Below are 104,366 nucleotides of genomic sequence, written 5' to 3' on the forward strand. Positions count from 1 at the left end.
TAGGGACAATTTGGACCAGCCAATCAACCTGACCTGCATGTTTTTGGAATGTCGGAGGAAACCCGAGTGCCCGGAGGAAACCCACGCAAGCACGGGGAGAACATGCTAACTACGCACAGGAAGGTTGGTAGCTGGATTTGAACCCATGACCTCAGAACTGTGCCGCACACGCGCTAACCACTGTGCCGCTGTGCTGCCTAGAAAAAATAAATGATTTTAAAAAATAGAAAGCACAAACTAATGTAGCCAGCTATTTGCATGTTGCCCTTTAGCACAGCAGACAGGAATAGGCACAGGTGAGAAGAGGTGCACCAAAACAACATTTTTAGGAATAAAACTCTTTACATATATATATATATATATATATATATATATATATATATATATATATATATATATATATATATATATATATATATATATATATTCAGAATATTTCTTATCAATTAAGGTAAATGTTTTACTTCTGTTCACGCTGCCAAATGTGTCCCAGCTTGTTATTAGGTTCAGGTGGTAATTTCTTCTTTACAAAGGCCCAGATAGGTTTAGATTTTCTTTTTGTGCCTTAATAAATGAAATAAACATTTTAAAACTGCATTTAGTATTTTATTAGGTTGTCTCTGTGTCATATCAAAATTGGTTTGTTGATCTGAAACCTTTGTGAGTGATCAATATGCAAACTGTATGTATTTTTAAAACACACTCTTCTATCTTCCCTTGAAAAGTAGTGAAAAAGTTGAAATTTGTTATGGTTCTAGGGGTTATTTATTATCTATTACTTTGAAAATGCTTGGTAGTTAAAGAGTTAAAGAGTGAACAAATGTGGGGGAGGTATTATTTTATAAACAACCTAAGCTTTTTTGTCAAAATTCTCCTGTGCCAAAAAACAAAACATGGATCAATTTTTGTAGGGATTGATACTTCCAAACATCACACGATTTTGGTGTCAAATTAACCCAAGTATAGGATCGGTCCAATTCAGTGACGTGTTGTGAGGTTCGTGTCTGGTGCGGCACAGTCGCATTTACAAATAAATTTACCTATATCATCATTTCCCTTCGGGGATGAACAAAGTATCTATCTATCTATCTATCTATCTATCTATCTATTTGATTGGCAGGAAAAGAAAGAAACACAGTATATTAATTAGCATAGAAAATTGTTTTTATTGTCTTACTTTAACTTATAAATTAAGTAAATGCGCTGCTCCTTTTGGATCACAGCATCAATTGATAGGTAATCATCTGTAGAGGACGACACTGCCACAAATATAATTAGCCCTAGCCGCAAACTGCTAGAACAAGGAAGAACTTCGAAAGACCCACAGTTGGTTGACAACACCATTCCTTTTTCCTAAAGTGCACACAAGATCAAGCACACCAGGGCCCCTCCATCTTCAGGAAGTGACCAGACTCTCTGGCTTTATAATAAATAGATAGATAGATAACTTTATTCATCCCCAAAGGGAAATTCACATTTCCAGCAGCATCCCTGAGCTGAGAACAATACAATAATAAAGCAAAAAGAATACAATATACAAACACCCAGTGTGACGTGCAAATGCCCACTGTAGCGGCTTATATAGAATATCTAAATAGTGCTACACAGGATACATATTGCAATAAAATTCGGTAATATGCAATGTAGGGGGTGTGGTTTAATGTGGGCTTTCACTCTGCCGGATAGAGTTAAAGAGCCTCCCCAACACGCTGTCGCATAGAAGAGGGCGCTTGCCACAACTGTATCATAGAATATTTTCAGGAGCTTTTTGCAGATTTTGAAGGAGGCCAGCCTTCTGAGGAAGTAAAGTCGGCTTTGCCCTTTCCTACATAGAGCTTCTGTGTTGGCAGTCCAGTCCAGTTTGTTGTCCAGCTGCACACCCAGGTATTTGTAGGTCTGGACAAATTCTACACATTCTCCTTTGATGGTTACAGGAACCGGGCTAGTTCTGGTTCTCCTGAAGTCCACCACCATCTACCTGGTCTTGGTGGTGTTCAGGTGCAGGTGGTTTGCGTCGCCCCATCGGACAAAGTCCTGAATCAATTTCCTGTACTCCTCCTTCTGCCCATTTCTGATACATACCACAATCGCAGTGTCGTCGGCAAACTTTTGCACATGGCAGGACTCAGAGTTGTACTTAAAGTCCGATGTATACAGAGTGAATAGGAACGGAGAGAGCACGGTCCCCTGCGGAGATCCTGTGCTGCTAACCACAGTATCCGATGTACAGCCCCCCTGTTTCACATACTGGGGTCTGCCTGTCAGGTAGTCAGTAATCCATTCTACAAGGTGTGAGCTAACTCCCATTTCTGTCAGTTTCCTACTCAGTAGCAGAGGCTGTATGGTATTGAAGGCACTGAAGAAGTCCAAAAATGTAATCCTCACAGCCCCCTTAGCCCTATCCAGGTGAGAGAGGGATCGGTGTAACATGTATACAATAGCACCCTCCACTCCCACCTTCTTCTGGTAAGCAAATTGCAGAGGGTTGATGGCGTGACGGACCTGTAGCCTCAGGTGGTGCAGCAGCAACCGCTCCACTGTTTTCATCACATGTGATGTCAAGGCGACCGGCCTGAAGTCGTTGAGTTCCTCAGGTCTTGATTTCTTTGGGACTGGGATGATGCAGGATGTTTTCCACAGCTGAGGGACCCTCCCCTGTTCAAGGCTCAGGTTGAAGATGCGCTGTAAAGGATCTCCCAGCTCAGACGCACAGGCTTTCAGCAGTCGGGGGGATACTCCATCTGGACCAGCTGCCTTGCTGGTTCGCAGCCTTCTCAGCTCTCCACACACCTGGGCTGCAGTTATTTTTAGTGGGGGGATGTCTTCCATGCTAGTGTCCAGAGGGGGAGGGGGAAGGACAGCTGCAGTACTTAGGGGTGAGGATGAGGCGGAGTGGTCAAACCTGTTGAAAAAGTTGTTCAACTGGTTGACTCGCCCCACATCTACATCCACAGACACACCCTGCTTGGTGCTGCAGCCAGTAATTGTTTTCATCCCTTCCCACACCTCCTTCATGTTGTTGTTCTGCAGCTTTTTCTCCAACTTCCTCCTGTACTGCTCCTTCCCTTTCCGGAGCTGGACTCTGAGCTCCTTCTGTACTCGTTTTAGCTACTGCTGATCACCATTTTTAAAGGCCCTCTTCTTTTGGTTCAGAAGGCACTTGATGTCGCTCGTGATCCAGGGCTTGTTGTTGGCATAGCAGCGTACAGTCTTTATAGGAACAACATTGTCCATGCAGAAGTTAATGTAGTCAGTAGTGCAGTTTGCCATCTCCTCAATGTCCCCACTGCTGGACCCTAGCAGGACATCCCAGTCCGTACGTCCAAAGCAGTCTCTCAGAGCCTGCTCTGCCTCAGTGGACCATTTTCTAAAAGAGCGTGTGGTTGTTGGTAGCCTCCTCACTTTTGGTTTGTACTGTGGTTTAAGCAGAATGAGGTTGTGGTCTCATTTTCCAAGGGCAGGCAGTGGTTTTGCACTGTATGCATTTTTGATGTTTGCATACGGAAGGTCAATAGTCCTATTTCCCCTGGTCTTGCAGTCCACATACTGGACAAAAGATAGGTATGTATGTTATCATGATTCATGCCAGATATTTATTTAGTTGGGTGTACAAATGAAATTCATCCTATTAGTCAATCAGTTAATTGGAGAACTTTATTTCGAAAAGCGTCAACAGGAAACGTGGAACAGTTACAGGACACGCCTCTGGTGATTGATGACCTCATGAGCATTTAAAAATCGCAGGCAGGAATGCCTGCTCCTTCTCTTTCTTTGCGCCTGCTTCCAGGACAGCGGCCCAGAAGAGGGCCCTGGCTGGCCATTGCCCCTTTGGACAAGGGGGACAAATCAGAACAAAGTCCAGGGCCTTAGCCCCTCAGCAAGGAAGCCTAATGCAATTCAACCATTAGGCTGGTATCGTCCGAGTTTCTTTCTCTCCCTCTCGATTGGCTGAAAGCAACAAGGAGTCTACAGTTCATGAGTGAGAAAGATTTCATTTTCAGTCATGCGGTGACCCTTTCCCCACGTGAGGCTTTTGTTTCAAATAAAACCCAAGAATAGAAGATAAAGAAAATATTCCACAACAAACGGTTTTTGGTGTTTTGAGGCACATGTTTCATGCTGACACGCTATGAAGTAACTCCTGATCCTTGAAATGAGTTAATTATCCTAAAATCAGACTTGTTGAGCAGTACTTTTAATCGCTACGGAAACCTCCACAGAACTTCTCTTGTCAACAATGTCCTTTGTTTGTTTTTATTTTCTTTGCTATGTGAATAAATAATAGTTTGTTTGGAATAAAACCATGTTGCATTATTTATTCGTGTCTATATTTTTTCCTTTGGATTGATCAATCATTATTCGTATCAGTAAATGGTAATGCTAAAATACAACATGTTTGGAGGACTGCTTCCTTTAGAATGAGATAACTGTATTTTCGGGTGAGGAATCTTGAGCACCATCTGCTGGTAACCACCAAATTCGATTCCAAATTTGATTCTAAATATAGATTAAAGTGAATCTCCCTACACCTCCATTTTTAAAAACCTCCATGCAACGAGAAAAAAAATACTGGATGGTTCGACTTGCTGTAGCTTGCTAATACTATCAATAACTATTGTCTCGGGCTCAAGTATGGACCATATTGGAATCCTTGGTCTCACTATTGCCCTCTGCCATGAGGCAAGAGAATTGCGACCCTCACTCTGCATCTGCTCAGCACAGTAATACATTACAACTTAATTTTCTTCATAATAATCAGAATTTAATGTGAAAATTCAGCGTTTTTAAGAAACATAATCTCAAAATTGTGAAGGTAAATGATAAAGAACTCTAACACAAAAAATATATATAGCTACTTAATATATTTTTAATTGTATATTTTCATGATGACAGGTGAGGCACTGTCTCCCCTGCCTCCCCTGACTGCATGCCACTGGTCTATTTGATTCAACTGTATTTAACACTGTATTCCATTGGTCTCTGATTCCTGCGTATAGTTAGAAATCCCTATTTGTGAGTGTGGGGTGTTCATTTAAGTGAAGTTGAAGCCAAGAGAACATTTTGAACTTTATTATGTTTTATTCCAATGTGCCAAGTTGGCACGCACACGTGTGGCAACAAGACAAGCTGGTGTGCACAAATACTTGAGGAACTAATCACAGAGCTTCGAATAATGTCATAGGTAGCGTCAATTGAAACCTGACCCTCCATGCAATAACACAAAAAAAAACAACAACATATTAAGGTGCAGCAGTGGCCAAGTGGTTAGGATTTAGATCAGGCTTCCCCAATCCTGCCAGGTTTTCATATACTATTAATAGTCTAATAGAAAAGCTCATTAGAAGCTCGATAACATTCATGACCTTTAGTTGTAGATGTGTTCGAGAGCTGGGACATCTAAAAGCTGCAAGACTCCTGCCTTTGAGGACAGGGATTAACAAAACCTGCTGACAAGAGGTGACATGGATGATTAATTCAGTCCTTGTCTTTTCAAAGGCTGAGGAGGGGTGGACATAATCCAAACTGATTTTTTTGCGCGCTGTTTTAAAAAACAAGTGTTTTTGGTTTTGTGTTTATTTTAAATAATTGGGTCTATCACTAGAAATTATACCTCTGCCAAAAATTTCAGCAAAGGTCTACCTCTTAGATACGACTCAAAGACCATATGATATTATATTGTTCTTAAGAAATGATTGTACTTCTAAAGGGAATTTACATACCATTTGGTTCTGGGTATTGATTTGCATCATTTGTAATAATAGTTAACAATAATTCTGTCATCAAAATGCTTTTTTATGGTATTGTGGATGACAATAAAGATAAGCCTGCATTACATAACACCAACTCCTTGCTCTTCTGTCCTCTCCCATTTTCTGTCTACTTTCTCATATTCTTAACAACCTGGCGAAGCAGTACATGGTTTAGGGCAGCTCGCCGGCGTCGGGTGCTGTGTCGCATGTTGGGATTGGCCGTACCGCGAAGCCGCTGCTCTTCCGGTTCTTCGTCATCCAGCCTCTTCACCCTGAGCAGAGGTTCGTTGTCAGATGGTGGCAGGTCATCATCACTGAGTGAACGGCGACTTCTTCTGCGAGGCGTTTCTGCGGGGAACATGACAGGCAAATCCCGTCGTGCTCGACGGTTGGATGGGGTGTAGTCGTCACGGCTGATGATTGGCAGGATCCTAGCAAGAAAACGTCTGAAGAAAGGGTGAGGGGTGATGAAAAAGTCAGTCATCTGTCATTTGCATCGCCAACTATGCTCTCACCTCATATCATCATCACCAACGTCGTCATAATCATCGCCTCGGATGCGCTGTCTTTCCTTTGCCGACTGTGTTCTACTTGCTTGTGGCTCCACCCTGCAAAGGTTGTTACTTTCAAAATCTTATAAAACGCTTTTTACAGAGTAGCATTCTGTAATAACGACTGATTTTGAAGCTGATTCTAAAAAACTGTTCTCTGTTAAGCTTCTGTAGATCCTCTGTAAAAACTCCTCATCAATTTTGTGAATATTCTTCAGAAACACTATCTTGCCAGTAAAATGTTTTATTCCAGTCTGTAAAGACTTTTCAACAAGTGCATAGAGTCTTTGGAAACTCATACTGGTCTCTAAGGATTGCTCTACAAGATTGAAAATAATGATTTATAGCCCTAAAAGACTCACAATGTAAACTAATTTATCAGGAGCCGGGAAACTTCAACAACAAACTCAAAGAAATCTGTGCAGATACTCCTCATCAAATCTAGTATCTTAAGATGATCTTTGGTTCACGGTTCGCAGATCCCTTAACCACTTGGGTTATTTTTGGGGGGGTAAAGGTGTGCTCTCCCGCATGAAACAGATGATCTACAAATATTTAGAAGTCCAACTACTCTGTTGTGACTCTTCATGTGTAGAGATTCTTCAAGTAGACTGCAGTAATGCTTTGAAAGAACGCAAAATAAGTCAGTTTTTAGAAGATGAACGAAAACACCCAGGCATGCACAAAAAGAACATGCAAAGTGCAGGCGACCCTGAATTTCAAGACTGTGAGGCAAATGACCCAACTACAATACTCTAATGCTTCCAATATTTGTGTACTTGCTTTAATATTGTCAATTATTTTTTGAGACCTTCCTTTCACCTGTCAAGCATTGCTTGAAGTAACTGCGGCGTAATGGAGGTCCACCAAGTTGCTGGGGACCTCCCCATGCTGACATCCCAGCCTTGCTTCCTCCCCTGGTAGTTCTCTTCTTTCAGCGGCAAATCATCCATGTCATCCATACTGGCAGCTTCGGCCTTGGCGAGGAGGTGGAGCAAAGTTGCCAAAGAGGCTTTAAGTAAGAGACACAATGAAATATTCTTAAAGCATTCCCAAAAATGGAATCAAAGCAAACATGTAATGTATGTAATCTTAGCAACCAGTGATTTTCTATCATTCCTACAGGATATTAATAACGCTTAACCTAAACAAACTTCAGAATAAAAACGAAATCATTATTCCAAAGCAGGGGTGGACAGGCTTATAGAAATTGGAACAGGTGCCAATAAACTCTCAAATCTAATATGTCGGCAATGCACGAGGAAAAAATATAATGTTAGCCTATACCAATGTTCTCTTATCGTATCTCAATTTTGGGGCATTTTTTCCCTTATTGTAAACATTCCAATCATTAAAAAAAAAAAGCGACAAAAAAAATTGAGATAAGTATTTTAGAATAGTAGGGGCAACTACCATTTTCATGAAAAGTCCCTGTTTTTTTTTTTGATTAATCAAATAAGTTGCAAAGTAAATAGAATGTATAGACCAAACATTTAGAGGTTTAGGAATAAAGATTTTTATTTGAAAAAAAATAAATAATTTTATCCATCAAACTTTGGTTTTGTCAAATAATGTAAATTTCTAAGCAACCCCCAAGCGTTTATTAAAGTGTTTCTTTGACCTCTTTTCATACACTTCCACATGGGCACCATTAGTTACACGGAGAAAATTAAGACGGGTACTCTGTTTTATGCCATTTTATCATGAATTTAGGCAATCTGGAGAGGTAAGATCAGGCCTAAAAAAGTCCAGCCCGACCCGACCTGTACCTGCAGCCCGAGCCCGACCAGTTAACTGGATTTGAGGGACCAAACCCAAAGGAGGAGGTGGGGGGATTTTTACTGACTCTACCCGAATTTTGTGCCAGGCTCGGACTTAAGAATTTACCTATAGGCGTCAGTAATACATTGCTTTAGGTAAAAAAATGTCCCATATATCTTGGTTCATCATTTGGCTCGAGTGCCAGTAAGCGTTGCCCTTTTTTAAACGAACAATCGCAAGTTCTTGTGGGTCTTGTGCAGTGTTGAACACAGTAGCTGTAACTGTGTGGCAGCAGTGCAGATGGACTTTTTGGGATAGTGAAAAAAAGGTTGTCTTACATGATTGATTTTTATTGGTGGTCCACTCCTTCCTCTATTTAATATTGTGCCCATTCCCATAAATGTCTTTTGCCATGCACAAATTGACAAAGTATGGACCTTTTCTATACTTATTACTTTCAGTTTGCTGAGTCTACCTATCTGATTTTGTTTCAATAAACTATAAACCACAAAAAGGATCCCTGAAACACACAAATGCAGTGTGATAAATTTAGTATTATAGGTTTCTAAACAGTCCAAGTTAGGGCAAAGTAATACAACATATTATGTCCCCTTTTAGGCACAACATTTGAGAATGTAAATTGGACCAATATAAACGCGCTTGTGCCAACTCAGATATTTGTTTGCATGACATTTGATAAATACCTTAAAAGAAAGTAAATAGGTGACAAAAACATTTTTGGGTGCGTAAAAAAAGTAGCCAACAATTTCAATGTTGTTGAGAACAGTACACATTTATGTCTCTTTAAAAAATATTTTTAATGAGGTTGAAAACTTGGCTGACCGGATTAAAAATCTGTGGCATGCGAGTCATATTTTGACCACCTCTGTTCAAGATCTTTGCCTCTTTTTTCCATTACTCTACTTTGGTAACATCAGACTTAAACGTTTAGTTTTGTGGATAAGATATCTGAATGAAATTTTTATCTAACCTGCCCGAAGCTCCTTATCCTCATGTTCCCGCCTCTGTCCCCTCTCCACTAATCGCTGAAGGGCTTGCTCCAAGCTGGGCCTGTTGGAGCCAATTGACCGGTAATATGCCGGAATGGCCATCATCTCATTTCGGTCCTCATCATAGTCCAACAAATTTGGATACCCAACTCGTCCACGAGCTGCGAGTGCAAACTGACAAAGGACATTATTACCATTAGTTGATATCAATGTACCAGTTCATTGTCTGACAATACTTTCAGGGCCCGGCCAAAGGAAAGCATTAAACATGTTTGTACTTTTTTCTAAAATAATGATAACGGTAATAATGTAGAGATATTTACTGACTGAGTACAGAAATCCCCCTGCGACAGAAACTTTGCCTCTTAATAAAATTAACAACATTGATAATATGAGCGTAGATCCACTGTGTAGTCATGTGGAACAGTTAGATGTGGGAGGAAAGTGGTATGCTTAAGGGCAGAGAGAGAACATGCAAGCTCCACACAAGGAGGCTGGTAGCTAGAGTTGAACCCAAGACCTCTGAAGTGTGAAGCAGATGAGCTATTAGCAACACAATGTGGTCGCTACTGTAACGTTTAACGCAAAACACCACGTCGAGCCGCGTGCTAAATAATTAAAAATGCAAACTCACTAAATGAACCATCCCTGTGAAAAGCTTGTTGGCGTTATGTGGACTCTGTCATGTTCTCGATTTTGGGATCCATGCATCCTCCAACTCCATTTTCAAAGGTTTTTCCATGTTCGCAAGATTGTTTAGCATTACAAAGTTGACCATTCTCCATTGCTTCAAGTGCAAAAAGTTTGTTCTATTCATCCTTCAATTTATCTTTGGCAAGCTGGAATTTTTGTTTCCAACGTGACAGTTTCACCGTTTGACCGTCAACTTAACCCGCCTGTGCGAACCACACTGATTTTAATTCAAATAGACCACCTCAAAGCCTAAGAACAAGTCTAGTCTGAAATGTAACAGTGTCAGTAAAACAACAATAGATAAAAAAAACCTATTTTTCTTTATTTTTCGGCTCAGTATCAAACTACTGTCAGATTACTAAATTAGGTCACTGAGTATGTTGTCACCATAACATGAGCGTTCCAGCTACATTAAGTTTAATATTTGATCATCACAGGAATACTTTAATAATCATATTATTTATTTAAGTTGTTATACAAGCACTTATGTTCGTCAACATATTTGAGTGAAGTATTTTCTTGCTGTATCCTTTCGTATCAGTACTTTCTTAGCAATGGTCTTCTACCTTTGTCTTATCATACAACGTTTAAATCCTGCTGTGTGCAGTTTTAGTAAAAGTCTCTTGTTCTTTGAGATAGTTGCTTTTGCCGTGAAGTGCGAAATCCCAGAGGTGCCTGTTAGAGATTCATGTTCATTTTGAAAATATACACCCCTTTATTTTACGCTAAAAACTGTGGTCAACAATGTTTGATGCCCTTTTGACTGTGAGAACTGTCTCCTGATCAGACCGGCCCAGAATACTCTGTTTTATCTATATTTTGAAACTTTGTAATAAAAATCCTCAACTGCAATGCTTCTCTCAGCTTTATTTTTCTAAAGTCCAAATACTCGGTCCGTTCCCGGAAAAGAACACACGGCGAGATATCAGAATGCCATTTCACCTTCACTACCCAGGGCCTGATACTGGTCCGTGGCCTGGTGGTTGTCAACCGTTGTCGACATTATGATACAGACCTCACTACTTGTCTCCTACAAATGTGCTTTGCACTTGTATGTTGTGCTGTCTCTATTTAAGTTGATGCTTTATTTTAAATCTTTTTTCTCATCATCATTTGTAATCCCCTTTTTCACTCATGCAAACTCTCACACACTTATGCAAATTATTTTCCAGAAGACCGTAATCCCTTGTTGTCACGGGTAACTGCCTCTTGTCACTATGGTGACGAGGAGATGAAATGTAATATTCGTCAGCAGAGACACACAGACGCGCACACACGCATGCGTGGCTTCCACAGAATAGCTATGGAAAATAACAAACTGTAAGCAGCAATCGTAGCTTTTCTCCGTTACGCTTGGTCAGAAAGAAGATGTGATGGTGCTTACCTGAGCAACGCGGAGCAGCACAGCGCCAAGCACAAGGAGGCCGAGCGACGCCATTCTGACCGCACGAAAAGCCAACAACAAGGAGGAGAAATGATAGCCTGGGGGAGGGATGAGAGGGAGCAAAAGAGAGACTAGGAAGAGGGAGAGTGAAGTGGAGAGAGAGAGAGAGAGAGAGAGAGAGAGAGAGAGAGAAGGGGCCAGTTGATAGAGCAACAGAACGATAAACAGGGGTGAAATAAAGAGTGTGTGAAATCCAGGAAACATTTTCACGTACAGTCTTTGGGAATTAAAGTCTCTACTCAAGAATTGTCTCTTTGTTTATTAAGGACAGGGGTCGGGCACTCTGACTCAAAGAACCATGAAAGCAAAATACTTACATTTTTTGGGGGGGAGAGCCACAGTTTATATTCTTTTATTTATTTATTTATTTATTATTATTTTTGATGGACAAAATAATTAAGCATAACAGACAGTTGTACATGGTTTTGTTTTTCTACCCATTGCAAAGAATAGATGATAAAAACTTGTGATATTCAATATTTGCATTTACACAATATACTCAATATTCATAAAGCATCTACCTCCCGAACATACGAGGCTCATCTCTCATCTCATCTCATCAGCCGTACCGCTTATCCTCATTAGGGTCGCGGGGGGGCTGGAGCCCATCCCAGCCATCTCCGGGCAGTGGGCAGGGGACACCCTGAACTGGTTGCCAGCCAATCGCAGGGCACACAGGGACAGACAACTCATTCGCTCATTCACACCTAGGGACAATTTGGACCGGCCAATCCACCTGAAATGCATGTTTTTGGAATGTGGGAGGAAACCGGAGTGCCCGGAGGAAACCCACGCAAGCACGGGGAGAACATACAAACTCCGCACAGGAAGTCTGGAGCTGGATTTGAACCCACGACAGGTTCCCATGACATGAACTGTGCCGCACAAGCGCTAACCACTGCGCCGCCGTGCTGCACCATACGAGGCTCTGAAATACCAAAACTTAAAAAACAAAAGCAAATAGAAAAAAAATCAGAGACATATTTGTTTATCGGAACGTTAAGTGGTTAAGGTACCGTATATTATCAGAAAATACTTTATTCGTAGTGTCTTTCTTTGGAAATATCTCATGTTTTAAAGTGGGCACATGCGGCTTATAGTCAGGTGCGGCTTATGTATGTTTTTTCCTTTAGAAATGTAATGGGTGTAGCCTATAATTAGGTGCGCTCTATAGTCCAGAATTTACAGTAGTCACCTTTACACAATTATTATCAAAGATTTCTAAGGAGTATATAACAGCACTCACAACCTTTACTGCATTGTGTGATTATTATCTTTTGTTGTTGCTCACTACCAACTTTTATTAAATCGTGTAATTCGTGGTCCTGTTTTCATGGAATTTTTCATCATTGCTTAATCTACACGTGAGTATTAATTGTTCAGCACTTTGCGTTCTAGATTTTGGTCAGTTTAAGCTAATACGTGTTCTTAAACCATTTATTAGGCCTGCTTGGCTTTCAGGTTACCTTGTAGACTTGGATGATTAGGAATTCTGAAACGTTCAGCCTTTTTCTACCTACCCATCTGTAAATAGATCCTTTTCAAAAATATAATTTTTGGGTCTTTACTTTTATGGGATCCACTTTTCCGGTCCCACCGGAAACCAGAAGTTATACCCAAAAACCCTTACTCAAAAAATACAATGATATTTTTAGACCTACAACCTTCTCACAGGAAAATGATTTGCTGGATGGGATTAACTTATCTTAAAACTTGAATCCTCTCTAAGGAATACAAATTTATGTTATTACACAACCATTGTCCTTGGACCCAAATTTAATTTACGTCTCAGGTCTTCCTTTTAGAGGACATTTTTTCTCAACAATTTTGTCATCTTAATAATGAAATATTTGCTTTGGACTGGTAACTTTTTTGCGACTCTTTGAATGAGAATCTTTTCTCCACAATCTGCTTTTGTGATATGAAAAACTCCTCTCAGGTCTAAAACCTTGTTCATCACAAACTAAAAATAACTCCTCTGAGTTAAGTACTTTTTTTCACAATCTGGCCCTTGAATGGGAACAGAATTAGAAACTTATATTAGGCTAGAACAAAGATGGGTAGGCCTCAAGTCCTGCATGTTTTAGAGGTTTCTCTTCTCCAAATCTGATGATATAGATTAACAGATCGTTTTCAAGATGTATAGGAGCTTAATAAAGATCCCAATGATTGGATTCAGCTGTATTAGAGCAAACCAACTCGATCTCTGCCCACGCCCGAACTAGAACATCATTTCAAAATTAGACTCTTTGGAGTACAAGGCAATTGTCCCAAAACCTAAAACCTTTGGGGGTGTCAGAACCCAAACAGACCGAGGACCCAGACAAGTAAAGTTTTTACACAAGCTTTATTTTACGGAACAGGGCAGTCATACGTGTGAACACAAACGCCAGGGATGCGGTGATCGCTAGGCGGAAGAAGTGAGACAGAGAAGCCAGAGGCAGAAGAGATCGAGGCCGGACAGAACAGATGGGATCGATACAGGACACACGGGTAGATACCGGACGGGACAGACGGGATGGATACCGGATACTGGAGCAAGATACCGGACCAGGACGAGACAAACGGGATCAATAAAGGATACTGGAGACTGGAGCAAGATACCGGACAGGACTGATAGGATCTATAACGGATACTGGAGACGGGAGCAAGATACTGGACAGGAGGAGACCGACGAGATCGATATCAGATGGTGAAGACTGGAGCAAGATACCCGGCAGGAGGAGACAGACGAGATCGATATCTGATACTGGATACACGAGTAAGATACCGGACAAAACACAAGTCTTGCAAGTGCATAGGATGGAAGCCAATCAGGCAACGAGCCGCAACTGGCGCCAAATGGGCAGGGCAAAGTGAGTAAAATGGGCAACCGTGGCAGGGGGATTAAAATATCGTGTTTGGGTCTGTAACCTTCTTGGAATTGGAACCTTCAAATGACACCAGTACTTTGTTGTAATACACTACTAGAACCTTTTCTAAGGAATACATTTATCTTGGTTGTGTGTTTTTTTCCCATTTTTTAAATGAAAGAAATTGTCTAACCATTGTCTTACAATCAATAGCTCTTCTTACCATTAGAAAAATGAGATTTTTGTGTGTTTGATTACAACCACGAGACACAGTTGCTTTGTTATGTTGTTTATTGAATCATTCCGGCAAAGAAACACAGTAGAGGGAATGGCAGAGGATCAAATTATACGAACATCATTATCAACACCATTTGCCACAATCGTTATTGCATCAAAAAGGTCATATATCAATACATGCCGTGCTTTGTGCTGAATTACTTTTCAATATTGCCACCATATTGAATGTGGCCAAGTGGAGTCATAGGCAAAGATGCCTTATGTGCAGTTTGGAGACCTAGCAACTGTTTGACACTCAAAGTCCTTTTGTGTGATGAATAATACATTTTACCAGGCCAGATTTTAAGAAAATGTCTTAATATGGGAGACAACAGCCTCTTCTCTAGAATAGAACCTAATTTCAGACAACAGCCTACTTCCAGGATATAAATCTCGTACCTTCCCTCGATGGAAATATAACCTGCCCCGTGAGTTCAAAGCATCTCCTGCAAATTGAATCTACACTGGAGCCTATAATATTCTCTTTAAAACTCACAGATCCTTACTCTGGACGCAATATCTGTTACAAAAATAAAGCCCAATGTGGGAACTACAGTCTTTTCTTGGGATAAATATGGTCAAATTAATATTTTATCCATGGAATGTGACTCTACCAGTATGAGAAGGCCTTCGAAAAGGAAAGTGCTTTATGTCAGAATTAGAACCTCCTCAAAAGACAACATTCCTTCATAACAAGAATCTCCAACTGTACATTTTTTTCCCCTCAAATATCGACTTGGAATCTTCTCTAAAATTTACAACTTTCTTTCGAGGTACTTCAGTTAACTCTAAAATATAGTCCGATAACTTCCTCTGGGACTAAACTATTCAATAGGGACTAAAGTATTCTGTTGAGGTGAGTACCTCTATTTGGGATTGGGACCACAATGAGGACATTTAGTCAGGACTGAACTGGCTTTCACATCTACATTAGGAAATATTACCTTCTCTGGATTGAAACCAGACATGGCACACACTTGCTAAACATATTCCGGTGCTTACCTGTGACCCAAATATTGTAATAATAAGAGGGAGGCATTCATTGTTTGCCCTTTGAAGATTGTGATATAGGAAGTGTAATCCAACCATCCACCCTCCAATTTTCCAACCTTTTTCCAATTATGTTTTTTCTTGTTTCTAGGGTAGATCTGCCACATCCAATATGGTAGACGCAAAGCCTAATAACTGTAACAGGCAAACCAACTGAGGCATCTATGTAATGTCTATGGTCATCTCATATAGGAGTCACGAAAAAAGAACTGAAAGAGGAACAAAGTCCAACAGGTAACACACATACATACTGTACATACACACCCAAGCGCGCACTCACGCAGAGAAACAACCACCACCACCCACAACCCCCTACACACACACAAACACACCCACACAAACACAATATTAGTTACTGTACAACACAAACATCCACAAAGATGGTTGCCAATTGGATGACGGGAAAAAGTGAATGCCAGCAGGAATGTTTGTACCGTGATTAATGGAGTGACCACTTTGGGAATGTCAGATGTTTTTGGTTTGGGCAAAGAATATCATTCTGGTTAGTGGGCCATCAGCCATGAAACAAAGTTAGCCTCTTGTTGTTTCTACTGTGCTATTTTAAACTACAAGGAAGCAATATTGATTCTGACTTGATCCAAAGCCTTTCGACTTTTTTCACACATTAAAACTGTTTATGGTAGGGGTCTCCAACCCCATCTAAGCTGAGAGCAACTTTTTCTGAGTAATTAGCGCACAGGGGACCCAGTTTGATATGCGCTCCACAAATAACATCTTATCATGTTATTACTATGTTGTTATTATGTTATTACCAGGTTGATCATTGGAAGTAGAGTTAAATGAATTTAGAAAATAATTTTACTAGAAAATCACAACGTCCCAGCTCTGGTGAGCCATTTTCAAAACAGGGCACTACGTTCGAGACCCCTGGGTAAAGGTGAGCAAACGGGGATTCACACATCAGAATTACATGGAAAAAACAAAGAGATACGACTTATAGGGTATTTATATGTAGCTGATATACATTTATGCATATGTCAACGTACATTGAAAACCGTCATATATAAGTTTCTCCCTTTGTTCTGTTATTTAGAACCATCATATATTAAAAACATGTTTGTTTTGCCACATCTTAGTTGCATCTGGATGAGTAGAAACAGTTCTGAAGCAGAGAACTTAATTTAGAGAGGCCATCGGTTTGAATTTGGAAAAAAATAAGTGCATTGTCCCTACCTTGCGGCATCTATATTTTGGGGACGGGTGACAATTACTTGCAGATTATCAGTCACAGCTAAATACTGTTCAGTTAGGTTGCAGGAAAAGAAGGATGTGAAGCTTTTGAAATGACTAAATTCTGCATAACCAAGAGTCCAATAAAGATCATGCGATTGGTAAAATTGCACTAACCCTGCATATAAAAAAAAAAATGGTTTGGTAAACACTGAAGCCTGATGTAAAACACGTAAAAAATTATCTCTGTGGTATTGCTTGTCTGAGTTTTCTGTAACAGTAGATCACAAACTGCTGATATATCATGGATATTTACGCAGAAATCCAGGTAATGGCAAAGGGTTCAAATACTGTCTTGAAACATATATATGTATATATGTGATGGACACACTCACACACATACATATTCGTTACAACCAAAATATCTTTTTCTTTTCATTTGCTTGAGCTTTCTTAGTTTGTTCGAGTGTCAGCTTTGATCTTATCTTTCATACCAAATTGATTAAAAGTGAACATCAAAGCTCTAGAATACCAGCACCTATAATCATCAGGAGTGTTGCATTGTGGGATGGTGGCGGGCAGGCATTCACTTCTGATGCTTTCTGTAAAGGGAAAACACAAAAGTGTTTAATCGTTGTGAAAGAAAATTTGCTCATGCAATGGCTTCCTATTGTGTCCAGTTTAAATATTTATTCTCTTGGTGAAACCTTGACGTACACAATGAACTCATTCATTGCCTGCACACTTACATGAAAAAATAATCTATATCAAATCACAAAATTGAATGTATAAATCAGAGTTTGATCACAATTTGGTGCAGTTTCCCTTACCAATTATTCATAGGCTCACATCTGATTGGAGAACGAGGTAGGCGCCCCCTGCTCCATGTCCTGCAAATCGCACAAATGAACATGAATAGACCGGAGTGGTATGATCCAATTGTCTGAATGTTTTACATGAAGTGGAGGTGCAGAGCAAAGTTCTTCTGTTAAGAAATTCTGGAGTTTTTATGTGTGAGACTCTTATACAGAAGGATCAAATGGTAATGTACCGTACTCAAAACAGAGATGTGAATGTTGGCATCAAGAAGGTTTCAGTGGTTGCAGGAGTCTAGAATGATTTGCAGAAGGTTGCAGCAACAAAGGTTGGGCCCACCTGGTTGTAACCCTGCTGGCTGTAGTCAGGTTGGTAGCCCCCTTGATTGTTGGCATAGGGATCTTGCTCATAGGCTCCTTGAGAGGCTGGAGGTTTCTCCTGTGTGGGTGGAGCTCTCATGAAGGGGGCGATGATGCCTGTCTCTTTGAAGACGAACCACAGATTCCCAACCCACAGGACCAGGTTGATGAAGCCGAACGCCTGCACCCAGGGGAGGGTGGGGGTCATTAGCAATCACTTGTGAATTTTAACTGCACAATACAGGGACATCTATTGGTCAAATATTACTCAGTGTCTTTTTGATATCTAATCAATCAATGTTTTTTTCCTCCTGGCCAGGCCCCTCTGCCAAATTTGAAAACCCAACTGAGAGTCAAAAAGTTTACCTAGCCCTGTTTTAAGAGGTTTTCACAATATTAGCAGTGAGTAAATATACCATTTATATCTATTGTTATTGATTATTACAGCCATTTTCAGCCTAAATCGGTTTTAACCTCTTACTAGTAGCTACTAGGCGTCCTTATTTGTTATAATTTGTTTGCAGTAACTTCTCACCACAGACGTGTTGAGTCCAGACATGACGGGGTCGTGTACTTCGCGGCATCGGTTTTCTTCGGCATCACAAGCTTCAATCAAAGTGATGACTTGGTCGGGGTCGGTTGCTGTCTTGACGTCGGATAAACCCTTGGCCCATGCCGCCGAGCTCACCAGCCACATGAAGGCGAAGACTGCACTCACACCTAGATCCTGCATGGCAGCACAAAATCACATAAATACAAGCCATCAACAATCACATCCCATTACATCACCTGCTTTTTATAAAACACTAGACTTACAGCAATGATACGATCACTTCTTGTCTGGACAAATACATTTGGGTCTTTTGTGAATGTTAGAATATTGAAATGTGTCATTGCATATCGGGGGATTGGAAGATCGATCCCAATGTCGATACTTTTGATACTAAGCAAGTACTCGGATCGATACTATTGTCCTTAGACTGGTACTTCACTCCTCCACCGATTCACCATCACCCTCGGCCAATCTCCAAGTCTATGCCTGAGAGTGTGACTGACAGGCACACTTTAAGAACCTTTTTCTACCTATCCTGCTGCTGCATTCTGCTTGGATGCCAGAACACAAGGCCAAATCTGACAGACACACTTCAAGCACCTCTTCCTACCGCTCCTGCTTCTGCATTCTGGCTGCCAGGCAGAAGGCAGCGCCAGATCTATGCGGCCACACCCACCAGCAGCTAAAACTGGAAGCGCAGCTTCAGAAAAGGATAACACCGGATGTAATTTGTGTTGTAGTCTGCAACTGTGGCAACACCACAAATTTACATAAACACATGAAGAAAAGGGGAGGGGGGGAAAGCAATCAACCTGCTGAGAGCAATGAGCTGCAACCCAAAATGTGTTACTGTTTCTGAACAAAAACCTATAAATCAATTGTATGGCAACACACCATAAAGGTCTCTTACTGATTTTCAAAATATTGCACATTGGAAGATATTTGAGTTGTCTTAATGGCATTGTTGTATAGTAATCATATTCTCATTACATTGCTGCTTTTTTGTTTGACTCGAATGGCTTTTGTTCTGAAACAGGTGTAAAAATATTTACATTATAGTATACAAGTTGTATCGTCTTTTAATAGGAAATTAAAAATTTGAGTGCTTAAAAGTTGTGTTCTGTGTGTATTGTAATTAAAATGCAACTCAAGGGCAGAAGGTTTTTTTTACTCAATGATCATCATGTTTACAAGCAAAATATGTTAGTATCGGTCGGATCAGCTTCGATTGGAACTGCGATGCATTTACTTGGATCGGATAAATACCAAATCTCCCCTACTTCATATGTAGTCATGAGTAATTGAGTTCCCCTCTCACTCTTGTAACCTTTCTATTTATCACGTTATTATTTATTAACCATTTACTCATAAAGTTTTCGTTCAGTCGCTATACAGTCTCTACATTGTTCCAATGGTATCTGGTTTACTTTCAGGGAGAGGCCATGGATCGTGCCCGGAACTTGTCAAGCCAACTGCTGAATCCAGCAAGATCCAGTCAGAAAAGGACTGAGGTGAGGATGAGGTTTTACTTATTTTCCACCACTTCAACCCATGCCCTTTTCCTATAAAATCACAGATAATTCATTTTATTTAAGCTTTGTGAGACACACACAAAAGCCCAGAATATATTCTGTTTTTTTGTTTTGTTTTAATTAGGTTTATTGTAATAAAAACTTCCACGCAACTGCTTCACTTGAGCGATTGTGTTACCCGTCTAGTCTTGCGGTCAGGATGTTGATTTAAACATGCCTAGGAGAAAAAAGCTCATCCTCTTTCATATGTATATACCGGAGCCATATCCCCTAGTGGGAGGTGGCTAGAGTCAAGAACACATTCCTGACTCTTTCTGGGAGATTGATACAGAGGAGTGGGTTCCCAACCCCCTCGCTCAACCCAACTGATGTGTTGGGAGTCATTAGGTGACCAAACCCCCCAATTTCAACCCCTAATGCCGAGCACCAAGCAACCTCTCAGTCTCGGGGCGGGCGCTCTATCCCCAAGCCACCGAACTCCTTCATAAACCCCAATAATTATAGGATTAACATAGAAATTGGCAAGAAAATTGCTAGCGATTACATTAGCATTTATTTTATAAGTAGTATTAACATCGGGCGGCAGGGGTAAATCAGTGAAAGCGGACAGGCCCTGCTGCTGAACAGAAGAGTGTGTTGAGTCACCCTGACCCGAGTGACATGGCAGATTTCTTGTGTCCATTTAATCTGGAGGGACGAAAGCATGACCAACTTGGGTGAAGAGGTACTTGCTTAACTTAATTGGGTGTTTGGGCATTTGGGTTGGCCATGGTCGAAAACATTTTGTGTGTGTGTTTTTTGCTTCTTTTTCCCTTTTTTTATTTTCTTTATTTTTGTATGTGTTTGTCTTGCTGTTGGTCACCCCTCTCAAGGGATATGACCAGGGTAGGTAGATAGATAGATAGATTAACATTGATAGCAGTAATAAAGCATTTCGGGAAATACTATCACCATAAAAGCATACTGTTGAACCGTAAGTAACAGGAATAAACTCTCACCACAAGTGGGCCCTTGTTGTTCTCTTTGTACTTTTCAAAAAAGAAGACATAGATGCTGAGCGCTGCTGTTGCGTAAAGGAAAGAGAAGACACCAATGGTGACAAAAAATTCCGCGGATGAGGAATAGTCGCCGACCAGGAAGAGACGCTCCGTGTTGCCGCCCTTGCAGGTGGGGGCGTCAAAATACACATGATGTAATCTGAAACACACATGCAAACATTCCAAAACTCATAGTTTGTACTCATGTTAATGCTAATACAGTATTGTCATTGAAATGTACTAGTAGAAAAAAATAGAAACAAATACTATTGGTTATTGGAAAAAACATGATGACAATTGATTTCCATCAATTTAAGTAAAACTTTGCACACTTGATAAAATGACTCAAAAAAATAATGACCAATTTCATTACCGTTGTTTCAAATGAAATATGTCAATTTGCATCAATCAGATAATAAAGTTGTTAATTATTATTTATATTAATTATTAATAAGGCACCTGACATCAGTGTTCTGGGAGTAGGGAACTAAAGATTTATATTAATCAAGGGCTATACAAATAAACATGACAAAAAAATGTTTTTCAAAAGGTACAATAGAAAGTAGACATTTCTTTCTTATTATTTGCAGGCGTTTTTTGAACTGATTTTCTACTGGTGGACAAACACAAAAACAGTCGCAAATGACAAAATTTTTCCAGTACAACCCATCAGTATGGTATGTATTGTACAGTACAGTATTTTACAGAACAGTAGAATAAGGTAGGATGGAGTGCAGATAGGTATGGAATGAGTTGAGTGTACCAGTGATAAATATAAAATAACAATTATATCAAAGGGTTATACTATAGTCTGTGTTAAAGTTTTTCTCTCATTTACTTTACAGTTTTTATATTTTTATTTTCAAAATGGTTGACATTTTAGATGATTTTATGAGTATTATTAATATAAATTGTATGTAACGTATTATTGCGCTGGAGTCTGCTGATGCAGTGTGAGGCACACAGTTAGCTTGCCTCATGGCAGAGGGCGATAGTGAGACCAAGGATTATTATGTGGCGCACACCTCAGCCACAAACAATAGAATTAGGGATAGAATTAGCAAGCTAACAGCAACTCAAGCCACCCTAGAAATGTTTTTTTCTCGTCTATTGATGCTATTATTCTAAAGGAGCAGCACGCAGAATTCATATATAAGTTAAGGTAATACAATAAAATAGATTTTCTAAGCGACAGTTTATATATTGCTTTTTTTCTCTGCCAATAAAATTATGGACATAACCCAGGTTTATTTGATTGTAAATCTGACTAATGTAAGAATTAAAATTGACTTTTACAAATATTACTATTTCAAGCAAAGTGGCCCGGCTTTGCTGGGCATTCTCCTTGTGCAAGGTTTTTGGGACAGTGGTTTGTTGAAATGCATTCCTCCACATGTACGAGGGTAAAGTTGCTAACCTGAAAGGATATTCAAATTCCACTTCGATGCTCAAGTCGCTGTCCGTGCGGTTCTTGCACTCGACAGACATGCGCAGCATCCCCGAATAGCTTCCGCATGTGGAGAAGGCCAAGATGGAAAAGAACTGGGGAATCAATTCTCCATTGTTACATATAAAAATCATACATGTGTTTTGTGTGCATCCTTGTGTTGACTGACCCACTGTAGGATCTTGATAAAGCCCAGAGGAACCTTCAGCACCCGGAATTGACCTTGGGCCACCAGCTGGGGAAAGATAACAATACTATGTTATTCCCTTTAAACATGCTAAAAGTATTACTGTACTTTGGCATCGTTTTGGGACATGGTATCAAAGAACAATGTTAGGTTAGGTCAAGGAGCTTCAAAAGCTCTGCTTTGCCACTATTTTGTGGTTCAATTTGAATGTATCAATGACAATGAAGACCAAAGTAGTGAACATTGTTTTCAAGATTAGACGTTGCACTCCAGAAAAAAACATGTCATAAAATAATAATAAGATAATAGAGAATAGTAGGATAAATGAGGCAAATATTTACAAGGGATTGGAGACTGTCTTGAACTGTAACTACATCAGAAAAATAGTGCAATGGAAATTAATGCAATGACATAAGCAGCAACATATTTCCACAACAACAGTCAAGAGACAGAATATGAATAATCATTTTTCTATACATAGGCAGGATTTATATATTCTTTAACAGTCTTGTGTGCTTCTTTGGGTTGTTGATGGCCCTGGGGAAAAAATATTTCTGAGCCAGTTGGTCCTTGTTTAAAGGGGACCCCAAGCATCTGCTTGAGGTCAGCACAAAGTGATGAGTAGGGTGACAGTCCTTTATAATGTAGTTGGTCCTACTGCGGTATTGCGAGCCAGAAACCTCCAGACTGGAGAACAGCCGATGCTTTTCTGGGCTGTGTTGATGACTATCCGCAGCCGTGCTCCTAGCATACCACACCGTGAGGTTCGTACACCTTTTCAATGGCCAAATACGGGCACTTTTTAAGCACTTTCAAAGCCAATTTTCCAAATTTTCCAGGACCATTATAAGAAAAACTACTATGTGAATTATGTATCATGCAAAGTCACAAATACATCCGGGATTTACATATGCGATTTTCAATCTTGCGTGCGCATTTATCAAGGCATGATTTTTAGATCTTAAGTGAATTGTCTTCGTAAATATAGTTGTCTTTGAGTCTTATCTTTCCCTATATAGTTGTTGGGTAAAAATGACAGTATAAGTAGCTGACATTTTCAGGTGCAGGATGTCTTCCCATTACAATTTACCCCTAGGAAAAGCTGTCTTAATTTTTTGGATGACCCATAATAAATGTCCATAATTGAGATGAAATTCATGCTCTACTTCACAGTTCATAGTGCGCTGTTTGGGTGTAGCATGCACGTGTCCTTTTGGGCGCAACCTGTAGGGGACAATGATGCTTCATAGGACAATGTTATACAAAATAATACCAGCTGCAATTAGCAATGAGGGAAGAAGAAATGCAATGGCAAAACAACGCCAACAGTGAGCAGTGTCAGCAATAATTTCGAGCATTTACAAGCACTTCCCCCTACACCCAAGCACTTTTCATACCTTGAAAACACAGCCTTAAAATTTGAAGCATTTTCAAGGATTTCAAGCACTCCTATGAACACTAAGCGATGCTGCATCCCAGAATGCTCTCACTGAATTGAATTGACTTCATTATCATTGATAACAAGTAAATATTCTGTGTAGAGAGACACCAGCAGCTTCTGTTCCATGTTGTTTTCATGAGCATACGCAGGAAGTGGAGTCACTGCTGGGTCATCCCTACCACAGTTCTGTTGTTGGCAGACTAGGAGAGGTCATTGAGATGTGCACGCACACAGTCTTCATTGATGATGAATGGAGCAGGCTTCACGCTTGTCCTTATGAAGTTGGGTATGACTTCCTTGAATTTGGCAGTGTTCAGTACAAGTTTTTATTGACACCATATTGTCAGTGTCTTCACCTGTTCCCCATCAGAGATGAGACCAACCAAGGTAGTGTGGTCTGCAAACGTCACAATAGCATTTGTAGGGTGGGTCGGTAAAAAGGTACAGTGGATGTTTGGGTGAGTGGAGGAGGATCACTTTAATAAACGTGCTTTGATGACATTTTGTGACATCCAAATGAGATTATGAACATTTTAGCAGGGTCATTATACCTGTTAACTTCCATCCATTCATTCATCCATTATTAGTAGAGTCGCGGGGGTGCTGGAGCCCATCCCAGCTGTCTTCGGGCAGTGGGGCTGGGACACCCTGAACTGGTTGCCAGCTAGTGGCAGGGCACACGGAGACAGACAACTCACTTGCTCATTCACACCTAGGGACAATTTGAACCGGCCAATTAACCTGACATACATATTTTTGGAACGTGGGAGGAAACCGGAGTGCCCGGAGGAAACCCACGCAAGCACGGGGAGAACATGCAAACTCCACACAGGAAGATTTGACCTGTTAACCTATAGAATTTTATTGTATTTCATACAAAACCTTGCTAAAATATTTCTATATGATATTCTTTGAACATACGATTTCTCTGAAGTAAAAAGGATTTGGTTTTAATAAATGTTGATTTCGTGCCCAAAATCTAGTAAATGACACGAGAGTTGCTTTGACATGTGCATTGATTCATTTTTGTGATTATTTCTAGCGCTGAATTTGGACATTGTGGTATAACATTACTAAGTGGAGGAGAAAAACAACAAGTCAATGTAGGTTCCGCAAAACTGGAAGAGATCTTAATAAATGCAGCAAAAGAGAAATGACCAACCGACCACCCAAAACACTTCATTTGTCCCCAAGGGGCAATTAAAAGGCACACAGAGTGGCATTTAACACCCACCCACATACATACATTAATCCAATGTTCAACCGTAAAGTGCTGAAGTGATGAAGTCCATACAATAAATAAGACTGAATGAAATATTTTTAAGTGGATGACGGGTGTGACAAGCAGCATGCAGTCCTAGTAAGAATATTTGACATACTGTAAATAATGGAATCAGAACAAGATCATCAACATGCCCACAATGGTACAAATCAATACCCCCAATGCTCTTCTCCAGTCAGCATTTTAAACTTATTTGATAAAATCCCTTTGAAAAAGGAAAATTCTGATGAATGCATCTTTTAAAAACTGCATAATTTCGTTGTTTTAGTAAGAAAAAAAAACAATGTACCAGCTGTCTCTGGCTATCGGTATGTAAGTGTGTGTGGGAATGGGTAAGTGTGAAGCACATTGTAAAGCGCTTTGGAAGGTCTTCAGTGACTTGGGAAACTTTATATAAATACAGACCAGTTACCATTTTAGGAGAGGAAATATATTTTTTAGCTTGACCTGCACAAGGTTACAGTCACTCAAGGTGGACAGGTAGGATTTAAATCTTTTACGTTTAGTTTTTCATTTTTACAGTTGTTTAAATGGACAGTGTGTAATATACAACGGTAAAAAAAGCTTAATTCATTAGCTAAACAATATTGATTTAAAAAACAGGCAGGAATGCAATAACAATCATATAAAGTTGCATTTTCAACTACTCATATGTGGAGAACTTTGCATATATTTTACATAACATGCTGACAAAATTGTCAGACATCTTGCTGCTACGGGCACCTAAAAAAAACAAAAAAAAACATGCAAGGCTCGGCATAAAAAATGAGAGAAAAATAAAGCAGTTTTGTCACTTTGAGTCTCCATAGTTTATATTCTTACTTGTGTATTAAGCACTCGTTTTGGTAGCACTAAACAAGGAGTGTCAAACTCTTTGTCAGTGTCACGGCTGTCATCAAAGGGCCTGATGTGACTTATGACTAAATGCAATTGATTAGTATGTTGAATAAATATAACTGTTCCATGTCAAAAACTCATCACACACAATACATTTGCTTTAAAAAAATGTCGACACACGCATAAAGTACATTATAAACTAAAGATATCAAAATAACAAAATACTGGACCTTTTGGGGATAATTTATTCCTCAATTCCTCTCATTAGCATTGATGTGCAAACACTGCTATGCAGTGACACTGAGCCTCCACTTTTTGGGTATGGTATTTAACAAGCATTGTGGGAAATGTAGTTTTTAGTGAAAGCACTATTGACTAATTTGTTTTAGAACATATTTTAAGCACTTGCGGCCACATAAAATGATGTGGCGGACCATATTTGGCCCTCGGACTATGAGGTAGACACGTGCACTACACAATACAGCAATAGCTAGTGGTCAAAAAATACATCACAATTCACGGTTCACAGATTCCGTGACCACCAGGGTCGTCGAGGCACCACTACCTGTGGTGTGTCTTGGGTAAGTACAGCCTGGCGACGCCCGGCCCTCTCCAGGCCTTTTTTTTGCGGTAGGGGTTTACTCCCCTACTTGAAAGAGATAGTACTGGTTTCCATGGTTACCAGTAGCAGGAGAAGTTTCCTTATCTGACTCAGAAACAGCACCTGTTGTTTTTCGGCATGTACTTATGTATGATTTTTAGACAATACTGTTACTAGACCCGAAATCACTGAGGAAAGGCTATTCTTTTCCGAAATTTTGAGTATCACATCGAACAATTAGTACCAGTTCAATAAAAGGTGGCTGGTATCAGCGGCGATACTTGCTAGGTTGCTATCAATGTGAAATGTAAATAAATCATAGTTGGTTCGAATCAAACCACGTGCATTATTTATTTGTGTGTCTATATATTTTCCTTTTGGACTAATCAAACATTACCAATGTACTTCAAAATCGAACATTGATTGTTTGGAGTATTGCTTCCTTCATGAAAAATTATACTAGGGACATGTTTTCGTGCGTGCGTTTACCTATGTGTTTATTTACGTACATTGTCTCTATTTATGTACGGATTGTGTTTACTTGCGCTTTTGGGTGCGTTTACATACGTTTTTTGTGTGTACTTAGGTATGATTACTGTGTTTATGTATGTATTGTGTTCACTTGCTTTTTTGTGTGAGTTTACGTGCGTTATTGTGTTCATTTGAGTACATTTTCTGTGCTTATCTATATATTGTGTTTACTTGGGTTTTTGTGTGTATCTGCGTACGTTATTGTGTTTACTTTTGTACGTTTTCTGTGTTTATGTACGTATTGTGTTTACTTGAATGTTTGTGTGATTCTTTAAGTGTTTTTTGCGTATTTATGTACGTTTTCTGTGTTTACATGTGTTTTCGTGCGTGTTGATGTATGATTTCATCCGTGCATGAATACGTTTTTGTGCCTGTTTATGTATGATTCTGTGCCTTTTTCCGTGCATTTTTAAATACTCTAATAAAATCCCTATAAGGATTTTTTTTTAGCCTGCTCAGTAGTCATTTGAGGGCAGCACGGCGGCGCAGTGGTTAGCGCGTGTGCAGTCACAGTTCCAAGGTCTTGGGAACCTCCTGTGTGGATTCAAATCCAGCTACCGGACTTCCCGTGTGGAGTTTGTATGTTCTCCCCGTGCTTGCGTGGGTTTCGTCCGGGCACTCCCGTTTCCTCCCACATTCCAAAGACATGCATTTTAGGTGGATTGGCCGGTCCAAATTGTCCCTAGGTGTGATTGAGCGAGCGAGTTGTCTGTCCCTGTGTGCCCTGCATTTGGCTGGCAACCAGTTCAGGGTGTCCCCTGCCCACTTCCCGATGATTGCTGGGATGGGCTCCAGCACCCCCGCGACCCTACTGAGGATAAGCGGTGCAGCTAATGATAATGATGAGTACTCATTTGAGTCACATAGAGTTCACCGGAATGAATGATTTCCAGATATTCAAAACAATCTTTGCCAAACAGACAAATATTTCAAACCATCAATTGATCGAAGGGCAGTTTTAGAATCGAGATTTTCTTTTTTTTTTCATGATATTATTCCCTTTTTATATGAAATCCTATTCACACGATGAAATGAAATTCAGGATTAGATCTTTTGCCCCTCACAAGCTCCCCACCCACCCCGTCTACTCGCCGTGGACTTGAGGACACGACGATGTAACGTCATTGCGATAGGCGCTCGTCACGTGACACGAACCAAACAGGAGGAGGGGGGAGGAGGTGGATGTTTCTCCTTCATCACCATCCTCTTTCCCTTCCCTGCCATTTTACACATTTCCTCATGCACAACAAGGACCAAATGACATCACCTCGTGTGACGTTTACATAGAGCAGCTCACACTTCTAGATGAATCACGTTTATCCCAAAGCACATGTTAGCGTTCAGCACTGCTTTTGGTTTTAGTGTTCTTGATCACGCAGGAGCAAAAAAAAAAAAAAAAAAAACGCTCAGGGCGAATGCGAGCTTGCTAAAATGACCCCGGCTGAAAAATGCATTAAATTATTTTCTGGGGGTGGATGTGATTAAAGAGGAGAATTTTTATTACCTGATTGACGACGTCCATGGTCCTGGATGTGTACGAGCGCGACAGCAGATGGACCAGAAGGGGGAGGATGCTGCGAGGAGAGGGCAGGAGGAAAAATGGGAGGGAGGAGCTGGCGTACGTGTTTCCTGTGTGTTCTTCTTTTTTATGATCATACAAATGTATTCTTTAAATTAAGACGAGTGCCGGAATCAAAACAGATCGGTTAGAGGTTCTACTATAAGCGAGTCCGCATTGTTCAAAAACAACAGTATTGCATTATTTTTGATGATTACAATAAAAAACTGAACAAATAGAATTCTTGCCTCGTTAAAAAAAAAAATTTTCAGCTCTCTAGATCAGTGGTTTTCAACTGGTGGGTCGGGACCCAAAAGTTGTCAGAAAACCCGCTTTTAGTCGGTCCCAGAAAAATAGTACAAACAAGAGGGTCAATTACACAGTAGCTGGTGATCATGCCTTGCTCGATCTCTTCTTCCTGTTCAGTGAATCGGCGCATACCCGATTGTGTTTGAGAGGGACCGCATCTCATTTTATTGTGATTCTGTTTGTCTTATTTCCTTTTTCTGCCCATAATAATGGGTCCCAATGTCATGATTTGCCAATTGCCCTCACCTGCGCTCACTCGTTCAGCCCCCGCTGCCGCTTGTTACCTAATTGGTCCCCCTCCTCCTATTTAAACACGTCAAACTCGTTCACTCCTTGTCAGTCCATCTGCGAACCTCAGCGCATGCAACGCAAGCACTTTTGACTCCCGTTTTGATCTCGACCTGTTCCCTGCATCGATCCCAGAGCCAAGCTCCGTTCTCCTGTCCCGTCTACTCATATCCTGATTCTGTTTCCTGTATCGATCCCCAATCGACGCTTTGTTCCCCTGTCCCGGCTACCCGTATTCTGATTCTGTTTCATGGATCAATCCCCGATCCAAGCTCCGTTCTCCTGTCCTGGCTACCCATATCCTGCCTGATTCTGTTTCTAGTATCGATCCCAGATCCCTGGCTTCCTGCTCGTCCCGCCTACCCGACTTATTCCGATCTCCAACCACGCTCCGTCTCACGTCCTGGCTGCCCGTCTTGTTCCAATCTCCGACCACGCTTCGTTCTCGAGGGCTTCATGCTGCTGCTGCCCAGCGAGCACCAAATTGCTGTCTTCTTCCTCTCATATGTGATGTAGGCTTATTTGCGTATATATTCGGTACTTGAAGTCATTTTGGTTTTGCTGGTCATTTTGTTTTGGGAGGAAAAAGTGAATGTATTCCACTATCTCTGTGTTAATCTGTTTAATCCTTTCGTTTGATAAATTTTCTTGATTTAGGTCACAGATTGTCATTAAGGTAGGGTTGAGGGTCCTCAAGTCAGACTAGTTGAAAACCACAGGTCTAGATAATAGGTTACACGTACTTCAATTCGATTTAATTTCTCGCATAGTGGAGAAGGGGTGCAAAAATATGATGTAACCAGAAGTGACGAATTAACAGTGCAGATGTGCTTTGACATGATCCCCTCTGTCAAATGGAAAACATAATCAAACTAGAATGGCTGTTGAGACACAAAACCATTTTTGGGTTGCATTTCCGTTTTTGGCAAGGTCTTTGACACATAAAAATAAAAAAAACAAAAGAGTAGGCCTGAGTCCAAATGAGACTAAAATCATGAAATGGTAGTCTGGTAGGTTATTCTAGATGTGAAAAAATGCAAAGAAAAAGGTGAGGTTACAATAAAGTCATGAAACACTTGACATGCATGTGTATCCAATGAATACCATTATTTGGCCAGATAAGCTGCTGAGTCAGCAAGACCAAAAATGCCAAGTCAGCTTTTTTGGGCAGTTTTCACATTAGGTTACCCCAGATGTGGTAACCTATTTGACTGCCTGTAAAAGATGGTTTTGATATACAATGTCGTTATGGCCTGGGAGAATGAAATGTCTTTTCAGAAAGGAATGCTGAGTCAACATTATCAAAAGTGCTGAGTCAACTGTTTTGGCATTTTTTCTAACATTTAGGGCAACCAATGTTACTGCCTGTGAAAGATGGTGGTCATATCTAAACTCCTCCCCCTTTTCTTGATTTGACAGACACACATACAAACAGATATAGGCTACTGTACACTGTATTTATGCAGTGCTGTGAAAAAGCATTTGCTCACTTTCTGAATTCTGTGTTTTTTGCATATTTATCACTCGCAAAGGTTTCAGATCTTTAAACCAATTTTGATATTACACAGATGCACAATGAAATACAAAATGCAGTTTTGAAATGATTCCATTTATTAAGGCACAATAAAAATATCTGGGCCTATCTGGCCCTATGTGAAGAACTAATTGCCCCTCCTTGTTAAATGGCAAAGTAACTGTGACTAACCACAGTTTTGGGAAAGCTGAGTTCAATTCCAAAGGCTACACCCGAAATTGATTGCCACCACCTGTGTTGAATCAAGAAATAAATTGAATCGGTCGGACGAGGTGAAGCAGGCTGCAAAATCTTAAGATCACAATTGACTTGCTACGAAAATGTAATTAAAATTTAGCAGTCCGGAAAAGGTCACAAAGCCGTTTCCAAGGCTGTATGGCTCCAGCAAACCACTGTCAGAGCCATTATCCACAAATGGAAAAAAAACGGGAGCAGTGGCAAAATATCCCAGGAGTAGTTGAACAATAAGATTGCTCTAATGGTGCGATGACTGCTCATCCGGTACGTTATAAAAGAACCTTGAAAAACATTCGAGGAACTATGGGCCTTGCTGGCCTCAGTTAAGGTCAGTGTTCAAAAATGGCAAAATCACTGCTGTCACAAAAATATACAAAGAGTCGTCTCACCTTTGCCAAAAAGCATCTTGATTTGAATTGTTTGGAAGGTGTGTAGCGCGTTACATCTGGTTCAAAAATGGCACAACATTTCACAAATAGAACATGATGCCAACAGTAAAGCATGGTGGTGGCAGTGTGATGGTCGGGGGCTGCATCGCTGCCACAGGACCAGGACAACTTATTGTGGTTGACGGAACAATGAATTCGAATGTTTACCAAAAGATCCTGAAGGAGAACCTCCGGCCATCAGTTTGTGCCCTCAAACTTAAGCGCTGTTGGATCATGTAAAAGGACAACGATCCAAAATACACAAGCAAGTCCAGCTCTAATTGGCTAAGAAAAAAAAAGAAAGGAATGTTCTGGAATGGCCAAGTTGGATTTAAATCCAATTGAGATGCTGTGCTGTGACCTTAATCATGCAGTTCAGGTGCAATATGGCATATTTGAAACAATTTTACAAAGAAGAGTGGGCAAATTCCTCCATAGGGTTGTGAACAACAGTGGCTCAGGAGGTAGAGCGCTCGTCTTGGGATCAAGGGATCGCAGTTCGAATCCTGGCTCCTCAGTGTTACATGTTGAAGTGTCCTTGGGTAAGACACTGAACCCCCAATACCCCCAATATGCAGGTTAGCGCCTTACATGGCTGCAAGACCGCTATTGGGAAAATGTGAAGCACACTGTAATGCAGATCATTTCATTTAGTTTCATTTCATTACCAATCAGCATACACCTTTGATTTCTGACATTGCCGCCAAAGGTGGCCGAACTCGCTAATTTGTTGAGGGGGAAATTCCTCTTTCACTTTTTAATTTTTTTTGTGCCTTAATAATTGGAAACAACATTTCTAAACTGCATTTGTATTCCCTTGGGTTGTATCTGTGTGATATTAAAATTGGTTTGATGATCTGAAACCTTTGTGAGTGATAAATATGCACAAAAAAAACCTTGAAATCAGGAAAGGGGCAAACACTTTTTCTCGGCACTGTATATACTTTAAAACATTATCACCACCCTTGCTTTCCTTGCGGGTGATAACAATTGTGCTTTGGTTTTGTAAAGACACAATGGGTATGTACACACACACAAAAATAAAGTGGAATTTGGCATCCCACACAAAATCCCAAATATTAACTATAAAGAAAATTACACTGAGTTTATTTGACAAGCTTGACGTCATGTGACCTTAACATTCTGACAGGATGGCTAGGTTGATAATGTCAGTTGTACTTCTTGCATTCACACAGCAGGAGGCACTGTGGAGCTAAGTGATATACAGTAGCCTTGAGGGGCAGTCAACCCTAAAAGTTCGTGAGTCATATAGGAATAGACATGGCGAGTAGTGCTTCCTAACAAACCGGGGTCACGTGTTGGTGACGCCATTCTGTGTAATTGGCGCGCATGAATTCTAGGGTGCTGCACTACTAGGTGAGTTTGAATGGATAAAACAATGATTATATGAAATATCCTAGCTGCAATTGTCATGGGTTTACAGATATTGTTTCGACAACATTTTATCTGGGTGAATCGACTTTGCTTCATAGAAGAGTTGCACTACACATTTCAAACGCTGTCACGTGTTTATTGATGATCGAGGGCAATTACAACTATGTCAATCCCGTAGAATTGTTTAAAGATGTTCAGTCTGCCATATTCAACGGTGGGTAGAGAGAGTAGCCCCCAATTTTTTTACTCAAGTAAAAGTACTGTTACTTCAGAATAACATTACTCAAGTAGAAGTAATAGTAGTCATCCAAACACTTGAGTAAAAGTAAAAAAGTACTTGGTGAAAAAAATTACTCAAGTACCGAGTAACTGTAGCAAGGTCGTATTCATTGATTTCTTTTTAAAACAACCAACAGGATCATCAAATCATTAAAGTCCATCCACACTACAAAAAATACATTTAATTTAAAAGTAGATTAAAATAATTAATGTAAATTCATGTGCTTTAGTAAACAACACAATAAAAATAGTATACATCGAACAAAAAAATTAAGCACATGTAGCTCCAAGTAGCACATTTAAAGCCCCAATACTTATCTCAGCAGGCTCTGCAACCAGAGCAACAAGCTAGCCCATGAACTCGAACAAAGGAGAAATTACATATTCTAGCTGGTGTTTCGTACCCTTTTTACGGGGAACATGCTTTTGATGTGAATCCAGGGGTGCTCCTCCTCTTCTGTGTTTTCATAGTCTGTATTGCTCAGCGACATTTTCGATCTGTTTAATCCGTAAATAATTTCCCCCCGCTGAAATTGAATAGGGTCACGTGACGATGCTGCTACGTTTGATCGGTTGAACAGCCTGCCGAAGGTCTCCATCAGAATAAATGTGACTTAGCGGAGACAGACAGACGCCGACTTACGTGGAGGGGATTCATTAAGTAACGAAGTAACGACGTCAATGTTGCATAATAGTAAAAGTACTGTTTTTTCTTCACATATTTGCTCAAGTACAAGTAAAACTATAGGGATTTCAAATTGAATTACTCCTAGAAGTACAAATTTCCCAAAACTTACTCAATAAAAATGTAACGGTTTAAACGTACGTCGTTACTACCCACTTTTGTCGATATTGTTGTATTAAACTTACCTTTGTGCAGACATTTTACTCCATCCATATGACCTTTAGTGGCCACATTCTTGACAAGTGTTGGCGGGTATTACGGACATAAAAGCATGTCGTTGAACAGGGAGCTAGAGATTTGCAATAAACAACCAAACTTACTAGAATTTGTTCTCACAAAAATCTGTAAAATTTGTAAAACAACAGCAGCAATTATAAAATACCTAAAAATCTAGCTATGTGATCTTTTTATCAAAAAAATATTCGATGGATGTGAGGTTTAATGATCTATCATAATTTAACCTGCTACATATTTCTCTGTCTGTGAATTGTGCTCATGGAATATAAAGTGGTCATGATTAAACAATAGAAGTATTCTCTACAATTATCAAAGGGGCTAAACAAGATAGCATATTTTGCAAATCACCCAGGTAGTTCTCTGCAAATCATTAACATCCAGCATGACATTCTAATATAATCATACTTTTTGATCAAATAAACAATATAATGTTTACAATAAACAAGGGCATAGGAGATGGGGGAAAGGGGTATTTCCCCTTGTATCGAATTTCTGCGCAGACTCCCTCAAAATCTGACAGGTGGACCCAACTGCAGGGAATCAGGACCTGTGGTCATGATGCTCAAAAGAAGATGGCCTTCAAATTAAGTGGTCAACAAACAATTAACAAATTATATTAGCCGGAAAACAAAAAAAACGACCAAACATGACATGAATATGGAAGTGTAAGACGATGATTTCACCGCCTCTGCTGACGGCAAAGTTCTTAAATACCGATTTCTTGATTACAGTCAGGTGCTGGTAAAAAGTGTTTGGGACGATCCGTTTACCTGTTAGGGCCCTCAGGAGAAGAGTAGTGTGCCAGATCCTGACAGACGCCTGCTAGAGCTAAGACAACAATTCAAAAAGTTCAGAATTGCCCAAAATTCGTATAACAGCAATACTCCCAAACCCCTAGTCACTTTTCATAATCAGCCGCCATAATACATACACAAGAGACAACCCTACCTCTATGGACGAAATCTTCAGAGTCCTCGCCATGTTTATACTAACAATATATATACTGTGCACCCCAAAAACTGGAGACACTTCATTCTATTATAGCATTTAGGGAATATGTGTTAAACTGCAAAACCCTACTATTTTCAACCAAACTTTGGGACGGCCATTCGGATATTTTCTACCAAATAAAAATAAAGGCAATAATCACATGTCTCACTTGTTCACTGGTATTAACCGTGATCAGTTGTTCACAGAGCCGAGAGCAGGGGTAGTCCAACGTGGTGCCCGCAAGCACCAGTGGGCCCCCTGAGGACATTTGAGATCCCTGCGGACCTGTTCTGAAAATCACCAGTGCTGGTCTATTGTTATTTTGCTAATTATCAATTATCAAGCTAAATGTTGGCCTCCTTTCCTGCAAGCTAGCTAGCTAGCTAGCTTTTTTTTTAGCTTACTATCCAGCTCTTTGGATGGCTTTTGACTCTTTTAGCAAGCTATATAGCTTCCTATTAACTTTTTTATCCGTTTACCTTTATAACTAACTGTCAGGCTACCCTTTTTAGGTATTTAGCAAGTCATGCATATAAAACTGGGTGCCCTTTATGCTAATTAGAAACATAAAGTAGCTCTGAGCTAAAAAACGGTTGGAGACCCCTGGCTTAGAGCATGTCATTTTCAATCAACACCTAATGGTAACATGGCTGTGTCCTGTGATGGAAAAAAATGTGTGGATTTTTATTTTTCATTGATATTCCCTTCACACAATATCATCCAGAAGGCAAAATTTAATATATTAGGCTGCATAAAACAAAAAACATTTTTTAAGTTTCCTTTTTTAATTTACTTTCCAAGGTTTGTTTTAAATCTTCATTTACAATGGTGTGAATGTGAGTATGAAATGTTGATGAAACACACGTGTTTTCAATGTTTTATTTTAGCTAACCAGAAAGGATTGACTTGGTCATGTGACTGAAAATTGGAGGTAATTGAGAGCCCTTCGGTCGACGATTAGGAAGAACACAAAAAGACAACAGGACTGTTTGGGGTCGCCATAGAAAAACATCTTGAGAACAGAAATGAACAGAAACGAAACAAAAATCCACCTTTCGTTTATCCCGAAAAATTATAAAATTCACGCATACACATTTCTTTTCAGACTCTTGCACGTGTGGTAGCATGCTAATGAAATGTAGCTGATCCGTCAGATGAGAACTAGAAAGAGGTACAAAAAGTGTTGCTTATTGATATGTGCTCTCCAAGTTATTCCACTAGGCTCGTCTTTTCGATTATATATACTCGATATACTCTTTATCGATTAATTCCTCTTGATCTACATCCCCTTGTCTGAAAAAAGCTCTTTTCTATATATTATAGTCTGATTCATTTGATTCGTCAGTCCTGACTTACTTCTTGGTTCCTTTGCTATAAATAAAGTTATTTTATTTGTCATGTCATCATTTTTGAGTTGTCATGTCTGATTGTTAAAACTCTTTTCTGAACCTCTGTACTGCATTCTCTTGTTCATAATTCCGGGAAAACCTTATTTTCCTACCTTATGGGCAACCTTTGAATGATAATTTATGATCATCCATCAATCCATTTTCTGCACCGCCTATCCTCACTAGGGTCGCAGGGGTGCTGGAGCCAATCCCAGCCATCTTTGAACTTGTTGCCAGCATTTTTGATCAAGTCCTTTCAATTAGTCATGTCTTGACCAGTAAGTAGCTCTTGCATCACCTAATTATAGCAGAAGTTGTGTTTTTTAAGTGGATTCAAATGTGTTACCTGGTCAGCAGACCTTCAAAAACGTCCTTGAATTATTCGGGACAACAATTCAATTGAGGTAATAATCAAGTCCGGTCTATTTCCTGTGTTTAGCCGTTAGCAATGAGCTCACACCTATACTCATCTGACAGCCATATGACATCCAAGACACACAATTGTGTTTGTGCTAGCCTGAGCTAAGTCAAACTAAGTAATAATAAACTGTTAATGAGTTAAGTTTTGAATGTCCAGACATTTAAAAGAAAGTGAAATTAATAAAATAAAAATTAGTTAGCATGCTATGCATCTGGCTGGATAATGCTAACATATAGCACCCTTCACCAAACTGAGCAAGTTTATCTTCTGCAGTTGTGGTTTGTAAACACCCGAAGGTTCATCGTCGCCCCTCAGTGGCCAAGGCCGTACATGACCCGAAGCAAAAGGCCAGGCCCAGGTATGCATAGGCAACATTTCCCCCTCTGTTGCTTTCTTTGTTGAGTTTTTACTCGGTTCGGGTCTTTTGTGACATCACACCTCCCTTGTCCTCTGATTGACCTTGAGCCCCTGCCCATCAAAATGAAGTTACGCAGCTCATTTCGTCGGCCAGTTCTTCTTCCTCTCTGCCCGTCCTGATGGGCTCCTCGTCGCTGTAGAGCGCACCCGGATCTGCAGCGCTTGTGTTGAGGAAGTCGCTGCTTGCCGAGGACCCCAAAAGGTCGCTGGCGGCAGATTCCATTTCATCCACTGTCATGTGACACGCATCTGCAATTTCGCGCTTTGCAAAAGCCACAAATTTGGGATCGCGTGCATAGAGGCCAAGACCTTCGGAGATTAGGACCTGAGGACGAAATATTCGGCAGCAGCTTAGAAATACCAGCAAGTAGTTAGGTGTGATCAATTTCTTTTGATTTGTAACGCCAAAAGAAAGGTTGTCGTTTATTCATGCCTGGATTGGAAAACAGTCAGTAACCATAGTTATTTAGTATATTCATTTTAATAAGACATACCTGATGAACACTTTTTGACAGGTAAGTATGTACTGTACATACAGGAGCCATATCCCCCTAATGCAGACCTGGGCACTCCGGTCCTGGAGGGCCATACGTCCTGCCAGATTTTGAAGTTTGCTCTTCTTTAACTCAGGTGATACAAATTATAACCTCGTTAGCAAGCTAGCAAGTGCTCGTTAACGATATTGGTGATTGGAATCACCTGTATTGGATCAGAGAAACCTCAAAAATCATGCAGAACATATGGCCCTCCAGGACCGGAGTGCCCAGGTCTGCCCTAATGGGAGGTGGCTAGAGTCAAGAACACACACAGATTCTTGACTCCCTCTGGGAGATTGATACAGAGGAGGGGATTCCCAGCCCCCCTTGCTCAACTCAACCTATGTGTTGCAACACCTGTCATTGCAGGTCATTAGCCCCTTCAATGCCGAGCTCCAAGAAGGGAGGCAACAGGTACCAATGTTCAAAGTCTTAGTTATGGCCAAGAGTCGAACCAGTCCCGGGGGTGGGCGCCTTACTTCCAAGGCCACCGAGCTGGTAATAATTTTGACAAGCATGTATGTACAGTTCTTTGTCCTGACATGCCTGATGGACTTCCTTCAATTAGAGATACCCACAAACCTATTGGATAATACGTGATTTGTTTTGATAGTCTGACATGACTGACTTTTAATTAAACATATTTTGAGTCTTTTTTGATTGGTCATGGTTGTTGACCTTAATAGTAACACATCTAAATTTTACATTCAGAGTAAGGTTTCATAATTTCCTTCCGTGCTATAGGAGATCACATAATAATGGGTGGGACAAAACAATATTGCCCGATATGGTGTGACAACTTGTTAAAGTATAAAGCAGCCCTTGCCTCTGCAAAATCAGCCTACTTTTCGAAGGTGATTGCGTCACAAAAGAATAACCCCAAAATCTTTTTCGACACTGTTGCATCGCTAAAAAGGCAACAGATTATCCCAGATAGTTCTACCCATTCAGCCCATGACTTTATGGTCTTCTTTAATAAGAAGATTCAATGCATACGGGAAGAAATTTCTAAAGACAGTGTTAATAAATCACATATTAAAGGGCTGAAATCTATGCGCGACGTGGTGGCTGTCCAAGGAATTTGTCCCGATTTAGTGATCTGTCCCTCGATAATCTTAAACAGGTGGTGAATACGGCCAAACCAACGACTTGCCTGTTTGACCCGCTTCCGGATTCGCTTATTAAAGGTCTTTTTGGGGTCCTTGGACCTTCAGTTCTAAATATTATAAACATATCACTCTCCTCAGATGTAGTTCCAGCGGCTTTTAAGTCCGCTGTTATTAAGCCTACACTGAAACGACCCAACCTTGATCCAGAGAGCTTATGTAATTATAGACCTGTGTCAAACCTACCGTTTCTTTCTGAAGTACTTGAAAAAGTGGTGGCACAGCAGCTGAATGATTTTATATCCGAGAACAATCTTTTTGAATCAATGCAATCAGGATTCAGGGCTAACCACTCTACTGAGACAGCTCTGATTAAGGTAACCAATGATCTTCTACTGGCAATGGACTCGGGCGCTTCATCACTTTTGCTGCTGCTGGACATTAGTGCTGCTTTTGACACTGTGGACCATAATATCTTACTAGAACGGTTCAGGAACCGTCCTCTCATGGTTCAGATCCTACCTCTCAGATAGGACGCACTGTGCTAAATATGGCGAAATGACATCTGTGCCCTTTAGTGTTACCTGTGGTGTTCCACAGGGTTCAGTACTTGGCCCCATTCTTTTCAGCATTTACATGCTTCCATTAGGTGATATTATTCGCAAGTATAATATCAGTTTCCATTGCTACGCAGATGACACTCAACTATATCTTCCATTGGAGGAATCTGCCACACTAAATTGTGGAAATTTGGAGGCTTGCCTCACTGAGATAAAAGAGTGGATGTCACTCAATTTCTTGTGTCTTAACTCTGAAAAGACCGAAATGTTAGTTATTGGTCCATATAAATGCCGTGACTTGTTCTCCAAAACTGCTGTGAACATTGACATATTTCACTTTAATAGCTCTTTTAGTCATAAAGGTTCTCGATCTTTGGTCTATGTAGTTGTCACTGACCGATCAACACCTTTTTGTTTGTCATTCCTGATTTACTCATCATTATTACTCAGGTCTGTCTTCTGCTTGGTTTTGTCCGTAGTGCTTTTATCATTTAATCATGTCTGATAGCTTTTTAACTCACCGCTTCCACCAGACTGTCAGCAGAGCCTCGTTTTTCGCCAAACGGGGCGCCGAGCTGAGAAGGAACTCGAAGGGTTGTGTATGCTCTGTAAGGAGGCGGAGCTGCGGGACAATAGTGACGGTTCAAATGCTGATTGGCTGGACGGCTGAATGTCTTTTCGTTTTGGACCTGTTGGCTTACCTCCCGGGCTACCATACCAGGCCGGACTTGGCGTCGCTCCAGTCACGTTAACGCCTGCGAGTGAAAATGCTTTTGATGAGATACTCCTGGTGTGGAGCAGACCCAACGTGGCTCACCTCTCCCTGGACCCGCCAGTTTGTCGTCCCGGCCTTCTGCTCCTCCTGCTCGACCCCAAGCCGGGCTACCCTCCTCCTCTACCAGGATGAGAGGAGCGTACAAGAGACGCCCGCGACGAGGACACGGGTTGGCCCATGATGTTGTTGCAGTCGAAGACGATCGACCCGACGACGGAGGACAGTCGTAACTGCTGTACGTCTAAAGGAAAAGGGAACCGACAGTGTTACTGTTGTGTGTATGAGTTTGTTTGTTTGCAAATGTGTTTGTCTGTTTATATGTGTGCAGAGTGGTGTTGATTGTTTTTTTGCACAAAAAGTTATTTATCTATTTTGATTTTGTAACAAGAATACTCAACAAAACCGCTCTCTTTAGCTCTTGTTTCTTCATCCAAATATTTCTCAGAACTCCGGACATCATTTTGACACGCAGCAGGACACAGATTGTCTAACGCCAACACCCGCGGTCAGATTCTGAAAATAGCTCACCAGTGTGGGGTCATTGCGATTTGCTAGTAAGTTTGATTTCTAATTGACATAATGTTGTAGTGGTTGACTTAACTTCTAATGATTACAACCTGGTAATAACATAGTAACAACATATTAATAACATACATTGTTTTTTAAAAAAAAAAGTATATTAATAGGGTAGCCCTTTGCGCCAATCAGTAAGAAAGTAGCGCTTATCTTTAAAAAGGTTATTGACACCTGCTGTGTATGACAGCATGTTTGTACAAGTAAGTGTGTGTTACTGTGCAAACACAAATAAGTGAATATGTTCGTGTGGCGACGTTAAGTGCAAACATGCATGTTTGAATGTGTTTGTGAACCTAAGTGTAATATTGATGTGTTTTGATCTGTGTTTTTATTATGTGTTTGTTCATGTTTGTGTGCACTTGGACCAATATGTGTTCCTTTTGTCTGTAAATGCATTAAAGTTGCAACAACGAATAGATTAATATCACTGATTAAACGCGTTGTGCTGTGTCACAGGATCAAAGTGTCACTCGGCACGTCGCGGATTTTCTGACGTGTCGGCGAGCACAACAGAGCGAGGTGGAGTGCGAAATAAGGCTTATTTTCAAAGGCTACAGTGAATTCAATTCAAGAAACTTGACGGACATTGAGAAAACAGTTTGACCAAAGTCTGCAAAAGTGTGGTAGCACTCCAAAACTCCTAAACAAAAAAATGCGTCACTCGCAAGCTTTGCAAAAGGGATATGGCACGGGAGCACCACGATGGCGAGGCAGCAATCAAAACAAAAACATGGAGTCACTGATGAGGATGAAGGGAGCTCAGTGACAGGATAAGCCACTATATTCTTTGTTTTTACCCGTTTGTTATCTGTGTTTTTAAGTGTGAAAACGTAATGTTGCCTCTGGTAGCTCGCTAATGTTACCGTTTGCTTGTTAGCTGATTGTGTTTGAGCAAGATAATTTTAATTTTAGTTAAATAATTAAATAAAGTTTATTTAGGCACAGTACAAAAAGTATCAACCACTAATTAACAAACGAGAACAAAAAAACATTTGCATCAAACACACACAAAAAACAGCTGAACAATACAATAATAACTTAAACATGTGCCCAAAGGGGGTTGGCTAAAGCCCAGGCTTTTAAGTCCCCACCCTTATTACCGTTAGAATCTTAAGCAGTGATGTTTTATAAATAATCTCAGTTTGCATACGATGGTGTGAACAAGTTTAATATCAAGCATCAAGTTTTACATTTCTGGCTGTCTGAATGTTTATTGTGCCATAATACATACTTATACTTTACTTTCTTATCTCATTAGAAAACAAAATGCTTGTTTTTTGTTCTTTATAAAAATAGTATACATTTGCATGAGTGCAGCACACATTTGTAATTTGTTCATTATTTGACAAACACTGATTTTCTTATAGTTTGATATTATAGAATATTGTGTTTTGAGCAGTAATTTCTTATTCGTCCACGAAATTTCTATATTTTCCACAACTTATGCGCTCTAAATACAAAACACCACGCTGACATCTGAAAACATTTATGACGTCCTTTTAGAAGAGGAGAAACGAGAGGCTTCATGGTACCTCATTCAATATTTACAGGTTCAGGATATTTCACCCACAAATCAAGTCCTAACTTTATACATTCAAATTGAACCGCAGTAAAAATTATCCATCTAAAATGTTCCAGTTCTCTTTTCGTGTCATCAGAGTCATTGTCAGGTTGCATTGCAGTTTCCTTTAATGCTCAAGGAGCAATGATAAGCAAAGGCAATTTAATCTGTGGCAATTAATAACGACAAAACCAAAAGAAGACGACTTATCACGTCTGTGTTGCAATCTATCACCATTCTCCACAGTATGGAGCTGTCATCTAGAAATAAAGGGTTCTAATTTTACTCGACACAGCCCTCATTTGCGTTTTCTTTCGGACTAATAGTAAATATGTGCTTGTTTTTGTAATTGCTAACTGACTCTGTGGTAGTAGCTTTTTTGCAGTCTTTCCTGCCCTCCTTCTTTTTTTATTTTCCTTTTATTCTTTTGTTTCTTCTAGCCTTTTACTTCTTCGTTTATTATTATTATTATTAATTCTCTCTCTCTTTTTTCCTTTAACTATTTTTTCCTTCTGTTGTTTATTTTTTCATTGTTGTCTTTTTTTCTTTTTTAAGTTTATTTGTCTCTGAAAAGTAATTTTTTGCATAGTGTTACATAATATGTTTTAATATATGGATAAAAGCAACAAAAACCAACCTGAAGAGGCTTTTGGGGGACCGTTTCTTGAAAAAGAGACTAAATTCCCATCTTTACGAGCTTATTTGAGTGAGAGGAGCTACCCGTTAAAGGCAGTGAATTGCTAAGTTCTGCAAAGACGTAGCACAACACACATCTGGATGGAGATAGATGACAGGCAATAAGTGTAAGATGAGTGAAATGAATGATAGCAGTCTTTATTTTAATGTGTTTTTTTTCTCCTTTCCTGGCTTTTTGGACTCACTTATCATACCCGACTCATATCATTTGCGCTGTTCTGTGTTCATTTTATCGCTACAGAAAAGAAGAATGGTGGTGGGCCAAACCAACTTAAAGTCTGGGAGGGAAGAATTTCCCCAGATGGTAAAACTCACCTCATCTGCTAAGATGTTGTGGTTGAGCTGAATGTGGGCAAATAGCTGATTTAAGAATGAATGCTCGAATAAGGGGCAGGACGGCGGCGCAGTGGTTAGCGCTTGTGTGGCACAGTTCTGAGGTAATGAGATCGAACCTCCAGTGTGGAGTTTGCATGTTCTCCTCGTGCTTGCGTGGGTTTTCTCTGGGCACTCCGGTTTCCTCCCACATTCCAAAACATGCGTGTTAAGTAAAATTGGCCGGTCCAAATTGACCCTAAGTGTGAGTGAGCGAGCGAATTGTCTGTCCCTGTGTGTCCTGCGACTGGCTGGCAACCAGTTCAGGGTGTCCTCTGCCCACTGTCCGAAGATAGCTGGTTTGGGGTCCAGCACCCCCGCAACCCTACTGAGGATAAACGGTGCAGATAATGGATGGATGGATGCTCGAGTAAGGTTAGATAGTGCAAGTGACAAATACATTTTAAAATTATTTTTCCTCATCCAGCTTAACATGAGCCTTCGGCATTGGTAGCATGTTTGTTTAATTAACATGCAAGCTATGCATGTTTTGTGAACGTGTCAATGTGTGCGCTCATCGTATGCCTACCTGAGTGCATGCACGCCGAGGAGGAGAGTTGGGGTGGTACGTCCCCGGCATGGGTAAGTCGTCACTGCTAACCTGGCGCCTCAGACACTGAATGTTGAACGACGGCTTTCGACCTAACGACAAATCCAGTCATCCACCTCTGATGATGTCATGCATATGTCACAACTGGACAAAGCTCACCTGTGGGCGTGGCTGGAAGGAGTCGCCTGCGTGTTGTCCTCCTGCCCTCATTGTAGCCGTTGCTGTATTGACTGTAGGGGGCTTGCCCATCATGGTGCAGAGGGTCGTCGTGGTAGTATCTATAAACGCATTTACATGTAGCAAATATGTGTGTGCATGTGTTTGTGAGTATACGTACCTGTCTGTGGACGTGATGCTTTCTGTGTCATCTTCTCTTGTGTAGTAACGTGATTCTCTGGGAATGTCCCTGTCTCCATTCCTCCAATGTCTGTCTATGAAATCCCTTCTGTCAATGAAAGCACCATGTAGTTTTCAAACTCACCCTGCATCGTTTTGGTGCAACATACTTGTGTCCCTATTCTCCCACCTTGCATGTTTGTAATGAGACGGCCTCTTATGAGGGTGGTCAAGAAGGCCATTCCTGACTGAGGGCCGGCGATGATGATGATTGACGGATGACCTCAGATTGTCCCGCCGTGAAACACGACCATTATAATCGCTCCCATTAGACATTTTACCGATAGAACCGACCCGATGCACCAGACCCCCATTCACCACGCCGCCATCACCTCCCGGACTGATGGGCACAACGGATTCTCGACGGTCTTTGTTTGGACCTACTGTGTCCATCTGCATTGGCGGAAACAAAGTTAGAGTGTATGTGAGTGATTGTGAAGGTAAAGAAGAACACCAACCTCTTCCTCATCACTCATGCCCTCTTCATCCTCTTCTTCTTCCTCCTCCTCCTCCAGGTCTTCATTAAGAGCCAGACGCATCTCTGGACCAAGATCCTGCAGTGTCTTCAGACCAGCTTTACACAGCTGCAAAAGCACCAATGTAGATAAGCGCCCTCTTTTGAGATTAATGAGAAGAATATTGATAGACCTGTACAGCCGATGGGTTGGTGGCATCTGTCTCCACGCTCAGACCCCCTCGCTCTTTCCTTTTCCGGAACTTGCGGAAGTAATCTTGGATCAAGAAGGTGGCGTAGAACTTGCCCACAGTCACTTCCTCTTCTGAAAGAGAAAGCATCCGAATAGCGAGTTCATGTCTGTGGCACTGGTTCAAGCTTTAGCATACACTCAACCCTAAAAAGTGACGGTAACTCACATGGTAGGGTTAGTGCTAACATTAATAATAACCCTTGTACCTTCATGTGGTGGAATGACTTCATCCAAGAGTTTTGGTTTCATTCTTTTCCAAATCTTCTTGATGATCCCCCTAAGCTCCTCGTTCTCCTGATCTGGGTTGCCTAGCGACGGCACAAGTGGCACTCAAGTGGCTATTTTGACCCTGCAGTGTCTTTTTTTCTGTGAGTTTACCTTCGGTCTTGATCTTCAATGCCGTGCGGACCAGCGCAAAAAGGGTGGCGTTGAAGGTCACCATGCCGTCTGCGTTCAGAGGCATGTTCATAGCAACCAGACGCTAACAGACGCATCAACACAAAGACATGAAATCTTAATTTGGAATCAGTCTTCCAATATTACAAATTTAAACGTATGCCGTCTTAACTTACCTTACAGGCGACTCTGTGAGGACAAAGTTTTCCAAAGCCAAGAGGAGGTTGTATCCGTCGAAGAAGAGCCACAACATCCAAATGTTTGATGCGACCTCTAATAATAGACATCAAAACAGAAACTTAGCACTTACACAAACTCATATCTGTCATACATTTACACCTCCAAGTGGTCATACTTGGCCTCTGGATCATATTCTGACCAGATCCGCTTGAACTCATCCAGGTGATGAGGACCCAAAATAGACCAATCACGAGTCAGGTAATCAAAGTTGTCCATAATGACAGCCACAAATAAGTTGATAATCTGTGTGTATTCACATAAACAGGAATTTCAACACTTATGTGTAAAACATACTCGCATTGGAAACATAACATAGTAAATTGCTGTTGCTATCATAATATAATACGTAGTTTAAATTACTCCCGACCCATGCTTACACGTTTGACAACATAACAATGAGACCAACGAGCTAATGTGCAGACTCACAAGAAAGGCGCACAACATAAAGAAGCTGATGAAGTAAACAATGGCGAAGTTGCTCCCGCAGGTGAACTCTTCTCCTGGCTCGTAATCAGCCTCTGGATCGCAGCGTTTCCCGGGTAGGCTTGCCAGCATGATCTCCTGCCACGCTTCCCCTGTTGCACACCTGGAACACATGCATGGTGACACTCAGTCAGGCACACACTTACAGAAATGTGCTAACAAAATATGCAGATAAGGCTTCTTGAACCTGAAGAGGAGGAGGACTGCTTGGGGAAAGGTCTGGAAGTTGTTGTTCCTGTTGATCTGTGTGTAATCCTGCATGGCAATCTTTCCAAATGTCTGGTAGAACACAAAAGAACAATTTGGAAAATTTTGAATTCAGTTTCAGTTCGGGATTTGCTTTTCTCGACTTAAATAACAACGGGTCTTCTGAGTGAACACTTCAGTATTTTTCTGTAAAAATCCTTTCTCAGAAAAAAGGTAACAAAAAACATGTTTAAACCGGCAATGTCCTCAAATGCGCCCTCACCTGCATGCCGATGACAGCGTATATGAAGAAAATCATGGCAATGAGCAGGGCGACATACGGCAGTGCCTGCAAACACATAAAGACCAGTCTTACAAATACAGTGGGACCTCTGCTAACCAACTTGTTTATTGACAACATTTCCTGCTAATAAAAGGCCTCATGCCAAAATATTGCAGTCATATGCAAGAGAACACACAGCCACTCTCAGCTGGTCAATGTAAATGTACTTTACAATCGTGTCTGAGGTTCTTTGCTATCTATGATGACATCTATTATACTATCACTAAGCAACTGCATGGCGTCCAGTTGGCTTGGAGGGCTCCTTGTCTGTCTTAATGTAACCTATCATTTTCTCGGATTTCCTGTTGCCCCACGTGGAGTATTTGTCAGAAGAATTTGCAATTTCACATGCCTACATTCAAAAATTCAAAGAACGAAGTTGGAAAGGTTGTTACTTCAGAGGATGTCACTCCTCCCTCAAAACTCGTCTTTCTCTGCCCAAAGCATTTTTTAAAAAAATAATTTAATGCAGGGATGTCAAACATGTGAGACACATGCTGTTTGAGGCAATATAATTTGGTACATGGAGGTCTCTTTACAGAATCATTTGTCGCTAACTCCACTTTTATATCGCAAGTGATTGTAAACTAAAGTTTAGCACCTGGATTGAAAAACACAAAATTTAAAAAAAATAGCCCCTGGCTGTCTTGCTGAAGTTTAAAGAAGCTTTAATGCCATTCAGTAATATACATGAAAGCAACAGTAAAGTTCCCAAATTTGGGTACAAATTCTCTTTAAAAAATGATTTTAGGCATCAATTACCTAATTTATCATTTGCACTTAAAATAGTATTTTTGAGCTAGTTTGTGACTTTCCATTTTGCACAAGTTTCCCTGATTTAAAGACCTGAATTGTTGTTTTCCTGTTTTACATATGTACAGTTAATAAACACCACGAGAGATTAAATATTTGTGTAAAACAAATCATTGAGAAAAAAAAGCTAAAATCGTTTGGTAATCGAATCTCACACGCCTGAATAATTCTATTTTTTGTGAGCTTCCGAAAAATCCTCAGCCGTACAGCCAAGGCACACTTTCGATGCCATTAATAGACTAATTTGCCCCAGTTATAGGGTTTTCTTCTATGTGGCCTTAAGCTAAAATGAGTTTGACAACCCCAATCATGAATTACACTTTTTTATCACATTTCATCGGCAGTATTATTTATTATCTATGAAAGCTTATTTTATTAGGAACACGTCATTAGAAAAGTCATAACGGTTTATTGAAAAAACAATCAAACCTGTAATGACTTGATGAAGGTCCAGAGCAAGGTGCGGATGCCCTCCCCCTTGCTTAAAAGCTTGACCAATCGCATCACTCGGAAGAGGCGAAAGAAAGTGATGGACACTCGAGAGCTGTCCTCCCCACTCTAATACAGGAGCACATATACACACACAGGTGAGTAATAGTCCATTAGCTGCGCTAAGACAGAAGTTTTGTTGTTTGTTTTACATACGCTGAACTCTGTCACTACAATGTCCACCACGCTGCCGACCACAATGAGTGCGTCGAAGGAATTCCACGCGTCCACAAAGTAATGCTGCACATGCACACAAACACAAGGTGGGGGCTGTTAGAATGAAAACGCTTTCTGTTAAAAAATACGTCTCACCCTGAGTCTGAGGGCTAAGAGTTTGAGCAGCATCTCCACAGTGAAGAGTCCGGTAAAAACCATATTGAGGATGTCCATGATGTGGCTGAAAGTCTTGGACTGCTCGTAATGCTGCGCACAACAAGCACATGTGTCTCACAAACAACAGAGCTTCACCCACCATTTTGCGCCCCTATTTTGCCTAAGCAAACTTAGCCCAGTTCTCCAAATCGTCCCCACGTTCCCCTCGGTTCAACCCACAGGTGTTTACCTGGACGGCCAGTGTCACAGTGTTGAGCAGGATAAGCACAAACATGACGTATTCAAAGACTGTGGAGTTGATGATGGACCAGAACTTGTACTGGACTGGGTTCTTGGGGATGTAAAGCTTCAGGGGCTGGGCCTTCAGAGCGTACTCAACGCATTGACGCTGCAGGACGACAGGTAGAATTAGCATAGAGAAGGGGGTCGGGAAGCTCCGTTGGCTTACCTGGTTCTTGTCCAGTTCACAGTTTTTGTACTCCTGCTCACCCTGCTCCCTGAAGGTGATGATAACGAAACCCACGAAGATGTTCATCATGAAGAAGGCAATGATAATGATGTAGACTATGAAGAAGATGGAAATTTCCACACGGTAGTTGTAGATGGGACCCGAGTTCTCCCCGTTGGCATCGATGGCCTTGTATAGCAAACTGGAAAGGGATAGCCATCAAAGCACGACTGTGCACGAGAGGTGACAGAATTACTTACGCTGGCCAACCCTCAAAAGTGGACACGGTGAAGAGCGCCATCATTCCCATGAGCACGTTGTCAAAGTTGAAGTCGCTGTTGTGCCAAATTCGTTCTCGCACCATTGGATGGTTCACGTCGCCGTCTTTGTACACCACGAACGTGCCCCTGCGTACACACACAGGTAAACAAAATGTCATTGAGGTTTTGTTTTGTTTTTAATAATCATACATTTCGACATACTTGCACTGTTCAGGAGTGTGTTTGGCCTCATCGGTACAACGATAAAATTTACCCTGATGACAAAACAAGAAAAGTTTTGATCACAGACGGTGGTGATATGGAGGGGGAAAGTTGAGGATTATACCTGGAGATAAAAATTGTGATTTCTGTTTGGTATTGAAGGTTTGGGGGATTAGGATTCCTGTTGGATGACAGTTGGATTTGGGAGGGGTCTGAGGATTAAGGATGTTTTTAAACCTTGAGTTGGAGGGAAAGGGCTTCTGAGGTTATGGATTAAGAGTTGAATCAAAAAGTTAAAAAAAAAAAATTCGAATTAAGAAACTAGATAAAGCACAGACATGATGGTGAATTTTTACATTCTAGAGATAACTAATGTTTTAAGTTTAGGATATTTATACTGAATAATAAACTTGTTTATCATTATGAGAAACATGTTTTAGACTTATTTTCTCATTGATGACTATTTTCCCTTCATGATAAACAAGTAAAAATTGAGAACTTTATGGTCAGGATTCATTTCAAATTATGTATTATGAGCAAAATTATATTAGATCGTGCATGAATAGACAAGAGGCTTGGGACACACATGATGAAATCTCTTACGAGGAGTCCACAAAGTTAGAGTTTTAGCTCGCATTACAATTTTGCAGCCACAATGCCAGATTTAGCAGCTTTCTGTACAAAGGGGGCACTAACTGCTAAACCAGCTAAAGCAGCTGTGGTCGCCAAAGCAGCACTAGATGCTAATGTGGATAGCAAGAACCTCAGCAAAGTTATTTTGAATGTTTTTAGATTACGATCATCTTCAACAATCAAAATTCAGTCATACTACCTCCCTAAATGTTTAGGGTTAGGTTTATCATTGTACTCTGGGTTATGACTATGACCAGGGTTAAATATATTTAGTTAGAGATTGAACTAAAAAAGGGGTAGGGTCATATATGAGGACTTGGATTAGAGGTAAAGTTATTTTTGTGCCCCGATTTCCTGCACCTTGAAGAGTTGAACTCCGATGCACGCGAACATGAACTGGAGCAACGTTGTGACAATCATGATGTTTCCGATAGTCCTGATGGCTACAAAAACACACTGGACCACATGCTGCAAACAAATATAAAGGCACATCAGATTTAACATCAAACCTCACACTGCATCCGAAGAATCGTATGGAGCTACTTTGACCGGGATGTGACTTTGCTTACCTTGAGGCCTTTGGCTCTGTTGATGGCCCTCAGAGGTCTGAGCACACGAAGGACCCTCAGGATCTTGACAACTGAGATGGCACTGGAACTGTAAAATACATATATTGCAATATATTCACTAATCCGGCGAGGATTGACAGCATACCAATTCAAACATCAAGAGTGAGGACTTACTGTAGGAAGAAGGAGACAAGTGACACGCTGACAACAAGAAGGTCCAATAAATTAAACCAGTTCCTGCAGAAGGAGCCCTGATGCAGGAACGCTCCATGGACAGTCATCTGGCACAAAGATCGGAAGTGAGCCCAAAGAACAAACACACCTAATTGTGTTGTCACTTCGTCCTTACCTTGAACAGGATTTCTACAGTAAAGATGGAAGTAAAGGCGTAGTCGGCATAACCCAGAACCTAAAAACATGTAATGCCATTGTAAGAATCCTTCATGAATTAACATGGCCATCATACAGTTCTGAAGTGTATGGCTTTGTAGTTAACATGTTTTCCCTTATATGGTTTTGCTTCAAAAAATGTGGCTTATACATCAGTTTTTTGCACAATCATACAAATCTGGTATATTTAAGATTCTAATTTGTCAAGATTTTGATTATTCTAAATGTCCATAGTCACTATAAATGTCTGCATAAACATGTAGAACGTGACATATTTCTTAGACAGCAGTTGTATCTTAGGGCAAGACAAGGGAAGTTCTCATTTAGAATGAGCTAGAAAGACATGTGCATGCTTTTGATGATGCAGTTAGAATCTTGAGTGTGACAGAAGCAGTAAGAGCAGAGAAGAGAAAATAGCACCAAGCAAAACAAGTGACGATAAATATTACGTTGCAACAAAAACTTTCAACAACTGGTCAAGAACGCATGTGGTCAATTCATTGTTACATTTAAAGATTATTATGTTGTATAGTGAAAGAGTTAGAATATTTTCAAACATTGTTATCAGCAATTTAGCAAGTGATTTATCAGGATTAATGTGCAAGAGTGTCTTTATTTCACACAGATTATTTACATATTGAAATTATTTTGGTCATTGTGTAATATATGTCTAATAATTGACTCTTGTACTTATCAATAGAATAGGCAAATGTGTTTACCAATACAGATTTGTTCCTTTTTTCATTTTCACAATATGGTTTTTTTGTTGCTTAAAAAAATAAAAAGCTTGAACATCAATAGGGTTGATAGACTATGGCAGGGGTAGGGAACCTATGGCTCGGGAGCCATATATGGTTCTTTTCATGTAACTAATGCACATCTCTCTGTGGCGTTCCAAAGTCAAGTAAATTCATCCCGATTTTGGTCCATATAAACCCAGAGCAACTTAATGCAGAAGTTCGATAACAAACCATTTAAACTGATAAATAAAAACGCTGGCAAACGACTTTGATTGAGTAAGCAGTACAGGTGGGCGGATCCCTGCACACAGCGCAAGGCACTTCCTTCTCTCTCTCTCGCTCAGTGCAGTCTACACCAAAAGTGAATATGACGATATGCTTATCGTTTGCAGTAATTTGTGACATTTTTACAAATAAACTTTGCATGTACATTGTTTTGAAACCGTTATTAAGGACAAATTTCATTGAAAAATATTGCCTCAACACTCTTAAGGTAGAAGACAAATTGTAAATGGCATATTTACATTGATTTGGGAAACAGGATTTGGCATTATTATTATTTCATACATTTGATTAAATCATCAAATGACACACAGTGAAATAAAATCTGCTGAAGAACTAGCTTTTGTCTAGAGAGCGTGTTTTTTCAATTTTGTCTGAAAATATATGATATGGTTCTCTCAATTTTTTTTTTATAAAACATTATTTGCTTTTAATGCTCTTTAGGGCAAAAAGGTTCCAGACCCCTGGACTAGGGTGTAGTGTGTTAATAGCCATAACTGGGCAACCCGAAAGTGCTTTTGACGAGAACACTAGGAGGCAGTCTATAACTGATGTGTTTTGCTGTTGGTAGGAATAGAGTTGAAAGGATAGGCTATGGAAAGGGGTGGGCAACCATCTGGAACTGAACTTGTCTGCTTCTGATGTACAAAAAGAAGACATAAAAACGACTGGCTTGACAGGCTGGAAATGTCATGTTTGTTGCTAAAGGCAGTGGAGAGAATAAAAAAGGTAAACTTTAGAAACAAAATTGGCGACCTGCTGGAAATCATTATTTGTGCTCATAGTGGGGGAGCCAGAAATGGAGGTGGAGGTGAGGAACCTGTTGAAACCAAATTTGTCTGTTGCTGTGAATAGTGGCGAAAGTAGAGAAGAGGTTCTTTTTTTTAAAAGGAGCGGCCTACAATCTGGAATTGACAGTGTCTATTTCTGAAGATAGTAGAGGGGGTAAAGAAGACCCAAGCCACCCCCACACACAACCCAAAGCAAACATCTGTGCAATTGCCGCGCTCGTTGCGTGAGCACAGCTGCTGCCGCTCGCCGTGTGCGTGCACGTTTAGACTGGTGATGTTTCCGTCGGCCGCTGACCCACTTCTGGAATAATCCGCTCAATCCGCTGGAGTGGAGACCTTTGTGGTTCCCTGCCCTTGATCGCCATCTCTGTTGACTTTTTCATGTTTCCAACAATGCACCAGTACATACTCACGTTGTTACGAAAGGAGTGCGCTCTGATGGGATCTTCGGCGGCCAATGAACATGAGCTGAGTATGATGAAGACCAGGATGAGGTTGGTGAAAATGTGATGGTGTATCAGAGTATGACAAGCCACCCTAATGCTGGAGACATAAAAAACATGTGTCATGTGGATATTCTTTAGAGCCAGATGGATGCAGAACTCACGGATTGGTCTTGCTGAGGCAGAAAAAAGCACTGCCTTCTGGGATTGGGAGAACTTTCTCCTTGGGAGGAGCCAGGTCAGCCATCTTCAGCTGCACCCCACCGTCTGATGGATACAAATACTGTTTTTATTATGTCATCCCATTGTCAAATCATTTTGTATGAAGTCATATTACCATCCTCGCCTTCAGGAATCTCCTCCTCTTCCTCGTACTCTGTATCCTCGTCAATGTCCACCTGTGGACACAAGTTACAAAAATATGAAAAAAGAGCCTGGGGCACAGTCGCCACTTACATCATCACCTTCACTTCCTTTTCTGCCACCTCTTCCTCTTCTGCCCCTTCAGGTTTCTTCCTACACAGAGGGGACAAAACAAGCGCCAGATTGTCAGCCTCGCTTTTGCTGATCACGGCTGGCCCTTCTTCCCGTTACTTACTCTTTTGCCTTGTCATCTCCATCTCCTCCAGCCAAATTGTCCACAGCAATGGCCAAGAAGACGTTTAGCAGGATGTCTGCCGTTTGTTAAGACCATACACTATATTTTATAGCTCAAGTTGAATGAACAATTATTGCATATATTTTTTGGACATGCTCTTAATTCTCCAATATAAAATACCAAAAACCTTGACGCTTGAAGCATTTACTTTCTATACTCTTTCACAGTGTTCTTGAGAGTGATTCGAATGGTCTTTTTGTGGAAAATACCTGAAGATTCTGTGGCAGAGGATACAATTTCCGCAAATAAAGAGGATGACAAAGTAGATGCAGACAATCATTCCGGGAAAAACGGGTCCTCCGTATGCCATGATACCGTCGTACATTACAACATTCCAGTCCTCGCCTGTCAAGATCTGCAAAATGAGGTCAGATCCTTTTTTTGTAAACTTTTTTGGGAGTTGCTGGTGTCAATAACACATTTAATGTGAAACTTCTAGCAGTTGTTCGTTATTATGCTAAAATTATTTTAAAAAGGGGTGCTTAGGCTATCTTGGTAAAAGTGTTGGTGTGTTTGATTGAAAATAACACAATAGGTTTAACAAAACAGTTTCTGGTCTTGATGAAACTTTCTTTGGTGTCTGATAGCAGTGACAACCCTGTAGCTCTAATTTCTAATCAGTTGGAAAATGTATTTGGGGGATAGGACCTACCAATCCTAGACATTTTAGTCACTTAAATTTTCAAACCCTCACGTGTTCTCCCAAGCAATTTATTGCTTCAGAAATGCAAACTATTTTTGAATATCAATTGAAAGTAGATTCTTTACCTTTTAAGGAAGGTAAGCTGTTGTGAACATGGTTTAAATAGCTGTGTTAAGCTAAATGAAGGTTGAAGAAAATTAAGTAACAAACTAAAATACATGAAAAAAACAAGATGGTTGAGAATGCATTAGTAGAGGCAGATGAAAATAGCAAACTTACCTGGAAACAGGTGAGCAGAGCTTGTGGGAAGGCGTCGAAAGTGCTGCGTTTGGTCTGCGTCTCATCAAAATTGAACTTTCCGCCAAAGAGCTGCATCCCAAGTAGGGCGAATATGATGAGGAAGAGAAACAGGAGCAGCAGTAGCGAGGCAATGGACTTCATGGAGTTGAGTAGAGATGCCACAAGATTTGACAAAGCCGTCCAATGGCTGCAAAAGTATGATTATGGTTTGCAAAAGTGATGAACAACAAAGTGACAAAGAAAACCAAATCCAAGTAGAAAGAAGGTTGTCCAAGGTATCATCTCCTCACCGTGTAACCTTGAAAATACGCAGCAGGCGGACACAACGAAGCACAGAAATTCCCAACGGCGGCATGATCTCCAGCTCCACCAGGATGGTCTCCACGATGCCGCCGCACACCACGAAGCAGTCGAAGCGGTTGAAGAACGCCACAAAGTAATGCGCCAGCCCCAGGCTGTACATCTTCAGAAGCATCTCCACCGTGAAAAGTGACAGGAGTACCTTGTTGGCAATATCTGCACATTGCATTGCAACACACGTTGACACATACATGATTAACTTCATGGTAATGTACACCTAGTAACCTACACCTTTTTTATATCCCAAAATGCAGATATTAATCAGACACGATGACACATGCCATGATCACACACATATGGCCACAGAGAAGTCACATAAGTAGGTTCAACAAGCACTGAATGTAACCAACTTCGGAGTTGTACCACCTATGTATAGAAAACCGATAGTTTTTGGTTCTCTTGGGGAGAGAGGACTTGAGTCTGTTAAATAAAGACTGTTTAGTGTTACCTGGCTCACTGGCGCTGTAAAAAGATCGCCGGAATGGAGCCCGATTTTGACGAATTACTCGTAATGTACTGTAAGAGTTAACATTTGTTCTCTTTTACACTGCTTTTTGAAAACAAAAACTTAGCATATTCCTCATTTTACTGTTAAAACGCTGAACTTCCTATGTAAAATGGTCCTCTTGTTGTAAATAGGTACACACGCATGTTCACATTATATGCACATGGTAACACGTAAATACATACCACACAAATGCTAAGACACGCATCGTAACATACTTGCTCCGACACGTTTTTGACACAAAAAATATTGTAACACACACATTTTATGAGTGAGAGCAGTAATTTTTGAAATCGCTAAATGTGTTATTTAATGGATACTGTTTCTTTAACATTTAATGTCACAATCCTGCACTCTCTCTCTCCCTCCTTCTCTCTGGCCATTACCTTATTTGGTCACTCACTTCCAGGTTATATTTCCTCCTCAGAGCTGTTGTCTCCTGTCTTGAATTTGCTGTGTTTTTTCCCTCATATCACAACTCGCCCTCCTCCCTTTCTTGCTAGTTCATTGCCTTTGTCATCACGTTCCAAGCACCCCTATCACAGTGCTCTTGTCTATTTAATGTACTGAATCCTTGCCTGACCTTCCAGACCACGAATACCGCCGGATGAACTTTTGACTTCACTGCTTGGACTCACCAGATCTCCAAACCTTTCGCCTGTTTATCTGGTAATGCTCGACTCCAACTGGTAATCTGGATACTGCCGTCTCGCTGCCTGCCTTTCCGTGTGACAAACCCTGCCCTAAAGAAAAATTGTACTTATGTACTAATCTGTGCCTCTGCATTGTGCTTCAGCACCATTCCGAGAGAGCCCCTGACATGTAAATTGTCAACACAGGCTTTAATGTAGCTCAAGTGGACAATATAATATTGTTCTGATGAATGAGTCTTAAATGGGAATCATTTTTTGTGGCGGCCATGCCTCAGCATAGGTAACTAATTTATTATGTCATTTTACAACTTTATCCTAGTTTTATCATATTTTAGCTTGATTCAGTCTAAAATATGAAGATTATAGTTAAATTGATCAAAATTATCGGACAATGCATTTTTAACTCTTTACTGAATCAAATTTTAAATGATTCCGTAGTGATCTGAAAAAATACCCCCAAAATGAGTGGGTTCATGCCCTGGAAATGCTATTTCATACATACCAGAGGAATACTAACATACACATAGTATAGTGGGGTTGGCCCCCTTGGGATACGAATGACCTTGGTTTGTTTTTTTAACTGTCTTGAAATAAAATGCAATTGCACTACAGTAGGGGGCAGAGGTTTTCTTCTTTCTGGGGGGTGGGGGGATTGGATGACAGTAAAATAATTGAGAAGCACTGACATAGTAGTACACAAAATAACCCATACACTTGGCTGCAATAACCCATTCTTACACGTATAAGACATATAGAGACACGGAAGACTTACACACACGGTAACAATCGAATGGTAATTCCTAGTGTCACATACAAATACATATAGCCGGTAAGACGTTGGAGCACATAGAGTTACACAAAACGACACTCATCACGATAGTCTACATGACACACAGTTATTGTAAAGAGCGATTTACGGCGGCCGTACCCTGCACCTGCGTCAGCCAATCAGGTTGGTTGTAGTGCTCGGAGGCACTGAGGGAGGTATTGAGGAAAACGAGCAGCAGGACCAGCCAATAGAACGTCACTGATTTGACGGCGGTGCGGCAGTTTCTACGACACACTCGATTCCAACGTCGCAGAGTTCGACTGGATCCACCAAGGCGGCAATATAAATTGACGTGTGGTCACGTTTCGTCAGTCTGCTCACTCTGCTATTGACTATATTGCGAAGTGAACTCACCAACAGCTGATCTTCATCATTCGAGCACTGATAAAAACAAGAGAAAAATGGGTTAAAAGCTAAACTGGGATCCCCAAGCTTTTCCTTTCCCTGATAAGGGGCCAGGATCAGTGTGCAACAGAAAAAGCGTAAAGACTGCCTAAATGTAAAAATGTATTGTTTTCTAGAAAGCCACAATCAAATACCTGTTCTGGATTTTTCACCGAACAAAAGAAAGAAAATAAATAATAACACTAATAATAAAATAAATAATGACCCCGTAACACTCTGTGTGTTCTTCACAAAAAAAAGTCCACAGAACATAAACCTTCAGTTGTGAAAGGTCCAAGTTTAGAGTTTTTCCTTGTCCTTATGTTGGTTTAAGATCAGGGGATGGTGTAATTGTAACCTTTGCAGTCTTTTGAGACATTTTGGGATTCAGGGTGTCACAAATAAATGTGACTTGACTTGACTTAGTTGTCAGAGCACTGGACCACCACTGGTATAGATGACTTCCAAAAAAGCAGTGGATTTTATCAATCACACTATTTTTAGTTGTTGTACTGGCGACGGATGTTAATTTTGTTGTGCGTTTCACATATTACATTGATGATAAATTATATTCTTTTCCTCTATTCCAGGGGGCCAAATGCTAGGAAAGAAATCTCATGGAGGGTGTACTAGTAGGTTTAAGAGAAAGACAGAGAAAAAGAAAGTGAGTGGGAGAAAAAAGAGAGAAAACAAGGAAGAAAGAGTAAGAGAGAGAGAGAGAAGGTAAGAGAGACAGAAAGAGGGAGAAAAATAGAGGGAGCAAAATAGAGGGAGCAAAATACAGAGAGAGCACAATAGAGAGAGGGAGAAAATAGGAGAGAAAGAAAAACAAAAAAATAAAGAAAGACGCAAAGAGAGAGAGAGAGAGAGAGAGAGAGAGAGAGAGAGAGAGAGAGAGAGAGAGAGAGAGAGAGAGAGAGAGAGAGAGAGAGAGAGAGAGAGAGAGAGAGAGAGAGAAATACTACTGCAGTTACTTTTAGTGATGCCTGGCCTGGGTTACATCACATGGAGATATTTTAAAACTCCAGCTAATTTTTATCTTGTGATTCTCAGTAATGTCTCGTGGGCGGGATTAAAACCCTTGCTGGGCCTGAATCAACCCGCGGGCCGCCTGTTTGACACATGTGCTCTGTTTGCTTGGAGCATTGTAACTGGGTGATTCTCTGTTTGTAGCAATATGTCACATCTGCATTTTTCTGTTGCCCTGATTTTTTCTCTAAAATCCGTAAATTGTATACAAAAAGTACTTTAATCGTTGATTTTGCTATCATTTAACCCTAAATAAAAGGCCTTTCAAATATAATTTTGGATTTTAGATAACTTTGCATAATAGGCTAATCAATTTCCTCAAGAGGTATACTGTAGGCCGTAAAATTCTATAATCATTTTTTTTCTTTAATAATTTGCTAAACGACAATAAACTTAATTTCATTATGCTATTACATTTTATTTTGTTCAAATTCTACATGTCCCAGTAGTAATATTTTACCCTTTTAGAGTGTGCTAAATCTTCCCCCAAACGACTACAATTACATAAGAACCATTAACAGGAAGTGACATCATTTGATTTTAGTGGGAATCCATTTGTTGAAAAAAGTAAGCTTTAACTTTTACTCTCTCCTTACTTTATATTTTAGTTTAAATGTGTTATACTTGTATGATCACATTACACCAGTTTTATAATCGCTGCATTGGCTGCCTGTGCGTTTCAGGATCGATTTTAAGGTGGTTTTTTTTTATCAGTTTTTAAATGTCTTAATGGTTTGGGGCCATCCTATCTGTCTGATTGGCTTTTATATCAGCCTTCTCTGTTTTTGAGGTTCTCTGGCAGCGGCTAGTTTACTGTTTGTAGGGTGAGGACCAAAACCAATAGTGAAGCAGCATTCAGACAATTTGGTCCTTAACTATGGATCAGTCTGCCATCAGGTCTAAGGGGACACCTGCGGGGACACTGGTAAGGTGTGGTTCAATCCTGAGGCCATCTGCTGCCATCCCTATAAATGTGGATAAGCCTCCCTCAGGTCCCCTGCCTCACATGATTGCCATAATTATATTTTATTTGTAATACTACTATTATCATATTTTGACCACTGTGATAGTCTGTGTATATGAAGTGTTTCGGGTTGTTCGGTTGGGGGGGGGGTCTCTGAGGATTTTATTGTCTTGTGTTGTACGCTGAATAGCAAATGGTTGCAGAGAGTGGTCAAGAACACTCAGAGGATCACCAGGACTCCACTGCCCTCTCTGCAGAGCATATAGCACCGCAGAGTCCACAGGAGGGCTGCTTCCACCATTAAGGGCTCCACCCACCCACAACACGGACTGTTTACACTCCTACCCTCAGGACGGAGGTACAGGAGTGTGAAATGCAGGACAACCCGTCTAAAGAACTGTTCTTACCCCTCTGCTATCAGACTCTTAAACGGCTGCTGATTGAACAATACACGACAGACACTTTAAAATGGACCATACTACAGTCACTTTATACTGTGTTTTTATCTTGTTTTTATCTTATTGCCTTAACTCATCTTGAGTTAATCTTATATTTTCATATTTTTAATATTCGTAATATTCTTTTATGTATACATGTATATAGTTTCTTAATTTTATCATGTTGGCAACTGTGTGGACAGTAAAGTAAGAATTTCATTGTGCAGGGAATCATGGTTCGTCACTGTAAATATAACAATTAACACTTTGAATCTTGAATGCTTTTATACAGCACTTTGAGTGGCAATTCATTACCTGAAAAGTGCTTTATAGATAAATTAGAAATTTGATATAAGACCCTTTTCAAGTTCTATTATTGAGAATATGTATTGAGTACATAAAAAAAACAGCATATATTAGATTTAGTGATTTAAGTTTAGTTATTTTGTTTAAAATTAGCGAGCTAAAAGTTGATCAGCCAAAAAACTACAGTCGGATTAGCTTAGAAAAACACCTAAAGTCCACCCTGTTAGGTCTATGAACATCAACAGAGTGTACTGGGGACCTAACTGTCAGGAGCCAGAAACGGAGACAGGACCCAGTAGCGTTCGTTTACTCAGCTTTATTGATAAAGCAGGAGAGCAGGGCTTGCTTCCATGATCCGGGGATCGACGGACACAGGTAGGAGGTGGCTGGAAGCGCGGAAGTGGCACTTCCGTGTCGAGCGAGGATGATCGTAGATTTGCAGGAATACCAGTCGTTAGCCGGGACGGGAGAGCAAGGGCGGTATGGAGTTCGGAAACGAGGTCGGCAACAGGTGTCAGGGAGGTAGCGGAGCAAAATAGGTCAGATGTCGGGATGGCAGAACAGAGCAGAATCGAGTCTAGAAACAGGTCGGCAACGGGTATCAGGCAGAGGACAACAGGGCAGGAAAAAATGTCAGACAGAATGAGCTTGCCTAGCTGGGAGCATAGGGTCGCAACAATCTGACGGCGTCCTCTTGAAAGTCGGGGGTTTAAAAGGAGTCTCTGAGCCAATCAGCTCTTGGGACTGTTGGCGCCAATTGGGCAGTCACAGGTGCCCTGAATTGGCAATCATGACACTAACAGGGTGTTGAGTGATAATATTAATAATCATAATAGTCTTTATTATTGATATAATAATAATAATGATAATAATAATAACTTCAAAGAGTATAGTCTATCTACTTATGTACAAGACACTATAAAAATTATGTTTGTAAAATTATTCTAAGTTAGGAAATGGCACCAGCGTGGAGAGAAGGAAAGGGAGATGCAAAAGAACAGGGCAGAGATACCTTTGCCTCTCAATAACCCAACAGGACCTTCACCATCAAAATATAGCAGGTTTGAGCTCTGAACTGCACTGACACATTATGTTTCAGTAGATTCTATTATCTCATCTTAAACAGAGACTGCAAAGGGGAATTGAAAATCCTACAGCTCTCCCAGAAAAATGAAAATAGATAAGTACAGAAAGCGGCTAATCATTTGAGCAGCTTATGTGTGTTCATAATGATATGAGGTGATGTTTGTTTAATGCTAATGTGGTCTGTGATATTCCAATTCCAATTTTTCCAAAATGATACGTTTTGAAGACAGGCTGTCTTGTTTATGACTTACGGAGCTTTGACAGTAATTACATGAATTGTCATTCCAAATTGGCAAAATATCTGGACTCTGATGGAAATCATAAGATTTCAGAATCCGAAACAAAGATTACGGTTTCAAGATTAAAACATAGGTCACGACCGGAACAAGCAATGGACCAAAATGCGTAACGTTTCACATAATGCTTTACTAAAGGAACGGGGAAGTCAGGGCAAGAGGAAAAAAACAACAGCGGTCTCGTGCTCATTGGGCAGGAGGAGTAGAAAGCCCTCATGAACAAAGCGAGGTTGGGGATCGGAAGCAAGTCGGGCAGCCGGGACGGGAGAACGGAGCGTGGTTGGAGATCGAAAGCAATTCGGGCAGCCGAGATGGGAGAACGAGTGTGGTCGGAGATCGGAACAAGTTGGGTAGCCAAAACAGGAGAACGGAGCATGGTCGGAGATCGGAGCAGGAAACAGGGGGCGGAATCAAGCAGGATACAGGAACAGGTCGCGACGGACGGGATCCAGAGTCAAAAAGTGCTTGCCCTGCATGTGCTGATGTTCGCTGACGGACTGACAAGGAGTGAACGAGAATGACGGGCTTAAATAGGGGGAGGGCTAATTAGGGAACGAGTGGCAGCTGGAGCAAAAAGAGTGAGCGCAGGTTAGGGTAATTAACAAATCGTGCCTACATATTGTTACAGCTAAAGGGAAATACTCTTTCTTTTCAAGAAGTAACTATTAGTTCATGTTTAAATGTTTAACTATGTGCGGTTCACATATGTCCCTAACACGGTGGAAAACATTCAGATACACTCTTTAAGAAAACAAGATATAATTATAATTGTAGCCATCCCTGGGCTTGAGCACTAGGCCCCTATGTATTTCTTAGTGTTAAACATATTTGGGTTGTAATAAAATCATAAAATGTTATTTTTAAATCATGACACCAAAATGTTGCTGCAAACTAAAAATAACCCAAGTAACAGATGTAACGTGTGAAATACACAATGAAATCAAAATTGTCTTTCGTACCATTATTAAAGATAGTATGATAAAGAGATCAACCGAATGCCCTTTCATATGTCATCCACGTCATTAGTAGTCCAGTGGTAGGACTTCGGTGCTCTCACTGCTCCGACCTGGATCGAATCTCGTTACAACCAGTAAATCACACCCAGACTTTGAAGTATTTTTAGCTAAAAAAAATGTGTGTCGGAATGTTATCTGGAGTTATTCATGGGGCTGGACCAAATTTGGAGGTGGGCTGTATCCCGACTATTGTACAAAACTAACAGGGTGATAAAGACTTTGTGAATGGATCAAAGCATCTGCGTGTGTGTTTCTTACCAGCAGGACTGGCAGCAGTTGGTGTGATCTTCATCAATGTTTTCTGTGTTTTCAGATGCTGTTTCACTGGCAGGAAGACTTGCTGAGTAGGAGGTATGACAGACCCATATACTCATTAGTTCAGAAGTTTATACAATTTGTTGAATCAATTGTTTGTGAAGGAACAGCCATCTCACCATGAGTTTCATTGGAGTGACTGAACCATCCAAACTTCCCTCTCTTTTTGTCTGACAGATCCCCTAAAGATGGACCTATGGGGCCACAATCGCCTCATTAATCGCCACACCCATGCAAAAATCCTCTCACACACTCACGATGGTTTCCATCCTCGTCCAGGTCGTCCATATCCTCAGCCTGAGTGATCCAGTCCATGTAGCCACAGAGGTCCTCTTCCATCTGCTGCTTTTCGCGGAGCTTCTGAAAATCTCCGCGGGCCTTTGCTTTTTCCCTTTCCTTGCTGAACTCTCTGTGATGTGAGATAAAGTACAGTTAAGTAAAGGCAAGTTGGAGCATAACTGTGGTAGGGACGCTACCCCACTTACGACCATTCGACTCACGAAAAACGGTAGATACGAAAAAAAATTTCGGGATGTTGAAAAATATTAGTATATTGCTGTGAGTTAGATTTTGTATTCTGTGCACCTTTTTCCAAGTACATGACAGTACTGTAGTGCTTCTTTCGCCGTTACCGGGGTGTGGCGCTGTGAGACAACACCCAGCATCCACCCCGAAGAAGAAATCCGGCTTCAACTTCCTAGTTCGTGTGTAAACATTCTCTACTATATCTCCAGCACGCCAAAAACGTTGACATTTTTATTGTTTAATATCTCTTGAATCCATTCGATATGGTTGTTGTAAAGAAGAGGCGAGTTGTTTCTTTTTAAATGAAAGTGGAATAAGAAAGCTTGATGCGGTTGGGAAAATTGTCGGACCTGTTTTTTCGGCCACTTTTACCACGGAGGTGGATCTCTTTAAGCGCATCTTCCAAAGTTAAGTTAAACTTCACTTATTTTTTCTTTATAGAGCATATTATTTTATGAAATGTTTGTTTTTCAGTACAAAACAATACAGGTTACTTATACAAGCCTTAAACATACTTCTATAAACCTCAAACATACAAAATATAGCACTGAAGCAACTTACGGACAAATTGAACTTACGAACGATCGTAAGTAGGGCAGCGTCTGTATTCTAAAATACTCGTCATAAAGTAATAAAAATGATTACTATTGAGCTCCTGGGAGCATTATGAGAATTTCACTGACCCACTGAGGACACCCAGAACCAGGTTGAGAACAAAGAAGGAGCCAAAGATGACCAAGCTGACAAAATAGACCCACGGCAACTCAAAGCCGATAGCGTCGTTCATCTGGGGGCAAGAGGGGATTACTGAGAACTCGTGGAGGTTAAGAAATGATACAAGAGACATAAGAGCCTTTATCATTTTCTATTATAGAATTTCAGTTTAAGACAAACTGCAGTGTGTTACATTGTGTCAGCAAGTGCGTATTAGCAGCGGATGTTAAGTAATTTTAGTTGCATTTATGAGAGTATATCATTAAACGAGAGCATAGGAGACATGTTTAGTTGTTCTAATTAGTGTATGTGACCTTTACTAACCAGTGTGGGAGGGAAAAAATTTATTTCGTCTTCGTGAAAGTTTTACAGAGCTTTTCAGTCATGTCTGAGTGAGTGTTTATGAAAAAAACTGCTTTTTGTGTGAGTTGTTTCTGTAGTTTTTTCAGTATCTCAGAAGCGCATATTAGGTAAAAATATCTGTGATATGAAGGTTTCAAAAATGTGTGAGCGTGATTGGAGATAATAAATTCCAGTTACATTTAAGAGAGTGTTTTAGTTATGCCTGAGAGTATTGTGTACCTGAGAGAGGAGTTAAAGGGACACTGTGCAATATTTGGCCACTCGAAGTTACTGTATTGTGTAGTGCAACCGAAGATGAGTGCGATAAATCACAAGGAAGAATACAAACTACAGAGACTTAAAAGGAACCAGACAGCACCATTTTTCTCTGCAGACATTCAAAATGTTTTGGTTGTAAGGGGTACCTGTAGCAGCAAGATGGGGGACCGTCATGTTAGCACCTTAATTTCTCGGCCTATCAGTATTTAAAAAAATGTATATTTTTATGATGGCCAGTGTATTTTTGCTAACGATTCAAATAAATATAGTGAGTTTTTCTAAACATTTTTACCACCGGGAGGCACAAAATAATACACAATGTCCCTTTAATGTGAGCTAGGGTATAGAGATTTAATGATTTCAGAAAGGTGGATGTATGAAAATGAATATTCAGACTGTTTTTTCAGTATTGCACGAGTGTTTCTTGGAGCACAGGTGAGCTAAAAATAATCATGTGTTTTTCAAAGGTATGCTGTGAGTTGAACAAATGAAGTTCAGTGGTGTTTAATAAGTACTGTATTTCAAATGTGTTTGAGGCTGCTTAAAGAGTTCATGTAAGCTCTAAAAAACGGTCGTGTGCATGTACAATATATCAGCATTGTGTTAGTTTCTCACCCAGTATAAGACATCAGTCCAGCCTTCCATGGTAATGCACTGAAAAACCGTCAACATTGCGAAGAAAAAGTTGTCGAAATTGGTGATGCCGCCATTGGGCCCGTCCCATCGTCCGCGGCACTCGGAGCCGTTCACTGGGCACTGACGGCCATGACCCGCGAAGGCGCACGGAACCGGTTCGTCCTCCACGTAAGTGTCTGTGGGGACAAAAACCTCAGTAGCAGTGGTTCTCCTCCAAAATCGCATCGAGGACAAAAATGGAGGGATAAATACAGAGAACAAAAGCATATGTACAAATGTAATTCTACTGTAAAATTCAGACTATAAGCCATGACTTTTTTCCCAAGCTTTCGACTCTGCGGCTTATGCAATGATGCGTCTAATTTATCCCTTTTTTCTAACTGCCACCAGAGGCACCCAAGCAGTAAAGGTAACAGTGAGACACGTGGAATATATGTGTAGAGGAAGACGCAAGTAACTTCACACTTTGTGCATTAATCAAATTAGCATGAACAAACCTTCATCATGGAAAACGTTTTAATCAAAAGAGAAGAGTTAATTACGATATTGGGAATAATTTGCCGAGTCTGTTTATTTGTGTTGATAGGAATGAGTGGAGAGGTGTTGTAAAAGGATAGTAGGATGTTTGGATGCGTTCTAAGGGATGAGCAGGGCACCTGTATGATGCGGTAGGGGTAAACCAGTGAAAGCTGTCGGGCCCTGCTGTTGAACAAAAGAGTGTGTTGTGTCACCCTGACCCGAGTGACATGGCCGCTTTCTCGTGTCCCGTTTCATCTGGAGGGACGAAAGCATGACCAACTTAGGTGCCGAGGTGCTAAACTTGTTTGGGTGTTTGGGCATTTGGGTTGGCCATGGTCCAGAAATGTTTGTGTGTTTTTTTTGCTATTTTTTTCCCTTTTTTATTTTCTTTGTTATTGTATGTGTTGGTCTTGCTGTCGGTCACCCCTCTTGAGGGATATGACGAAGGTAGATAGATAGATAGATAGATAGATAGATAGATAGATAGATAGATAGATAGATAGATAGATAGTTTATTTGTGAAGGGGAGTAATGTGGCGAAACTAACGAATTACAAGAAGCAACATCCAACGATACAGAAATTTTTAAGACGGACTCCTATTTATCTGTCTGCGTTATCGTGTGTTTTGGAGTAAATATTTTACACGGTTGGATTCTATGGATTGTCCTTGATGTAACTAAGCCATTTTCGTGGACATTTAAAGAAGTTGAAGACAGCCAGGGGGTGAGTTACCTGGCTTTATAGTTTTTGGGTATCCTTTTTTAGACTGATGGTGATATTTCTCTGAATTTTGACATTTTCAAACATTACATCTTGAATCCCAAGAGTCTAAGCTTTCCAAGATAAGTGGCATGACGTATTTGAGTGACTAGTGACATACAGTGTGTACAGTGTGTACAGTCAGGTATTTGATAATCAAAAGTCCAGGGGGCCGGCGGAACGTTAAGTGGTCTTTAACGTTAATACCGTCTTTCTTTGTAAATATCTCATGTCTTGATATGGGCACATGCTGCTTGTAGTCAGGTGCGGCTTATGTATGCACAAAAAAAATCTTTTAAAAATGTACTGGGTCCGGCATATAATCAGGTGGGCTCTATAGTCGGAATTATACGATATATTGCGCGGATAGTCCTATCTGCATATTTTGGGTTTACATTGACACCTAACCTCTATTTAAATAGCCATCCATCCATTTTTTTGCACCGCCTATCCTCACCAGGGTCACAGGGGTTCCCCAGTCCATCCCAGCCTCAAATGGTTACCAGCCAGTTGCAGGGCCCACAGACAACCATTAATACGCTCACTCAAATCAAGGCACAATTTGGAGTCACCAATTAACCTGTCATTCATGGTTTTAATACTTGGGATGAAACCAGAGTGCCCGGAGGAAACCCATGCAAGCACAGGGAGAACATGCAAACTCCACACAGGAAGGCCGGTAGGCTGGATTTGAACCATGACCTCAGAACTGTGCCGCAGACACGCTAACCACTCATCCCCGCACCCTTTAAAGATTTAGAATCTTTGGCTTAAATACATTTTTTATGTATTTATTTGTATGTATTTATTCATTTCAAGTGAATTTTTGGTCCCCCTAACGGTTTTCCAAAATATCGAGGTCCAGCACAGAATAAACAAAAATACTTTCATATCTTTGCAGGGTAGGGGTGGGCGGCTCGATGCAAATATTGACAGTATCGATACTAAGCAAGTATATGGATCGATATTATTGTACTTGGATAAATACTTCACTCCTCCACTAACTTTAGAGGTAAAATCGGGCCTGAAAAAAATCCAGCCTGGGCCGGCCCGCCAGTATTAAAACCCAGGCCAGCCCGAGCCTGATAAATCAACTTGATTTTAGTGACCGAGCCCGAAGCAAACCTGGATTTTCATATTTTATTTGTGAGGACCCAGAAGGAGGTATAAAGGGTGATTTTAGAATTGGTCGGGTTCGGGCTTGGGCCTAAGATCTTACCTCTAAATAATTTCCTCAAAGTGCCACTTTTCTATGTAGACAGCACAACCGATCTCTGTTCCCCAGCACCCTCAGCCAATCTCTATGGTTATGCCTGAGTATGTGACCTACAGACACACTTTTAGCACATCTCCCTACCTGGCCTGCTGCTCCGTCCTGCCTGCCAAGCAGAAGAGAGGGCCTAATCGATTGCGACATCCCCTACCAGAAGCTAAAGATGACAGGAACCACTTTTTTTCCAACTACAGAAAAGGACAGGTGTAAATTGTGTGGTAGAATGGTCTGCTACTTTGGCAACACCCCAAATTTATATAAACACATGAAAAATGCTCAGCCTGTAGAGAGCAACGAGTAACAAAAGATGTTACAAAAACCTGTAAATTTGTTTTCACTATGGCAACAGAGCAATTGAGAGACAATTGACACTTTATTGACTTTATTTTCAAAATATTGTGCAGTGGAAATTATTTTAGTTCTCTAGTTGACATTGCTATACATTATTTGTATTTCTGTCACATTTCTGCTTTTTTGGTTTGATTCTCTTTTCTTTTGTTCTTAAACAGTTGTGATAAAAAGTATTTCTATTTTCTTGTACTGTAAAAGTTTCCAATGCATTTGTTTAATTTTAAAAAATGAATGATTTTTAGTGCGTAAAATATTTGTGTTATGTTTATAGTAATTATAAAGTTATTCAAGAGGCAATTGTTCAATTTCCATGACATATCCAAGCAAAATAATTGGTTTCGGATCATCACGATCGATATTACCATGTATTTGTTTGGACTGGATTGCAACCAAAATTTCCAGTATCGCCCACCCTTATTGCAAAGCACACAGATAATAAAATTAAACTGACAGTATTGCACTCATTAGTCCGAAAATGATAAATATCTGTTGCATACCACTCTCTGTGTAGTAGCATGTTTTGTGCATGCGTCCAATAAAGAGCTCCAAGCCAATGATGGCATAGATGATGATGACGAACAGGACCAGCAGAGCAATGTGGAGCAGCGGGACCATGGCCTTCATGATGGAGTTCAGTACAATCTGCAGACCTGTAACACACGCACGTCAATGCAGAGCAAACCGCATCGCCATCGCAAATCCCTGACGCAGCCCGCCCCGATACTCACTGGGAACTCCAGAAACAAGCCGGAGGGGCCGCAAAACCCGGAAGGCGCGCAGAGCTTTGACATCCAGGCCCCCGGGTTTGCCTGGCATGTGGTGGGTGTTCGCCTGCTCGCCTGACTTGTGCGTCATGGTCTCCAGGACGACACTAAATAACCTGTTACAGAGATGAGAGTGACTTTTAGACCACGTTTGTATCTTAAGCCAAGGCATCAGAAAAAAAGAGACTCCAATAATATGATGGCCTGTCCATATCAAACTTGTGCCAGGATAAATCAGGCTGGTCACTAAAACCTGGCAACCTGGACAGAGCATAAGTGGACCCTGAGGCTTGTTTTTAACAGGCTGAAGACAGGTACAACTCATTCTGAAAGCTTGTGACAACTTGACACGAGCGCGGCAGGGAATTAAGTCACTGCATACCATACCAATAAAAAACAGTGATGTAACAGCAGTGCAAAATACAGAGATCCCTCAGTTTTCGCGGTTAATGGGGACGAGAACCAGCCGCGGGAAGTGAAAGTCCACAAAGTAGTGTTGCACCTTTCTTACCTTCATTAAAGCGGACTCGTCGACTTACCGGCTGAGAGAGAGACTGAAAGAACAACTTTATTTTGAATTTAAATTGTCTTTTTTTTTAGCGTGTCTTCATTAAAGGGACCGGCCGACTCATTGACTCAGAGAGAGAGAAAGAGAGGGAGGACAAATTGAAACCCAGTACATTAAAATTAGTCGATGTTTTTATTTTTTTTTCGGGAAGCACCTTGATTAAAAGCCTTGCCGACTGACAGAGAAAGAGAAAGATGCATGCATGGTTTAGGGGGCATGATGAAAGGAGCGGGACACAAACTCTTTTCAGCAAATATAGAGGAATGCAGAGCAGGTGTCCTGTCACAGTACAGCATGAAAGACACTATGATGTTGGCCAATCGGCATCAGAGCTCTCAAGTCAAGAAGTGCTGGTCAATCGGCTTGAATCTTGGCTGTCCAAAAAGTTCCTCAGTGGTGCGGGAAGTATTTACTGTTTTGTTTTGTTTTTTGTCTTTCTTTTTTGTTTAAACGTAATGGCCAATCGGCTTGAATATTGTCTGCCCTAAACGAACAAACTAACAAATAAAAGGTATTACAATGATTCAACAACAGTAAACTATTAACGCAAACACAGCAAACCACAAGAGAACTCTGTGACAACGACGACAAAAATAATAAAAAGGATTTGGCAATAATGTCCCACCTGATGCTAACATTGTAACAATTACAAAAATCCATGAAATGAGTTCAAACATTAAGAAAATGAACTATATAAAACAAATAAATAAAAAATATGTGCAGAATGGTGTCGTTTAAAATTTCAGCTGCTTCAACACAAACAGTCGCCAAGCTTGGTAGGCTAGCACAGAGGTGAGCAACCTTTTCTGTAGCACGGGGCGATTTAAAGTCCGACTATATTCTCGCGGCCCAGCGCAATAAGAACATTAGTAATATTAGCTATAACAACAATAATAATGTGATAATATTGATCCCAAATCCACTCACAGTACCACAATGTACAACTTTGTTTTGTCTGAAATATTTCTAATAATGCTCCATTATCTAAAGTATTTTTCTTTGTTGTTTATGATTAAGCTCGCTTACTGCTGTGACCCAGGTACGATTCCTATGGCATCCAATTCTGAGTAAATGAGGTCAGCGATTTTTGTCAACAATTCTCCGGGTATAGCGCGCCCCCAGAAAATTTGAATTATTTTTGAGGTGAAAGATTGGTATATATGAACCAATAAACATGGTTCAAAGTCAAGTATTTGCTCTTCTTGTGAAGCCCAGTATTAGATGGTCCGAGGCCCGATTCGGATCCCAGTGATTGATGAACACTGATCTCCATAGAAAAAGGCGTTAGATGTTATCTGATCATGGCACTACTTTTACTAACAGTACCACGTTGTACAACGTTATTTTGGCTGAACTATTTCCCATAATGCTCCTATACAACATACCACGTGACACCACGAGTAAAAACACTGTGATAAACTTATACCTTTAGCGCAAAAAAAGCTAACAAGAAACCTGAGTGACAGTTTGAGATCAGTGGATGATGCAACTAAATTGTGAATGTGTTTAATTGCTGTTAAAAGTGTTGATAAGGATTGTTCAAACCTCATATTGTTAGAATATGATATAATGAAATTGTGAATGTGTCTAATTGCTGTTAAAAGTGTCAATAAAATTGTTCAAACCAAAAAATGCAGTCTTTTGAGACATTTTTTGATCAAGGGCTATACAAACTAATGTGACTTGACTTGACATGAACCGGTAAAATATTTTTTATTTTCTTTTATAACCCCAATGGCCTAGTGCTTAAGTTTTAATGCTTTCACCACCGGGTCCGGGTTTGATTCTCGTTACAACAACTGCTGAGCAAATGAGGATAGCGATATTTGTCAATTGACCATGCGTAATGTTTTCTGGGTGCAAAACAAAGAATGTAAACACAGATGAATACGTGTAAGGAAAAAATAGGGCAATTTTTCTCTTTCTGTGTGGCCCAGTTACAAAACGACCGACGGTCTGGTGACGGTTTATAGCCCGGTTTTTGCCAACCAGTGAGCTAGCGTGCATCATGTAGCACAATGTTTCTTGGTTACAAAAAAAAAACTCAAGTAGAAAACTGTGATCTTTGAGGAGTAGGAGGAGCTTAATGATTTGCATCTTTGAGTAAATGAGCCGACGCGGGCCATTCGTCCAGGGGCCGGCCGTGATGCCGGCATTCGTCACGAGCCTGAGGACGTGAAGTGAGGTCAACGGCGACCAAACGTTGCGAGCACCAGCGAAAAGCTGCGCCGGGCCGCCGCGATGAGCGCAGAGTTACGCACGCTCGCACCATCGGCGCTGAATCACGCCGAGTGCAGCAGCACCGCCGCCGGCGGGCGCTCGGGATGCCCGGGAAACGGGGACGTCAGCTCACGTTTGCCTCGACTCCCAAACACTTTAGCGCCGCGCTGCTGCACTGCTACCACTACCGCTGGAGGTGATCGCCCGCTAGCAAAGATAGCGATGCGTGACTTTGACTATTGAGAAAAATTGTAAACGGAAAATGGATGTAACATGATAAAATTAAATATATAACACAAAAACATTTACTATGTGTAATAACATAACAAAACATTATCAACAGCTCAAAAATGGAACATTAACAAAATTGTGCATTTTTAGCAACTAGCAAAACTGTCTGTCGTAAATAAAAGTTCAACTGGCCAGACCAATATTTAGAAATTTACCTAATAGCTATGTTGATATATAAGTCATACAGTTATATTCGGTATTTACTATAATGTTGTTGTTGTCATTTATTCTGAATATGCATTACAAGTACTGCAAGTCTTCCTGATTATTCCAAACAATTTATCAGAATAAAAACATGTGAAATAGAAAAACAAATGAGGAAGCTACATAAACCAGAAAACAAAGGAAGAGAAAACAAAATACATATTCATAATCAAGCGATACAATACAATGATAAATCGACATACAATCTACTGATAGGCCGGGAAGGGTTTAATTGATTTTCAGCTATTTCGTATCGCTCAAGATACGAGCAAGATCCTGTAACGACTTAATCTCATATGTGGAGGTATCACTCTATATGTAACTTAGCTTACACAAAGTAACAAAAACTGTAAAATAAGACTGAAAATCAATCATAGCAAGCACAATGTGATTTAGGAATGGTGCAGATTTATCAAGTAGAGCCAGGTGAATCGGCCAAATCATTCATTATTGCAGTTTACAAACTGGCAGAACACTGTTACTATGGCGCAATGCAGGAAGAAATGCAGATTGGTGGTCAGCGTAATACAAAAAGGACTGTCAGAAAGCCTGCAGAAGGACAGTGAATTAACACTTGATAAAACTGTCTTAAAAATAAGACTACATGAAGAAATTGAGAAAACAACAGCATATTCTGCTTGACACAAGGAATGAAGCAAATTTGGACATGATGAAATACAAGAAAAAGTTCCAGAAACAAACTAAAGGTGCCCAAGACAATAGATTAAGGTAACATGAAACAGAGCAAAGACAATAAAGAGCCTGCAGATGTGGCAAAGCGCTGTTCCATTCTCTGACAATTGTCCTGCAAGGGATGCAGAGTGCCCTAAGTGTACTGCTGCGGCGTGTCCCCATTTCCCTATTAAGCAAAGTCAGGGAGGAGCTCCAGAGAATGGTGACCCTGGGAGTGAGAGCCCTCATCGATGAGGTGACAAAGTTGTGCACAGGGATTGTTGTAGTCCCAAAGCCCAATGTAACAATCAGAATCTGCGTGGATCGGACTAATCTCAACAAATACGTCTGCCTAAAAGACTCATTCTTCCTGCAGTCGACGAAACTCTCGCCAAGCTGTCAGTGTTTCCAAAACTTAATACCACAGCTGGCTTTTGGAAGCTGCCCCTTTACCCAGAATCAGTCCCTCTGACAACGTTCATCGCACCGTTTGGGAGGTACTGTTTTAACACTAGAGCTTCAGCTGTTCTAGCATTATCGACAAGACCTGCTACTTGTAGATGGACTACTGATGAAAGGATGCCAACTTGTCAAGTGGAAATACTGAACAAAGTTCATCAAGGCAGAGCACGACAGTCCGTATGGTGGCCAGGGCTATCAATGCAGATAAAACTGAAAGTAGAGGATTGTGCACAACATGCAAAGGAGGCGTATAACTTCCCGTAACCATTGATGATGCCACGGTTACCGGCCAGGCCAAGGCAATGGTTGGGAACTTATCTGTTCTGGGGGAAATCAACTAGGTACCTGGTGGTAGTGGACAACTTCTTGCGCTTTATAGAGGTAGCTAACTTAATTTTTACATCAACCTTCGTAATTGAGAAGCTTAAGGCTATCTTCGTACGTCACGGTGTCGCAGAGGTCCTGGTCACAGACAGTGGTCCTCAGTGTACGTCATTGGATTTTGCAAACTTTGCCAAAGTTTATGACTTCAACTAAGTGACTGTCAGCCCCTGTCATCCTCAGGGAAGTTCAGGAGCTGAAAGAGCTTTTGGAACAGTCAAATTGTTCCTGAAGAAGGGAGAATATGCACTCAATGCCCTACTGTCTTACAGGGCCACACCTTTGGCAGAAGTCACTTCTCCTGCACAGCTCCTAAAGGGTTGAAACATCAGAACAACCCTGCCCGTCAGTCAAGAGAACTTGAATCCGAGGTGGCCCGACCTACAAGACCAACAAATGATAGCGAAGCAAGCAGCCAGTTTCAACAAATGGCGCACAACAGAGACAGGAGCTGTGACCAGGACCGAGAGTCTGGGTGGAGAACACAGTGCAACCTGGGGTCATCACAGGCCTAGCCCAGACACCAAGGTCCTACAACATCAAAATGCCCTTAGGAGAAACAGATCCCACATCAAGGTCATTCCAGGCTCCTACTTCGTCTCGATCGGGGCCCATTATCAGAAGAACAGTGAAAATGGACTTGTAATAACTTGTCTTTTTTTTAAAAGTAATTATTGATGATTTAATGATGTTGTTAAAAGAAATGTGGGTAACTCACTTGAAGGTGGAGAAATGGTAATAATGGTAAGAACCAATAGGCGGAACTAATGTCCCTGTGTTAAGAGTTGACTAAGAACCTGAGACTTTCCCAGAAACAGTACGTTCTGAGATGCCAGTGAGCTTGGATGTATGAATAAAGATGTATTAAAAGATACTTTCCTCTTGTGAGTCTTGGTCGTACAGACAATGTATTGAACATTGTTACAGTATTCGCTGAGCTTACCCAACAATCACAATGACAAAGTCCAGAAGGTTCCAACCATTGCGGATGTAAGAACTTGGGTGCATGACCAGACCGTAGGCCAGGATCTTTAAGAAGGTTTCAATTGTGAAGATAATGAGGAAGACATACTCCACTTGTTCCTGGGGGAGTCACAAATAAAAAAGAATACATTTGTTTGTCTTATTTGATATTTCTAAAACACAAAATATAAACATGCATTAATCTTAGCTTTTGCTCGTCATAGCGCAAGGTTAGCTGTATGGGCTTCGGGCATATACTGTATTGCGCACCAGGTCATGGTTGGTAGAGTTGGAGTCGTCTTCAGGAAACGGTTTGGACACACCCAGTGCGACACAGTTAGCAAAGATGGCTAACAGGATGAAGATGTCAAAAGGCCTGAGGGACACTAAGGAAGATCAACTTGAATAGAAATGTTCAGTTTATGCAAAACAGACAAGACAAGACATTTGTTAGTAGTTAAATGGTGATACTTAAGTGATGCTGTTACAAGTAATTGTGAACCAATATTCTAAAAAAAGATACTTCCACTCGACAATCGAAAGTGCAGCTCGTCTAATGGGGTTGTTGAGTTTTAAGCAATACAGTGCTCGGGGGGCACGCTGGACCTGATTGGTTCCCTGCACCTGTAGAGGAAGTCACATCATCACCTTATGTTATTTTTGTTTTTGTAGTGTTGTTTTTAGATAGTTTTCACAGTGTTTCACCAGTGTTTGGATACCAAAAGAATTTCATTTGATTGATGTTTTGTTTTTTTGATCCCTTGCCATTTTGTCTCACCTGTTTCTTGGCGTGCTGTCCTTTTCTACGTTGGGTTCCGGTGGAACTGGTGGTGGAGTGAAGGGTGTCCGTTCTGGTCATCCGCACTCCCTGGTCTTCACCTTCCATCTCCTCGTCCCAATCCTCGCCACCTCGCTCTTCTCCTCCCCCTTCGCCACCGCCGCCCCCGTCCTCCTCTGCCCCCTCCTCATCCTCTCCACCACCATCTTCACCGTCCACAGCCTTAGCGTAGCCGTTACGTGGCGCGCCTGGTAAGAGGCATTGGATTTAGGCACAAAAACAATCAAACAGAAGGAGTGACAAATTCAGGTAAACACTAATCATGATTGTCGTTTCACCAAGGGTATATTCCCATTTTATCATACGCTGATTGAGGTTATGTAATCTATTTACTGTAAGTTCCAGACAAGATAGTTCTCCTGTTTAAAAGCCCCATGCTCAAATTTAAGAACCAGACTCAATATTGACTTTGGACAAGCTGCACCCGATTTTAAGTCATAGGCTTAAACAGCCATAAAAAATAGAAATAATAATAATAAAAATTCACGTCCATTTGTTTTTTAAGACCTGCGTAAAACTGGCCCATCTCCATGCAGAATTTGCGTTGACGCATTTTGCTGCAGAAAGCCAACAGCGCCATGACCTTCACACCTGACACTGTTTTGAGCTGCGCCGTTTTCTTTTTTTCTCCGAGTTGTTTACGTCACATGTTTCTCAGTTCAATTGACCAATTAGAAGGCGATTACAAAGACGAGCACATTTTTACTACTACACTAAAAGAAAAGGCAAATGAGGACTGCGTTGCGTAGAAGGTGAGCCCTATATCTATAGAAGACAGAGTCAGGGCAACCATACTGTGAAGGATAGTGCCAGGTTGAAGACATGTTTTTGTGCTGTTGTCACTGGTGGTTTCCGCTGTGACGGACAAAATTGCAATTGCTTGTCATCGTTCCTCGAGGATTAAAGGAAACTTTAGCAACTTGCCTACATTGCACCCTATGAAATGCCCCCTCTGGAAAATATTTTTTTTAGAAAGCGTTATTAAAAATAGTTTTTGAATGGTTTTAATTTATATTCGTTTTGCATCACACAGTATTTTGATGCTCTATGTGATTTAATTTTATATTTGTATATATTTCGTGCTTTCATTGTTCTTTTTAAAATGTATTTGATATCTGTTTTCTTTTAGACTGCTTATTACTACTCTCTATCATTATCATATTTATCAATATCATTATTAGCCTTACGGGGCAGCACGGCAGCGCAGTGGTTAGCACAGTTCATGTCATGGGAACCTCCTGCGTGGGTTCAAATCCAGCTCCAGACTTCCTGTGTGGAGTTTGTATGTTCTCCCCGTGCTTGCGTGGGTTTCATCCGGGCACTCCGGTTTCCTCCCACATTCCAAAAACATGCATTTCAGGTGAATTGGCCGGTCCAAATTGTCCCTAGGAGTAAATGAGCGAGTGAGTTGTCTGTCCCTGTGTGCCCTGCGATTGGCTGGCAACCAGTTCAGGGTGTCCCCTGCCCACTGCCCGGAGATGGCTGGGATGGGCTCCAGCCCCCCCGTGACCCTAATGAGGATAAGTGGTACGGTAATGAGATGAGAGATGAGATTATTAGCCTTACAGTTTAGAGGTCCCCCCGTAGCCTCCTCAAGTTCTACCGATAGGTGGGTAGTAACAGAGTACATTTACTCTGTACAGAAAACAAAGGAAGAGAAACCAAATACATATTCATAATCAAGAGATATAGTACATGTACTCTGTTACATTTACTTTGGTAAGTTTAGGGTTATTTTGTACTTCTGGGAGTATTTTTAAATCCCTATACTTATCTATTTTGCTTGAGTAAAATTTTGAAGATGAAATAGTACTCTTAGTGGACTATGAAGACACAGGAGAGGAACGAACTATGGAAGCCCAAGCCCAAACACACACACGCACATACACACACAATTTGTACGAGTTCATGGGCTAGCTTGTTGTTCTGCCTGCATAGCCTGTTAAAAAAGTGCTGGGGCATTAAATGTGCTACTAGTTCTTAGTTCATTCATCTGATATATACTATTTATTACTTCATTGTTGTTTCAAGCATTTGAATTTATGTTGATTATTTTGATCTATTTCTAAATGAAATGTATTTTTTGTTGATTTCATGAAATTTGATAATTTGATGATCTAATGGAATCGTGGTGTAGAAAAAAGATCAATAAATAAGATGTGGCTACAGTTACTCGGTGCTTGAGTAACTTTTATCACCAAGTACAATTTTACTTTTACTCAAGCAATTATTTAGATGTCTACTTTTACTTCTCCTTGAGTAACATTATTCTGAAGTTTTTTTTTTTTACAGGCACTCCTATTTCCTCCCACATCCCCAAAACATGCACGTCAAGTTGTTGGTGGCTAAATTGTCCCTAGGTACAGTATGTGTGTATGTTTGTATGTCTGTCTGTGGCTGCCCGATGTCAGCTGGGGTGGGCTCCCTAGTGAGGATAAGCGATTCGGAATTTTTATCATTATGCATTCATTTTTTCATTTATTTTGACCCCTTTTACGTCACTGAACATCTCCTTAACTTGGATGTGTGCTATTTGTGTAATTATTAGTGTATTAGTCATTATGTAGATGAGCAGTTAGATGCCAAAGAATGACCATTTGTCCTTAAAAGCTAGCTTACTCCTGAAAAAATTGTCTTCACGTCCCCTTACCTTAATCTCAAATCTGAAATATTTGCCCTGATGGCGAGCTAGCTCAGTGGCTTCACAGTTCTGACTGAGATTTTAGGCTTACATTTGTGGGATTCTTGCATGTATCCTGTTCAAGCATATTGCCGTCTCCTATCACAACTTAAAAAGTGCAGCGACTGAAGATTCATGGAGGCCTACTTGTTTTCAGTTCTGCAACTGGCCGCTGACCAGTCCGGGCCTTACTCTACAAGTCAGTTGGAATGGGCTCCAACTTACCCGAATGATGATGAGCGGTGCAGAAATTGTGAAACGGAAGACGATAATGATAGAGAAGATAAGGAAGATGACGTGAATATGCTAACATTGTAGTGAACAGCTGTGACCTAGATCTGTGTGCTTGCGTGTATGTGTGTGGTATGGGTTATGGTGTGTGCGTACTTGTGTGCATTAGTTATTACCTGAGGACCTTGAACACACAAATGCACGCACGCATTCACACACATTTACACACACCCTATTAACATCTCGGTAAGATTATTGCCGCCTCGCTCGACCTTCACATTGTCATTTTCCTAGATTTCCGGTTTCCTGTAATGCTTTGCAGTGTCCAGCTGTGACACAAAGCTGACAAGTCTTTTGTACATAAACACAATTCTACATCACTATCACATAAAAAGCCCACACTGTGAGACAGAATGGCGTACTTATTCTGCAAACGAATCCGCAAGCTAACTTGCTATCACGACTAAAGAGCAGATGCGACTAAAAAGTTCAGAACTCACACACTGTAACAAGAGGTAATATCGAGCCTGAAAACATCCAGCCTGATCAAGGCCTACTGATATTAAAGCCTGACTCAGCCCGATCCCGAACAATCAAAATGATTTGCGGGATTGAGCCAAACGCAAAATTTCCTATTTCATCTGAGGACTCGAGAGTAGGAGAGGTGAGTTATTATAACAAATCAAAACCTGTTTTATGTAATGAAATCTAAATCAACATGAATGCATAAACATTTACATGTTTTACATTTCTGTGTCTGCAGAGGTTACAGTGCCCGATACATGTCCATTATTCACTTTTTTTTTTTTTTTAGGTACATTAACCTATGTAATATTTGATCACTTGGTGTCACTCTATTAAATAGTGCGGCCGGAAATGAGTCCTACAAAGCAGAAGGAAGAGGAACTAACTGCGGAGAGTCCATTGACCAAACAGTAGCCTTCTTTTTAAATTTACTAGAATAGCCTTGGAATGGAATGAGAATGGAATGGAAGGAGACCAAGAGGAAGGCCGCGATTGACGTGGATGGATGGTATTATGAGTGCACTGCAGGAAAGAAGTCTAAATCTAGTGGAAGCTAGAGCTCTTGTTGGTGAAAGGAATGAGTGGAGAGGTGTTGTAATAGGATAGTGGGATATGTGGACATGTTCTAAGGGATGGGCAGGGCACCTGTATGATGCGGCAGGGGTAAACCAGTAAAAGCTGTCGGGTAGATAGATAGAATAGCCTTATGTCATTGGCCACAACTTCCAGTATTACCTGAAGTATTGAAGAAAGTCTATGCTATTCGTTACACATTCATTCATTTATAGAGAGTGAGCGTTATACTTGTAGACCATTTGGATTTTTGAGGGGATTTTTTTGTACAACTAGGAAGAACTAAGTATTACATATTGTCCCTTTAAGAGTTGATGGGAATATTTGAAGGCCGCCAGTTAATTGGATGGGTTTTACATTGTGCCATAAATCACAGCAGCGGAGCATTCTTAATAATCTAGCGCGGCACTTAGAGAGAGAAGGGGGGGGGGGGGGGGGGAGACAAAGAAGAACTATGACGGGTGTATGATATTTAAAAAAGCAGCGAGAGAGGAGTCCAGCCCGACCCAGACGTAAAAATTGAAAATCTTGTTCCAAACAGGCTTGGGCTTAATATCATACCTCTGACTGTAACCGAGTAAAAGTGAGTTTGCATGCATTTAAAATTATTTATTTTTTATATCTACAGTATATGTTTGAAATTTTTGAAAAGCGAATATACCGCAACTGGAATGATGGATAGAGAAGTTACAAATCAAAGATAATATGTTGAAGTTTTTTATGCTAAACTTAGCTGGTATTAGCTCAATATTATTCTATCAAAACAATAGGGCCATTGTAAATATCTTGCTTCTCAAAATGTATTTCATATTTTTTTAAACTTCCACGGTTTGCATTCCTTCATGTCTGTTTTTGCAAAATCAGTCAAGGTCTCAACCGCAGTTGACGTTAGCTCTCTGTATTTAGGCCATTTTATACAGCGCTGTCAACTGCTGAGCGTGAGAAGTAACAAACCTATTTTGACAAAGAAAGCAACTGAGACCCAGAGAGTAAATATAAGTGTTTCTAAATAAATGAAAAGAATCCAAAGGCATTCCAGGACAAACTCAAGTAAGGACACGAGATGAAATCCAGTTCAGTGTATTAAAAAAACTGTACTTTTTGCCTCCGTGACTATAGAATTGATGAATAGTCATAAGAAGAATGGGTGAATAATCGTCAGTCACGGAAAGCAAGCAAACAAATGAGCCGGTAAAGAGTAAAGCGAGCCTGCAGGGGGCGCTGCTGTGTCTGCTGCACTAACTTAACGTGATTATTTTGTCCTCAGGCTGCTGAGGAGCCGAGGTTAGGACAGCGCAGGTCACATGACTGTTGCTCACGTTGTTTTGTTTTGAGTGTGTGTGTGTGTGCACATCTACACCAGCCACACACAGTCGCACACACACACAACACACACATGCAAACACAGCCCCTGCATTGCCCCATGAGAATCCGTCTAATTATGCCCGAATTATCCCGAGACAACCGAGATCATCCTGACAGCAGTGAGCGTGCATGCATGCATGCATGTACGTGTGTGTTTTTGTGTGAGAATGTGTGTGTATACGTGTATGGACTAGTGTGACCTCAATGGCTGTAAGACTTTTGGAGGAAGTCCTTCAGCTGAGTTGAGGCCCACTTTAGCTCAGTGGTTCTTAAATAGTGGAGCGCCAGGGTAAGTAAAGAAGGGCACAGGCGTTTGACATCTGGGAACCTTTTTTTTAACGTTCCCAGAATCAACTGCAACTGCTCCTCCACTACACTAGGGAGCAGTGGTGATCTCATTGGCAGAAATGCTTTCTTTAGATTTAGTCTCCATGCAGAGAATGAGCATTGAGTATGAAGTGTGGACAGAAAGTGGAGCAGACCATAAAATGACTCAATGAAAACAATATTTAACACGGATGAGGAGACAGGCCAAAGAGTAATAATATTGATATTATCGAGACTAAGGAAGTAAGTATAGGATTGATGCTACAGTAATTCCTCGCTACTTCGCGCTTCGGTTATGGCTGATTCAGTGCTTTGCAGATTTTGAATTGAATTGTCTTTATTGTCATTCATATCAACTTATCATGCATTGTGTTCTGACCAGACAGCATACAGCAAATGCTATCACGATGGCAGCTTGTATGTGTGTGTGTTGGGTGGCGTGACTGTCAATGTGCGTGACTGTGATGTGGTGGTATATGCAGTCAGTCAAACAGGAGGGAGGGCGCACAACTCAATGGGTCCACCCAAAGCAATAGCAAGGCTGCAGGTCCGCCCTACTGCTACGGCTAGACTAACAACTCTCTTAAGCCACCCCTGTATCTCACCAATGCCAGATTACCTATGGAAAGGATGACCTGGAGCTAAAACACAACTTGTGGGAAACTGCTAAAGTCGGGACAGTTGTATTTTAATCATCGCGCAGACCTGGCTTAACTCAAAGACAACTGATGCTAGAGTGCAGCTAGCCAGCTGCTCTCTAAATCACTTTTTTACACTGTTAAGAGTAGCCCTCTAATTTCGTTGTACATTTGTATGATGACAATAAAGACCTTATTTAACTGCAATTCTTTGTTCTGCGTTTTTATTTGAAGATCTATACTTGTTATTTTGTTACAGTCATATACTCTTAGCCGGTAGGGACATTGTCGTGATTGCCAATTTGGAGCACCTGCGGCAGCTTGATGTGGCGCCAACAGCCCGGACAGCTGATTGGTGGACACTCCCTTTTTAAACCCCCGGCTTCCTGTTGGTCACTGTGAGATCGTTGCGAACTGTTGCATTCCACTCAGTGAGCATTCTCGTCCGACTCCGTTTCTGCTAAGCCTTTTTCCTGCCTGATCTTCGTTATTGACCTGTTTCCGGACACGATTACGCCCGTTCTGCCTGCCTCCTGTTACCTGACCTGTTTTGCCACGTTACCTGCCTGCCTCCTGCCTACGACCTTGCTGACGAACACGACATCGCCTTTGATCTCCAGCCCCGGCCTACAACTCTCTATTACCGCCTGTCTCCATCCGACACGGAAGTGTCACTCCCGCCTCGCTCACTCCTGCTTTCCGTCAGTCCTCGGATCAAGCAAGCAAGCCTTACTCTCCCTCTCTTTTCAAATAAAAACTGAGAAACGTACGCTATTGAGTCCTGTGTCCATTCTGGTCTGTGACAGACATCATATTGAGGTAAATTTTACCCTTGGTGGCCCTATTAACCGTGATAACCGAGGGAATCACTGAATTGTCCTGGGATAAAGGCTTTACCCCTCCGCCAATGTCCTCAAAGCACCGCTTTTTTATGTTGTTAGGGGAGTACTTATCTCTCTCACCCAGCCCCCGGCCACTCTCTAAGTTTATGGCTGTTTGTATGACCGAAAGGCACACTTTTAGCCCCTCTCCCAACCAGGGCTGCTTCGGCATCTTGCCTGCCAGGCAGAAAAGAGGGCTAAATCAACGAGCACACCCTTATTAAGATGAATTAGCAGTGTGGACTTTTCTTTTTCAAACAAAAGAAAAGTGCAATGCTAGGTGTGTGGTAAACTCGTCCGGTACTATGGCAAATTTACAAAAACACAAAAGTTCACTCTACTGAGAGCAACAAGCTGCGACAAAAATTGTATAAATGTTGCTGTTCCTGAACAAAAACCAGTGTATCCATTGTCACTATGGCAACAGAAACATAAAGGGCTTGTTCTTTGATGATTCTTAGGTTTTACTCTTGACTTTTGCATATTAACAGTTGCTGTTGTTGAAGTATTTTATGTTTATATACTGTCAAAGTTTTTTAGATGGTATTGTTTACACAATTTGCACTATTTGACTTCATCTTCAAAATATTGTGCAATCAGAGGTATGGTTGACATTGTTATTTGTCTTGTGGCTTTTGTATTTGAGGTTCTTGACTTCTGTTCTGAAACAGTTGTAGTAGGAAAATTCATATTTCAAAAAGCGGAGTATTACAAAACGTGCTAATTCATTCATATCACCTTTGATTAAAATAATCAGCACTGATTGTTTTATATATTTTTGTTTTGCAGATTTTTATATTGCACTCTTTTGTTCTTTTTAGTGACCAGTTTGAGTGCATTATTATTTATTGATTTTATGTCATTTCATTTTTCACTATATGGGTTAACATGGTCAGTCAAACTGTTTGTAGTTTGAGGATTTTTATTCTATTTTGTAACTTCAGATACACCTTAAATATTTTCTGTTCCAGTTAATAAAACTATTCTTTGTTTTAAGTTGGTTTTTAAATTATCTTAAACGTTAATAAGTATACCGTGTTAGGCAGTGCTGTACTTAAAGAATTTTATCGACGAATTATATTAGGGGCGGAGGAAAGTCTCAAGAGGTTTTCCTCTTCTGAGGGGGTCGTGACGAAATATAATTGAGAAGCTCTGCTTTAGCGGGACAGCAACTGTGCGTGTGTGTTCAAGTGTTTGCGCATGTGTGTGTATTTGAGCTTTACTCACACACAACCCTCATACGCCTTGTTAACTTTCTGCTTCTCAGTGTTCTGTTACTCCTGCTATGTGTGTGCTGTATGCACGCCAACGTGCACATGTGCCCTCCGGGCTGGTCCAGCTGGGAAGGTCATGAGGTTATTTAGTCAACGTCGTTGCACTTTTCTATTTCTTCATCATGAAAAAATGTGTCTCCCCCATCAACTGTGTTTAGCGCTTTTTGTCACTCGGGTCATGGGTGAGCCTATCCCAGCAAACTTCGAGTGAGAGGCGGAGGACACTCTGGACTGGTCACTAGTCAATCACAGAGTTGCTCAATGCTGAGAGATTGCTAATATGTGCGTTTAACCCAGCCCTCCCTAATTTGCACAAACGACGAACAAATCTTATCATATCCCAGCCAACTTTAATCACCAGGCCATTGAGATACCTGTCCGTCAGAGCTAAGATCATAAACCCAAGTCCAAGGCCTGACCAGACCTGAATTTCGGGCCAGGTCAGGCCTAAAATGTAATCATGATATTTTCTCTCTGTCACTGCCTTTTTTTATCATTGACCCATCATTGTTCTTCTTTATCCCTCTGCCTCTCTCTCTCTTAAAGTGGCACAATAGATTATTAAGGATATACTGCTCCTGTGATTTATGGTCCAATTTTCAACTTGTCAAAATGATGCATGTTCTTAAAATGTTCCCATCAACTTTGTCATTGATAGAAAATTGTTCGTTGATGTAACCTCCGCAGACACAGAAATATAAAAGATGTAAATATTCATACTTTCTTGTTTAGCATAGATTTTGTTTTCAAAGACAGGCTTTAATTTGTTATCATAAATCACCTCTCCCCATCACAAATAAAATATGAATTTCGGGTTTGCTTCGGGCTCGGTCCAGCAAATAATTTTGATTGGTCGGGCGTCTAGTCTAAATACCCCCGGGCCTGGGTTGAGCTGGATTTTTTTTAAGCCTCGTCTTAACTTTCCTGTTTGTTAATGTTGTTGTGACATGGCCAAACACCCCGTGCACCTCATGCCTCGAGATCAGAGTTGGTAGAGTCAAATATAAGGCAATGGAACAAAACGTTGTAAGGATTAGTTCCACCGCCATGGCAACCGGCGATTTAGCGCACATTTCCATGACAACGCTATCAGAACTCCTGCGGACGCCATCTTAATTCCGCGAGCAGGAAGTCTGATCCTCTGCCAGGATGGAAGGATTAAAGCATTCTCACTGAGGTATGCAGAGGTCAATGTTCATGCGATAGCTTATCGATCAAGGACGTGAAAAGTGAAGCACGTCGTGAAATAATACATAATGCATGACAAAGATCCTAACAGTAAAACTGACGTGATGAAGTAGGTCATCTTCCAACTGTAGCTCATAACGTGGAAACCAAGAATATGGTATGCAAACAATAGTCATGGCTTAATAGACAAGCTAAAAGAAATCCTCATTAAATGCTACCACGAAAATGTGCGCTCAGGAGAATGTTTATAACACTACCAGCCATTACCCCCAACTAGAGCTGCACCGATGTCGACTAAAGTCGTTAATAGAAATAGTCGACAATAAATACCATTGTCAACTATTGTCGCCAGACACGTTTTACCAAGAGAAGTAGGCATCTCTACATAGAAGTAATCTCGGCTGAGAGCCACTCAATAGCGTCTCTGTCTCGATCAGTAACATAAAGAAAAAACGGTGTTAACGAGGGGTGCAGGATTTTGGGAAAAAACCTAATTGCGATTTTCCAGACCAGTATTGCAATCCCGATGCGATTTTCGAAGGTGCCTTTTCTGTGTTAGTTTTGTTTTATTTGTGAGTACTTAACCCTTGGATGCATGACCTACCAGTACATACGCTCGATGATTAGTAGGGAAAAAGTCAAAACACCAATGGCATTATGTCATACACATGTTTTTTGAGGAATACCTGGAATACAACAGTATTACAACCTTTCTTTAATTTCAAGGAATTTGAAGAATAACAACCCATGGGGTCATTTTTGATCCCACTTATGCATCCATGGGTTAATACTAGTGACATGCTTTAACCTGCCTGAAAGCCGTCGAATTGTTGGGATGCAAAGACGTATCTGTACGATGTCACTAGTCCCCGGTCCTTTTGGAGTCCCTAAATGGCCACTTTGGGAAACGCCTACACTTACTTATAGAAAAATGTACAAAATACTAATGTTTTGTTTTTCAGATTGTGATTGACTTTGACCAGGGACCAGGTAAGGCTTCATGCATTACCACTTAACATGCCCATGCTACACTCATCTGCAGGCATGTGATTGCAAAATAAAATTCCCCCCAAAATATGCCATTATGTGTGTTCCAACTTAGATTGTTCAATGTTAGTAGCACTTGCGATGATTATTTCAGTTGGGCACAAAACTTCAGAGTGTTACCTTTCAAAAGAGACCAAAACTGTTTAGATTTACCAAATGTTTCAACAACAGCGTTCAATTTACTTAGGTGAATTTTACAGGATTAATAAAATGTTAAATTTAAGTGAACAGCGTCCTCTTCTGGGGAGCTTTATTAGGGTTGCCGTCTATAAAACCATGAAAAAGCGCAGTGTTATGCGATAACACAATCGCACTGTGTCACATCGCAATGTTGTTAAGACTTCAGTTAATAGTGCAGCCCTATTGTCATCAGCATCCACCAAAGTTTCTATAGTTTGGGAGCAGTTTAGCTTGAGTACAGCAAATAAAAAGGCTATTTGAACATTTAGAACAGCAGACCTTGCATATCAGAGCAGTACCTCTGTGATGCACAAATATTTAAAGGGACAGTGTGTTATATTTAGTGCCTCCCAGTGGTACAAATTGAAAAACTTTCATTCAGTTAAAAAAAAAACTTGATTTCAGTGCTTGGCAAAAATATCTGAGATATCATACCAATGTTATTTTTTACAGAAAAAAATAGGAACAGAAATGTGTATTTTTTTTACATAGTGCAATCCCTAACTAAGGTCGCTGCCATGTTTGTCTGGCAAATTGCTGCCACGTTGTACTCTGTGGCACTGGATCTCATTTTCATTAGACAATTCACTATCATATAGTGGCCAAATATTACACTCTTGGGTTTTAAAGACAACCTTTGGACAGTCGAACAAATAGGAGTCTGACCATCTTCAGAAAGATTCAAGAAGGATTCAAGCCAATACTGTTTTTCTGACATGCATTGTACATTTCATTCGGGTATATTTTACTAGGAAAGAGCTGGAGAGTTATGCCAGGCTGTGCCTGAAAACAAATTTGAAATGAAATGCATGCAGTCGAACAACAAGTCAAGTCAAGTCATGTTCAATTGCACAGCCCTTAATCCATGGAGTCTCAAAGGGCTGCAAAGCCCACAGACTATTCCAAACTACAGACTATTATTACACCATCCCTTGATCTAAAACCTACATGAGGGCAAGTAAAAACTCGAAAGCCTCAAAGTGAGGAAAATGAAGAATTTGGTCTCAGTCGGATACGGATATTATAATTCATGCGTTTGTTACCTCCCGTCTCGAATACTGTAATGCACTACTCTCCGGTCTCCCGAAGTCAAAAATCAAGAGCCTTCAGCTAGTACAAAATGCTGCAGCGAGGCTTTTAACTAAGACAAGAAAGTTTGATCACATTACCCCGATTTTAGCTAACCTGCATTGGCTCCCTGTTAGCTTAAGATGTGATTTTAAGGTTCTGTTGGTAGTATACAAAATCATGCATGGACTTGCTCCCTCATATCTTTCAGATTTAATTTCCCCCTATGGTCCGGTCCGTAGCCTACGATCTGAGAGTGCCGGTCTTCTGATGATCCCAAGAGCAAAGAAGTGTTCTGCTGGTTCGAGAGCGTTCTCCATCCGGGCACCGGTGCTGTGGAATGCTCTTCCCCATGAGATCCGATCTGCAACCTCAGTGGAAATGTTTAAATCTAAACTTAAAACTCACTTCTACTCCATAGCATATGAATAACCTACTCTTCTCGTCGGCTGAAAAATAGTCTGTGTAATATAGTGTAATAATCTGTGAAGCCCTTTGAGACTCTTCGTGATTTAGGGCTATACAAACAAAAATGACTTGACTTGACTTGACAATATCTGTGTATCTGTGCATTTGCCCTCACGTAGGTTTTAGATCAGGTGATGGTGTCATAATAGTCTGTGGTTTGCAAAAATCTGTGGTCTGTGCAGCTCTTTGAGACTCGTTGTGATTAAGGGCTATACAAATAAACATGACTTGACTTGACTTGACTTTAGAAGGGACTGCACATGAGGTAATCCCCCTTCCAGGAAGACCAGGCTGCAATGGATGTTGCAATAACAAATAATACACAGATATTGTCAACATGAAATATAGGTCATTCATAAGCTACAGAATAGAACGAACATCAGTTGATAAACATCAATTGTTAAAACCATTTGATTTTAAACAATCTTTAAGTATTTTTGTTTCAGAGTTTGTGGTTGACCACTGAATGTGCTTCACAAAATGCACATAATATTTGTTTTATTCATTTTTCAACTGCTGTTAATGAGCCTGTCCTTGGTTTATAGGAATACATTTTCTTACTTGATTTTAATTTATTATTTTTTTGCCTGTCCCTAAAAAATGGACGGAGATTTATTCATGAATATATGTCTCTACTGACCGATCAATGTGCCTGATCGGTTTTAGATCGGGCATTTTTATTGAGCTTTTGTACGAATCTGCTGTATGTTCAATAAAAGATGTATTTTTCATTGTATCCAGTTTCCTTGTGTATATTATTTTTTTGCCACATAAATAAGTAAAATTCATGCTGTTTGATTATTTGACTTATCGTTTCAATAGTCGGTGACTTGTTGACTGTTAAAATAGACATTAGGTGCAGCCCTAGCCCCAAATGTTATTAAAAGTAAAGTTTGTATTAATGCTAATAATGATGCTTATAATACTGCTTATCAACAACAACCAATCCTTTTTTGATTAGGACTGGTCACTTTAAGGGTAAACAAGAGACATACGCCCTTTCTCTAATGTTCTGTGTTTCTGTCTCCTCAAGCCTTTCCTTGTTAAACTTGGCCTTTAGTTATGCATCCAGTTGTCTCATCTGATCTCAGTGACCATCTTTATCAAGAAGGGAGAGTAGTCTTGTGAACCTGGTGCTTAAAGTTTTCCCCAAAACATACTGTGGAATGTTCAGAATTTTTAAAAACGCCAAGCTCCGCAGTCTTCTTGTTAATTGTTTGGATAGATGCACAACCTTTGTTTAGAGACATTTTACCAGCAAAATATTCACAAGTAACCAATGAAAAAAGCCGACAAGTACACCATCCAGGTTCTTTCAAGTGGGAACTCCAGGTTTTGCCTGATTACGTGAGATCCCAAGGACAGTAGAACAGACAATCCCTCAAGTGTCACATGGGTTGCTGCAATGTGGGATGGACCGAAAACACTTCGCCAGGAGGTGGCCTTTTAAACAGATGTTACTGCCTCGCCTCCTCATTTGGCACCTGTCAGCTCTTCTCCTTAGCCCCTTTCAGAGCTTCTCACCCAATTACTAGGATGAAGAATGGTATGCTTCCACTAATAACCTTTTTAACCAGTGAAATAGTCTCAAACCCCAGAAATAGGAGAGCCTATATCAGATCCCCGGACTCTGCTTTCTCATTATATCGTCTCTCCAGAGATTTTGACTGGTTGGAGGTGTGGTTTGAGCAGAGGGCGGGTGGAGGATCTTAGATATGTGGTTTTCTCCTTAGCCCCTCATATTTGTGCCAGTCATTAGTATCAGAGTCAAACACTTCATGTTTTTGTGCAATGCTTTCCCCGTTTTGAGAGGTCAAATGGTGCACCAGACCTTAGTGCCGGCCTGAAGTCATTTGACATGGTCTCACCAAACAGCCAGATTTTTGAATTAGCGCCCATTAACAGCTGCTCCAGAATCCCAGAGGTTAGATGAAGTCCCTCCAAAAATTGCATGCTGCATCCTTTCACCCCAGTATCCACGATTAATTTATGGGAGTGCTAATAGAATAAGCACAAACCAACATAAGGAAAAGGTTCCAGTTGATCTGCACAATAATGGTGGTATAGACGACAGGCCAGTCAATTTTCCCTCTGGTGTAAGTGGTTTGAGTTCTGACAGAAGTGGGAGTTTAAACTCATAGCAGTGGATGTGAGACCACCGTAACTACGCAATTCTTTTACATCACTCAGGCATTTTTTCCTACGAATTGGAGCCAACACAAAACAAAAACTCGCAGACATAACATTTTTTGGCCTTTGACCATAATTAACACGTTGTTGGTGATGGCCAAAATAGAAACACACTGTTTTTTGGGGGTGTTTATACTATTAAATTGGGGAGGGTTTATTTTTAAAACATAAAGCAATTTGTTTTTACTTATTTTTATTTTTACTTATTTTGAAAAAAATAACTTCTTTTAGATTTTTTCGAGAAATGTTGCCCCATATTTTAAGTATTTAAATGACAAAAGTGGGGGGAAAAGTAGGGGCACAGGGTTGCAAAAAACACTTATACCAGGACCTTTGTTCAAAACAAACACAAGTAGTGGAAACGTCCATTATTTTGCCAAATTACCGTACTTTTCGCACTATAATGCACAAAAAATATTCTTTTGTGATATATATTTTCCATATATACAGGGAGTGCAGAATTGTTAGGCAAGTTGTATTTTTGAGGATTAATTTTATTATTGAACAACAACCATGTTCTTAATGAACCCAAAAGTCTCATTAATATCAAAGCTGACTATTTTGGAAGTTGGAGTGGGGCTTTTTTAGTTTTAGCTATTTTAGGAGGATATCTGTGTGTGCAGGTGACTATTACTGTGCATAATTATTAGGCAACTTAACAAAAAACAAATGTATACCCATTTCAATTATTTATTTTCATCAGGGAAACCAATATAACAGCTCAACATTCACAAATATACATTTCTGACATTCAAAAACAAAACAAAAACAAATCAGTGACCAATATAGCCACCTTTCTTTGCAAGGACACTCAAAAGCCTGCCATCCATGGATTCTGTCAGTGCTTTGATCTGTTCACGATCAACATTGCGTGCAGCAGCAACCACAGCCTCCCAGACACTGTTCAGAGAGGTGTACTGTTTTCCCTCCTTGTAAATCTCACATTTGATGAGGGACCACAGGTTCTCTATGGGGTTCAGATCAGGTGAACAAGGAGGCCATGTCATTAGTTTTTCTTCTTTTAGACCCTTTCTTGCCAGCCACGCTGTGGAGTACTTGGATGCGTGTGATGGAGCGTTGTCCTGCATGAAAATCATGTTTTTCTTGAAGGATGCGGACTTCTTCCTGTACCACTGCTTGAAGAAGGTGTCTTCCAGAAACTGGCAGTAGGACTGGGAGTTGAGCTTGAGTCCATCCTCAACCCGAAAAGGCCCCACAAGCTCATCTTTGATGATACCAGCCCATACCAGTACCCCACCTCCACCTTGCTGGTGTCTGAGGCGGACTGGAGCTCTCTGCCCTTTACCGATCCAGCCACGGGCCCATCCATCTGGCCCATCAAGACTCACTCTCATTTCATCAGTCCATAAAACCTTAGAAAAATCTGTCTTGAGATTTTTCTTGGCCCAGTCTTGACGTTTCAGCTTGTGTGTCTTGTTCAGTGGTGGTCGTTTTTCAGCCTTTCTTACCTTGGCCATGTCTCTGAGTATTGCACACCTTGTGCTTTTGGGCACTCCAGTGATGTTGCAGCTCTGAAATATGGCAAAACTGGTGGCAAGTGGCATCTTGGCAGCTGTACGCTTGACTTTTCTCAGTTCACGGGCAGTTATTTTGCGCCTTGGTTTTTCTACACGCTTCTTGCGACCCTGTTGACTATTTTGAATGTAACCCTTGATTGTTTAATGATCACGCTTCAGAAGCTTGGCAATTTTAAGAGTGCTGCATCCCTCTGCAAGATATCTCACTATTTTTGACTTTTCAGAGCCTGTCAAGTCCCTCTTCTGACCCATTTTGCCAAAGGAAAGGAAGTTGCCTAATAATTATGCACACCTGATATAGGGTGTTGATGTCATTAGACCACACCCCTTCTCATTACAGAGATGCACATCACCTGATATGCTTAATTGGTAGTAGGCTTTCGAGCCTATACAGCTTGGAGTAAGACAACATGCATAAAGAGGATGATGTGGTCAAAATACTCATTTGCCTAATAATTCTGCACTCCCTGTAGAGCACAATGGACTATAGGGCGCATGGAATTAAATCTACAGTAAGAGCTAGGGTTTCCGAAAAAATGAAAAATACATTTGATTTAAAATAAGTGATTTTACAGAACATAAATTAATATTATGATATCTGGTTTCATCACTAAAATGAATTGATTCATTTATTAATGGTTATTTGGCTGTCCTCACTCCGAGTGTGTGCCCTTATCAGCCAAGTTAGATGTGCATTTCTGAAATAAGAACGTATCATGTTATTACTATGTTGTTACGACGCTATTACCAGGTTAATTGTTGGAGGTGGGCTTAAACAGACTCAGTCAACCAATACAAAAAAAAAATTCTAGAAAATTACAATGACCTACCACTGGTGAGCTATTTTCAAAAAAGGTCAACGGGCACCTCACCTGTTTTTAGGGGACACCCCTGCTTTAGTGGCTGGTTGTTCGGACAACGGCCTCAACCATTACCCCTATAAGTTCGCCTATGAGCTTAATCACTAAACAGATACATACTAAACCTAGCTTAGACATGGTGGCAACAATTCAAACAAGAGTACGTTATACAGTGGGACCTCGGTTATCGCGGTAAATGGGGACCAAAACCACCCACGATAAGTGAAAATCCGCGAAGTAGCGGCGCAGCTTAAAAAAAAAAAATACATGTATATATATATATATATATATATATATATATATATATATATATATATATATATATATATATATATATATATATATATAATATTTTATTTTATTATTATTATTTTTTAGGCCCGCGAAGCTCTCAATCCGCGAACGTCGAAGCGCAAAGTAGCGAGGTCCCACTGTATTGTACAAAACGTTACAATGAACAAAAATTTCCATTCAAGTATTCATAATAGAACAAAAGAGGATTTGCCATGAGCGTTCAAAAGTTGGTATCTGAGCTACCATCGAAGTTCTCCTCTTCAATTTATTTTCCTTTTAGCAACAAACAATTAATATGTTAACCACAAGAGGGCTCTCAAAGAACACTGTGTTTCTCAAAGGAAGAATAGTTACCGAATGCAGGATAATTGAATTGTAACTATGCATTTGCCTTTTTTGGAATATAAGGCCACTTTTAAATTTCTGGCCAATTTGGAGTTTTCAGATGCGTCTTATAGTCTGGAAAATACGATGTTTTTTTTTTGTTTTTTGTTTTTTTTACCAGAATGTGTTCCAATTTCCTTTATTTAGTAAAGTCAAGTGTCTCAAGATTTTAGAGACTAAATCAACCTTGAGTCCAAACCTAAAGGGTCCCTGTCAAGACTGTTTCCTTGCTTTTCCTCCTGCACAGCCCTGTGACTCAATACTTGGATAAAGAATTGTCAGAGGAGGGGAAACATGAAAAATAGGATGGATTTGGGTCCTCAAGGACCAGACTTGTATTCCTAATGTAGATGAATTTCACTGACGCCATTCGCTGCCAACACAGCCAGCGACTGATTAACTTTTAAATTCATAGCATAAATAACCTGTGATTAACTAATAAAAGATGGATACATTTCTTGATGACACCCATTGCCTTTATATGGACGACAACCCAGCACTAACTTGTGCCCCCCAAAGGCATGAATTTCTAATCGGGTATTAGTCATCATGTTAATGGTCATATTTGTGTAGTCATGCTTTTGTTATCATTAGAGGGAGAGAGGGCGAGAGAGGGGGGATCAAAAGAGAAAGAGAGCGAGTGGGAAAAGAGTGAAAAAGGAAGAGAGAGACAGAAAGAGTGACAGAAAGAGAGAGAGAAAAAGAGAGAGAAAAAGAGAGAACAAAAACAAGAAAGACAGAGAGAGAGACAGAGAGTTAAAGATACAGACAGAGACAGAGAGAGCAACAGAGACATAGAGAGTTACAGAGAGAGAGACAGAGAGAGAGACAGAGAGAGAGACAGAGAGTTAGAGATAGAGACTGAGACAGAGAGAGCAACAGAGACAGAGAGAGATACACAGAGAGAGAGAGAGAGAGGGAGAAATGTAGAGACAGAGAGAGAAGGACAGAGAGAGACAGAGACAAAGGCAGAGACTGAGATAGAGAAAGAGAGACAGTGAGACGGAGACAGATAAAGGAAGAGAGACAGAGAAAAAGAGACAGATAAAGTGACAGAGAGACAGAGAGAGAGACAAACAAGAGAGAGACAAACAAGAGAGAGAGAGAGAGAGAGAGAGAGACAGAGAGAGGGACAGAGAGAGAGACAGAGAGAGAGACAAAGAAGAGAGAGAGAAAGAGAGACACAGAGAGACAGAGAGAGACACACAGAGAGAGGGACAGAGAGAGACGGAGAGAGACAGAGAGAAAGAAAGGTAAACTGGATAGATTTAAATGAATTAGGTATATATATAAATAAACTTACTTTTGTGGTTGTGCTGCATGTCTTACTAGTGGTCCACTTCAGACATTTATGTCGGTCCCATCTTCACGGCTCCTCACCAACCAAACAAAACTTTGCATGCTGGCCCGGTCCACTTGCTCCAAATGCCCCAGCTGCTCATTATTCACTTTCATCGGATGCGTTTGGTTTTTCCTTTCTGCGACGAGGCCGGGGGATACGATGAGAACGACAGGCTGAGAGGAGAAAAATTCAGCTCGGCTTCACTAATCTGAATCTCTTCATCTCTACTCATCCTCTCCTCTGCTCATCTCTCTGTCCCCCTCTCTCTCTCTCACTCACATTCTCTGCCTCCTCCCCACGTTACACCCTGCACCCCCCACCCCTCCAATTGGGGATTAAATAGGAAAAAGGCTCAGTGTGTTAAAGGGGAGGACAGTTGAAAAATGAATCCGAAGCAAAGTTCAATTAAAAATAAATAATATATACCTGACCTTTAAAATCTTCCCCTGTTCACATGAAAGTGGTTAATATGACGTATAATAACAAATTAGACGTATAACAACCAAATGACACCTGATATTTAAACACAATCAGACCTAACGAGAGCAAAAACACACTTTATGTTTACATGTAAAGACAATTACACCAAGTCATCTCTATCTGTATAGCCTTTACTCACAAAAGGATTGTACAGGCCACGATTACCACACAGATCTAAACCTGATTTCAGGGAAGAAAAAACTAAGCATGAAAAAAATAGGAAACCTTGAAATGGGTATTTACAAGAGGTAATCCCCTTCCAAGATGAACTGGCTGCAAAAGATATTGCATTGGGTAACAATACATAAACAATAAAAACAATTAAGTTACCATCAACAACAAACATGGTTAATAATTACAATTGTTCAAAAAGTCCTAGGTCCAGGTCCTGGTCCTCTGACTCATTCACTCTGCCACCAGTCAGGCAGCCGAAATGGGCAGGAAAATGTATGAGGTCCGCATCAATCATGAGCTATAGAATCTAAGTGTGTCTTAAGTCTAGATTTAAACACTTTCACCGTGGTTGCAGATCTTATCTCAGGGGTCAGAGTATTCCACAGCACTGGGGGTCTGCATGGAGTACGTTCTCAAGCCTGCTGATTTTTTCTTGGCCCTTGGAGTCACATTGGAGGCTCCGAGCAGGAACAGAGGGCAAATCAGAAATATTAAAGGGTACAAGTCTACGCAAACTTTTGTATGTCAGTAAAAGAACCTTAAAGGGACATCTCAAATGCACAGGGAGCCAGTGCAAGTCAGCTAAAATTGGGATGATATAATCAAACTTCCTTGTCCTAGTCAAGAGTGTTGCTGCTGCATGTTGAACCAGCTGCAGACTTTTGATGCTAGCCGTTGCTAAACATTACAGTAGTCGAGGCGAGAAGTAACCAACAGATGAATCATAATCTCAGTCACTGATTTCAACGGAATCAGGAGAATGTTCGCAATATTAGATATTACATTCAGCTTGTGAAAACAATAAGATCCGATAAATGAACACAACCTTGACCTGACATAAACAAAAAAAACAGAAATTTGAAAACCTGACAAAACCTTAAGAAACCGACCTTCGAAAATACTATTACAAAGAAATCACATCTGAAAAGATCAAAATAACACCTAACCCCAACAATCACATGGTCACATGCTGACACAACCAAACCTGTTGCGAAGACAATCACACTCACTTTGGACCAGTTTAGAGCTGACTTCTAAAAAAAAAAAAAAACAATTGGAGCTCGAATCCCTTGCTGCTATGTGACTAGTGGAACAACGTCAGTTTGTTTTTTTTAACATCTCATTTACAATATCGCCTGGTCCCATCGCTTCGAATTGACAGTCCTTAACACACTTGAGGTGAAATTGAAAATGAGCCCATGTTCACCTTCACACTTGCCCTGGTTGTCTCCTGGGTATCTTTGTCCTTTGCCACTGATTCCTTTTCAACTGTGTGTGAGTGCTTGACACAATGTGTGCATTTTGGATAGTAGGTGTTTTTGTGTTTTGTGCAACCCGATAATCCCAGATTTACCAAATTGTCCTCCTTTTTTTGTGATCTAGCTTTTTTGTGTGGGAGTTTCAATCATTTGATATGTTTGATCATTTCGGAATATATACGGTAATTTGTAAGCCCACAACATATTGCTTCCTTTACAATCAAATACTAGTTCGACAACAGTCTGCACTGTATCTAATTTCACATTTATTTTGTGGAATCAAAAACTCAGGAGGTAACGCGCTCGTCTTGGGATCAAGACGCCGCAGGTTCGATTCCCGGCTCCACTGTGTTATATGTCGAAGTGTCCTTGGGTAAGACAATGAATCCCTAATGCAGGTAGTTGCCTTGCATGGCTGACGCTGCTATCAGTGTGTTTGAATGGGTAAGTGTGAAGCACATTGTTAAGTGCTTTGGGAGGTCGTCAGTGACCTGAAGAGCGCTGTATAAATGCAGACCATTAAAATTTACATTTGGTTCTCAACTGGTCTGACTTCTGGACACACACCCGCACCCGAATTAATAGCCGCGACACAAATCAAGAAATATAATCCACTTCCCAAGTTTATTGAATGCAAGGATTGTGCGGTTTAAAAGAAATATAGATAAATATATTCACATAAAAATGAACAGCAAAACCAAAGTGACCTCAAGTAATACTATTACCAATAATGCTATGATGAAATCCAAAACGCTTTGCTTCAGTGGCTTTGTCCACTTTAAAATAAAATCCATCCATCCATTATCTGCACCGCTTATCCACAGTGGGGTCACGGGGGTCCTGGAACCGATCCCAGGAATCGTCAGGCAGTGGGCAGGGGACATCCCTTTAACTGGTTGCCAGCCAGTCGCAGGGCACACAGAGACGGACAATTCACTTGGTCATTTACACCTAGGAACAATTTAGACCGGGCAATTGCATGTTTTGGGAATGTGGGAGGAAACCCATACAAGCACAGGGAGAACATGCAAACTCCGCGCAGGAGGGCTGGTGGCTGGATTTGATGCAGAGACCTTAGAACTGTGACACGGACGCGCTAAGAACTCAGCCGCCTAGAAATAATAAAATCCATATCTCATATATTATTCATTGTATCTCCGGTCTTTTTCTGTTTTATGAAATGGCGTGTGGCAACTCACTTATGCAGGAAATTATTACCATCTACTGTTGACGATCTTAAATGACCCTCAGTTGTGTTTATACCTTCATAGCATGGTTTTGCCCTGGCAAAGGCCAGCTACCCAATGAAAAAGGGTCCGCGACCCATTTTCGGGTCCCGACCAACCAGTTGAGAAACACTTGACTAAAACAACCAATGACAGCCCAGCTTCAGATGACAGGTAAGTCACGTTTGGGCTTCACCTGATATGTGATGTCTTTTTCAATGAATATCATTAGTCAAAACAGTTAACCGATTAGATGGATAAAACAGGGGAATTGTGCGCTATGTCTGATATTTTGCAAATACAATACAATGCACATCCTTTTTGGTATCAAATAAAAACATTTCACCCTTATTCTTTATTTTTAAGAACTTTCCCAAATAAATGCAGGAATTCATCACAAACTGGAAGACTAATGCGCGTTTTAAACAAATATTACTGTAACCTGATGCAGAGATTGGTTTGACACTATCAGCGTTACTCTTCTGCTCCCTGGCGTACAATAACAGAACTGCAGAACGTGCACGTTTGTGTGTGAGGTGAACAGATGGCGAGACATTAAAGATCCCGAACTAGCAATGCTTAATCAAATGATGCTCTAACGCAGGGGTGTCAAACTCATTTTAATTTGGGGGCCACAATAGAACAAACATTCTGTCGGGGGCCGGACTAGTAGATTAAAGAGAAAGAAAAAGAGAGATAAAGAAATAAGAGAAAGAGGGAGGGAAAAGGAGAGAGGGCTGGACAAAGAAAGAAAAAAGGGAGAGAGCGTGAGAAACAAAAGAGATGAAAAGAAAAGTCGCGAGAGAAGGGGAAAGAAAGGGAGAGGAAGAAAGAAATCCAAAGAGAAACAGAAAGACAGAAGGAGAGAAAGGAGAAAAGAAAGCACGAAGGGTAGGACGAGAGAAAAAGAAAAGAGAGAAAATGAAAAAAGGAAGTTAGAGCAAATGAAGTTAAAAAGACACAGAGAGTGAAAGAGACAGAGACAGAGAGTGGGGAAACGGGGGTAGAAAAGAGGGAGGGAGAGAGAGCGAGAGAAATAAACACAAGTACAGTATCTTTGTGAGAGGAACCTCAAGTTGACATATTTCAACCTGCAGCTTATTTTTCTCTTGCGCTTCTCTGAGTGTTGTCTCGCGGGCCGGATTCAATCCCTTAGCGGGCCTGATCTGGCCCGCTGGCCGCCTGTTTGACACCTGTGCTCTAACGCATACCTGGCAACTTATACGTTTCCCAATATTTTATGCGTTTTAGATCATTTCATATCGTGTACGCCATAAAACAATTTTTGTACGGAAGCAAGATAAAATTCCGCTGCTACAAATAATAATCAACACTGAATTTACTGAAAGTGGGGAAAGAATTGAGGAAGATACTGAAAAAATTGTTTGTGTTGTTTATTTGTTACATAAAATAAACTTGTTTACAAAAATGATCTTTTTTTTAAATTCTACATTGTGTTCTCAAACTTGTGCCCACGGGATAATGTTGTGAGAATATGATATAATAAGAGAGTCTAATATAAGAGTATGATATGGATGTTCCCTTCAGAGAGTAGATGATTACCGCTGTTGAACTGAAGCTTAAAGGACATTGGATGCACTTTGCAAATAATTTACGGCGAGTTTCTGCCGTGTGTTTTATCGGCTTGACCGATTTCATTAAACACAACGTGACTGTATTTTTTTCATTCAACGTCACAGAAGTTAAATGTTACGATAAATTATTTTACAAGAAGTCGTGTTCAGAACAGTTAAAAGCTAAAGTCATACATTAGAATCTGAATTAAAATAATTTGATTTTTAAACTGCCGTTATGTAGTCTTTCCTGACTGATTGAATAAATAATTGATTGATATTCTTACAAATCTTCAACGTTTTTGGGGTTGTTTTTCAAACTTATTTTGTATAGAAGTTTTTCTCCTGAAGGAGTTTTCTAACCCTTTGGCGCAGATGGAGTAGGGCGAGAAGATGGGAGGGAAAAGGAAAAATAATATGATTTGGGGCCAGAATACCTAGGGGCAGCCCTGGTGAGGAAAGGATCCGGTTTGGAAGCCTCAGAATTGCATCTCTGCTTTTTGCAGCTGATGTTGTGCTGCTGGTTTACTCAAGCCCTGATCTTCAGCTCTCACTGGAGTGGTTCGCAGACAAGTGTGAAGCGGCCAGGATGAAGATCAGTACCACCAAGTTCGAGACCATGGTTCTCGACCGCAAAAGGGTGGCAGGCTGTGTCCAAGTCGGGGATGAGATCCTTCCCATTTGGAGGGGTTCAAGAATCTCGGGGTCTAGTTCATGAGTGAGGAAAGGATGTCACGGGAGATAAACGGATGGATCGTCTGCTGTCATGAAGACCCTTTACCGGTCAGTCGTGGTGAAGAAGGAGGTGAGGTGATAGGCAAAGCTCTCAATTTACTGGTCGATCAATGTTTCATCCTCAACTATGGTCATAATCTGTGGGTCATGACCGAAAGAACAATATCCCGGATACAATCGGCAGAAATTAGCTTCATACGCAGGGTGGCTAGTCTCTCCCTTAGAGATAGGGTGAGAAGCTTGGTCATCCAGGAGAGACTCAGTGTAGAGCCGCATCTCCTTTGCATTGAGAGGAGTCAGTTGAGGTGGCTCGGTCATCTGATGTCTCCTGGACGCCTCCCTCGGGGTATGTTTACGGCATGTCCCACCAGCGGGAGGCTCCGGAGACAACCCAGAACATGCTGGAGAGACTTTGCCTCAAGGCTGGCCTGGGAACGCCTCGGGATCCCGTTTGATGAGCTGGATGAAGTGGCTGGGAATAGGGAGGTCTGGGCTTCCATGTTGAGGCTACTGCGCCCGCGAATTGATCGATGATGAATTTTAACCTGGCCTGTACACATTTTATTCATTCAGAGTTGACAGGTATGCTAATGAGACAATTTAGATCTGCCATTCGACACTCACGTCCTAAAAGTGATGGACCCATGTGAGGGAAGCAGGAGCTGTGCTCAAAACAAGGACGGTATTTATTACCAAAAACGTGGACCAAAGTACCAAACAAAGTGGGCACAAAGCAACTAACAAAAATGCCTTAGCCAAAAACCAAACCTGCAACTGGAAAAATGCAAGGAGTAAAGTAACAAAGAAACCAGAAACAAATCACCAAACATGACATGGTAACAGACATCAGGATGAAAGTGGCGTGAAAATGGCAAACCATCAGAGTGCCCTCCCAATACAAGGTTTGGTAGAAATAGGAACAATTGTGTCCTGATTGTACTCAGGAATGTCCAGTTTCAAACCCGGTAGGCACCCTTTGGAGCAAGGTAGCACACCAGATTGTGACATCGCATCTCCCTCTAGGGCCAGATGCTAGACAGACTAAAAAAAGACAAAAACAAAAAAGGGAGGCTGTATCAAACAGACCTTCACATGAACAGGGGACAGATGAAGGTCCTTGTCCGTCCCTGGCAAAACAGGGCCAGAAGTAACTATTCATGATTTGACTATCAAATGGTAAAAATTGGGCATTTAACAGTAGTAGAAAAAGAGTTAATCATGTGTAGTAAGTACTGTCTGATTCCGTGATGTGTGAAAACAAAATGAATACACATTCTAATAGCATTTCTGAGTATCATGTGGGAACAGAAAAAAGGATTGAAAGACACACAGAAAAAATGCCACTAGTGTGTATGACACTTTCAGTAGGACATGTGTTTTAGTACTGTATGGGAGCCCCAAAAAAGTGTGCATGCTGATATTCACAGTTTACAGTTCCCATGGGTTGTCAGGGCACCAATGAGGACGTAACTCTGGACCCCTTTATCCATTGATGACGGTTCCTGGCCTGGCAAAGTAGACACCAGTCCATTCCTTAACGCCCTTTGCCCAGTTCTTTTTCAGTCTTCCTCTCCTTCTGCCACCTTGGACTGTGCCCTGGAGAATTATCTTAGCCAGTCCTGAATATCTTGTGACGTGACCATACCGCTAAAGTTTCTGTCCGAGCAAAGTTGTCAACAGTTCTTTGCAGGGTCCAATGTACCCTCTGAAGGTGTTGAGCAACGTTTCGTTTACCACATGGGCTAAGAAGCTGATGCTTGGAAGTTTCCTGACCCATTGCATCTCCATGGCTTTAATTTCCTTTTCCAGTTTTGGTTTGAGAGTCCATTACTCTCAAGCGTAGAAGAAAATGGAAGTAACCAGTCCTTTAATTAATCTAATATTTGACATCACTGCTAAGATCTTGTCCCACCAGATGGGTTCAAGTCTTGCAAGTGCGGCTGTGGTTTGAGCTATCCTGGCCATGATTTCTGGTTCTGACCCCTTTTTGATATGACGACCCCAAGATTTTTAAATTTGGTGACAGGTTCTGGCTCTCTGGTTGATGGTCATATTAGTTGTGATACCTTGGGGATAGTTGGTTATTACTTTTGTTTCGTTTTCTGTGCTGATTTCCATCCCATACTGGCTTGATACTTTAGTCCAGGCGATAGACCAGATCTCCTGTTCGTCTCCTGCCAATCTGGCAATATCAACAGCAAAACAGAGGTTTATGATGTTGTGTCCCCCAATACTGACTGTACCTTTATGTTGCTCCAGAGCTTCGAACTTGTTCCTCTCCAGGAAGATGTTAAATATAGTTGGAGAGAGAATGCTGATAAAACCTCTGGAAAAACATCATAATCTTACTTGTGTGTGTCTGACAATTTAACGGTAGTACTGGAGATAAAAGCACGGTGTGATCTTCACAATTGTTGACAGTTTACAAAGCAGAAAACTCAGTTGACTTGTGGGGTGCTGTCTGGTTGAGCCTAGGCCGAATCGGGTTATTCACCAAAACAGATCTGATAAAAATATTCCACTGTTCTCCAGTATACCAACACATTGAGAATCAATATGAAAACAAAATAACCAGTAATAAATCAATCCATAATCGGTTAGGGTTGTATTTAAATGGACAGTGTAGATTTTTCAGCCTAATGGTAAAATCATGTAATTCATTAAAAAATAACATTGATTTCAATAATGATCAAAAGTACAGCACATGGATTGTCATATAAATGTGCAATTTTTTAATACTCATCAGTCGAGAATTGTTATTTACTTGACACAACATGAGTCTCACCGAGAGGGAGCTGACATCATTGTCATCCATTTTATTGCTTTGACACTTTTGAAGCTGAGAGCTACTTTTTATTACTAATTAGCACAAAGTGCACTCAGTTTAATATGCATTTCTAAAATAATGTAATTGAATTGAATTGTCTTTATTGTCATTAATATCAATGTTGTGAAAACATTGTATACAACAAGATTAGACATGACACCCCAGGGTAAACATGAGATAAAGAGAAAAAAGAGAAAAAAAAGAGAAAAGACTGTCAGGATAAATAGGCAAAAATATTTATGAGGTAGTGCTTAGAGACTGGCGCAAGTCATAAAAATAGTGTAACGAAAAAGAATCATGCATCATCACAATAGTGCAATGAAAAGAAGTGCAATAACATTTAGTAAAATTCCCCAGATAAGTCGCACGTTTTCGTGCAATAACATTTAGCAACAAAAAATAAATCAATTCTGTGTCGTTTAGGGTGTTGACCTGGAGGAAGAAGCTGTCTCTGAGCCTGATTGTCCTTGTTTTAAGGGACCTGTCAAGAACCGGAACCAGATCAGGACCCAAATGCGTGACGTTTCTCACACAAGCCTTTTTACGGGAAATGGGGCAGTCACGCACGTTAGGCAGCCGTCTGGCAAGGAATGACAGGAAGCCAGAGGCCGACAAAATCGATAGCAATTGCCCGAGCATATATTGGACAGATGGGGTCGATACCGAAAAGGACAGGACAGACAGGATTGATATCAAAACAGGATATCGGAATAAACAGGACGAACTAGACGGGAACGAAACAGGAAACCGATATTTAACAGGACAAAATAAACGAAAAACCATACCGGCCAAGAAATACCAACAGAAACAGGACTGAGTCAAAGCCCACATCTTGCGGGGCAGAGGTTTGTAGATGAACTCACAAAGGAAGAGTGAGAGCACTGAGCTTAAATAGACGGAAAGCCAATCCGTCAAAAAGCTGCAGCTGGCGCTACACGGGTGGGGCCAATTGGGCGCCATGGCAACCATGACAGGACCTGTAGCAAAGACATGGGTGGGAGGAGTTCTTAATAATTTGAATGGCTCTGCTGCAGTATCGCAAGCCGGCGATAATAATTTTTATGTTAAAAATAACAGCATGTTATTACGATCTCTCTGCTGATGAAAGGTTGCATGGCACAGCAACTCACCCCTTGTGCTGTGGGCTTAATGTTCTGTGTCAGGTTGGAAAGAGCAAAGTGGATTGAACGTTTGGTGAATGTGAGTGTGTTCTCGACTCTAGCCACCTCCTA

At 40.7% G+C, this 104,366-nt stretch overlaps 3 protein-coding genes across 4 annotated transcripts; all 3 read right to left on the reverse strand.

Moving 5' to 3' along the window:
- Window positions 1–5,055: 5,055 nt before the first annotated feature.
- On the reverse strand, window positions 5,056–11,311 carry pcsk1nl (proprotein convertase subtilisin/kexin type 1 inhibitor, like). The gene is made up of 5 exons (XM_088331126.1): window positions 11,150–11,311; window positions 9,054–9,246; window positions 7,124–7,313; window positions 6,266–6,358; window positions 5,056–6,196 (listed from the first exon to the last, which is right to left on the reverse strand). The coding sequence occupies exons 1-5, from the start codon at window positions 11,201–11,203 to the stop codon at window positions 5,878–5,880; spliced, it is 849 nt and encodes a 282-aa protein (XP_088187252.1). The 5' UTR covers window positions 11,204–11,311; the 3' UTR covers window positions 5,056–5,877.
- A 3,023-nt stretch (window positions 11,312–14,334) lies between these two features.
- Window positions 14,335–28,815, reverse strand: LOC148369193 (synaptophysin-like). Its single transcript, XM_088331127.1, has 8 exons — window positions 28,706–28,815; window positions 22,492–22,557; window positions 22,293–22,417; window positions 20,837–21,035; window positions 18,289–18,480; window positions 17,734–17,934; window positions 17,409–17,468; window positions 14,335–17,180 (listed from the first exon to the last, which is right to left on the reverse strand). Exons 1-7 carry the CDS (start codon window positions 28,721–28,723, stop codon window positions 17,424–17,426), a joined length of 846 nt encoding a protein of 281 aa, XP_088187253.1. The 5' UTR covers window positions 28,724–28,815; the 3' UTR covers window positions 14,335–17,180; window positions 17,409–17,423.
- A 7,191-nt stretch (window positions 28,816–36,006) lies between these two features.
- cacna1fb (calcium voltage-gated channel subunit alpha1 Fb) lies at window positions 36,007–95,067 on the reverse strand. Of its 2 annotated transcripts, XM_088331130.1 has the most exons (51): window positions 94,821–95,067; window positions 75,947–75,994; window positions 75,747–75,877; window positions 75,492–75,592; window positions 75,239–75,344; window positions 74,949–75,088; window positions 69,172–69,323; window positions 68,941–69,093; window positions 65,520–65,716; window positions 64,253–64,356; window positions 63,302–63,453; window positions 63,164–63,238; window positions 62,988–63,069; window positions 57,566–57,592; window positions 57,311–57,471; window positions 55,155–55,380; window positions 54,844–55,051; window positions 54,156–54,276; window positions 53,862–53,937; window positions 53,728–53,779; window positions 53,601–53,661; window positions 53,428–53,530; window positions 53,234–53,363; window positions 50,967–51,026; window positions 50,792–50,898; window positions 50,618–50,705; window positions 50,409–50,516; window positions 49,416–49,468; window positions 49,194–49,340; window positions 48,934–49,135; window positions 48,715–48,873; window positions 48,465–48,575; window positions 48,309–48,392; window positions 48,093–48,221; window positions 46,791–46,856; window positions 46,509–46,600; window positions 46,265–46,424; window positions 45,954–46,081; window positions 45,775–45,871; window positions 45,581–45,683; window positions 45,409–45,510; window positions 45,144–45,274; window positions 44,954–45,079; window positions 44,626–44,888; window positions 44,437–44,544; window positions 44,259–44,377; window positions 44,079–44,191; window positions 40,387–40,585; window positions 40,271–40,324; window positions 40,091–40,191; window positions 36,007–37,692 (listed from the first exon to the last, which is right to left on the reverse strand). In XM_088331130.1, exons 1-51 carry the CDS (start codon window positions 94,837–94,839, stop codon window positions 37,426–37,428), a joined length of 6,102 nt encoding a protein of 2,033 aa, XP_088187256.1. In that variant the 5' UTR covers window positions 94,840–95,067; the 3' UTR covers window positions 36,007–37,425. The 2 variants fall into 2 exon arrangements, with proteins under 2 accessions (XP_088187256.1, XP_088187255.1); XM_088331129.1 differs by lacking the exons at window positions 50,967–51,026; window positions 53,234–53,363; window positions 53,428–53,530; ... (19 more) ...; window positions 75,947–75,994; window positions 94,821–95,067 and having other exon boundaries at window positions 44,437–44,541; window positions 50,792–50,914.
- Window positions 95,068–104,366: the final 9,299 nt, after the last annotated feature.

The sequence above is a fragment of the Urocampus carinirostris genome, chromosome 3 (assembly GCF_059441175.1).
Source record: "Urocampus carinirostris isolate Australia breed hairy pipefish chromosome 3, RoL_Ucar_1.0, whole genome shotgun sequence".
Classification (NCBI taxonomy): domain Eukaryota; kingdom Metazoa; phylum Chordata; class Actinopteri; order Syngnathiformes; family Syngnathidae; genus Urocampus; species Urocampus carinirostris.

Excerpts from the sequence above, each read along its gene's own strand:
- pcsk1nl (XM_088331126.1), bottom strand. The coding sequence starts at position 11,203 with ATGGCGTCGCTCGGCCTCCTTGTGCTTGGCGCTGTGCTGCTCCGCGTT. Across the intron at positions 9,247-11,149 it reads TGCTGCTCCGCGTTGCTCAG|TTTGCACTCGCAGCTCGTGG; the intron begins GTAAGCACCATC and ends GTCCTTTGTCAG. Across the intron at positions 6,359-7,123 it reads CTTCAAGCAATGCTTGACAG|GGTGGAGCCACAAGCAAGTA; the intron begins GTGAAAGGAAGG and ends CAACCTTTGCAG.
- LOC148369193 (XM_088331127.1), bottom strand. Across the intron at positions 21,036-22,292 it reads GAATTTGAATATCCTTTCAG|ATTACATCATGTGTATTTTG; the intron begins GTTAGCAACTTT and ends TGTGTGTTTCAG. Across the intron at positions 17,935-18,288 it reads CTGGACTCAACACGTCTGTG|GCGTTCGGCTTCATCAACCT; the intron begins GTGAGAAGTTAC and ends CCCTGGGTGCAG.
- cacna1fb (XM_088331130.1), bottom strand. Across the intron at positions 44,545-44,625 it reads TCTCATTACAAACATGCAAG|AAGGGATTTCATAGACAGAC; the intron begins GTGGGAGAATAG and ends TTTCATTGACAG. Across the intron at positions 44,192-44,258 it reads CCTTCCAGCCACGCCCACAG|GTCGAAAGCCGTCGTTCAAC; the intron begins GTGAGCTTTGTC and ends ATTTGTCGTTAG.